At 44.7% G+C, this 121,896-nt stretch overlaps 9 protein-coding genes across 12 annotated transcripts in view; 7 read left to right on the top strand and 2 right to left on the bottom strand.

Annotated features, from left to right (window-relative positions):
* Positions 1 to 6,078: 6,078 nt before the first annotated feature.
* LOC141001791 (nuclear factor 7, brain-like) lies at positions 6,079 to 7,737 on the top strand. The gene is made up of 2 exons (XM_073472963.1): positions 6,079 to 6,196; positions 6,292 to 7,737. The coding sequence occupies exon 2, from the start codon at positions 6,309 to 6,311 to the stop codon at positions 7,701 to 7,703; it is 1,395 nt and encodes a 464-aa protein (XP_073329064.1). The 5' UTR covers positions 6,079 to 6,196; positions 6,292 to 6,308; the 3' UTR covers positions 7,704 to 7,737.
* Positions 7,738 to 10,283: 2,546 nt separating this feature from the next.
* LOC141001107 (E3 ubiquitin-protein ligase TRIM35-like) lies at positions 10,284 to 11,946 on the top strand. The gene is made up of 2 exons (XM_073472075.1): positions 10,284 to 10,408; positions 10,504 to 11,946. The coding sequence occupies exon 2, from the start codon at positions 10,521 to 10,523 to the stop codon at positions 11,910 to 11,912; it is 1,392 nt and encodes a 463-aa protein (XP_073328176.1). The 5' UTR covers positions 10,284 to 10,408; positions 10,504 to 10,520; the 3' UTR covers positions 11,913 to 11,946.
* Positions 11,947 to 14,502: 2,556 nt separating this feature from the next.
* LOC141001674 (E3 ubiquitin-protein ligase TRIM35-like) lies at positions 14,503 to 17,084 on the top strand. The gene is made up of 2 exons (XM_073472821.1): positions 14,503 to 14,614; positions 14,710 to 17,084. The coding sequence occupies exon 2, from the start codon at positions 14,727 to 14,729 to the stop codon at positions 16,119 to 16,121; it is 1,395 nt and encodes a 464-aa protein (XP_073328922.1). The 5' UTR covers positions 14,503 to 14,614; positions 14,710 to 14,726; the 3' UTR covers positions 16,122 to 17,084.
* A 1,158-nt stretch (positions 17,085 to 18,242) lies between these two features.
* On the top strand, positions 18,243 to 20,440 carry LOC141000525 (zinc-binding protein A33-like). The gene has a single exon (XM_073471236.1). It carries the CDS (start codon positions 18,313 to 18,315, stop codon positions 19,702 to 19,704), a length of 1,392 nt encoding a protein of 463 aa, XP_073327337.1. The 5' UTR covers positions 18,243 to 18,312; the 3' UTR covers positions 19,705 to 20,440.
* Positions 20,441 to 21,865: 1,425 nt separating this feature from the next.
* On the bottom strand, positions 21,866 to 60,567 carry LOC141000524 (neuronal acetylcholine receptor subunit alpha-7). Of its 4 annotated transcripts, XM_073471231.1 has the most exons (14): positions 59,669 to 60,567; positions 59,295 to 59,508; positions 59,042 to 59,153; positions 56,016 to 56,147; positions 54,953 to 55,016; positions 50,585 to 50,724; positions 45,303 to 45,347; positions 41,520 to 41,629; positions 38,725 to 38,804; positions 36,889 to 37,056; positions 30,080 to 30,274; positions 26,954 to 27,040; positions 25,154 to 25,263; positions 21,866 to 23,893 (listed from the first exon to the last, which is right to left on the bottom strand). In XM_073471231.1, the coding sequence occupies exons 5-14, from the start codon at positions 55,005 to 55,007 to the stop codon at positions 23,324 to 23,326; spliced, it is 1,560 nt and encodes a 519-aa protein (XP_073327332.1). In that variant the 5' UTR covers positions 55,008 to 55,016; positions 56,016 to 56,147; positions 59,042 to 59,153; positions 59,295 to 59,508; positions 59,669 to 60,567; the 3' UTR covers positions 21,866 to 23,323. The 4 variants fall into 4 exon arrangements, with proteins under 4 accessions (XP_073327332.1, XP_073327335.1, XP_073327334.1 ...); XM_073471234.1 differs by lacking the exon at positions 45,303 to 45,347; XM_073471233.1 differs by lacking the exons at positions 59,042 to 59,153; positions 59,295 to 59,508; positions 59,669 to 60,567 and adding an exon at positions 56,636 to 56,797.
* Positions 60,568 to 60,891: 324 nt separating this feature from the next.
* Positions 60,892 to 82,784, bottom strand: spg11 (SPG11 vesicle trafficking associated, spatacsin). The gene is made up of 40 exons (XM_073471237.1): positions 82,473 to 82,784; positions 81,105 to 81,292; positions 80,716 to 80,943; positions 79,938 to 80,157; positions 78,749 to 78,886; positions 77,856 to 78,235; positions 76,856 to 77,001; positions 76,608 to 76,722; positions 76,256 to 76,411; positions 75,957 to 76,132; positions 75,662 to 75,838; positions 74,941 to 75,012; positions 74,722 to 74,849; positions 73,587 to 73,762; positions 73,304 to 73,502; positions 72,751 to 72,954; positions 72,561 to 72,667; positions 71,916 to 72,061; positions 71,096 to 71,260; positions 70,845 to 70,911; positions 70,482 to 70,644; positions 70,195 to 70,403; positions 69,884 to 69,992; positions 69,578 to 69,737; positions 69,092 to 69,364; positions 67,945 to 68,145; positions 67,439 to 67,546; positions 67,068 to 67,233; positions 66,658 to 66,872; positions 65,782 to 66,523; positions 65,021 to 65,166; positions 64,729 to 64,933; positions 64,310 to 64,447; positions 63,715 to 63,848; positions 63,294 to 63,413; positions 62,716 to 62,884; positions 62,538 to 62,614; positions 61,916 to 62,071; positions 61,532 to 61,683; positions 60,892 to 61,406 (listed from the first exon to the last, which is right to left on the bottom strand). Exons 1-40 carry the CDS (start codon positions 82,685 to 82,687, stop codon positions 61,232 to 61,234), a joined length of 7,221 nt encoding a protein of 2,406 aa, XP_073327338.1. The 5' UTR covers positions 82,688 to 82,784; the 3' UTR covers positions 60,892 to 61,231.
* Positions 82,785 to 84,404: 1,620 nt separating this feature from the next.
* Positions 84,405 to 92,724, top strand: ciao2a (cytosolic iron-sulfur assembly component 2A). Its single transcript, XM_073472753.1, has 5 exons — positions 84,405 to 84,618; positions 85,666 to 85,830; positions 89,936 to 89,985; positions 91,219 to 91,264; positions 92,085 to 92,724. The coding sequence occupies exons 1-5, from the start codon at positions 84,495 to 84,497 to the stop codon at positions 92,183 to 92,185; spliced, it is 486 nt and encodes a 161-aa protein (XP_073328854.1). The 5' UTR covers positions 84,405 to 84,494; the 3' UTR covers positions 92,186 to 92,724.
* A 3,604-nt stretch (positions 92,725 to 96,328) lies between these two features.
* On the top strand, positions 96,329 to 99,443 carry LOC141001092 (E3 ubiquitin-protein ligase TRIM39-like). Its single transcript, XM_073472050.1, has 2 exons — positions 96,329 to 96,430; positions 97,378 to 99,443. Exon 2 carries the CDS (start codon positions 97,387 to 97,389, stop codon positions 99,028 to 99,030), a length of 1,644 nt encoding a protein of 547 aa, XP_073328151.1. The 5' UTR covers positions 96,329 to 96,430; positions 97,378 to 97,386; the 3' UTR covers positions 99,031 to 99,443.
* Positions 99,444 to 121,889: 22,446 nt separating this feature from the next.
* LOC141001742 (tumor necrosis factor ligand superfamily member 14-like) overlaps positions 121,890 to 121,896 on the top strand; it is a 2,017-nt gene continuing 2,010 nt past the window's right edge. Inside the window, exon 1 of the mRNA XM_073472904.1 lies at positions 121,890 to 121,896. This exon is cut by the window's right edge and continues 34 nt beyond it. The gene's annotated coding sequence lies outside the window, so the exon portion shown is untranslated.

Genomic DNA, 121,896 nt, shown 5'->3' with positions numbered 1-121,896 from the left:
GGGATAGGTCTCTCACTGTTGTTTCGGCCTATGGGCCAAACGGCAGTGCAGAGTACCCGGCCTTCTTGGGGTCCCTGGGAGGGGTACTGGAGAGTGCTCCAACTGGGGACTCCATCGTTCTGCTGGGGGACTTCAACGCTCACGTAGGCAGCAACAGTGTTGCCTGGAGGGGAGTGATTGGGAGGAACGGCCTCCCTGATCTGAACCCGAGTGGTGTTCTGTTGTTGGACTTCTGTGCCAGTCACAGTTTGTCCATAACGAACACCATGTTCAAGCATAAGGGTGTTCACCAGTGCACATGGCACCAGGACACCCTAGGCCGGAGGTCGATGATCGACTTTGTGGTCGTGTCATCTGACCTCCGGCCGTATGTCTTGGACACTCGGGTGAAGAGAGGGGCTGGGCTGTCAACTGATCACCACCTGGTGGTGAGTTGGTTTCGCTGGCAGGGGAGGAAGCTGGACAGACTTGGCAGACCCAAACGTACTGTGAGGGTCTGCTGGGAACGTCTGGTGGAACCCTCTGTCGGGGAGGTCTACAACTCCCACCTCCGGGAGAGCTTTGACCAGATCCCGAGGGAGGCTGGGGACATTGAGTCCGAATGGGCCTTGTTCTCCGCCTCCATTGTTGACGCGGCTGTTCGGAGCTGTGGCCGTAAGGTCTCCGGTGCCTGTCGTGGCGGCAATCCCCGAACTCGGTGGTCGACACCGACAGTAAGGGATGCTGTCAAGCTGAAGAAGGAGTCCTATCGAGCCTGGCTGGCTCGGGGGACTCCTGAGGCAGCTGACGGGTACCGGCAGGCCAAGCGTGCTGCAGCACGGGCGGTCGCGGAAGCAAAGACTTGGGTCTGGGAAAAGTTCGGGGAGGCCATGGAGAAGGACTACCGGTCGGCCTCGAGGAAATTCTGGCAAACCATCCGGCTCCTTAGGAAGGGGAAGCAGCACCCCGCCAACACTGTTTACGGTGGAGGCGGGGAGCTGTTGACCTCGACTGGGGATATCGTCGGGCGGTGGAAGGAGTACTTTGAGGATCTCCTCAATCCCACTGACACGTCTTCCATAGAGGAAGCAGAGGCTGGGGACTCGGAGGTTGATCCATTCATCACCCAAGACGAAGTCACCGAGGTAGTCCGGAAGCTGCCCGGTGGCAAAGCACCGGGGGTGGATGAGATCCGCCCTGAGTACCTCAAGTCTTTGGATGTTGTGGGGCTGTCTTGGCTGACACGTCTCTGCAACATCGCGTGGCAGTCGGGGACAGTGCCTCTGGACTGGCAGACCGGGGTGGTGGTCCCTCTATTCAAAAAGGGGGACCGGAGGGTGTGTTCCAACTACCGGGGGATCACACTCCTCAGCCTCCCTGGTAAAGTCTATTCCAGGGTACTGGAGAGGAAAATTCGGCCGATAGTCGAACCTCGGATTCAGGAGGAACAATGCGGTTTTCGTCCTGGCCGTGGAACACTGGACCAGCTCTATACCCTCAGCAGGGTGCTGGAGGGTTCATGGGAGTTTGCCCAACCAGTCCACATGTGTTTTGTGGACTTGGAGAAGGCATTCGACCGTGTCCCTCGTGGCATTCTGTGGGGGGTGCTTCGGGAGTACGGGGTCGAGGGCCCTCTACTAAGGGCTGTACGGTCCCTGTACGACCGGAGCAGGAGCTTGGTTCGCATTGCCGGCAGTAAGTCAGACCTGTTTCCAGTACATGTTGGACTCCGGCAGGGCTGCCCTTTGTCACCGGTTCTGTTCATTATTTTTATGGACAGAATTTCTAGGCGCAGTCATGGGCCGGAGGGGATCTGGTTCGGGAGCCACCGGATTTCATCCCTGCTTTTCGCAGATGATGTTGTCTTGTTGGCTCCTTCGAGCCGGGACCTCCAGCATGTTCTGGGGCGGTTTGCAGCCGAGTGTGAAGCAGCTGGGATGAGAATCAGCACCTCCAAGTCTGAGGCCATGGTTCTTGACTGGAAAAAGGTGGCTTGTTCCCTCCAGGTTGGGGGAGAGTTCCTGCCTCAAGTGGAGGAGTTTAAGTATCTCGGGGTCTTGTTCACGAGTGAGGGAAGGATGGAGCGTGAGATTGACAGGCGGATCGGTGCGGCGGCCGCAGTAATGTGGTCGTTGTATTGGTCTGTCGTGGTGAAGAGAGAGCTGAGCCGAAAGGCGAAGCTCTCGATTTACCGGTCAGTCTACGTTCCTACCCTCACCTATGGTCATGAACTTTGGGTCATGACCGAAAGAATAAGATCCCGGATACAAGCGGCCGAAATGAGTTTCCTCCGCAGGGTGGCAGGGCGCTCCCTTAGAGATAGGGTGAGGAGCTCTGTCACGCGGGAGGAGCTCGGAGTAGAACCGCTGCTCCTCCACATCGAGAGGAGTCAGCTGAGGTGGCTCGGGCATCTGTATCGGATGCCCCCTGGACGCCTCCCTCCCTAATTTGATTAATTACCTCCGGATTATTCAAATAGATAAAACATCGGGGGTGGTGCCCCATTAACGAGTGTTTTATTAATCGCCAATGATTAATGAATTACATGTATTATTAGTGTCTCTCCTACAACTGCATGTTTTGTTGTTCAGATACAAAAACTTTATTTCAAATTCTAGTCCAGATTATGAAATTTACAAACAATGAAATCAAAGTTTTATTACATCTATGAAATGTTTGTAATAAGATAAATATATTAAATGATCTAAATACTGTAAATGCACCTTTTCTTCCTGCTTTTGATGTAATAAAGTCACAATGATTGTGATTCTGTGTGTTTTCAGTCTCCATCAGTTGAACTCTGCTGTCAGTCGTCTGTTCAGTGAGAGGACGAGTCGTTCTGTATTTAAGGTGGACGTCTCAGTTTGGGTTCATGTGATGTTGCTGACTGAAGAACTGAATCTCTCTCTGCTGTTTCTCCCTTCAGAAAATAATCAAACAATGAATAAAGACAATAGATGAAATGAAAACTGGAACAAAATCATGAAATGTTACAACAAGCAGTAAGGATTAATGTTCAGGATTAAAACCTGATTTACTTGCTCGTGTTCAGACTTGAGTGTGAAACACTCCCCTGAGTCACATGTGAACCAATCAGCATTCAGCAGAGGTCTGACAAAGCTCCGCCCTCACCTGACTCACCTGAGACGAACCAGGAAACAGTTTGTCAGTGTGTGTGTGTGTGTGTGTGTGTGTGTGTGTGTGTGTGTGTCTTTAGTACAGACCCACAAACAGACGATCAGATTCACCTTCAGACTGAACTAACAACGTCCTCTGAGTGAGTTCATCTACAGGAGAGAGGAGGAGGAAACTACAACACTGCAGACGCTCCACACACTGAAGGTGAGTCCGACCAGAACCAGAACTCAAAGTAAACTTCAGTGAAGTGAAGGAGGAAGTGGAGCTGTGACTGACTGTACTGTCTGCTGTGTTCCCAGCGTCACTCAGAGACAAAATGTCTTCCAGATTAGAGGAGGATCTCTGCTGTCCGGTGTGTCATGATGTCTTCAGAGAGCCTGTCGTTCTGTCCTGTAGCCTCAGCTTCTGTAATAAAACTGTCTCTCTCTGCAGTAGAAAGACAAATATTTTTGAAATTGATGCTACATGAGCAGAGAAAACAGAGTCAAAGGGCTGTGGTGTTCACTTCTACTCAAAAGGTAGAAAAACGACAACACCCAGAATGCACAGCGCTGCACCGGATTGGATGGGGCTCGGTTTTGGCTCAGAGAAAGTTCTGAAAGAGGAGACAGTGAGGCGGCTGGATGGTGACGAACAATATTGTGTTGCAGCTGAACGGTGAAAAACTCTAATATCCACCATGTTGTTTCTTTAATGGTGTTATTGAGAACATTCAGGCACTAAATGTGGAGCTCCATCTCCTCCTTCCATCACATCCACGTCACAACACCGCTGTTGTTCCCATCATCTGCCCCTCAGGTGGTTGCCAGGTTGTGCACTAGCTAACTTTACTAACACTAACTAGCTAACGTTAACCTTGTTCCCACAAACTGGCAACTACCAAGACTGTTGATCAGTGACGACACACAGACACCACGTGATACAAACTGTGTGATACTATTGGCTGACAAACCTCGTAAGAAGCTGAACCGACTGTCAGAATTCTGACACAGAAATAAACAGAACAATTAATTTGGACCTGACAAACATTTTAAAATCATTTATTCACAATCATAATAATGTTTTTAAGGAAAAGAGAGACTTTTATTCTGCACCGTTCTACGAGCTCTGTAGATGTTTTATTTTAAAAATGATTTGTCAACATAAAAATGTCGTCAACATGTTGTTTGAATCAAAAATCACAGAATTCAACCCGTTAAGCTGCAGCTGCTCCTCCTGCTGTCTCATTATTCACAAAACACATGTTGATTTTTCTGTTGTTGTTTTTTTTAGTTTGACAGTTTGCTTTGTGTTTCTATTGTTGCCCTTTTCATGAGTTAAATGATTTCTTAGTTTCTGATGTCAATGTGAAAGTGTGTGTGTTTGTGTGAGTCCCCTCTTTGATAGGTAGACGTCACTGAAGGATGAATTCCCCTCTTGGCAATTTCTTTAAAAAATTATAACAACACATTTGAAGTAATATTCTGTTAAAAGACCTTAAAAGAAGCTTTTCTATTCTATTTTAGTTTTTTCACAATGACCAGAAACAAAGGTCCCCTCTTAGATAGTGGAGACATTTAGTGCCCTGTTGGCTATATAGACGTGTGTGTGTGTGTGTGTGTATTTTTGTGTGTGTGTGTGTGTGTGTGACCATGAAGAACCAAATAAAGGATGGGCACAAATAAATAAATAAATAAATAAATAAAGTAATAACTGCATGTTTTGTTGTTCAGATCTAAAAACTTTATTTGAAGTTCTAGTCCAGATTGTTAATTAATAAATTAAATTGTTGTCAGAATAAAAATAATTTACGCGTCAAACATTCAGGACGTAACGTTGGTGAGTAAATGAGATAATTAGGTCGTTGTAATAAAGTGTTTTCATGTGAGCAGATAATTAAAACCACTTCAGTTCTCCACCTCCAGACTCTCCTCATGTTTCCCCAAAATATAACTTCAATCAGAAGACAAAGATTTTCATTGGCTGATTTTAAACAAACTAAATAATCAAACTCTTTTTGTTTTCATGACTGAATAAACTGAATAAACAAACTGACCTCAAAGGACAAAAACACACTTTATACTGTGTTACTTTGTTTATATGTGGCGGACCCTGCCACCTCTCTAGCTTCAAACAGTGTTCTTGGACCTTATTTTCCTCTGAGAACAGCTCGTTTATTCACTGATGGAGACAAGTTTGTATTATGACCTCATTAATATTGTAAATATTAAAATTCTGAGTTTGAATTTCTCCAAAACTACGTAGCGCCCCTTTAATGCTGATTATTAAACAGTTGCATTTGTCTTCAGTCAGTGTGACTAAACTCTCAGTCTCTTACTGACGACACTCTTTGTAAATGTTTGTAGATTTACTGACGGAGTCAAATGAATATTAAGTGAACAAAACAGACTCTGTGTTAAAGTAACTGGTCAACAGAAATACCTGTTTCACTGCTTCCTGTCTGTCAACACAACAAATATTGTGATCTAAATATCTCAGTGTGGCTCAATCTGAATCCTTTCATAAAGACTGTAATCATTTAAAATCAGTTATGTTAAATAAACATTTGTAAGATGTTTTTGGATCAAGGCTGAACAAACAATAAACACAACATGAAGATATTGGAGCCCAAATAAATGTGACGATATTATCAAGTTAATATATTTTGAGGTTAATATTTCCTCTTGACAAGTTTCAGAAAATGATGAACCTTTAATATAAGTAATAATATAATAGAGAACACTACAGTTCAGGCAGTGCTGGCGCTGGTTCTGATGGACTTCAGCCCCTCCAACAACAACAAGTGTATCAGACGACATTTCCAGCAGTGAATCAGTACTTTGGACTGAAACACTGAGTCACATGTGAACCAACAGCATTCAGCAGAGGTCTGACAAAGCTCCGCCCACATCTGACTCACCTGACTCACCTGAGACAAACCAGGAAACAGTTTGTCGGTGTGTGTGTGTCTTTCGTACAGATCCACAAACAGACGATCAGATTCACCTTCAGACTGAACTAACAACGTCCTCTGAGTGAGTTCATCTACAGGAGAGAGGAGGAGGAAACTACAACACTGCAGACGCTCCACACACTGAAGGTGAGTCCGACCAGAACCAGAACTCAAAGTAAACTTCAGTGAAGTGAAGGAGGAAGTGGAGCTGTGACTGACTGTACTGTCTGCTGTGTTCACAGCGTCACTCAGAGACAAAATGGCTTCCAGATTAGAGGAGGATCTCTGCTGTCCGGTGTGTCATGATGTCTTCAGAGAGCCTGTCCTTCTGTCCTGTAGCCACAGCTTCTGTAAAGACTGTCTGCAGAGCTGGTGGACGGAGAGACAAACACGTGAGTGTCCAGTTTGTAGGAGAAGATCTTCAATGGATGTACCACCTTTAAACCTGGTGTTAAAGAACCTGTGTGAGACCTTCTTACAGGAGAGAGATCAGAGAGCTTCAGAGGATCTCTGCAGTCTGCACTCTGAGAAACTCAAACTCTTCTGTCTGGACCATCAGCAGCCGGTGTGTCACATCTGCAGAGACTCAGAACAACACACCAACCACAGATTCAGACCCATCGATGAAGCTGCACGACAACACAAGAAGAAACTTCAGGAAACTCTGGAGCCTTTAAAGGAGAAGTTACAGGTTTTTGAAGGAGTTAAAGTGAAGTTTGATCAGACAGCAGAACACATGAAGGTCCAGGCCCGACACACAGAGAGGCAGATTAAGCAGCAGTTTAAGAAGCTGCACCAGTTCCTAGAAGAGGAAGAGGAGGCCAGGATGGCTGCACTGAGGGAGGAAGAGGAGCAGAAGAGTCAGATGATGAAGGAGAAGATGGAGGCTCTGAGCAGAGAGATAGCAGCTCTTTCACACACAGTCAGAGCCACAGAGGAGGAGCTGAGAGCTGAAGACGTCTCATTCCTGCACAACTACAAGGCTGCAGTGGAAAGAGTCCAGCAGCGCCCCCTGCTGGAGGATCCACAGCTGCCCTCAGGAGCTCTGATAGACCAGGCCAAACACCTGGGCAACCTGAGCTTCAACATCTGGAACAAGATGAAGGACATGGTCTCCTACACTCCTGTGGTTCTGGACCCAAACACTGCTCATGCAAACCTCATCCTGTCTGAAGATCTGAGCAGTGTGAGACCAGGAGAGAGACAGCAGCTTCCTGATAATCCAGAGAGGTTTAATTATATCTGGTCTGTCCTGGGCTCTGAGGGCTTTAACTCAGGGACTCACAGCTGGGACGTCGAGGTTGGAGACAATACAGACTGGGAACTGGGTGTGTTAGCAGAGTCTGCTCAGAGGAAGGGATTCATACAGTCTGGATTATGGAGAATAATGTTACTCAAAGGTAAATACTCAGTGTGGTCACCATCAGCTCCACACACTGATCTCGTAGTGCAGAAGAAGCTCCAGAGGATCAGAGTGAATCTGGACTGGAACAGAGGAAAGCTGTCGTTCTCTGATCCTGATACTAACACACGTCTACACACCTTCAGACACACTTTCCCTGAGAGGATGTTTCCATACATTGAGACTGGGTATAAACTCCCACTGAAGATATCCCCCCTGAAGGTGTGTGTGACAGTGGAACAGAGCAGTTAAAGAAGTGTTTCATCTCTGGAAAGACGTCCTTAAATAAAACTCTCTCTCTGCAGGACGAAGACAAATACTTTTTAAATTGATGCTACATGAGCAGAGAAAACAGAGTCAAAGGGCTGTGGTGTTCACTTCTACTCAAAAGGTAGAAGAACTACAACACCCAGAGTGCACAGCACTGCACCGGATTGGACGGGGCTCGGTTTTGGCTCAGAGAAAGTTCTGGAAGAGGAGACAGTGAGGCGGCTGGATGGTGACGAACAATATTGTGTTGCAGCTGAACGGTGAAAAACTCTAATATCCACCATGTTGTTTCTTTAAAGGTGTTATTGAGAACATTCAGGCTCTAAATGTGGAGCTCCATCTCCTCCTTCCATCACATCCACGTCACAACACCGCTGTTGTTCCCATCATCTGCCCCCTCAGGTGGTTGCCAGGTTGTGCACTAGCTAACTTTACTAACACTAACTAGCTAACGTTAACCTTGTTCCCACAAACTGGCAACTACCAAGACTGTTGATCAGTGACGACACACAGACACCACGTGATACAAACTGTGTGATACTATTGGCTGACAAACCTCGTTAGAAGCTGAACCGACTGTCAGAATTCTGACACGGAGATAAACAGAACAATTAATTTGGACCTGACAAACATTTTAAAATCATTTATTCACAATCATAATAATGTTTTTCAGGAAAAGAGAGACTTTTATTCTGCACCGTTCTACGAGCTCTGTAGATGTTTTATTTTAAAAATGATTTGTCAACATAAAAATGTCGTCAACATGTTGTTTGAATCAAAAATCACAGAATTCAACCCGTTAAGCTGCAGCTGCTCCTCCTGCTGTCTCATTATTCACAAAACACATGTTGATTTTTCTGTTGTTGTTTTTTTTAGTTTGACAGTTTGCTTTGTGTTTCTATTGTTGCCCTTTTCATGAGTTAAATGATTTCTTAGTTTCTGATGTCAATGTGAAAGTGTGTGTGTTTGTGTGAGTCCCCTCTTTGATAGGTAGACGTCACTGAAGGATGAATTCCCCTCTTGGCAATTTCTTTAAAAAATTATAACAACACATTTGAAGTAATATTCTGTTAAAAGACCTTAAAAGAAGCTTTTCTATTCTATTTTAGTTTTTTTACAATGACCAGAAACAAAGGTCCCCTCTTAGATAGTGGAGACATTTAGTGCCCTGTTGGCAATATAGACGTGTGTGTGTGTGTGTGTGTATTTTTGTGTGTGTGTGTGTGTGTGACCATGAAGAACCAAATAAAGGATGGGCACAAATAAATAAATTAATTAATAAATAAAGTAATAACTGCATGTTTTGTTGTTCAGATCTAAAAACTTTATTTGAAGTTCTAGTCCAGATTGATAATTAATAAATTAAATTGTTGTCAGAATAAAAATAATTTAAGCGTCAAACATTCAGGACGTAACGTTGGTGAGTAAATGAGATAATTAGGTCGTTGTAATAAAGTGTTTTCATGTGAGCAGATAATTAAAACCACTTCAGTTGTCCGCCTCCAGACTCTCCTCATGTTTCCCCAAAATATAACTTCAATCAGAAGACAAAGATTTTCATTGGCTGATTTTAAACAAACTAAATAATCAAACTCTTTTTGTTTTCATGACTGAATAAACTGAATAAACAAACTGACCTTGAAGGACAAAAACACTATTTATACTGTGTTACTTTGTTTATATGTGGCGGACCCTGCCACCTTTCTAGCTTCAAACAGTGTTCTGGGACCTTATTTTCCTCTGATAACAGCTGGTTTATTCACTGATGGAGAAAAGTTTGTATTATGACCTCATTAATATTGTTAATGTTAAAATTCTGAGTTTGAATTTCTCCAAAACTACGTAGCGCCCCTTTAATGCTGATTATTAAACAGTTGCATTTGTCTTCAGTCAGTGTGACTAAACTCTGAGTCTCTTACTGACGACACTCTTTGTAAATGTTTGTAGATTTACTGACGGAGTCAAATGAATATTAAGTGAACAAAACAGACTCTGTGTTAAAGTAACTGGTCAACAGAAATACCTGTTTCACTGCTTCCTGTCTGTCAACACAACAAATATTGTGATCTAAATATCTCAGTGTGGCTCAATCTGAATCCTTTCATAAACACTGTAGTCATTTAAAATCAGTTATGTTAAATAAACGTTTGTAAGATGTTTTTGGATCAAGGCTGAACAAACAATAAACACAACATGAAGATATTGGAGCCCAAATAAATGTGACGATATTATCAAGTTAATATATTTTGAGGTTAATATTTCCTCTTGACAAGTGTCAGAGAATGATGAACCTTTAATATAAGTAATAATATAATAGAGAACACTACAGTTCAGGCAGTGCTGGCGCTGGTTCTGATGGACTACAGCCCCTCCAACAACAACAACAAGTGTATCAGACGACATTTCCAGCAGTGAATCAGTACTTTGGACTGAAACACTGAGTCACATGTGAACCAACAGCATTCAGCAGAGGTCTGACAAAGCTCCGCCCTCATCTGACTCACCTGAGACGAACCAGGAAACAGTTTGTCAGTGTGTGTGTGTGTGTGTGTGTCTCTTTAGTACAGACCCACAAACAGACGATCAGATTCACCTTCAGACTGAACTAACAACGTCCTCTGAGTGAGTTCATCTACAGGAGAGAGGAGGAGGAAACTACAACACTGCAGACGCTCCACACACTGAAGGTGAGTCCGACTAGAACCAGAACTCAAAGTAAACTTCAGTGAAGTGAAGGAGGAAGTGGAGCTGTGACTGACTGTACTGTCTGCTGTGTTCCCAGCGTCACTCAGAGACAAAATGGCTTCCAGATTAGAGGAGGATCTCTGCTGTCCGGTGTGTCATGATGTCTTCAGAGAGCCTGTCCTCCTGTCCTGTAGCCACAGCTTCTGTAAAGACTGTCTGCAGAGCTGGTGGACAGAGAGACAAACACGTGAGTGTCCAGTTTGTAAGAGAAGATCTTCAATGGATCCACCTTGTAACCTGGTGTTAAAGAACCTGTGTGAGACCTTCTTACAGGAGAGAGGTCAGAGAGCTTCAGAGGATCTCTGCAGTCTGCACTCTGAGAAACTCAAACTCTTCTGTCTGGACCATCAGCAGCCGGTGTGTGTCGTCTGCAGAGACTCAGAACAACACACCAACCACAGATTCAGACCCATCGATGAAGCTGCACGACAACACAAGAAGAAACTTCAGGAAACTCTGGAGCCTTTAAAGAAGAAGTTAAAGGTTTTTGAACGAGTTAAAGTGAAGTTTGATCAGACAGCAGAACACATGAAGGTCCAGGCCCGACACACAGAGAGGCAGATTAAGCAGCAGTTTAAGAAGCTGCACCAGTTTCTAGAAGAGGAAGAGGAGGCCAGGATGGCTGCACTGAGGGAGGAAGAGGAGCAGAAGAGTCAGATGATGAAGGAGAAGATGGAGGCTCTGAGCAGAGAGATAGCAGCTCTTTCACACACAGTCAGAGCCACAGAGGAGGAGCTGAGAGCTGAAGACGTCTCATTCCTGCACAACTACAAGGCTGCAGAGGAAAGAGTCCAGCAGCGCCCCCTGCTGGAGGATCCACAGCTGCCCTCAGGAGCTCTGATAGACCAGGCCAAACACCTGGGCAACCTGAGCTTCAACATCTGGAACAAGATGAAGGACATGGTCTCCTACACTCCTGTGGTTCTGGACCCAAACACTGCTCATCCAGAACTCATCCTGTCTGAAGATCTGAGCAGTGTGAGACGAGGAGAGAGACAGCAGCTTCCTGATAATCCAGAGAGGTTTGATTATTTTTGGTCTGTCCTGGGCTCTGAGGGCTTTAACTCAGGGACTCACAGCTGGGACGTCGAGGTTGGAGACAGTACAGTCTGGTCAATGGGTGTGTTAGCAGAGTCTGTCCAGAGGAAGGAACACACACTGCCTGGATTATGGATAATAAGATATTCCAGTGGTGAATACTCAGTGTGGTCAGTATCATCTCGATCCACTGATCTCGTAGTGCAGAAGAAGCTCCAGAGGATCAGAGTGAATCTGGACTGGAACAGAGGAAAGCTGTCGTTCTCTGATCCTGATACTAACACACGTCTACACACCTTCAGACACACTTTCCCTGAGAGGATGTTTCCATACATTGAGACTGGGTATAAACTCCCACTGAAGATATCCCCCCTGAAGGTGTGTGTGACAGTGGAACAGAGCAGTTAAAGAAGTGTTTCATCTCTGGAAAGACGTCCTTAAATAAAACTCTCTCTCTGCAGGACGAAGACAAATACTTTTTAAATTGATGCTACATGAGCAGAGAAAACAGAGTCAAAGGGCTGTGGTGTTCACTTCTACTCAAAAGGTAGAAGAACTACAACACCCAGAGTGCACAGCACTGCACCGGATTGGACGGGGCTCGGTTTTGGCTCAGAGAAAGTTCTGGAAGAGGAGACAGTGAGGCGGCTGGATGGTGACGAACAATATTGTGTTGCAGCTGAACGGTGAAAAACTCTAATATCCACCATGTTGTTTCTTTAAAGGTGTTATTGAGAACATTCAGGCTCTAAATGTGGAGCTCCATCTCCTCCTTCCATCACATCCACGTCACAACACCGCTGTTGTTCCCATCATCTGCCCCCTCAGGTGGTTGCCAGGTTGTGCACTAGCTAACTTTACTAACACTAACTAGCTAACGTTAACCTTGTTCCCACAAACTGGCAACTACCAAGACTGTTGATCAGTGACGACACACAGACACCACGTGATACAAACTGTGTGATACTATTGGCTGACAAACCTCGTTAGAAGCTGAACCGACTGTCAGAATTCTGACACGGAGATAAACAGAACAATTAATTTGGACCTGACAAACATTTTAAAATCATTTATTCACAATCATAATAATGTTTTTCAGGAAAAGAGAGACTTTTATTCTGCACCGTTCTACGAGCTCTGTAGATGTTTTATTTTAAAAATGATTTGTCAACATAAAAATGTCGTCAACATGTTGTTTGAATCAAAAATCACAGAATTCAACCCGTTAAGCTGCAGCTGCTCCTCCTGCTGTCTCATTATTCACAAAACACATGTTGATTTTTCTGTTGTTGTTTTTTTTAGTTTGACAGTTTGCTTTGTGTTTCTATTGTTGCCCTTTTCATGAGTTAAATGATTTCTTAGTTTCTGATGTCAATGTGAAAGTGTGTGTGTTTGTGTGAGTCCCCTCTTTGATAGGTAGACGTCACTGAAGGATGAATTCCCCTCTTGGCAATTTCTTTAAAAAATTATAACAACACATTTGAAGTAATATTCTGTTAAAAGACCTTAAAAGAAGCTTTTCTATTCTATTTTAGTTTTTTTACAATGACCAGAAACAAAGGTCCCCTCTTAGATAGTGGAGACATTTAGTGCCCTGTTGGCAATATAGACGTGTGTGTGTGTGTGTGTGTATTTTTGTGTGTGTGTGTGTGTGTGACCATGAAGAACCAAATAAAGGATGGGCACAAATAAATAAATTAATTAATAAATAAAGTAATAACTGCATGTTTTGTTGTTCAGATCTAAAAACTTTATTTGAAGTTCTAGTCCAGATTGATAATTAATAAATTAAATTGTTGTCAGAATAAAAATAATTTAAGCGTCAAACATTCAGGACGTAACGTTGGTGAGTAAATGAGATAATTAGGTCGTTGTAATAAAGTGTTTTCATGTGAGCAGATAATTAAAACCACTTCAGTTGTCCGCCTCCAGACTCTCCTCATGTTTCCCCAAAATATAACTTCAATCAGAAGACAAAGATTTTCATTGGCTGATTTTAAACAAACTAAATAATCAAACTCTTTTTGTTTTCATGACTGAATAAACTGAATAAACAAACTGACCTTGAAGGACAAAAACACTATTTATACTGTGTTACTTTGTTTATATGTGGCGGACCCTGCCACCTTTCTAGCTTCAAACAGTGTTCTGGGACCTTATTTTCCTCTGATAACAGCTGGTTTATTCACTGATGGAGAAAAGTTTGTATTATGACCTCATTAATATTGTTAATGTTAAAATTCTGAGTTTGAATTTCTCCAAAACTACGTAGCGCCCCTTTAATGCTGATTATTAAACAGTTGCATTTGTCTTCAGTCAGTGTGACTAAACTCTGAGTCTCTTACTGACGACACTCTTTGTAAATGTTTGTAGATTTACTGACGGAGTCAAATGAATATTAAGTGAACAAAACAGACTCTGTGTTAAAGTAACTGGTCAACAGAAATACCTGTTTCACTGCTTCCTGTCTGTCAACACAACAAATATTGTGATCTAAATATCTCAGTGTGGCTCAATCTGAATCCTTTCATAAACACTGTAGTCATTTAAAATCAGTTATGTTAAATAAACGTTTGTAAGATGTTTTTGGATCAAGGCTGAACAAACAATAAACACAACATGAAGATATTGGAGCCCAAATAAATGTGACGATATTATCAAGTTAATATATTTTGAGGTTAATATTTCCTCTTGACAAGTGTCAGAGAATGATGAACCTTTAATATAAGTAATAATATAATAGAGAACACTACAGTTCAGGCAGTGCTGGCGCTGGTTCTGATGGACTACAGCCCCTCCAACAACAACAACAAGTGTATCAGACGACATTTCCAGCAGTGAATCAGTACTTTGGACTGAAACACTGAGTCACATGTGAACCAATCAGCATTCAGCAGAGGTCTGACAAAGCTCCGCCCTCACCTGACTCACATGAGACAAACCAGGAAACAGTTTGTCAGTGTGTGTGTGTGTGTGTGTCTTTAGTACAGACCCACATACAGACGATCAGATTCACCTTCAGACTGAACTAACAACGTCCTCTGAGTGAGTTCATCTACAGGAGAGAGGAGGAGGAAACTACAACACTGCAGGCGCTCCACACACTGAAGGTGAGTCCGACCAGAACCAGAACTCAAAGTAAACTTCAGTGAAGTGAAGGAGGAAGTGGAGCTGTGACTGACTGTACTGTCTGCTGTGTTCCCAGCGTCACTCAGAGACAAAATGGCTTCCAGGTTAGAGGAGGATCTCTGCTGTCCGGTGTGTCATGATGTCTTCAGAGAGCCTGTCCTTCTGTCCTGTAGCCACAGCTTCTGTAAAGACTGTCTGCAGAGCTGGTGGACGGAGAGACAAACACGTGAGTGTCCAGTTTGTAAGAGAAGATCTTCAAAGGATGTACCACCTGTCAGTCTGGCGTTAAAGAACCTGTGTGAGACCTTCTTACAGGAGAGAGGTCAGAGAGCTTCAGAGGATCTCTGCAGTCTGCACTCTGAGAAACTCAAACTCTTCTGTCTGGACCATCAGCAGCCGGTGTGTCTCGTCTGCAGAGACTCAGAACAACACACCAACCACAGATTCAGACCCATCGATGAAGCTGCACGACAACACAAGAAGAAACTTCAGGAAACTCTGGAGCCTTTAAAGGAGAAGCTAAAGGTTTTTGAAGAAGTTAAAGTGAAGTTTGATCAGACAGCAGAACACATGAAGGTCCAGGCCCGACACACAGAGAGGCAGATTAAGAAGCAGTTTAAGAAGCTTCACCAGTTTCTAGAAGAGGAAGAGGAGGCCAGGATGGCTGCACTGAGGGAGGAAGAGGAGCAGAAGAGTCAGATGATGAAGGAGAAGATGGAGGCTCTGAGCAGAGAGATAGCAGCTCTTTCACACACAGTCAGAGCCACAGAGGAGGAGCTGAGAGCTGAAGACGTCTCATTCCTGCACAACTACAAGGCTGCAGTGGACAGAGTCCAGCAGCGCCCCCTGCTGGAGGATCCACAGCTGCCCTCAGGAGCTCTGATAGACCAGGCCAAACACCTGGGCAACCTGAGCTTCAACATCTGGAACAAGATGAAGGACATGGTCTCCTACACTCCTGTGGTTCTGGACCCAAACACTGCTGGTCTTAAACTCATCCTGTCTGAAGATCTGAGCCGTGTGACAGCAGGAGAAAGACAGCAGCTTCCTGATAATCCAGAGAGGTTTGATCTTCACTGGTCTGTCCTGGGCTCTGAGGGCTTTAACTCAGGGACTCACAGCTGGGACGTCGAGGTTGGAGACAATACAGACTGGGAACTGGGTGTGTTAGCAGAGTCTGCTCAGAGGAAGGGACCCATACTGTCTGGATTATGGAGAATAATGTTATACAATGGTAAATACGCAGTGCAGTCAGTACCAGCTCCACCCACTGATCTCGTAGTGCAGAAGAAGCTCCAGAGGATCAGAGTGAATCTGGACTGGAACAGAGGAAAGCTGTCGTTCTCTGATCCTGATACTAACACACACCTACACACCTTCACACACACTTTCACTGAGAGGATGTTTCCATACTTTTTCACTGGGGATAAACTCCCACTGAAGATATCCCCCCTGAAGGTGTGTGTGACAGTGAAACAGAGAAGTTAAAGAAGTGTTTCATCTCTGGAAAGACGTCCTGAAATAAAACTGTCTCTCTCTGCAGTAGAAAGGCAAATATTTTTTAAATTGATGCTACATGAGCAGAGAAAACAGAGTCAAAGGGCTGTGGTGTTCACTTCTACTGAAAAGGTAGAAGAACTACAACACCCAGAGTGCACAGCGCTGCACCGGATTGGATGGGGCTTGGTTTTGGCTCAGAGAAAGTTCTGGAAGAGGAGACAGTGAGGCGGCTGGATGGTGACGAACAATATTGTGTTGCAGCTGAACGGTGAAAAACTCTAATATCCACGATGTTGTTTCTTTAAAGGTGTTATTGAGAACATTCAGGCTCTAAATGTGGAGCTCCATCTCCTCCTTCCATCACATCCACGTCACAACACCGCTGTTGTTCCCATCATCTGCCCCTCAGGTGGTTGCCAGGTTGTGCACTAGCTAACTTTACTAACACTAACTAGCTAACGTTAACCTTGTTCCTCACAAACTGGCAACTACCAAGACTGTTGATCAGTGACGACACACAGACACCACGTGATACAAACTGTGTGATACTATTGGCTGACAAACCTCGTTAGAAGCTGAACCGACTGTCAGAATTCTGACACAGAGATAAACAGAACAATTAATTTGGACCTGACAAACATTTTAAAATCATTTATTCACAATCATAATAATGTTTTTAAGGAAAAGAGAGACTTTTATTCTGCACCGTTCTACGAGCTCTGTAGATGTTTTATTTTAAAAATGATTTGTCAACATAAAAATGTCGTCAACATGTTGTTTGAATCAAAAATCACAGAATTCAACCCGCTAAGCTGCAGCTGCTCCTCCTGCTGTCTCATTATTCACAAAACACATGTTGATTTTTCTGTTGTTGTTTCTTTAGTTTGACAGTTTGCTTTGTGTTTCTATTGTCGACCTTTTCATGAGTAAAATGATTTCTTAGTTTCTGATCTCAATGTGACGGTGTGTGTGTGTTTGTGTGAGTCCCCTCTTTGTTAGGTAGACGTCACTGAAGGATGAAGTCCCCTCTTGGCAATTTTTAAAAAAACTTATAAGAACACATTTGAAGTAATATTCTGTTAAAAGACCTTAAAAGAAGCTTTTCTATTCTATTTTAGTTTTTTCAAAATGACCAGAAACAGAGGTCCCCTCTTAGATAGTGGAGACATTTAGTGCCCTGTTGGCAATATAGACGTGTATGTGTATTTGGGTGGATTTTTGTGTGTGTGAGAGTGTGTGTGTGTGTGTGTGTGAGAGAGTGTGTTTGTGACCATGAAGAACCAAATGAAGGATGGGCACAAATAAATAAATAAATAAAATAATAACTGCATGTTTTGTTGTTCAGATACAAAAACTTTATTTCAAATTCTAGTCCAGATTATGAAATTTACAAACAATAAAATCAAAGTTTTATTTCATCTATGAAATGTTTGTAATAAGACAAATATATTAAATTATCTAAATACTGTAAATGCACCTTTTCGTTCTGCTTTTGATGTAATAAAGTCACTATGATTGTGATTCTGTGTGTTTTCAGTCTCCATCAGTTGAACTCTGCTGTCAGTCGTCTGTTCAGTGAGAGGACGAGTCGTTCTGTATTTAAGGTGGACGTCTCAGTTTGGGTTCATGTGATGTTGCTGACTGAAGAACTGAATCTCTCTCTGCTGTTTCTCTCTTTAGAAAATAATCAAACAATGAATAAAAACAATAGATGAAATGAAAACTGGAACAAAATCATGAAATATTACAACAAGCAGTAAGGATTAATGTTCAGGATTAAAACCTGATTTACTTGCTCGTGTTCATTCTTGAGTGTGAAACACTCCAGAGTCACATGTGAACCAACAGCATTCAGCAGAGGTCTGACAAAGCTCCGCCCTCACCTGACTCACCTGAGACAAACAGGAAACAGTTTGTCGGTGTGTGTGTGTGTGTCTCTTTAGTAAGAACCACAAACAGACGATCAGATTCACCTTCAGACTGAACTAACAACATCCTCTGAGTGAGTTCATCTACAGGAGAGAGGAGGAGGAAACTACAACACTGCAGACGCTCCACACACTGAAGGGGAGTCCGACCAGAACCAGAACTCAAAGTAAACTTCAGTGAAGTGAAGGAGGAAGTGGAGCTGTGACTGACTGTACTGTCTGCTGTGTTCCCAGCGTCACTCACAGACAAAATGGCTTCCAGGTTAGAGGAGGATCTCTGCTGTCCGGTGTGTCATGATGTCTTCAGAGAGCCTGTCCTTCTGTCATGTAGCCACAGCTTCTGTAAAGACTGTCTGCAGAGCTGGTGGACAGAGAGACAAACACGTGAGTGTCCAGTTTGTAAGAGAAGATCTTCAATGGATCCACCTTTAAACCTGGTGTTAAAGAACCTGTGTGAGACCTTCTTACAGGAGAGAGATCAGAGAGCTTCAGAGGATCTCTGCAGTCTGCACTCTGAGAAACTCAAACTCTTCTGTCTGGACCATCAGCAGCCGGTGTGTCTCGTCTGCAGAGACTCAGAACAACACACCAACCACAGATTCAGACCCATCGATGAAGCTGCACGACAACACAAGAAGAAACTTCAGGAAACTCTGGAGCCTTTAAAGGAGAAGTTAAAGGTTTTTGAAGAAGTTAAAGTGAAGTTTGATCAAACAGCAGAACACATGAAGGTCCAGGCCCGACACACAGAGAGGCAGATTAAGCAGCAGTTTAAGAAGCTGCACCAGTTTCTAGAAGAGGAAGAGGAGGCCAGGATGGCTGCACTGAGGGAGGAAGAGGAGCAGAAGAGTCAGATGATGAAGGAGAAGATGGAGGCTCTGAGCAGAGAGATAGCAGCTCTTTCACACACAGTCAGAGCCACAGAGGAGGAGCTGAGAGCTGAAGACGTCTCATTCCTGCACAACTACAAGGCTGCAGTGGAAAGAGTCCAGCTGCGCCCCCTGCTGGAGGATCCACAGCTGCCCTCAGGAGCTCTGATAGACCAGGCCAAACAACTGGGCAACCTGAGCTTCAACATCTGGACCAAGATGAAGGACATGGTCTCCTACACTCCTGTGGTTCTGGACCCAAACACTGCTTATCCCAAACTCATCCTGTCTGAAGATCTGAGCAGTGTGAGACCAGGAGATGAACAGCAGCTTCCTGATAATCCAGAGAGGTTTGATCTTCACAGGTCTGTCCTGGGCTCTGAGGGCTTTAACTCAGGGACTCACAGCTGGGACGTCGAGGTTGGAGACAATACACACTGGTGTCTTGGTGTGTTACCAGAGTCTGCTCAGAGGAAGGGACACATATTGTCTGGATTATGGAGAATAATGTTATCTTATGGTAAATACTCAGTGCGGTCACTACCAGCTCCATCCACGAGTCTTGTAGTGAAGAAGAAGCTGCAGAGGATCAGAGTGAATCTGGACTGGAACAGAGGAAAGCTGTCGTTCTCTGATCCTGATACTAACACACACCTACACACCTTCACACACACTTTCACTGAGAGGGTGTTTCCATACATTAGCACTGTGGATAAACTCCCACTGAAGATATCACCCCTGAAGGTGTGTGTGACAGTGGAACAGAGCAGTTAAAGAAGTGTTTCATCTCTGGAAAGACGTCCTTAAATAAAACTGTCTCTCTCTGCAGTAGAAAGACAAATATTTTTTAACTTGATACTACATGAGCAGAGAAAACAGAGTAAAGGGGCTGTGGTGTTCACTTCTACTCAAAAGGTAGAAGAACTACAACACCCAGAGTGCACAGCGCTGCACCGGATTGGACGGGGCTCGGTTTTGGCTCAGAGAAAGTTCTGAAAGAGGAGACAGTGAGGTGGCTGGATGGTGACGAACAATATTGTGTTGCAGCTGAACGGTGAAAAACTTTAATATCCACGATGTTGTTTCTTTAAAGGTGTTATTGAGAACATTCAGGCACTAAATGTGGAGCTCCATCTCCTCCTTCCATCACATCCACGTCACAACACCGCTGTTGTTCCCATCATCTGCCCCCTCAGGTGGTTGCCAGGTTGTGCACTAGCTAACTTTACTAACACTAACTAGCTAACGTTAACCTTGTTCCCCACAAACTGGCAACTACCAAGACTGTTGATCAGTGACGACACACAGACACCACGTGATACAAACTGTGTGATACTATTGGCTGACAAACCTCGTTAGAAGCTGAACCGACTGTCAGAATTCTGACACAGAGATAAACAGAACAATTAATTTGGACCTGACAAACATTTGTTGTATCAATGATTTGTCAACATAAAAATGTCGTCAACATGTTGTTTGAATCAAAAATCACAGGATTCAACCCGTTAAGCTGCAGCTGCTCCTCCTGCTGTCTCATTATTCACAAGACACATGTTGATTTTTTCTGTTGTTGTTTCTTTAGTTTGACAGTTTGCTTTGTGTTTCTATTGTCGACCTTTTCATGAGTAAAATGATTTCTTAGTTTCTGATAAAGATGTGTGTTTATGGAAGTCCCCTCTTGGCAATTTCTTTTAAAAAAATTAAAAGAACACATCTGAAGTAATATTCTGGTAAAAGACATTAAAAGTAGCTTTTCTCTTCTATTTTAGTTTTTTCACAATGACCAGAAACAGAGGTCCCCTCTTAGATAGAGGAGACATTTAGTGCCCTGTTGGCAATATAGACGTGTATGTGTGTGTGGGTGTGTCTGTCACTCCTTGATTTATATACCTTTTCATCTCTTCCTGGGTTCGGTTTCCACAATATGGAGATGTGTAGATCTCACACTCTTGCACGATTTCTAATTAGCAACTGTAGCATGCTAACACGCAAATAAAACCCTAAAAGAGGGCAAGCATGGTAAACACTTGACCTGCCAAACTTTAGCATGCTAGCAGAAGATGATGAAAATAATGTGTAGACGCGACTAGAACTGCTAGCAGCATCGGTACGTTCAGAGATCCTGCTGTCAGCCTGTATATTTATTTATTAATTTATTATTTTTCTCTCTTCTTGGGTTTGGTGTGTGGCCTCAAGCCAATAAGAGCACAAGGTCGGGACTTTACAACAACATAGCAACCAGGTGACATCACTATCTCGTCTTTCACCTCTGCTCTCTGTCTGACGTAAAGAGCTGCAGGGCTGTTTGACTGAGGGCGGGGCTGAGCTTCACACAGACACACACACACAACAGAGAGGCAAACAGAGCACAGGGTGAAGCTGAACTGAGCTGCAGGGTTGTGTGTTTATTTGTGCTTTTAATGAAACCGCTGTGAAACAATCAGAAAATAATGTTTTATTTCTCACTCACTGCTTCGTTCGCTGGACGACCGCTGCTCTCTCTCTCTATATGTGTCTCATCTGTCGAGCTTTGAATAGTCTTTACAAACAGCTGACAAATCTTGTATAGCGTTTCCTTGACGACATTAATAAACAATATAAATAAACGATATTAACATTAAGGAATAAGTTCAGTGTTCGTTGGCACCACAAAACTAAAACACAGCTGACGGCCTGACGAAACGCTCCTCCAAAGCTTCCTGCAGCTGACAAACAGCCTGTAACTTCCTTCCCTGTTGAAAGTAACTTCACAGTGATTTAAGTGCACAGATTACTAACTCAGTCCTGACGGCTGCTGGGAAACTATATTCTGTCAGAATCTAATCATCCTGTAGAGACACGGCCAGCTGGACGGAGAAGAGCTGCGTCTGTGTGTGGACCATCGCTGACATTTTTTTAAAATTTTGCACAAAAGGATTCACATCAGAGTCGGATGTATAAGAAAATACATTTATTTACAAAGAGCAGACTGAACACACACATCATGAACTGATCAGACAGGTTTCATCCCTGAAAGAAAGAAAGAATACACACAGAAATGTTTCTTTTGTAACAGAGAATTTGTGATAAATTTAAAATGACATTTGAACAATTCAGCTTTAATCTCATAGTTGTGTAACACATGATCCCGTGTGTCTGATCGATAATGACGAGTAAAGTTTCCTGTTCACTCGTCTCTAAAATGTGTCTTTGCATTATTGTAACACAGCGAGCGTAGTTTGAGGAACCTACACTAAATTTGGTCTTTGGCTACGATATCCACACAGAGCGTCGTGTCTTTAGTTTCACTTCAGGATAAATCTCTGCTCTGTGCTGTGATTATGTCAGTTCCAGATGAGCTCTCGATGCAGCTGCACGACACTCAAAAGTTCATCATGTACAGATATGGACAATTATTCACTGACCTGAAGCCGTTAAAGGACAGAGTGTGTTTTCAGTCATTGTGTTTGTTTTTCATGCTGGAGAACGAACAGCAGCGCTCGTCTTCTTCTGAACGAGGACAGAAGCTGTGAAGAGGAATCCGGACCTGCTGACAGCAGCTTCAACAAACGCTGATATTCACATCGGACACCGAAGACGACCCGTCAACTCTGATGACGTCTCCTCATCAAGGTCACCTGATGACACCTGGGACAGGTCCATTCACTGTATGAGCGTGAAACGAGTCTGTGCACCTTTGACTTTAGATTATTTTGATACATACGCTGCTTTTCTCCTTTAAAGGGATAATCCACCAAAAATATAAGCACAGAAAGACTGACATGTTTGCACAGTACCTAAAACACTCCTGCAGCACAGTGAACGTCTTTTATTTCAGTTTGTTCTCAACACTTTTGCCCAAACAACCGTGTTCGTGGCCTTAATTAACGTAAGAATCGTTTCTGTAGCCTGAAAATGTACGACACACCAACATTGTGTTCATAAGAGCCGTTAATCGGTGCAGGAGAGACTCGTTTCTTGTCTGTATGTAAAAACAATAACTTATTAACGTAGCTTCTTCTAAAATCACAAATCATTTTCACATCTCTGTTTGTGTTCATGCTAATCTCAGCTAACTGTCTCCTGGCTCAGAGTGAACTGAGAGCTGAGAGTGGGATCGATCAGCTCGTGTAGCTGGCTCGGTTGCAGATGTGGGAGCGATTCTGCAGGATTTTAGATACGACAAAGATGAACAGCTACCGAGTGTTCATCAATACTTTGGAAGAAATACAGAGAATATGGGATGTGTTTTTAAAGGTTACATCTTCAGTGGGTTTGGAGCTGAGGGCCACAGACACAGAGATTGAGGGACGGACATTATTGGTTCAGGTCTGTACAGGAGATCTGTTGACATGAAGACGTCAGCTGTCAGCTCTCCTCTTCCTCCTCCTCCTCCTCCTCCTCCTCCTCCTCCTCAGCTGAAGAAATCTTTGGAAATGGCCTCCACAAAGTTGGGAGCCGACATGAGGATGCCGATGGTGCACAGGATGGTGAAGAGCGAGAATGCAACCAGACACAAGCGGTCGATCACCGCTGCAGCGAACTTCCACTCGCTGCAGACCGTCTCCTCCTCGTCCTGGCCGCGGAAACGCCTGGCGATGTACCTCACCTCCTCCAGGATCTGGTTGAGCTCCGCCTCCAGGGCCGAGGCCCCTCCTGCTGCTCCTCCTCCTCTTCCTCCGGCTCCGCCCCCTGCCCTCAGCACGTCCTCCTCCCCTCCCACCAGCCGCGAACAGAGGAGCTCGGGTTCAGCCGGCGAGGCGTAGTGCAGCCCCTCCATGCCCCTGAAGCCCACGTACAGGAGGTTTCCGTTGGTGACCTGCGGGTGATGTCGCAGAGAGCCCTGGCTGACGCTCAGCTCCAGGCTGGACAGGCTGCCGCGCCGACGCTTCGCCGCGTTGTGGCACGCCAGACGCACCTTCGCCTCGCCGGGACGACGCATCCGCAGGAACCAGGCGCACCAGTTCAACAAGATCACACGAGTCTGAAGAAGAAGAAGAAGAAGAAGGAGAAGAAGAAGAAGAAGAAGAAGAAGAAGAAGAAGAAGAAGAAAAAGGAGAAGAAAAAGGAGAAGAAGAAGAAGAAGAAGAAGAAGAAAAAAAGTAGAAGAAGAAGAAGAAAAACTTTTTCTATAAATACAGTTTGATTAAAATGTATTTATGCAGAAATGTGTTATTGCGGAAAAATGTGTTTGTACATAAGGATGTATGATTTCATGTGTGACATGAATGTGTGTGTGTGTGTGTGTATGTGTGTGTGTATGTGTGTGTATGTGTGTGTGTGTGTGTGTGTGTGTGTGTGTGTGTGTGTGTGTGTGTGCAGATGAAAATAGAGCATGAATAAAGTGGATCTGTGGCGGCTCAGAAGAAGCTCTCAGAGGAAATCTTCTCCTACAGTCCAATACTTCACTTCACACTCAGCTCATTAAACTCGTCTCTGCTGTCAGACCAGCGACGACGTCCTGCTGCGCTCCGGTCACCTCCGACAACAACAAGTTGGGTCAAGTGGGTCAACGTTCAGACGTAAGAAGTGAGAAGTGTCAGAGTTTGATGGTGTTCATACAAACAGGTTCCTCCTTCTGACTCGGAGAAGAATCCAGAAGAAATCACAGAAATTGATTCGAAACTAGTTGATCGTGAGAGACACACATTCAGATTTGTTTTCGCTCCAGATCTCTGACGCTCTCAGCTGCTCTCAGCTCCTCTGACAGCTGCTGGAGGCTCTCTGGAGCTGCTGGGAAGCTAAACGAGACAGATTCGTCCTTTCAGCCTCACAGCTTCACCTTCACGGCTCAACAGTCATCCCTCCTCCTCCTCCTCCTCCTCGTCCTCAGCGGGAACATCACATCCATGACACACGTCAGAGCGGGGGAGTCACCCCCAGAGCTAACCCTGACACACGCACACGCACGCACGCACACACACACACTCTCACACACAGCTAAGGTAAGAGCTCTGACCTTTGAAATAAATTCAACCTTAATGGAATTTCTCTAGTTTAGCCTCCCACAGGGGAGAGAGTGAGTGTGTGTGTGTGTGTGTGTGTGTGTGTGTGTGTGTGTGTGTGTGTGTGTGTGTGTACAGTAACATCCAATCAGCTCTCAAAGTGAAGCTCATTCAGAGCAAGAGAGCAGAAACCAGACTGGACTCCTCAGAGACAGATGAACACTGCAGCGACACACAAAGTGGAGAAGAGAACAGGAGGAAGAGGAGGAAGAGGAGGAGGAAGAGGAGGAAGGACTGACCCATCTCGGCATGTGTCCTCCGTCAGGGTCGTGGTGATGATACTGCAGAACCAGAACTGTGGCGATGACCGACAGACCCACGATCACCATGGTGGTCGCAAAGTACTGAGCTGAAACACAAAGGTCAAGTTTATATTTAGTTTTTATTTATGAAGTACTCAGATACAACAGTAATACCACAGTGTAGAAGTACTCAGATACGACAGTAATACCACAGTGTAGAAGTACTCAGATACGACAGTAATACCACAGTGTAGAAGTACTCTGTTACAGTTAAAAGTCCTGCTTTTGAATGAGAAATGTTTTGCTCTTTTTCAGGTTCATAATTTTATTCTGGTTTTACAGTTTTAAACATCACATCAGTCTCTCGTTCTGTCTCTTTAAGGCCCCGCCTCCTGAACACCCAGCCTGCTCTGATTGGTCAACTCACACACAGCACCACTGACAACAACAACAACAACAACAACAACAACAACAGAGCAGCTGAATCTATTCTCAGTGCCAAACTAGCTTCTCGACATACATTATGCAAATGTCTGACATTGTGATGTCACAAAGTCACAGGGTTAGAGGCAGACTACCGACGAGGCGTTTCAGGAGCAGTGTTTTCTGTGGGAGAGAGGAGCGTCTGTTGGTGCAGACATATGAAACACACTGAAGGGAGGAATAAAATGAAAAAGCATAAAAGATCTCTGAAAATATGACTTCAGTAAAAGTATGAAAGTGTTGCCTCAAATTATAGTTGAAGTAGGAAGAGTAACGTACTCATTTAACAGAATGGCCCGTTTCAGAATGATGTGAATTATATTAGTGGATTACAGACAGAGATGACAAAGTGTTCATCCTCAGGAAATAAAGGAGGAGACGGAGTCTTTCACTCCTGATGATCGACACCTCGAAGGGCTCCATCCTGCTGATACCACCTCAACGTGCCAACAAAATGAAAACTGTTCGTTTATATTTTCATGTGTTTTGATTTTGATCAAAATCTCAATAACTCTGTTTCCCTGGCAACAGCTGAGAGTCTGACTAATATCTGAAACAATCAATTCAATCCAGAAAGGTTTTAATGCAACGGAAATGTTCCCCACGAGGAAACACCTGAGATACGACTCAGCAACAGGAGAGAAACTCGTCCGCTCAGCTCATTGAAGACAGAAACAGGTGACAAGTAACAGAGTACAAATACTTTGTTACTGTCCTTCAGCAGATGTTTCAGGTATCTGTCCTGTACCTGAGTCTCTCTGAGACTTTCCCTCTCTACATCTGAACACAAACGTGACCTTTCTCCTCCTCACAGCTTCAAACAGCCTCGTTACTTTAGTTTGATGCATTTGAGGTGAATTATGGATTATTGTTATTTGGCGTCATCGCACGGCGCCTTCCCAACATCACCAGACTGATGTCGACCTATCAGAGCACATCACGCACGGCAGACGCAGCGAGACGAGACAAAGACGTAAAAGACGTGAACAGACAGAGAGGGAGGCTGAATGGGGAGAAAAGGCGTGTTAGTGTCTCGTATCTGCAGAGAGTTTCTTATTTTCTCTCTTTGTTGCTGCTCGGGACGCTTTACCAACCCAACATGTGGCTGTTTGACGTCCTGGGAATGAGACTCAACTATCAACTATCTTTGTGGTGCGTTTAGGAACAGCTGGGACAAATCCTACTGATTCTACCTTTAACTTTAATAGTCTTTGAATTATATTAATATGAATCCATCCACGTAACTTTAATCCTACTTTATTTACATGATGCTGACAGAGAGTGAGGTGATGAAGCTCTGAGTGAAGGTCTCACCTATGAGAGGAACCGAGTCAGACGTCGCCGGCATGATCTCAGCCACCAGCAGCATGAAGACGGTCAGAGAAAGCAGCACTGTGATACCTGCACAGACACAACACCAGGATTTATACCTTTAAAAATCACCTCACTGTTTAATCCTGAGTGAATTTCAGCCGTGAAGACGCCGAGCGCTCTGCTTCTGCATGTACGAGCTGGATGCTCTCAGCCCTGTGAACAGCTGCTGAGCTCAGGACTGGAACGAAACAGGAGCGGTGGAAGATAAAAGGATGTTCACTCTGTGATGGAAGGATGAATCCCTGGATGGTACATGGTGATGTGAATCTGTGTTGTGCTGCCAGCTCCTGTGAAAGTTAGAGAGGAGGAGGATTCACTCATCGCTGCTGCTGAACAGTCTCTGCAAAACAGACAGAGAGGAGCGAGGTGGTCCTGAATATATGATGATGCTTTTGTGATTCCTCTTTTAGTCTTATATTATATTATATTACCTTATATTATATCATATCGTATTATATTGTATTGTATTATATTGTAGTCCTTTTAGCCCTACTAACTTCTGGTGTGGGTCCAGGTAATGGGACGGTTCCAGGAATATTTTTCACTTTCTTTAACATTGTGAGATTGGACATTTTTCGAGATTTTCATTATTTATTTGGGCGGCTTGTATCTATTAGTGAATACAAATGGGGACTGCTGGGCCTTGGTGGAGGTATGCGCTCTACTGAGTGCCATTCTAGTTCTATTAGAACTTAGTTCTATAAGTGTTTGGTAATAACCACTAAGCACATCCACTGAGCAAAACCAGATCCAAAAGACGTCAATTCAACGTATTTGACAACGTTGAAAAGACGTTGCTGATGTCCGAGTGAAATCCTTAAAGTGTAAAAAAGTTTTTACGATGTAATTTTAGACACATCAGCAGCTTCAGTCACAGATGACTTTGTTTGAAAATTAAAGTTTTTATAATGGCCAATATTTACTCCACGCAGCAGAAGCTGCAGGGTGGATTTAACCTCAGCAGCCTGCAGGAGGCGTGCACTTCACCAGGTGAGCTATTTATCAGCTTTATTACAGACCAGGTTCTGGTCACCTAACCTTAGAATATTATCCGACCCGATGAAGGCTGAACATCGAAAAGATCGTAATTTGTTTGACATTGTAAGAACTGAAAATAATCTTTATTTGCAGCCCCACAGCAAACACGGGACTCGACCAGGACCTAAACGTATCAATTATAACAGCTCTGATAAATCACTCTGGGATAAATTGGTCCAAAAGGTTCTGTTTTCCTACAATCTAGAAGCCTGGCTGACAATAAAGATGATTTATTGTTCACTGGACCAGCTGAGGTGGTTTGAGCCAACAGCCAGTTGTTGTTTCTGACATTTAGTACTTTCCAGTTTTACACCTCCAGTCCTGGTCAGTCTGTGAGGGGGTGAAGAGGTCAGAGGTCAGATTTACACACCAGCCTCCTCATAAAAGGAACCGGATCAATAAAAACAACAAAATCCTATTAACACACACACACACACACACACACAAAGGGAAGGTAATTGAGTGTCATCTTCAAGAGTGCGTCATAAAACCTGATTACAGACGTGCTGTTGTTTGCTTCACCCGCGGGATCGTGTCTCATTCAGTCGCGTCACATTTCAAACACACTCTGAATATTTTACGATAAACTCGTCTGCTGTCTGAATGAAGAGTTAAGTCCTGCTGAATCTGCTGCCTCGTTAACAGACACTCAGCTGAGGTGAAGGCTGATGTCGGCGTTCAGCTGCGACTGACTGAGTAAATTACATTTCCAGTGAAAGTGTTTGGATCTGATCTCGGCCTCCCGCAGCTTTAACTTCCTGTTTCAGGATGTTTTATAGCTGATGAGTATCGACTCAGAGCCGTCAGTCATCTGAGGGACTGAATACTCCCTGAAGCCGTCTGACAGGCCCAAACACTTTCTGGATGAGGGTAAGTTTAAAGGGCTAGTTCAACATAATTACATAAACATATTTTTTTTACTTGCCTCTAGTGCAGTTTTAATTGACCAGCAGCACCACAAACTCACTCACCTCCATCGTATCGGTGTGGAGGCAGAAATCTCAGAGGCAGATATTTCAACACTCTGACACAGAGTGCACACCTTCAGATCGACAGGTGCGTAGGAGAAGGTCGACAAAGTCAGGAAAAAGACTCCCGCACAAAACTTGGACACATAAAATCAACACTATCTGAACGGCATATGAAGTATTCAGAATCTTTTTTTCATTGAAAGACACGAGATCGTTGCTAAAAACATTCGAGCACCAACATTTCCAGCCTCCAAAACTGTGTCTGAGGGAATGTTTCACAGCTCCCCGTCTCATCAGCTGGAGTGTACTGTGTATCATCCGAGGCTGTTCGTCTTCTATCGGTCAATTCATGTATAGATTTAACTGGATAGATGGACCCTACAGTGCACTTCATCATGTTTTATCAACCGTTGGGGAAATCAAGAGGGCGCCAGGGAAGGTGATCGCAAAAAATACTTTCTGATTCTGAAAAAAAATTAGCTGTCAAATCAGGAATATTTCTAAGATCAGACGATTCCTTTCCCTGAATATCTACCTCCACGCGGGTACACATGAAGGCTCGCCCACGTATCCTGCGTCCACACGGAGCATCCATTGCAATATTGCGACAATAAGCTAACGTGTGCCATCTAGTGGTATCCTCCAGTAACATGCCAAGTATACAGGCAAGTTATTGAACAACTACATTCACCACGCAGCCGGTGGTCCACATGAACGTGTGGTTTCACAGCCAGTATATACCCGCCGAAAGTCTTAGTTTCAGATGATTATACACAAATGAAAACACGAATATGAATACTGTGTTATATTTCTACACACTGGACCTTTAAGAGTCTACAGACTTATAAATTACGTTTATGGATCAGTTGTTTTTAGTTTCAACCGGAAGTAAAAAAATATTTTTCTATTTCTGAAGGAAAAGTTTTAAAGCTTCACTTCAGTGTGAACGCAGCTGACGGGCTCTGCAGGCCTGGCAGCTGCTGCATGGACGATATAATGCAGTTGTCATGGTGAGCGCAAATCAGTGTCAATAAAGTTTTACACAGTGTGTCCTCACCCAGCGAGATCTTCTCCCCGGAGTCGGCCGGCAGCAGGAAGACGAGGAGTGCGAGGGTGGAGATGAGGACGCAGGGGATGAGGAGGTTGAGTCCGTAGTAGAGCGTCCTCCTCCTCATCACCACGGTGAAGGTCACGTCGGGGTACGGCTCCTTGCAGCAGTCGTAGAAACGCTCGTTCCTCCGTCCGGGAACCTCTGCAAGCAAAACGCCCACAACGCAGTCAGACACGGAGCAGGAACACCTCTGACCCACACTGATGTTCTGGAGGCAGTGAAACTGATCTCTGGACCTGATCTGCTCACACACTGCCCCTTTCAAAGTTTAACATGACTTGAGTTTTCTGTCGGTAACGTATAAATAAGAACACATGAAGTGTCTGAGGACAACAATTTTATCACATGCAAAAGTTATAAATATACACATCACAATAAAAAAAATGCTTTTATTTGTTTAAATACCTTAAATTTTGAATTTAATCTAATTTGCCTGTGCTTAGCAAAGTATGGTGAACCCGAACGTGACGTGGCGGCCGACATGAACTAGTCAGCTAACGGACGCAGTGAGATCCGGACTCTTCAGTCGCTGATTTAAAAGCAGCAAAGAAAAAACAGCCCAGAGGCGAGCGACGCTGGCCCTGACAGGTCCGATGGACTCGATGCTGAAGAGAAGTCGGAGTCAGCAACAAAGCTGAAAAGACGTCTCCGGGCTAGCTTCAGCTGTTCTACACGAGGTGGCTGTTTTTTAGTTTTTGTTGTTAGTACCTGGAAATCTGGTTTTACCTGTTCTGAGAAGTTTGGGAATCTCTGGTCTAAAACATTGACTTGTAAATGTTCCATTTAATTCTACACAATGGATTAAATGTGACACTTTACATTGATCTTAGGTCATAAAGTCAGACAGCCCGGCCTCGTCAGAACAGTGAGCATGAAGTTTATTTAAGTTTTATGACCCATATTAACACACACACACACACAGGACCACTGCTCGAGTCCTGTGTGAAACCGGAAGTGAACATTTTTAAATGTTTTAACAATATAAAATGACATCATGTACGTTACTTCACTAAAGTTATATAAATAACGTAGGTATTTCAACCCAACACACGTTTTTTCTGAAACCTAACCAAACGTACGACAAACGTCCGTCGCCTCTCACTTTTGACTATTGGTAGAAATTAGATGGAAAACTCACCTGTAATTAAAATACGTACAGTCAATACGATTCTCCTTTTACAAGCTATCGTTCACATCTTCTACCGTATCACAAAACTTCAACATATCTTTTTAAAATAAGACATTTCTGGTTATAATAAAATGAAAAAACAAGAGAAAGATCCAGTCAGCGGCTTCAGAGAGACACAATCATATCAGATGACCAATCAATTATATTACAAATGAATTAAAAATAAGTTTCTGACTTTGAAATAACGAAATAATTAACGGACTAAAACTTCAAACTTCTGATGGATTGTTTCTGTAACAGAAGATCAGACACGTATCTGAACTATATAACGATTCATAAACCAGCAGCAGATTAGAGGCAGTGCAGAGATCAGAGGACCTGACTGATCTCCAACTTTCTGTCTTTAATGAGACTTGCAGCTGTTTGAAAGTTTGAAAGAAAACTGTCACAGAAGAAAAATCTACAGCTTTCAAAGCCCCATTACAGATAGACTTAAAATAAATAGAAATAAATAGAAATGATAAATGACACTGAAAATGTAGGTTAGGGGGGATTTTCTCACAGGAGCTGCTCGACCTGCAGGCCATTTCATCCCAAATGGCTCAGAAATGTAATTTATTCCTCCACAGGAGAGGTATTTAAACGCCTCACACAAAGTCAAATCCTCCCTGAGCTGCTGCAGGAGGCATGAAGCCCGCCGAGGACGACTGACAGTAACGAGGCCTGCTCAGGCTTTATGACTGGAATAATCGTCTGTCACTATAATGTTTGTGTCAGTGATGGATTCATAGTAAAAATATCCAAATCCAAAAACGGGATGGATTCAAATAAACACACATGGCGACAGGAAAATAACCACCAGAAGCAACAGAGGTTTTCTTTCTTTCTATCATCCGTCTTTAGTCCTCACAGGGAGATTTGTTCCACCAACTATCTGGATGCTGTGACCTTTGACCCCTCACCACCCTGCTGAGCACAGAGGACGGCTCACTGGTTAAGACGATCATTGAAGTGTTCAAACTAAAACTTGTAAGTAACAAGACAACACTTCACTGACCGTGGTTCTGAGGTGCCGGCCTCACCTCTTCAGAAAAACAACCTCATGCACAGAGCTCATTATGACGCATAGTCTTGTTAGGCGGCGACCTCTAGTGGCTGTGGTAGTTACTATGGCAGCAAAGGAGGAAGTCAGGAGATGAAGTGTAAAGAGCAGCAAAGTTCTGGAGGAGGACCGGGTGGACGCTCGGGTCAAACAAGCAAGACTGTGAAGGAGTTTTCCTCCTCACTCCGCCTCACTTCTCCTGTGTCTCCGCCACATAGCTGCACTTGAACACAACACAAAAACTACATCCGACTAATGGAGAATTGTGTGACCTGAGGATCACACAGCAGGACTCAGGGTTTCTTGATTTCAAGCCAATAAAACCTTTACATATGTACAGATGAGTGAAGAGTGACTGCTTGTGCGTCTGGGAAGGGTTAAATACTCCCCGGTCAGGAAGTGGCCTTCAGGATCAGTCTGGCACTAACATGTTGTTCTCACTTGTGTTGCTTTTGTGCCAAATCTCCTCAATCGAACTTCAATAAATGTTTTTAGTTTAGTACATCCTGTCTCCTGAACCCTCTTAAGTAACGAGTTGATAAGAAGAATTTCTTCACAAATTGGCGTCACGAACGGGATCAAGAGACCAAAAACTGCAAGTGCAAATTACTTTTATTTAACCTTGCCATGTCTTTGTTTGACGGATCATAAAGAAACTGTATTTGTTGCAATTTGGTGTCTGTGAACATGTCAGAAACATACAGAACTAATTACATACGTATGTCCCAACATGAGTTACGTTACGTAAGAAACAATATGGAGCTGAAGAGGTGTGAGTGAAGTGAAGTGGTGACCAAAACCTGAGCGCTGTCGGCTCAGTATACAGCCTACACTGAACATTAGGCAGCCATGTTCATGAGACTGCTGATATTTAAAAGGTTTATTTTGGCCTCAGTGAGTCCTCTATTTAACTTCCACTTCCTCTTTTTCTGGTTATTTTACTGATAAATTGGTGGAAGAAGTGGCAGATAAAACCCCCCTGCTTCTACGTTATCCTTCTGCATAAGAGTGCAGCATGCCTGGCTGCCTTTCATTTGCCTGTACGTCGCTACATTGCTCACTACATTGGTTTTATTCTCTGCTATAGGTGATGGAGGGGAGGGGCGGAGGGGTAAATGGGAAACATGCTGCTGAGATTTTCAATTAAGTTCCCTCTGAACGGCCCATTGGCTGAACAGCGTCTCTGGAGGAAGCTCGTTTTCATTCTCTGCTATCTTCTCTTTCCATTTCATACTCTCTTTCATCAGCCGCCGCAAACAGACGAGCTCCAGCTCCCCTGAGACCGAGGACGATCCTGCACTCATCATTAGCTCCAACAGCAGCTCTGACTCCGTCCTCTGCTGCGTCTCTGTGGTTCTGAACTATGTGTTGACTCTACACATCGACAGCAGCATCCAGAAATGCCATTTTAATGCTGCAGACGCGTTGTTGTTCGAAGGAATCGTAACACTTTGGAAAACACACTTAAAACACTTTCTTTGTGAGGATGAAATGACTGTTGGCTGGTTAGATTAGCTTAGCAAAAAGACTGGAAGCAGTAGGAAGCAGCTAACCTGTCTTTGTCCAAAAGTTAAAATATACTAAGATTTAAATAACAGAAGCTGGAAATGAAACTCAAGTTTACAAATGCCTCCTAAAAGACCATCCAACAGCTGACTCTGTGGCTAATGTCTTCTGATGCTGATAGTGGAAACTGTTTGTGTAATTTTCATACACACGAATAAAAGAGGTCACAACCCGATCACCAGAATAAATGTGAGCCAAGTACGTTTCTGCACAACCACAGAAGGTTCAACCTGTTTCTTTATGTTGAAACTTTTCGTCTGTTTAGGCTGAAGTGTATTTTTCTCTCTCGTCACGACGCTCTGCTTCTTTGTTTAGTTGTAGGCAGAAACCACTTGGTTCGAGTTGGGAAACTGTTTGGCTTTAAATGCCTGTTTTGGTCGCCACGATCACAGATGGAGATGGTCCTACTTCACCTGAAAAACAGCTGGAGGTGTCTCCAGGTGTCCTAAAAATATCCAGTGGTCCAACTCGATCTGCGGTCGGCTGTTTGGCAGCCTCGATGGCTGTAACGCTGCCACCTTCCCTCCACCTCCTGCTGTGACAGGTGGCTAATGGGCCTATAATGTGAACGTGATACGCCACATTTGGTACAAATTTCAACTTTGGACATTGAGCGTTTTGCAGAAACCTCAACTACCAACTTAATGTCCTCGCCAGGATAAAATGTTGGCATTTTATGTTTCTAAAAATTCTGAATACATTCAAGTGTCTATGTGCCGAACTGCCATTTCAGCAACACGTGTCATATTGAGTCCACATTACATGGACAGTGTATGATGAGGAGTTGATGGCGGTGGAGTAAGAGTTGAACGAGACGCCTACCAACCCAGTGAGCACTGTTCAAGTCTGTGTTCCAACATTTGTAAGCGTGAAATCACTGGATATTTTACAAGAGACGTCAGGACATTTTCCAGCTGTGTTTGTGATAAAAAACAAGCCAAAAAATGATCTTTCACAATCCTGTCAGGATAGAAAATTAAACATCAGACCGAACAGTTTTTGTTGAGTGAGATGTTTTACTGCTGATCAACAGGCTGTAACTCAGAGGGGTCACACACCAGTAAAATGATCTCCGGTGTTACTCTGTTGGCTGCTGCAGCACCAAGCTGATAAAAGCCAACCTCTGCAGTGTCACAGCGTCAGCATTAGGCTGTGAGAAAGAAGAAGATCTCGCTAATTTCTCACTCGTTACGGCATTATTTTGATTATAATAAAGTTTAATGAGGATGAAGATGCCCGAGGCCAAAACAATGAGCTGTAAATCTCACATGTAATCCTATGAGAACTAAAGAACTAAATGCAGCTTTATGACTTTGTTAAAACATTAAACTCATCTGTTCAGCAGGTTTCTGCTCGCAGCATCGCAGGATAAAATCAAAGCAGTAGAGGGAAGGAAAGCTGAAGTTTGACCATATAAATGTCACTCGTTGGTCACGCTTTGTTTGCGCGATCTGGCATTTGTGGGCGGCTGATGGTATTTGTCCTGCAGGCGGCGGCGGCGGCGGCGGCGGCGGCGGCGGCGGCAGCTCCCATCAGCCTTCAGCTTCAGTGAGCTGCTCGCAGCTGCAGCAGCAGGAGGATTTAATTACCAACAGATTAATGCTGGATGGGAGCGCTGGTATGAAACCCTGCTCAGCACAGACGGGTTGTTCTGCCTCTGAGCCGCTCCACGCTCACAGGTTTTAACGGCCCAGTCTGCAGGCCGCCGCGCTCGGCTCTAACATTTACAAACCAGCGCTGTCGGGGAGAAAACTCCTAAATGTGAGATTATCAGGAACTAATTAAAACAACTGTTTTTGTTTTGCCAGGAACCTCGGTCACGCTCGGTCGTCTCAGCCGGGATCTGACCGTGAAATGAGCTTCTGAAGTTTCTTCCCTCCAAGATTTTCTCGGGAGAGTCTCGTCCTCCACCCTGATGGATCAGATTAGACAGCCTTTAGTGAAATGTGAATTATTAAGTGGAGTTTTCTTGTTTCTTTGTCCCTCTTTTTATTCTTGTCCCTCTCCCCAAGGACACGAGGCTTATCTGTCCAGCCCTGTCCACAGAAACAGTTTAAAATTAGCATTAAACGTATTAAGTCCTTAGACTTCTGTGTGGCGCCCAGACGTTAGATAACGTGATGTTCAGGATTGAGGGATATTTTTAAGACTGTAATATTAATATTTGTGTGACCGACATAATTTCATTTTGAAAAAGGATTTCGATACGTTTGAACTGACGACCGAGCGGCTTCACTCCTCAGACTGTGAAGCTCCTGAACTCATCCTCAACCCTCCAACATACTCGATAGTTTTCTTTTTAACGATGAATATTAAATGAACCGACCAAAAGTATGTGGACACTGTGTTGAAACGGATACAAGATACTGTCTCGTCATGATAACGGTCCACATACACCATAAAGAAATGTTTGTTCCCAGTTTGGTGAAGAACTCAATGAGTCAGACCTGGTTACCGAACAGATTCATGCAGATGGTGTCTGAAACATATGTGTCCTTACACCTGTACATAGTGTACTATACGTCATACTTCTGTTTTGACCCAAGGTGTCTCATTAACTAGTGTTAGGTCTAGTATAGAGGAAATTAATTCAGGGGTTTAATAATCAGGGACTTCAGTGTTGTGTGCTAAAACATTTTGTTTTGTTCACAAACTAAAGATAATCAGTTTACTCTCATAGACGAAGACAGAAACCAGAAGATATTCACAGTTAGAAGCTGAAATCGGTGAATTTGGACTTTTTCTTCTTAAAAAATGACTCAAAACTATGAATAGATTATCAAAATAGTTGGCAATTAATTTAATTAATCAGTTAGTCGACTGATCGCTCCAGCTCCACTTCAGACGAAACGTGGAATCGACCAAACTTGAAACTGTAAAAGTGTTGCGACAGGCCAGTCTGACAACACAGAAAGAAAATACACGACGTCCCAATAAAAACGCTTCTCCTGCTCTTACCCACGAGGTCCCACTCTCCGTTGGCGATGTATCCGGTCACATCAGCCTCGATCATCTGCAGGTCCAGAGACCAGCCGCCGTACGTCCACGAGCCGAACTTCAGGTCGCAGCGCTGCACGTCGAACGGAAACCAGCGAACGTCGATGTAACAGGTGCTCTTAAATATTCCTGAAGGAAAGAGTGAGAGGAAGAGTCGAAACTGAAGTAGCAGCTGTGTGGAGGAGGTGAAGAAATAAAACTTGTGGGGGGAAAAGGACAAAAACAAGGTCAACAAGTTTAGAAAAAGGAGCAAGAAGATGAAAATACTGTTTGTGTGTCGGCTGAAGATCCACAACAACTCAAACCGCTGAGAGAAGTAAAGACGTAAAATAAAACAGAGAAACAAGCCGGAGGAATTCATGAAAAAGATAAAGATCCAGAAGTAGAGAGGAAATAAATCTGACTTTGACTTTGAACACAGAAGTCGTAACACTAAGTCCTTGAGACAGACGACGAGCTGCGAGGACAAACTGTATTTGGAAAAGCAGATAAACAGTAAAGTTTATTTTGGCTGGTAAACAGGAAGCTGCGTCCGCTCTCCCTCGGGACGACCGTGTTTGAGGTTTCCATTAAGTTTGTGAGGATCAGCTGGTAAATTCAATCTGATCCCAAACCAGCTGCTGCCTCCGAAGACGAGTGAAAGTTTAATGATCCCAGAGAAGAAATCAGGAACATCAACAACAAGAAACGGCAACGAAAAATTAAATATTAAGAACTCAGCTAACTGAATGAATATACACAGAACTGAGGAGGATGTGATGAAGTGGAAAACTAACGGAAAAATATGCATTAAAGTTTGATTACAAGCAGTAAATAAAGAATAACTCACATTTGAACTCATTAAAAATGTAAATAATGTATTCTGGCTGTAATATACACAGAAAATGTTTGATATATGTATTTTTATTCTGTGTCTAAAAAACATGATGTTGTTCAAGGTGACGTTTCATTTGGTTGCCTGTCGCTAAAACAGAGAGAGTCAGAGAGTGAGAGGTGGATTAAACTTCAAACCATTACCTCGTCTGTTTTGTGTCTGAGCAGCGGTGGTTGTGTAACAATGAAGACAACAACTCCCATGATCCCACACTCCTCATGTCTTTTGTTTTCATTTGATTGACGGACCGCCAGCAGCAGAAACTAAAAACGGCTGTTTTTAGAATGGAGTTTGGTTGAGAAGGTGTTTATACGATAATAATTCACATAAGCTGAGCTGTTTTCTTCTCCTCGGCTCGGAGTAAAAGGTCGTGTAATAATCAAAAACAGCGATCAGGATGGAGACTGAAGCACGTGGACGTACAAACAATGTTCGCTTTGTTTATTTTCACATTAATGTCCCATAAATGTTCTTTGTTGCTGCTGAAGCTCGTCTCTGCGATCACCGTCCTCCCAACAACACCCCCACCTCGCACTCATCAATGTCAGCTGTCGGCAGTAATAGAGCTGTTACGACTTTTATTGGTTATTGATTTCTGATCAGCTGATGGAAAAGGCCCCGGTTAAAAGTCTTGATGAGTCTCAGGTCGTCAATCAGGACCATAACTCCTCCTGACCTCCTCCTGTTGACCTCAGGACCTCCTGTTGACCCCCTGCCCCCCCCCCCCCCCCAGACCTCGTAAAGCTGCAGGCTCTCAGGTTCGATGGAGACGTTCACCAAAACCCATCTGAGGAAGTGTGGCCTTTATTAAGAGTTGTAACAACGCCAAGGACTTAATTAATCTGTCGATATATAATGAGATTAAAAAGTCATCATTTAACAGAGCGCTGAAGACGAAGCACTTGATCCTGTGGGTGAGTTACCTGGCGGCAGGTACTGGCAGTAGCCGGTGGAGTTGACGAGGATGTTGGTGTGGAAGGAGGCATCGAACCTTTCATCAGCACTGTGGAGGGAGACAGATTACCAGTCAGCGTCCGTCAGGGTCAGACAGTGTCGAGTATATCATAGTTTCATCAAGGCTACAGCTGATGGCACACACACACACGCACACACACACACACACACACACACACCTGCAGCTCTCACTTCATCTGGACCTCTTCTGAGCAGCAGTGAGGAGCAGAAACATCCTGTTTAACCTGCACGTTTATTAATGTCCTCACTTTCTAATAAATCCTAACTTCTGAAATGTGTCAAGGTCTAAAACTCATCAACGAGTATTCACACACACACACACACACACACACACACACACAGGATTTATCACTCTGACGTCTTCAACATGAATTCTTGTCTCCTCCAGCAGACTCAGGTTTCAGCCTGATCCCTGCAGCTCTGCCTTTAATGAAATGTGTCTGAAAAACAGCTGATCCGTTGTCTTCGTCACATCTAAACCATAAACATAATGTTTTCCTCTTAATCTTGTCCGGATTGCAGCTGAACTCCTTATACTAAATCAACATCATGTTTGTGTTCTGATGTTGAGGAGAAGGCTGAGATCTGTTATCTGATATATGATGACATGTTCAACAACACGTGTAATATCCTCGTCAGCATTACGTGTTCAGACGTGGTAGAAAGTTGTTTCTGTCACTTTGTCACAGTTACACTCATGAAGTTTGGTTCAATAATGAATTTATTTCAGGTCTTCTGAAAATGTCAGGTGCAGACTGAAGTCCGGACTGATGAGCTCTGCAGTGAAGATCAGTGAAACATCTCCGCTCTCTGATTTACCTTCACACCAGTCGCTTGTCTGTCTGGAAGATTTAAATAACGACGCTACTTCTGTAACCTTCTAAAGGATCTGAATCAAAATGTTATCAGATTCTTTAAACTCACAAATATCAATATCAGTAAAACCCTAAAAATAAATGTCGGGCTACAGAAGGAACTCGCTGGGATCCTCAGGACTGTAGCTGGAGATAAAGGCCATCAGGGTTTCCAACATGTTAAAGAAACAACTTAGTCATCACTTTTCTTAAGATCTCTATAAACTGGACTTAGTTTCCAGAGAGGAATATTGGCTGAGAAGGAAACTCAGAAGTGAACTACAGTAAGTTTGCTGTAGAAGTTGACCCGGTGCCCAATAATAACTCAGAGTCAGAGTCCGGGCCTGTTCATCGGCCCCTCTCATTAAAGCCAGCAGGTCAATATTCCCTCTGACAGTAACGCCCCCCCCACGCCAGGATCAAACTTTTGCTCGGTTAATGAGCCGAGAGCTCGTCAGCATCGTGCAGAGAGGCTCCCACAGCCGGCAGCTCTGATGTGTGTGTTAACTGTGAGGTATTAATCCCGACAGGGAGCGAGGACGCGTCCTCGGCGCTGATAACGGGAGGGAATTAGCTGAATTAGCTTGTTTACTGAATCACGACCGAGGGATGAAAATAAACCGTGAACTAAATGAGCTGTGTTTGAACTCGTTCAGAGCGACGCACCGTGAACTCAAACATCCTCAATCCAACAGCGACTAATTGATCCTGTTGTTCCGTCTCCGCTCTGACATTTAAGTTCACAGAAGAAAAAGGCTCCTCTGAGCCGCCGCTCAGGAAGTTCAGGAAGGGAAACTCTCAATGTTGAAGAACAAAATGATCAGTGATATGAAGAGCAAACAGTCAGAATGACTCTGTTGTGTTCTGATGACCAGCTGACAGGTGATTGATGACTGACACGAGCCTGTTAATCAATCAGATTCTGTAGATAAGGACCTGAGAATAATGTTTATGCAGGAGAAACGTTATGTTTGTCTGTTTAAGCAGCTTAAATTTGGACTATACTGGTGAAAGCTCCAGAACGAGCAGGTAAGCAGCCCTTGAGCTTCATTAAAATAACAACATTTTACCATGACTGTGCTACGGAAGCCCGGAGAGACAAGTTAGAAGAAAAAAGTAAATACAAAAAAAACAAACCTTTTACAAGGATAAAGTTCCTTTTTTTCCATTATTGAAAAAGGTTTGAAAAAAAGGTGAAAAGTTACTTTTCTTTTTTATCAAAGAGAATAAGTTAAACGTGCTTCTGTCAGGATCATTTTGCTGTTGTCAAACGTATTTAGTCCACAAGAGTCTGAAGGGCTTCGCTGCCACGTGCTGCAGCTCGAGCTGAAAGCTTTCATGTTTTCTTTCTTTCTGTTCTTTGTTTGCTTTTAATTTCTCCATGAGCCCTGAGCACCAGGCACAAACAGCCAAGTTATACAACATCACTGTCATGTATTTTGAGCCTCGCTAACCTGCTTCTAGCTATGCTAACGTTAGCTGTTTGCAAACTAGACAATGAGCCAAAAACACTGAAGGAACATGACTGTGTATTTACACAAGAGAAGAACACTTTGGATTTGGATTTTGGTGAAGCAACACGAGGACTGGACCGTTGTCAGGCGGTTGCAGTTTGGTTGCATCTGGTTTAAAATAACTGTGTTACTACAACTCAGTGCGTTAAAATAACTCAGCATTGACTTTTTCTTTCACAAACAGCAGCCTGTCAGTCAGCTGGGCGACCTGAGTTCCTCCTTTGCAGGAGTAATAATCACTTCAGGTATGAGACGGTCGCTGACTAGCGAGAAACATAAACATGAGTTTTCAGCTGACGTAGCGTCGACACACACTTCAGGTTCATGAACGAGTGTCTCGGCCGTTATAACGTGCAGCAGCAGGAGGTCGTGCACCTGTTGTACAGCAGGATGTCGGGCCTCCAGATCTGGCTGTCGGGGAACCTGACGTTGGCCACGCCGGGATAGTCGGACGCGTTCCACTGCAGGTAGAAATCTGTCCAGTACTGCAAACACACACAAAACACACACAAAACACACACGTTAATGCTGAACTACACACCAACACTGCCTCTCCACCTAAAAACATACTCTTTACACAAAGACAAGATGTTTTCAGTCACTGAAAAACAGGTTTTTGATCGAGTCAACACTTTGAACTGTGCGTAAAGAGAAAATGAAACATTCAAAAATCTTTTAATTTGGGAATTTTCTGAAAGAAGCCTGACAGTTGTTGCCAGCTGTTCAACAGCACGAGACTCATACGCTGTTTTACAAACTCCAATTCTAATTAGGCTTAAAATCATTAAACCAAGTTAATTAACGTAACTAAAGTTATGTTCACACACACACACACACACACACACAATGTTTTCCTGAAGCTAGCGACGATGGTCCGGTGCTCCTGCTGCTGCAACGCTGTCGTCTTGTTCTGGAAACGGTGACGTACGTTATTCTGGGAGTCGCTGGCAGTCAACCTGTCTGGTGGTTCAGGTACGACAGTGTGTTGACTGTGAATATGAATTCAGCTTATAATTCAGGAAATAAGCTCCGACAATGATAAAAATGTTGTGTATCATCTTTGCTTGACCTCCATAAGTCACACGGTGATTCTAGATTTCACTGACGGATCTTGTGTAACAGCTGTCGTTGGCTCGTGAGCTGCCAGCAGACATCAGGACGGAGCTGATGTCTGATTTGCATACGCAGCTCTTCTGGCCGGGTCGGTCCTCATTACATGTCGGAGCCTCTCTGAGCTCTTTGTTCTTCGTTGATGGTTTGAGGCCGTGAAGACTGAAGGTCGCACGCGTCTTTCGCAGGCTTGTTTACTTCCTGTCACTCAGCTGGAAATGTTTTCGCCAGAGGAATCTGTCGAACGCAGAAGAGTCACGGCTGCAGAGCACAATCACAAGACGAGACTGAAGTTCACATCCGAACACCTGAACTAAACGTCTGGAGACTTCTGGGTTTATGAATGTTTTTAAAATGTATTAAATGTTTAAAGTGAGGGGAAGACAGATCTGAGAGACGCTCTGCACCTCCTCGTGGCTCTGCTAACATCACAGATCATCTTCACGTGCACATCCGTCTCTTCAGATGGTGAAAACCTCATTTAAAGGCTTAAATCCTGCAGAAAAGTTGTCGCCTCATGTTAATACATCGTCGATGTGTTGACACTGAAGACCTCAGCGTCAGTCATCATTGCTCTCCGGTTAAAACAGGAACCGCGGCTACAAAGAGCAGCGAGCCAGATATCAGAGGCAAGACGGGAAACTGTCTCCTCTCAAGTGTTTGCATGTATTTTTAATGAGCAGGTGAGGACACCTGCGCTCTCTGGTCTCACGTCTGTGAAGGTTCAAAGGCTCCGAGAGTCGGAACCGGACGAGACCAAAAGAAACCCGCTCGCTGGAGGAAAGAAGTGGAGCTGATGCAATAAGACGAGGTTCAAAAGGATTCAGAGGGGAAGAAAAAAGTCCAGGCATCATTTAAATGTGGGTTCAGTCTGGTCCTGTGGTACTTTCATTCTCTGGGCCTGGTAGTGTTTCATAAAAGGATTTTCATCGCTGACAGAGTTTCTGCTTATTATTGGATCTCTGCCGGCATTTTAATTCTTCCTTTTCAACAAAGACTGAACATGTAAAGACCGACTGTCGGCCCGGAGAGAGTCACTGCAGGACCGTCAGAGGGACGGTACCGAGGGTTCTGTTCTCTCAGAGACCTCAGAGGAGCTGCGATCACACAGCTCGTCTTCATGTTGGAGTCCCACCAGATCATTAAAATCAGAAGGTGAGTGTTCACCTGCTCTGCTCATCAGTGACCCTCCTGTCGCCTCCACACGGATCAACTCGTTCGGTCTGTTCGTTGTTGAGATGCTGTTTATTTCCTCTGGTTCTGTTGAGACTTGAGCATTTTGTGTGTTTGTCCAGCGGCTGAGCTCAGTGAACAAACAGAACACAGAATGATTAAAGCAGCCTGATGAAGTGGAGCTCTGCAGGAGCCCGGAGCTGAAACCTGCTCAGAAACGCTGATTCTGATTTTAGTCTCCGAGAGTCAAAGTTTCTCGTTCGCCAGAAGAAAAACTTCTCTGACATTCAGAAACCAGACGAGGCTCCGGAAATGTTTCCTCTCGCTTACAGGCAGGAGGAGGAGGAGCAGGAGGAGGAGGAGCAGGAGGAGAGCAGGAGGAGGAGGAGGGGGAGGAGGAGCAGGAGGAGGAGCGGATTCCACATTAAAATAAGACTATTAAAAGCTAAAAGACCAGCTGGTCCTGGGAGGATTCTGTAGTTCTATGGTTCTGTGGTTCTGTGGTTCTCTGGTGCTGTGGTTCTGTGGTTCTGTGGTGCTGTGGTTCTCTGGTGCTGTGGTTCTATGGTGCTGTGGTGCTATGGTGCTGTGGTTCTGTGGGGAGGAGTTGCCGGGCCTCCGGGGAGGATCCAACCTTTCCATCCGAGAGCAGCAGATTAGTCGGATTAGCTCCTCCGCTCTCTACAAACACATCCAGCAGCAGCTGATATGAAACCTAATTAAATTTGGACCGCTGCATGAAACGGGCTTAGAGAGCTGTCTTAATGAATTGCTACGCTCTCCATTAGCTCTGACATTCACACCAGCGTCAGTCCGGCCCGGCGAGAGGCGAAGAGAAGCAGTTCTTCACAGTTAAAGTGAACAGAGACAAAGCGGCAGCTGATATCAGAACCGACGACTCGAGCAGCAGATGAAGAGTGGAAAGAGAAAAAGAAGTTGGCTCGCTGTTTGCTGCCGGCTGGATCGAGTTTTTCTCCATCACAGAAAACTTATCTGGGTCAGTACCAGCGCTGGAGTTCTTCCTCCAGAGTCTCCCTGGGAGCCGAGCTGAAGGAAGGATGTGACGCCGTGCTGCAGGCTTCCATTTATTATCAATGTTTACTCGGTCTCTTCCCCTGGAGTCCGTTTACACACCAGCCCGGCAGCCCGCAGGCACCACTAGGCCCATCAGTCATGGCTGGAAGCGACACGGGTTTAATTTTCTGTAATGGACCTGTGGTCCCGAACCAGCAGAGCAGTGTGACGGCAGCAGGAGGCTGGATAAAGGTCCGGCAGAGGTTTCGACCCACTCACGTTACATTAACTCACCTCTGCTCAACACTGTTCACGGCTCCACCGTGCAGAAACAGACCACCGGGTACCGCTGGTATCACCGTAGAACCGGTCTGCTCAACTTAAACTTGCAGGAGAACTTTTTGTTTGCTTTAACTTCTCGTTCTGCAGTAAATACTGATGTCACAGATACATTACTATCAGTAATAACAAAGTAATATTTTAACACAATATCTTTTTTACGTCTTTTGGGAACTTAACGCTGCCAACGAGATTTAGAAATCAGGATGAGGATTATCAGATATTATCAGATAATTTATGCAGATGACTTCCTGAAAAGTCAACAGAACATAATCTTGGTGACAAATGTTATAAAGAGAGATTCACAAAGATTCTGACAACACTCAGGAAATAATGAATATAAACTTCACGTCAGGACTTTTCTGAGAGGATCAGCTGCAGTGTCCTGAATGTCCTCTGATGGTTCAGAATGTAAATAAAGTCTGTTTCTTGCTGACGATCGATCAGAACAAAAGCAAAGACAAAGAGCTTCGTCCTCCTGAATGCAGAACCTTCATCCACCAGACTCCAGGGGAAACTCACCAGCTGCAGCCAGATGTTGGTGGTCAGCACCTGGTTCTTCTCATCCTGCAAACAGAGAAACAACAACTGAGTCACTGCGGTCATCGTTAAGAGTCAGTCCACTCTCCGCTCTCTCTTTCATCCTTTTTAAATTAATCTTCAGCGTGGCAGCGTTCCGGCGGAGCGAGGGTGAATATGAATAATGTCAGTTTGATGAATGTCCGGCCCGTTAATACATTCTCAGGCGGCCGAGCGCTCGCAGGAGTAAACGACGGTGGAGGAGGGAGATTCTTCCAAGGTAAAGACATTAAAGGTAAACGTTACGACGGCTTCATGGACCGACCTTCAGTTAGCTCAACAGTGAATGAATCTACTGACAATCGTGTGTATCCAAAGAGAAAACACACCGTCCTGCTGACCACAGTTCATGACACCACTGGATGTTTCACAAAACAGGAATTTTAAGCCAAATTAACGTCATGTCCTGACCCTTACCGGAGCATGTAGAGTAAATGTTTGGACATATCTGTGGTTCTGGTGAGGACAGCTCTCAGAAATCAATCATGTTTAGAAATCATGAAAAACGATCCATCGCTGATCGATCGTGGCCGTCTGAATCAACTCGTGAGGTGCCGAGCGATTCCCACCCGAATGCAAACACTTTGTATTAATATGTGTGTGATTACTTTACATCATTCTGTAGATATCACAGATGTTAAATGTTCTTCTTCTGTTGATCAGTGACAAAAAAAGTCTAATTAAATCTACATTGATTCAGTGTCCAGACGGGGATGAAGATTTTTTAAAGTTGTATGAATCTGGAATGATTCTGTGAATATGTGACTATGACAGCATGGAAACTAAACCCAGTGAAAAATGATCTGATGTCACTGTGATGAGGACTCAAAACAGAGCTCGACTGGGCTCAGAGAGGTCCGGTGTGCAGCAGAGCAGTGACACTCAGTACTTCAGTTGTTCCCTGCTGATCCCTCTCATCCTCGCTGTACTTTGGATCGAAGGCGTTTGTGTGTTTCTGTTGAAGCAGCGCTCTCATCGGGCCGTGATGTTGATTGGCCACCTGGCTGATAAAAGATGCCTTCACACTGTACAGGGATGATGCAGTAAGTCGTGTTTCCAGCAGAAGGTATCGACGGTGTGCAGGAACGTTTCAGCAAAGTCACGGAGGCAGCAGCCGCCTGAATGTAAAGCTCATCCTCTCCTCTGCTGCAGGACGACCACAGCAGCAGAGTTCAGCTCTGCTCAAACCTCAGCCTCACCTGGGAGCCACGCAGCGGACCGGCCAGCCAGAAAGGAAAACCTTCTCGTCTGGATATAAAACTCAGAGTCAGCGAGGCAAAACAGCAGCAGCTGTGAAACTGTGCTGAGCAGCTGAGATGATACGAGCTGATGACGGCCTCCTGACACACTTCTGCTTCACGCTGAGACGGTCTGGACTGTAGAGTCACCACGAACACTAACAAACACCAACGCTGCTGCTGCTTACAGGCCAGAAACCCTCCAGATTCTGTTAACAGATGTTACTTCAGGGGAGTCGGGACCAGTTTTATCTCCGGTCACATCACAGATACAGACGCTCTTTTTTTCTATATTATCTCCAACAAGCAGGTCATGTTTTCCTCGTGTCCGTTTGCTTTTTAGTTGGTTTGTCAGCAACAGATCTCCATGACTGGATGGTTCCAGGTGCAAATGGAAGTTAAATCCACTGTAAGTGTTGTGAAACCGAAATATCTGCTGTTTGCAGCGAAGGAGCAAGATAACAGACAGCAGGCGGTGTCGTAAACGTCCGGTCGAGTCTTTTAGGACAGACGCACTCCTCTTTAGCTCTCAGACCCTCAGGTTTGGACTCTTTTCTCTACTCTTAAGAGGAGAATACCTTCTCATCTCATGAAATATCCCTGTTGTTGCCGAGCTGGAACGTCCCTGTTTGGTCTCCGTGCTTTAATATTTGGGAACTAATTTGATTTGAGCATGAAATTGAGTTTGGAGTAAACAGCAGCTGTGAAGACTCGGCTCCTTGAACAAAGCCTGCAGCCACCACACCAGATATATATGAGCTACAATAAACTGTGGGAGGAGGAGATGCTGGAGGAGCTGAGTGAATGTGAAGATTCACCTGAGATCGGAAAATGAAACACTGAGAACAATCTGATCCAAATTCTCAGGTATCTGAGAGACGACCGCCTCTGCACCGAATCTGAATCTGTGTCATCATCTCATTTTAATAAGTAATGAGTCACAGAGCTGGTGATGACGGAGGAGTGTGATGAACGATGGAAACAGAAAATAGATGAAGCTCAGAGATTCAAAACGGAGCCAAATGAATCAGATCATGTCTGCGTGATGAAGAAGACGAGGCAATAAAAAAGATGAGCGCAGATAATGACGACACAAAGACACCATGAGAGTGAGGAATGATAAAATGATGTGTCACATGAAGGGATGAGGGTAAATACTGAAGAAGGAAACAGTGAGTCAGATTGTAAATCAACCGGCTGAACGTAGTGATGATGAGTAGAGAAAGACTGTAGGAATTAAACTAAAAATTTAGGACATTAATTGATGATATTTGATGATGAAATAAGGAAATGAACGAAGCAAAAGGTGACGTGGGGGACGTGTGATGAGTAATAAAGAAGGCTAGACTCAGATTTTAATGTGAAAATAGCTCAAATAAATTCACCTCATGTCAGAATTCGACAGCGTGAACTTGACAAATGGTGGAAGATATTTTCTGAGTCTGCTGCAAAATATCACATCACTGACATTTTCTCACCATTCTCTAATTTATCTGAGACTAATGATTTAAATGAGACCAGGAGGATTAAATATTAGAGGTGTCGGGTGATGTCTGCACATCATATCCATCATTACCTAAACAAAACACAAGCAACTAAAGCAAAAGAAACAAAGATGGAGTACGCTGAGAAGCTGGTGCTAGTGATCGTAGCATTTCAAGCTAACAATACAAACAAAATGCCATATAAAAGGCTGAGACTGGGGCTGGTGCGACGTAATCGATTACGTAAAAACGCCGATTAACGCAACGTGGAGTGGGAGTCACTCTGTGGTCCGTGTGTTTGACGTGCTGGGAACCCCCGCTGATCAGTTTGCAGAAAGACGAAGCTGCTGTGTTGTTCTGCTTCTGGCGCGCTGGTCCTGCCAGCGATCGTTTGTCCTCATCGACGGATTAAAAATAACAGAAACAACCAGGATGAGCAGATTATTACCGTGCTTTAAACTGGAGACGAGACCGAACCAGATGAGAGAAACTTAATGCTACACAGAGAAATGTTGAGTTCCCTCTGTTGTGTTTATCGATGCCTCTGCTACTGCAGATTAAACATGCCGGTTACTAGTTACTACTACTACTGGTTACTTTTTGTCCCCAAGCAAACATGATATATATCAGGATTACACAGATTATCAGTGAAGACTGGGCTGTTTTCTGTTGGGGAATAGTTTGTACATATTTTGTTTGTTGATGATTGAAGATGATTGAATAGAATATTGAAATATAAATGACAACTTTTAAAATGTTATTTGGGGTAAATTCATTCTGACATTAATCGAGTAATAAAAAAATAATAGTTAGATTAATCGATAAAAAAGGTGCAGCCCCGCTGAGACTCTACAGATTAGAGGACAAAAACAGTTTCGTATTAAAATCGAATGAATAACTTCAGTGAAATGTAAGAAAAATAAATAATTAACTGTCTGAAACATGAGAAATCTGAAGTGGCACATTTACTTAAACATCTCTAACTTTCCTCTGCTGCACTTTATTAACATGAGTCCTGACAGAAGGAAGGTTCAGATGCTGTGCTGAGGCTTTCTTCACTCTGAGGAGTTTCTCAGTCTGAAAATGAAATACTTTATTTATGCTGCGCTCCAGCTTCTACCTCATCTTATTGATAGAGCTGTAATAATTTAATCTAACGACTGCGCAGGTTTTGTGGCATTAATCTTAATCTGGACGGCAGCTAATGACTTCATAAAAACTAAGACGTGAATGAGGCGATGAAGGCAGAGAAGTAAAGTTTACAAGATCTTCAGCACAAGTTCAGGCTGAGTCACTGCTATTGATCCAGAAGTCCACTGAGCCCCCGCAGAATATATTGTGTTGATTCTGTGTTCTGGAACAACGACAGAGTTTAATTAGCTCTTTAACTAATGAGTGTGTTGATTGTACTTTATGTATATTGTTGTTTAGATGTCCGCTGTCCAGGTCCAGACCCAGACGCTATCCTGTCCGGACTTGGACCTATAACTGATAAAAAATTGAAAAAGACCATGTTTTGAACAAACATACATCTGAACTGAGGGCGCAGGACACACGTTTCTGAACCTTTGCTTGATGAAGTTTTCGCTAAGTTGACCTCAAATGTTCTTCTCTGTTCTTGTTTGCAGAGAGAAGCTGCAGTCAGTTATTTCAAATGTCATCTCTGGTATCAGGGAGGAGGCAGAGTCAGAACCAGAACCAGACGTCGAGATAAAAAGGTCTTTTTGAAGTTCTCACTGTCACTTTTCAGTGTTTCTGTGTTTTTGTTCAAAGTTGCAGAAAAAAGTCTGTTGAGACTCGTGAAGGTTTTAAAGGTTCAATATCCAGCTGCCTCTACAGCCACCAGCTGTGTGTGTGTGTGTGTGTGTGTGTGTGTGTGTGTGTGTGTGTGTGTGTGTGCGTGCGTGTGTGTGTGTGTGTGTGTGGTCACATGCTGTGGAAGTGGGGATGAGAGGAGTCGAGCTGCCCTGCTCTCCCATAGTGAGTCAGTGCCACACTGTGCACCACTACCACAGCATGTGACCACACACACGCACGCACGCACGCACGCACGCACGCACACACACACACACACACACACACACACAGAGCAGCGTTTTTGAGAAGCAAACAATAAAAACTTACAGCGAGTGAAGCGCTGCAGCGTCCTGCTGAGAGCAACGATCTGCTCTCTGTGAGCACTTTGTTGTTTTCTCCTCACCAAATCTACAAAACATGGCCGAAAGTATGTGGACACATGGGTATCACAGCCGGATGTGATATTAAGGAAACTCTTCTTGTTTTTTTTAGGAAGTCCTGGGTTTGGTTTCATTTGGCTAATTTACTCCGGAATGTGTGATGACACAAACGGCAGCAGGGTGGCGCTTCAGATCATCTGCGTAATCAAATCAAAGGCCGATTAAACACCTGGATGGATGGATTTGGTCTGTATATGTGTGTGTGTGTGTGTGTGTGTGTGTGTGTGTGTGTGTGTGTGTGTGTGTGTGCGTGTGTGTGTTCTCACCACATCCATGATCTGCAGCAGGCTGAAGCTGAAGTGGACGGTGAGACTGTGGGAGTCGTTGCTGACCGGTCGCTCTAACGGGTTGTAGTTCCTCATCAGTTCTTTGTAGAGACGCCGCTGGTGGACGCCCTGCAGGGAGCCTGGAGACAAACATCTGCACATTTAACATTTAACAGCAGCTTTATTACAATAAAGAGCACAAGAGCTACAGATGTGTCCTCTGCAGAGTTACTGGCTGTATATGTGTTGGCAAGTTAGACAGTTCAGTGGGCAGAAAACACTGTTTGTAATGTCACTGATCCAGGAGCTGACAGTCGCTCTGGATGAAAGCCACAAACATAAATTGGTGCAGGTGGAGAAGTTTAATCCCGTTACTGACTTCTGCCTTCAGTTTACAGAAACCACACAGCAACAGTGAAACGAGGAAACCTACAAATAAATGTAAACTTTGTGCAAAACCTTTTGGGATTTTCTCATCAGGTCAAAACACAGAAGTATATGGAAGTATATTAAGAGTGAGGAAAGTTTGAGTCGGGGGGTTGGATCGGTCAGACTTCCTCCCAAAAGTCCGGGGTTTGAGCCCCATATGTGAAAAGCATCAAGACTAATTTGTTTGTAAGTTATAGGTAAGTAAGATATGCAAAGTATGTAATGTGAGTATATAAGTGACATGACTGAACTTTTTTAACTAATGTCGTCATTTTAACCCAAAGTAGGATCTTTTCCGAAACCAATCCAAGTAGTTTCTGTGCCTCAACCAAACCAAACCACGAGCAGATAACATTAATAACCGTCCAGAAGTCATCATATGTTTTAATATGCAGACAGAGGACAGAAGGAGGAAAAGCAAGTGGTTTCACTCTGAGGCTGTGTTGAATAACAGCACTACAACAGCTCCAGTCGTCCACCTGCAGCTCTCATGAAGTGTGTAAATACATAGATAGTGTATTTAAGCCTGGAGGGACATGTGATGTCACATGAACCAACCAAAGACAAAAACAAACACAAGTACTAACACTAAAGTAAAAAGGTCCTTTCACACACAAGTGTGCACGTGATGTAACCCTGCTGTCAGTGAGCAGATCTCACTCAGAGATCCAGGATCACAGTTTTGGATCAACGATCAAAGGTTTTCCCAGGTTTCTCTCACGACTGTCACCTTTCATCCCACACAGCCCGGAGTCGCTGTCTGTTCGGGGGCTCGGGAGGCTTTGTGGACGCGTTGCATCAGTCTGAGCAGAGATGAAAGCTCATCAAGATGACTGACGGGTGCTCGGTGACACCCCGACCAGCTGTGGGGGAGGAGGGTGAGAGGAAAGACGTCTCATTGTCAGTCCTGTCCCTGAGCTCAGGGTCACTGTCAAGACATCTGAAATATTGAGGATGAGTTCCAGGCAGCAGACACATTTTCATTTACAGCGTCCATTTCATGTTTCATGTGCAGTTAATGTTCAGTGTCTGAAATAAAACAGTGACGACTTCAACTGCTGACAAAAGATTAAATTTAAAAAATACAGGAGCTCCAAACAATATTCAAAATAAACTGGATTTATTGTCTGTAAAAGTTATTCGATGCTGCTTAATAAGACCTGTTGGTGAGTGACCGGGCGTCGGTGCAGATCCAGACCGTCTGGAGGAGTAAACACCTGGAGTCTCATCAGATTCTGTTCTGATCCGGAGCTGTTTACCGACGGGAGGAGAGCTCAGATTACTTTTTAACTTTTGGGACTAAAAAGTGGATTTATCTTCACTCCTGTTTATCAACCTGACTGCAGCAGTGATCCGGAGGTGACCTCCATCATCGGGTGTTTATGTCCTGTAACGTTGACTGTTCAGACACGAATGTTCACAGACGAGTTCATGTTTCAAAGTTTTATTCACATCTTGTTTGCTGACGTCCTTCCTCGCTCTCTGACTCTCCTGGAAGTTACAGACGACAGACGAGCAAAATGAAACGCTGTTTAAACTTGTGGATTTCTCTGGTTTGAACATGGTTGGAAACATTGAGGATACTAAAAGTACACAACTCAACTAAATCTATAACAAATGTCATTTACTTTTAAGACATTTTGATGCATTTGCAGATATGACGTCTATATTAGCTTTGAGGAACCCATAAACATGTTTTTTATTTTGTAGTGACGCAGCTGTTTATTGCCTCTGACCGGTCCTCTCAGTGTCTCAGAGCCTGTTTATCCTTCATTGAACTGAACAAAGCTCAGTCGACCTCTTCTGATGATAAAAGTGAAAAAGTTTGAGTTTAATCCTTAAAAACCAGACCTCTCCTGTCTGTTTGCTGGAGTCTTAGCAGCACAGATAAAACCAGCAGACTGTCAGCTTTTATATTCCAACACAGAGATATTAAAATCAGAGGGTTTTCCTTTTGATCTGAGAAATACCAACACACATAAGATAAAACTGTCTTCTGTTCAAAGGTGTGTCGTTCCTAAGAAGACATGTTCAAAAAAGTGCAAACGAGCAGACGCACGATAAATAATCTGAAGCCTGAAACCAGCAGGAAGGAGATCAGACAAGTCTTCCTGCTCAGGTGCTGCAGACCTGAGAGCAGCTTCAGACCAACACCTTATATCTTTTTTGTTGAATCCGTCCAGAACTGTAGAGTAAAGATGACTGTCTGATGTTTTATGGAGGTTATCGGACCAGAAACTTCCCAGAATGTCAGCTGGTTTTCTGGCAACAGCTCAAGAAGTCGTCGACTGCAGCTCCTCCTCTAATGAGAGAATTGTTCATCGTTCTTCAGTTTTTCCTGTTCGATGGATTTTGCTGCCTTTTGATAGAGCCAGGTTTGCCCTTTCCCTGTTTCCAGTCTTTATGCTAAGCTAAGCTAACTGATGTTGGCTGCAGCCTCTGGTGCTCGAAAAAGAAAGCCGACGCGAAAAAACTGCTGAAATCGACATGTTGACAGCCTGGTACGAAAAACTGTTTTGGTCTCTGTAGCTGCTTCATCCCCTTCGTGAGTCTGTTTTTCAAACTTTTGGGATTAAAAAGTAGATTCATCTTCACTCCAGCCCGTCGTAACGAGACATGGAGGTGCTGAAATCCACCGTAATGTTCTGTAATTCTTTGCTTTATGAGCGTACAGAGACGAGATGGGAAAATAAAAGGCAGGATAACAGAAACCTCCGGAGTCTCTGGTGAGTGGTGACTTTGGTCAGAGACAAAACTGAAGTGCCGGCTGTTTCTCACCATCTTACGGCTAATTTACTGTAAAGTATTCTGTCTGTTTCAGCAGATAAACTGGCCGTCAAACTCTGATGAGACACTCAAAGAACAAACAGCAGCACAGTCGTATAAAAAAACTAAAGGTTTAGTTAATAAGTCACCCAAAACTAAAGACTCTGCCGTCCTGTCCTGTCAGTTCAACCAGGTTTCTATCAGTCATGATGCGTCTCACTGGTTTGTTAAGCAGTCTGTTCATAAATCTCCAGTTTAACTCTCTAATTATCTGAACCACTGATTTGGAAAAGAGACGTGACCGCCTGCTGTAAACATCCATCACATTCACTGTAACAGAGCTCTTCTATAACTTTGACCCTCTGGAAGAGCTGCAGTTGTGGATACGATCAGGTTTCTGACATTACAGGACGGGAGAGGACGGCATGAGATTATTAAAGTGGAGAGTCAAAAATCTGTGGTGACAACATACGTACATACGGTCCTTAGAGTTTTTACCTCCTGTGTCTTTTAGATCCAAACGTGTTTTGAATGAAACTCCAGCAGCTGTTTGTCCTTTAACAGATGAACTCATGTTCGGATGATTTTCTGATTATACGATGAGCTCCACCTTCAGTATTACTCTCATTACTATCACGTAATAAATGAAACAGTCATGGAATCACAACAGACACCTGTTATCATCATTATCACTGTTATTATGAAGATAATGAGGAAAGGTTGACCCTCTGCACAGACACCTGGTGTCACGTCCTCTGTCCATCAGAAAGCCTTCACATTTACATCTCCTGACTTTTTCTCTTCTTCTTTAAAGAATATTTCCTGAAGTTTTGACCTTTCCCTCCTTCGTCTGAACACTTATTATTATTCTTCCTCTGTGATTGTCGTGCTGCTCACAGTCAGCGAATGAAACCACAGTGAACCTTCCTCATCATCAGTGTGTGGACAGAGTCAGTGTGAGCTCGTTAAACACGTTGACTGACGAACTGAGAAAACCAGCAGCTCCACACTAACTGAGAGAGAAAGAGTGTGTGTTTCTCATCTTGTGTCATCTGTTCAAAGTGAAGTAAGTGAACAGCTGTGTGTGTGTATGTTTGTGTGTGTGTGTGTGTGTGTGTGTGTGTGTGTGTGTGTGTGTGTGTGTGTGTGTGTGTGTGTGTGTGTTAAGCCTACCGTGAATGAGGCAGCAGAGTGTCAGGACATGCAGCGTGAAGATCCGAGCATCCATCCTCAGCAGCTGTGACGAGAAACTGAGTGGAGGTCCTCCAGAACCGGTGGACAACACCGGAGAGAGGGCGAGAGAGGGAGGGGGAGAGAGGGAGAGGGCGAGAGAGGGAGAGGGAGAGAGGGAGGGGGAGGGGGAGGGAGAGAGGGAGAGGGAGGGGGAGGGGGAGGGAGAGAGGGAGGGAGGGAGAGAGGGAGGGAGGGAGAGGGAGGGAGAGGGAGGGAGAGGGAGGGAGAGCGGGAGAGAGAGAGGATCAATGGAGGATTTGCTCTGAGTGGGAGTGGGGGAGGCTCCTCCCCCCCGAAAACATCCAAAGGAGAAGATTCGGCAGCTGAGGAGGAGGATGCTGTGTGTGTGTGTGTGTGTGTGTGTGTGTGTGTGTGTGTGTGGTCCTCTACAAGGTGGACAATCCGATGATTTATTTGATGTTTTTCCATTTTTAGTTTTTTTGAAGCTCAGCACTTGAAAGCATCACTGTGTGTCTCGTGTGTTTTTCAGACCGTCTCGAGCTCCGTGTTTCTCTGCCGGGCTGCACCGTCCTCTACGTGTTTTATTTCATACGAGATGTTTTTTAGAAAATGCAAACTGCTTCTGGACTCAGTGAGTTTAAAAAAATGTGTTGAAGCCAAAACTGCTGACTGAATAATCTGAGAGTAACTGACATGTGACACAAGTCGACTTTTCATTGGAGAATCTGTAAATGAAACCTGTTATTCATAGTTACAGTTTGTGGATATGAGTTCACAGTCTGAGCTTTTAAATCACTGCAGAAAAAACAAGATGGAAACACGTTGTTTCCAATCGTAATAATGTGAGGAAGGTTTCAGTCTGATGTTTGCAGCTCGTCACTGGAAGCTCCGGCCGATGTTTCAGTCACACGCTTCATCGTTTCACATTTACAGACTCAGAAAGTGGATTTGCATCAACACACACATGTTAGCAATCATGCCACACGATGAATGTGGCAGAACTTCCAGAACCTCACAGAGTAGAGAAATGTCTGGACCTCACCTGTTCTGTGGTCGGTGGCCTCACTTCTCACCAGACTCCATCCACACCGACACCGATCGGCTCTCCGTCCCGCTGACGTCTGCTGAGGACGGGGTCTCTCTGAGTGTCGGCTGCCTCCGTCCATCACCTGAGCTGTGGTTCAATATAAATAAACTCCAGGTTCAGTTGGTTAAATGTTCATTTTCTTTAGACGTGTTAGTGGTGTCAACATTTTAATGTGTTTAATATTTGTTTATGACCGGATACGTGCAGAGTTAAAGACATAAAGAGATTAGATCGTGGCTGAAAGACAACGAGACGACAATCAAAGAACTTTTTCCTGATCATTTACAGGTTCATGACAACAGCTTTTACACATTCAAACATGAGGCTGCTGTTTCCTGCACTTTACTGTGGTGTCATTACAAACACCATCTAAAAATATAAGTTATTTTAGACACGTCAGTAAAGAAATTTGCTTCTTCATTTGTCTTCTGACCTCCAATCACCTGATTAATGGAGGTGGATATCCGTTCTTATCCTCCTTTGTGCTGGGAGAAGTCTGTTCGTTCTCATCTCTCTGAATTATAGATCATAACAGGACGGGCTGACATAAAGACTTCACACTTGAACAAACAAACCTCAGAGGGACAAACAGCCTCGGGTCGGGTCGGGTGGGTCCAGGCTGTGAAAACACCTTCAGACTCTGAGCTGTCATCACAATCTGCTGCAGCTCAAAGAGACACGCCGGCACCACGACGTGTTCATGTTGACGACACAAAACACACAACGTCTCCGACAAACAGCCTCCGTCCGTCAGCGCCACATCTGAAGCTGCTGACGTTTCTGTCAGTAGCGTCTCCTGTGCAGGGAGGCTGTTCGCTTCAGACAAATACAAGAATCTCCCGGAGTAGGGAAGATGTTAAATCACATGACGTTTAACATTTAATCAGGGGGAATCTTTTAAAGCTTGTTTTTAACATTTTCCAACATCTTGGGGACGTGTTGGCTCAGAGAAGTGACGGTGCTGGTCCACTTCTGTCTGTTACCACACTGATGAAGTAAAGGTGGTTTGAACTGACAACTTACAGTCGAGTTTCTGCTCATTTATTAGTTTGTTTAGTGAAGCTTCAGGCCTCGAAGGTGTGACTGAGTCTAATTACAATAGTGTCACAGGATCATTTGTTGCTTATTACAAGAAAATTGGACCCAAAAATAAAGTCAAACATCGTCAGCGTATCTCGTAGCCCGGATGTCGTCTCCTTAGGACCTGACCAAAGATACATATCGGGGATGTGCAACAATCAATGTTAAAGTTTGATTAAATAATGATTACTTATTAAGAGACAGTGTTGTGTCTCTCATGTGAAACTTTCACTGGTTTTCACTGAGCTGAAGTTCAGAGACATGAAGCAGGAGGTTGGATTGGAAAGTCTGATCCTCTCGATCCATCTGATGAACGGCTCGTACGAACAGGAGGAAACTTTAACAGCTGATGTTTTAACTGAGCTGTGAACTTTCCGTCAGCTCTGACCCTCTGTGGTCACTCACTTACATCGCCAATGAAGCCAATCACACTAAAGGTCTGGTCATTAAGATGTATTTAATCTGTGATCATCATATAAAATGATGTGATGAGTGAGTGTTAGCGGTGCACTGAGCCCTGGTGACGTCTCTTTAGTTTCATGCCGTCACCACTCCTCACTGTTTCACTGTTTCACTGTTTCACTTCAGAGTTTATTTCCGTCTCCGTCTACTTTATCTTGGAAAATTCTTTCCCTTGAGTTTTGCCCGTCCCTGCAGCACCAGTCTGTAATTAGACGTGTTGACATTCACTTGTTTCTCATTATTTTTGCAGGAGTGTTTTCCTGGCTGAGACTTCCTGTGAGAGTCTCAGGTGACTGACAGAGAAAACACACAGCAGCTCCGACATGAAAACACTCGACTCTGGAAGAAGGAAATGAGGATAAAACCAAAAAAAAAGAAAACTTCCCGCTTCATGTGACGAATTCAAGTTTCTTTTTCAGTCTTTGAACGGCAGCGAGCGGCTTCTTCAGAAGACGGAGAGCAAACTGATATTTTTAGCTGAAGGTGTGCAGACAAAGAGGAAACCTGCACTGATTTAAAACACTGGGATTATCTTTAAAAGGAGCAGTTCATCCAAAAAATGAAAACTCAGTCATCCCCTCATGCTGATTGAACATTTCTGGAGCTTCACAGCAAAACAGTGCTGCAGCATTCTGCTAAACAACTGAAGCAGCTGGAGACTTTTTTTAAAACGGAAAAACAACCAAAAAAGCATCAGATGTCTCCATTCAGCTCGTCTGCTGTAGTCCAAGTCCCCAGAAGGGACTCGTCTGAGTTCAGTCAGAGAGAAACTTGAATTTCAGACAGTGGATGGTTTTATTTTTCTGTTTAGAAGGAAAATAGGAGTCAAAATATTTCCTTTCTTCACATTTAGTGAGTTTACTTTGTTGACTTGTTAGACTCAGTAGTGAACTGGCTGCTTTTACATCTCCAGCTGTCAGACTATCACCTCTGAGCTGCAGAGTGGTGTAGCTGGTTAGCGTGCTGGAGGATGATGACTGAATTTTCAGTTTTGCGTGAACTGTCCCTTTAAATAAGCAGATGCATGTTGTCTCGTTGCAGATTAAATGTATTTTATTTGTCCTTCATTTAAAGGTCAGAAGGTCAGGATGTAATTTTCCGTCATCACTGTTAAAAACTGAGTAAATGAGTAAATGTGAGTCTCCAGTGTGAAGCCGTTCATCTGCTCTGCTGAGCGCGACATAAACTCCTGATTCATTTGTTAATTAGAGCTGAATAATAAGATCGTTTTCTTAATGACTCTCTACATTAGAGACGTTACTGCTGATAAACAGGCGGCTCGCAGGGAGAGAAGGTGAAGCTGGAGTCACACATTTAAAGCTGCAGCATGTTTGTCTTTCTGCTCAGTTTCTCTGAGAGTTTCATCTTCTGTGAATCCTGGTGAAGTAAACACACACACACACGTCGCTGAGAATATCACTTTGCAGTTGTGTGTTTACCTGATAGCAGCTGTATTGTCGTGTGCACGCTGTCCAGAGACAGATGGGTTTAATTCCAGGATGTTTCCCAGCATCCTCGGCTCTGCAGCTTATTAACCAGCGCTGCCTGCAGCTGTAATGAGCACACACACCAAAAATAAAAGAAGAGCATCTGCAAGCTTCAGCAAGTTATAATGCAGAAAATCTTGTTAACAGCTGAAGGAGGTTTTAACAAAGAGCTGATGAAGTAAAAAAACAAGAATTTCTTTCCTACAGCTGCTGGAATTTCACATCTTCTCACTGAGATCCTGTGTTGAGTCACACTGAGACGTTTCAACACTCCTGCAGCTGCAATCAGCTCGTCAACACTCAGGTTTGTGACTGTTACGTCAGTCTGAAGTCCAAAAAGTCCAATTATCTGACAGCAGGAGTCTGATCACCTCCAGCTCTGATCAGGTGGAGGTCAGACACTGAGCCTGGACCGCCATCTGGTGGAGGAGCAGAGAATTAACATATTAAGAATTAAATGTTACATTTTATAGATTAAAGTAGTGAACAATGAAAGCTATTAAGATGAGCTCCACTTTAACAACATTAAAGATAAAATATGGAACATTTCTGTATTAAAAAGTCTAAAAACAACCGGACCTGTAATATATTTTGTTGAGTTGTGTACTTGATCTCACGACGTTCAAACCAGAGAAATCCACAAGTTTAAAGGTCATCGGTGTTTCATCTGGTCGGAGCCGGAGCGAGTCAGAGAGCAGGAAGGAAGTTGCAGGATCCCACACTACGTATGTCTTCACTTCTGTTTTGATTGAGAGACACCTAGTGGCAGAAATATCATCCTGTGCCTTTAAATTACTGCGACTACATGTCAATATATTAGTTACAGTACTCCAATCATTTATAGACATATGAAACACTGTGAATGGGGCCATTTTCATAAAGAGTACTTTCGATAATTTGAGTACATTCTGCTGCTGCAGGACTTTTACTTGTAATTGAGTACTTCATTGTGTTACTTTTACTTAAAGCAACATTATGTAACTTTTTACTTTAAACTAACAGTGGGATCATGTTGATGGTTCAGTGTTTCTGCTCTATGTAGCTTCAGGATCGCAGCGTTATAGACGCTTGTTTTTCATATCTTTGCTTCATTTGCAAAGCCTGATCATCGACTTTATATGTAACTTAGACGCACAAATAATTTGCCTGGCGTTTGGTCCGAGCACACCTTTACACACCTGGGATTTTTTTATATACGACAGTGGTGTTGCACTCAGAAACTATGGGGGGGCGTGAAAATGTAGATTTCCACATGATGTCGCTTTACTTGTTGTCAAAGGAGGTTTAACGTTCAGTTTCTCTCGACTGTCCTTTAATGCTAAATGTTCCAACATTCCTCCAGTGTGCTTTAATAGACACTAGCAACATTAGCTGCAAAATGTGCTAACGCTTAGTTCAACAGGCTAACCTGCAAAATAAACAACGATCTGAAGTAATAATAAAACTTCAGGTCTTAGTACTGATTCATCTGTAAGCTTGAGTTTTAAAACACATCCTGTTTGTTACGCTGCCGCCCATCGCTGAGGAAACAGTCTGAAGGAAAACGGTTAGCGCAAAAATATAAGAAGATCCAACAAACAACTGTTGTTTGTACGTTCTGCACATTTGTGTTACTGACATCTGCGAGTAAACTGGTAGTTACTTGATGTAACTTCAGTTCTCTGAGTAAGTGTTACGCCCTCTAACTGCATGTTGTCACAGACGCGGTCAAACACATTAAAGTTAATCTGATAAAACAGTGATGAGGACGGCAGCGACAGCGCTCCAGGAACAGCAGGGATAAAAAACATTAAATACAAAACTGTTCATGAAGTGTTTTTAATGTAAATCTTTACAGTGTCATCAGATCCTGTGGTGAAGGTTTTTAAATCTCGACTATGAACAGTAAATTACAGTTTACATTTCATTTGTCTTTGCCGTTTATTAATAGAAACAGATTATACTCAGTTATTGATTATGTTAGAAGATAATTATATTCTATCTGATTTTAATTCATCTCCACAGAAGACAGGTTAGAAGACAGAAGACAATTTGTGTTTGTTATAAATAAGTACTAAACATCGACAGGATTTCTGTTATCAGACGTGCAGCCAGTCAGTCAGTCAGTCAGTCAGTCAGTCAGTCAGTCAGTCAGTCGGTTGATCAGCTGGCCAGCCTGTCGTTCAGGTAGCTGGAGGTCTTGGCGTCCTGCAGCAGCGATTTGGAGACATCATACAGGTTCTGCTGGTAGGCCAGCCTGTAGCGGCTGTACACATCATCACAGTGCGTCAGCAGGCGCTTCACGTTCGGAGCGGTGCTGCTGGGAGCGCCGTCCAGCCTGAAACACATGCACACACACACACACACACACACGCACACACACACACACACACGCACACACAGGTGAGATGAGATCAAACTCTTTCAGGTTGTTCACTGACGGCGCCGCTGCTTCACACTTACTTTTTGAAGATGTCCTCAAACAGGCTGGAGGTCAGCGGGCGGTGGCGTTTGAGCTCCTCCAGGTAAACGAAGTCTCCCTTCAGAATCACCTTCTGGTACAAGATCTCTGCCCAGTCTGGACTGTGGCTGTACGCCTCCGACACCACAAACACCTGACAGACACAGAACACGGGATGTCATCAGTCATGTTCTGCATCATGACTGTCAGAACCTCACAGAACCTGGTGGCTGTTTAATAAACTCAAAGTTTTACTTCTCATGTTTTTGTTGCTGTGTCTCAGAAAACTGCTCATTAATATCAAAAGAGTCTTTAGCCATGTTAGCAACACACTGCTAAACCTAAAGTATGTTAACTACTGTATGTCCGTGAACACGTGAACCGACCTGATAACATCGTGGCAGCGATGTGACGGCGTTCAGCAGCTCTGCAGGTCGCAGGTTGATGACGCGCAGGTCCGATCCCTGGTTCAGGAAGTGCAGCTGAAGAGCAACAAGCTTAGCTGTCCGGACACAACGACTCGCCTGACGCACGCACGAGTCCTGGACACACACACACACACACACACACACACACACACACACACACACACACACACACACACAGTTGAATGCACAATTTTGGATGTAAACATTTTTTCAGCACCGTCATTACAACAACAGACCTTTGGTTCAAATAATATTCAGCCAACAGAAAGCCTTCAGTGATTCAGCAACAAACAACAAAAGGTAGAAATTCAGTTTGTTACACATTTTGGTTTCTTAAATCTGTCACGAGTAAACCCTCTTCCCAAACAGATCAATAAAGGATCTCTGATGGTGGCGCCGTCTCCGGTACCAGTGAGTTGATGCACACAAGAAGAGCAGCTGCAGGCTAACAACAAGCTAGCTGCTAACAAGTAGGCGGAGGTGGAGAGAAAACTACAATCACAGGTCCTGATTTTGAAGACAGAAACTGAAAGCTCATCTCTAATAGTTTTATTTTTTTTAGACTCGATGGTTCACGAACCTTGGAGAAGCTCTCTGCAGCGTCCTTCAGCAGACCCAACACTTTGACCAGGGAACTCTTGAGCTCAGGAGTCACCACTGTTCAGAGAGAAGTCACAAACTCAGGGTCAGAAACATCATCTGCAGCGTGGCTGAATGAGAGGAAGTGCTCTGACTCTCAGGTTGGTCCTCGTGCTCACCCCAGGCCTGAGACTCGATGATCTTCAGCTGTGTTCTGGCAGCCATCTCGTGGTTCTCTCCGATCTCCCGCCTCATGCTGAAACACAGCGCCACCATGTTGTGTTTCTCGCTGTCTGCAGGGAGGCAGCGCTTCAAGTAATCCAGCAGAGCCGTCTTCAGACTGGAGCTCTGCGACAGGAAGCAGATCAGGTTTAATGTGGAGGCAGCGTGGACGGTGACGAGCGAGGACACGTTGTCCTACTGTAACGTTCAGATGAGTTTGAATGGTGAGAAAACTGGATCCATCTAAATCTTAACAAACATTTCCAATTCAACAATTTCTGTTTTTTCACAACAACTTGTTAAAAACTGACACTTCAGTCGAAGCTTCTTTGACATTTTTTTTCGACTGCTGTTCAGATTCTGATAAAAAAACAAAAAATAAAATAAAAACTCTTTCTGCAGAAGTTTCACACTAAAAGTTTCCCAGAATTTGGAGGGAGTGTGTCCTGTGAGGCTTTTAATGTGAAACAACTGTGCAGGACTGTGTGTGTGTGTGTGTGTGTGTGCGTGTCTGTGTGTGTGTGTGCGTGTCCACCTGTCCTCTGTCTGTGTCCACTTTCTTCCTCAGCAGCATCTCGAAGCGATGGTTCTGATGCAGCAGGTCGAAGACGTACGTCATCTCATTATACCTGCCGATACCTGTCAGCAGACGCACCTGCACGCACGCACGCACGCACGCACGCACGCACCCACACACACACACACACACACACACACACACACACACACACACACAGATGCAGAAAAGAAGAAAACCTTTTAGCATCATTGAGCCGATATCAAATATCTGATTGATTACAGGGCTGTGCGATATGAAGAAATGTATCATATCACACAGCTCTGTCACGTGGATGTTCGTCCTGAGCAGAGGATTCAGAGTCTGAGGCGAACGACTGCGGCCTTTCAGTGGGCGGGTCAGTGGGCGGGTCAGTGGGCGGTCAGTGGGCGGGGCTTACCAGCAGGCTGTAGTGCTCTCCTGGAGCGAGGTAGGTGTGGCTGAGGTGACGGGCGGCCTGGAGCACTCTGACAATCCCCTCCATGTTACAGGTGAGACTGAAGCAGTCGTGAGCCACGACCAGCAGCTCTACGACTGCAGGAGAGAGAGAAGGACGGACGCTTCGGTCATGACAGGAAATGACTTCACGTGTTGGTCGTTTGTTGGTTTGTCAGCAGGATCACACGAACACTACTGAATGGACTTCCACCAAACTTGGATGGAGGAAGGGACTTCATTAAGTTTTGGTGCTGATCCAGGCTTTTTTTTTTACTTTCTTTAACATTGTGAGTGGGGCGGAGGTATGCACTCTACTGAGTGCCATTATAGTTCCTGAGAATTCAAGAAAATGTCAAAAAATGCCTGAACTGAAAATGTCATGTGGTTTCATCACACCTGCCAACATCTTTCACATGACATGTAGTCATATAATCCATTATTAATAAATCCTGGTGTGTGTGCGTGTGTGTGCGTGCGTGCGTGCGTGCGTGCGTGCGTGCGTGCGTGTGTGTGTGTGTGTGCGCGCGTGCGTGTGTGTGTGTGTGTGTGTGTCGTACTGCAGCTCAGGTCTCGCAGTGGGACAGTGTTGAGGTTCTCCAGCAGTTTGACTCCCACCAGGTTCGGATCGTCACACAGTTTGATGAGCTGGACCAGCGCGTCGCGGCCCTCCGACGGCCTGAAGACCTGCCTCTCTGCTGAAACACACACGCGCACACACACACACACACACACACACACACACACACACACACACACACACACACACACACACTAATTATCTAAACTGAATAACTGATGGCAGCTGCTGATCTGAACTTTTCAGGGAACTGTAAGAAGTTCTGGTTCTGTGTCATTATAAAAGTATTTTTTATTTACTAGTTTGTTGTCATAGTAACAAGTAAACCACATGGACCAGTGCCACAGCATTTATAGCCTACTCATCAACCCGTGCAGACTGCAGCGGTCCTGATCTCACCAGGCTGCAGCTCCTGGGTGGAGGCCAGCAGCGCCTGGACCACAGCGGAGGAGACCAGCTCAGCCACAGCGTCTGCAGAGAGACCCTGAGCTTTGATGAAGGCCTGAGCCTTCCTGAAGCGCTCCGGCTGGTCCGACAGCAGCAGCTTCTCCAGAACCGAGCGAGGTTCCTCCCCGCAGATCTGACTGAAGGAACACTGCAGCTCCTGGACGGGACAGACGCACAGAAAACATTCAGACCTGTAGTACTGACGGCGCCGAGTATGTGCAGTATGTGGTGGACCGGCTGGTACCTTGGAGAGCTGGTAGAGGCTGAGGACTTGTTTGCAGTAGTTGTTGCCATGGCGACACTGATCCACCAGCCTCTGGAGCTGGACGGCGACCTCGTCGTCAGGGAGGGGGAGCATCACGAAGGACAACAGGCTGCTGATGGAGGGAGCTGGAGGAGACGCAGAGGAGAGAAAAATGTGTTTTATTTCTGGTCTCTCCTCTAAACTTGTGACTGTGTTTTAACTTTTCATAATAATTCTGAAGTGTTTAATAAACTACTGAGATGCTGCCGTCAACATCAGTCATAACACATATAAGAGCGCAGCAGTGGTGACTCTGCTTTATTAAGATATATTCTGATTTCACTACTTTCATGTTGAAACCAAACATTTTGGACAGAATCAGTGTTTTCTGCTCCCTGAAGCTCGGCCGTTGTTCTGTTAGCTCGCTGGCTCGAGGCTGTCTGGCAGAGATTAAAGGCTCAGTGTCCTTATCCTTATCATCTAAAATAATCATCTAAACCTTTAAAATAAGAATTTCATTCAGTTTTCTTCACAGAAATGAATATAATACACAACACAAGTGTTCACGTGAGGATTCAAAGAAGATATGAAAAGATTTTGTTGAGCAGCTTCAAGTCAAAAGCTCAGATGAGGTTTAAACCGTCGTGCAGCTTAAATGTTAAAATGGAGTAAAATGATTCCTCCTGATGATGAAGAGAGTTTAAACTGAACTCTTTGCAGGATGTTGTGATATGAGCAGACGTATATAAACTGCAGCTTACAGCTGGTGATGCCCGTCCTCGGCGGAGCCTCTGCTTCCTCTTCCTGCGGTTCAGGGCTCAGCTCTCCGGACGCCAGACCTCGGCAGCGCAGCACCACCCACATGTCCGGGTGATGCAGGGAGAAATAGCGGCAGACGCGGCTGGCTTCATGAATACTTCCTTCATCCAGTAACTGACCGATCAGCGCCGTCAGAGTGCTCCTCTCCTCTGGACTCAGCTCTGAGTGGATATTCAGCTCCTCCTGCTCCCCAGGGGGCCCCGGGAGTCCCTCCACACTGAGACAGCCCTCTGTGTTCAGGCCTGATATGTTGGACAAGGAGAACTCCTTCATCAGCACTTCGTAGGGGTTCATTTCAGGTGTGATGGCGGGCGGCAGGTTGAAAACACTCTCCTTCTCCATGGCGACGGTGAGGACACGTCGTCGGACGCGGCTGATCCACAGCTTTTTCTCCAGGCTCTCCAGTTTGTCCACGGGAGCCGGGCTGAGCAGGGCGAGCCAGTGAGCGGCGAGGCAGAGCAGCAGGCAGCGCTCCTGGACGTCCAGCAGCTCGGCCTGAGCCTCCGCAGCCCCGGGGGAGCCCGCGCTGCCAGCTTCAGCCTGCGACAGGAAGAACTGGGAGGCTGATTCTGGATCAGTGCCGTCGGCCTTCAGCTGCTCGTGACATCTCCTCCAGAAACTGACTCGCGTCTCCAACCTTCTCCACTGACGCTTGGACTTTTGGGAGTTTACTTCCTGGAGAAGCTGCATGGACGACAGAAACACCTGCCTCGTAAAAACATCATCAAACTAACGCAAGACGATTTAATGAAACACGGCCTGAAGGTAACAACAGTGTGAATGTGAACTGTTGATGTGCGCTGCGTGGAGGATCAGACCTGGCTGAGCAGCAGGCGGTGGACAGACAGGCCGGCCAGCTGGGCCACCTGCCGGGCCTGGCTGTAGCGCCCCCTGGCCTGCAGAGCGTCCACTGCAGCCTGGAACTCCTCCTGCTGGACGGAGGGAGAACTGCACTGCAGCAGCCTGGGAGACAGGCTGACCTCTGACCCCTGCAGCAACTGACTGAGCTGACTGAGCTTCCTGAAGTCTGGACCTACACACACACACGCACACACACACACACACACACACACACACACACACACACACACAAGAATTTAAACAATGTGTGTCCAGCTCAAACCTGTAACGATGTTAATTAATAATCCCTGTCGTCTCCTGAGCTGCATCTGACGGACTGCGACACGGTCTGAGTTCAGTACACGATGTGACGCCTCTCCGGTCTCACCGTTGGATTTGAGGAGCTTGTCGACGTCGGCCAGGAGCTGCAGCAGCCGGTGGAGGTCGTACTGGGAGGAGCAGCGCTGCAGCATAGTGAGGAGCAGCACCGACGCCTGGCTCTCCACCCACTGCAGCGGGAGTCCACTGGAGGGCGCTGGGCCGCCGTTTCTCAGCTGCATCAGCGAGGAGTAAATAAGTTATAAGTGAGAACTTTTTTCTTACAAAGGATCCAGTTTCACTTCTAAGGAAAGATTCAATGAAGATTTTCATCACTTGGCAGCTTTGAATGCGGCTCCAGCTCTCTGTCCATCCAGTCAAACACAAACTTAAAAATTAATTTTGAGAGAATCTGTAAAAAGGAAAAGCAAGTTTCCTCACAGCTATGAGCGTCCTCTGGAAGTCCAGCAGCTTTTCTTTGGCCTCAGAGAAGTTCCTGTAGTCACAACACAACTCAAACATCCTCAACACCAACACCAGAGGACAGTCCTGAGAGACAAAGACAGAAAGAAGGATATCTGGATCAGTTAATCAGGTAGAGTCGTCTCGCTCTGATGAAGAGATGTTTTTATCTGTTGATTGTTGCACTAAATCGACCAAAACAACCAAGATTTTACGTTTGACCTTAAAACATCCCGACCTGACAAACCCCCGAAGAACCAGTCAGGAAAGAATTATGAAAAACTCCAGTTCAAGATGCTGCACATTAAAAGACTTTTCCCCAATACAAAGATTTAATATATTCTGGGAGAAAAGCAGGTTTTTCCTGGCAAAGAGGGAGCGTCACACTGAATTCAATATGGTGTTAAAAAGGGAGCTCTGATCCAGTCTAATCCTAATCCAAACATCGACCGCTGTCTGATCACGTAACATCTCAGTGTTTTTACCTGCTGGAAGAGCTCGAAGCCTCGTAGGAGGGGCCTGACGTGGCCCCGCCCCAGCAGCGTCCTCCAGATGATTGACAGGTCGTGCAGGGTCCACTCGTGGTGCTGGGCGGCCTCCACCAGGTGGGAGGTGGCTTCACCATAAGTGACATCATCCACGGAGGTCAGCACCCACACACACAGGCACGGCAGCAGCTCTGCCCCCTGTCAATCAAACAGGTTTCAACTGTGTTTAAGTCTCCAGAAAGAAATTTAATATTTACTGCGTCAGAACTCATTTTACTTAATTATTGTTGAATAATGTTCATCCAACAGGCCTCTGCAGCCCCGAGATGTGTGTCCACGTAGACTTTATGCATCTCCACAAACACAATATATCCTGATCATTAACATTCCCTACATGCATCTCTCCAAAGTACATCCAGAGAATATAAAGTAAATAATCTCCATATATCCTCGGTGGGCAGCTCGTCTCGCCTCTGGTGATAAAAAGTGTTTTGAGGTCTCAGGGTCGTTTCTCTCGTTGAGCTCGGCCTTCTTCACACTTTCGCTTCGACTCATTCTGTCTGTTTATGAGCAGATATTTGGCCCGGAGGTATTTTACCTGCAGCTGTAAATGTTTGGCACTGAAGTTTCCCTTCACTGATTTTTTTAATCAGGTCTCATCTGAATTATTTGATTCAGTCTCTCTCAAAACTCTGCTCGTCCACATGTGTTCTGTTTCACTCAGTAACACTCGAAGACATTTTAAAATAAAGGTGTTTCAAATAGCTGAACACTAAATGAGACACTGAGATCAGTCAGTACATAATGATGCAACTGTGTAATAATCTGAAGTCATTTAAATGTATGAATCACTTTTTTCCTGGCCACATGTGAGCAGACTGTAACGTGCCTCTCGGTCGTCTAGACGAGCCTGTGAATGATTCCTTGAGGTAGTTTAAAGCTGCTGGACTGTGGATTTCCACAGGACGTGACTTTACGCTTGTTCTTGAGCGTCTCGTCTCTCCGCTCCGCTAACAGAGAGCAACAGGAGCAAACGTTGTGTCTGCTCACAAACAATCGTCTTCCAGCTAAACACAGAGGACCTTTGATCTCTTCGTGGTGTTCAACAGTAGCAGTGATCACAAGGTGGATTTTGTGTGGTTACCTGTTGACAGGCAGCCATTACAGCCAGCGTCGGGCAGCGTTGCACCAGCGCCTCCTGCAGCAGGTACCTGCAGGGCGTCGCCTCCTCCTGGCTCTGCAGGAGGACCTGGAACAGCTCCGTGTGGTGCTCCGGGCTCCCAGGGACCTCCTCTGTGCTCAGAGACGCTGACTGCTCCTCACAGCTCCTCCTCTGACTGTACACCTGCAGGTCCTGGAAGGCCAGACTCAGGTGGGCCTGCAGGGCGGGGCCAAACTGAGCTGCCAATGACCTCACCTGGAGGAAAAAACAAATATGGTCATAGGAAGGAGTTGGACATGACAGAAATGACATTACAGTAGAAATAACATCCAAAACTACTGTAAAGACACAAAACAACTACAAAGAGACACAAAACAACTATGAGGAGACTGTTTCTCTTTGTCTGGTTCTGCGTCCAGGGGCCCGTTGACCCGTAACACACCCATGGTTGCAGAGGTGTGTGCTCACCTGCTGGGCCGGGAAGTTGTGTAGTTGGACAAACAACAGGAAGTGGATGAACTGTCCGTCTGCAGCGCAGTGGGCGGGGTAAACTGAGCTGAGCCTCAGACTGTGCAGCTGACAGAACTGGACCGGCAACGCCCACTCCTGAGCCGCCTCGTACGACGACCTGACACACACACACACACACACACACACACACACACACGTTCAAATGTTAGCGTGGCCCCGAAGACGTACGACGACGTCACGAGATTTTCTCTGGTCAGACAAAACGTTTGTCCAGTTCTTCTGACAGCACATCAGCACAGTTACCTGCTGATGCCCTTCTGCTCCAGGTTGTCTGTCACTGCAGTTTCCAGGTAGCCAATCTGCTCCTCCGCTGCTCCAGGCTCCGCCTCCGCCAGCTTCACAGCTTTAGACACTGAAGAGACAAATCAGTGTGTTAACCCAGTGTGTGTGTGTGGTGTGTACCCAGTGTGTGTGGATGCTGTGTCAGAGCGGTGTGTGTGTGTGTGGTGTGTACCCAGTGTGTGTGGATGCTGTGTCAGAGCGGTGTGTGTGTGGTGTGTACCCAGTGTGTGTAGATGCTGTGTCAGAGCTGTGTGTGTGTGTGTGGTGTGTACCCAGTGTGTGTAGATGCTGTGTCAGAGCGGTGTGTGTGTGGTGCTGGTTCTGGTGCTGCAGGATGATGTTCATGGCTCTGATGTCGACCCTCAGCTTCAGGCTGCAGGTTCCCAGCAGCTCACAGAAACAAACGGCCGCCGACGCCACAGACGGCACGTTGAAACACTGCAGGGCCAACCTGTACACCTGCTGCCAGGCCTGCTGCAGCCTGCACACACACACACACACGTTAGTTTTCTCTTCTCTCTGTGGGCTGAGCAGCTGTATTAAAGTGTGTCATACTCACATTAGTGTGACGTCACTGCAGCCGCTCAGCTGCTGGACGAGGAAGGTGGCGTATGCAAAGGATGGTCGGCCATGACGGAGGTAAAACAGGAAGTCCAGGTTCTCCACCAGAGCGAACCTGCTGACCAGGTGAGGGCTGGAGAAGTGAGGCAGCTCTGACGTTTCTGTGGAGGACAATCCCGATCACATTAAACTAATGTTAGCATGTTAAGATGCTCACAATGGCTAAGCTAACATGATGTTTGATTTTCTGATGTTCAGTTTGTGATCTCGGGGCTCCTGAAGACTTGGATCACACCAGACGAGCTCTCTGCAGATACTTCCGCTGTGAACTTTTCCTTTAAAGCTGGTGCTCAGAGCTCACCGGTGGAGTTGAGGGTGTTTGCCGCCTGCCAGCTGAACAGCCTCGATGGGTCCAGAGGATGGAGCGACTGCAAAAAAACACCAAGTTATTAATATGTTCAACTTTCCTACAACGTGCACACGATCTGCTGCAACAAGCTGAGAAGTGACTGTCAGAGGTCTCATTAAGGAGAGCAGAGCAGCGTGATCACAGGATGAACTCTGTTCCTTTAACTTTTTAATGAGGAGCACGGCTGACAGGTGCCAACGTACCTGCAGGAGGTGGTAGACGGAGACGTCGGAGGACGGGCTGTTTCCTCGGGGCCCAGCAGGGAACAGGGCGGCCCTCAGTTTGGGGTGGGGGGCCAGAGCCATCTTCAGGAGCTGGGGGTCGACCGTCCTATCCGACCTGCCCGACCTTTCACCCTGAACCACCACCTGTTCACAGGAAGCACAGGGGAGGGATTCGGTCTTATGCTCCTCAACGACCAGAAGCTGACATGACAACACGTCCAGCTGATAAATATCTGACTTGATGTCGACTGTATCGGGTTGAACATGCATCCTCTTATCCTCAGACTCTGACCACCTAACATCTGGAAACATTAGCTCAGTGCTCGTCTCTGCCGATCTGACTGGATGCATTAAGAACTCACATCTTTACAGTTGGATATTAAAAGCTCCACGTCCAAGTTTCCAATGATGAATTCATTTTTTCTTTAATCCTTGAGATTGGCCTTTAATAACCCAGTTAAAGTTTGCACTAACACAGCATGTGCAGCCCTCAGAGAACAGGATGTACACTGATGTTGAGCCGACGCGTCCTCTTAGATAAACTCGCATTAGACGCTGATGCATGTTTGTGGTGTAAACTTCATCACACTGAGTTCATGTGGTTGTTTGAGCGACGCATAAATTATTCTCTTTTGTTTTTATCGTCCAAACACAACAAGTCGCAGCAAAGCGTCTGTGTTTGTGATTCCCAGCACAGCCTGCAGGCTTCATTTAAAATCAATTCATCATTAAACTAAAAAAACATTTTGAATGAATCATATCATCCTAAAAGCAACGTATTGAAGTCGGTCGTGTTCACCTGGTCGATGCCTCCGGGGGCGAACATGATGGCCGCCAGAGCCAACAGGCTGTGTCCCTCTAACAGGAGGCTGCTGAGAGACGCCTGGCTGCCCGGCAACAGAACCTGGGCACTGGTTAAACTGGCCTGGAAGACCAGTCCTGGATCTGGAGGAGCAGACAGACGACAGAGAGACGGTGAAAATCTGTGTGATTTCAGCTGGAGACTCTGCAGCTCCTCAGCGGCTCAGCGTCGACCGGCTCTGGAGGAGAAAACACTCGCAGCACTTTCTCTTTTAAATACTCAGTTAATCACTTAAACTATTAAATGTTAAAAAATAATACGTGACTGCCATCATGACCCTCGAGTCCCAGGAGGCGTCTTCAAATATCTGCTGTGTGTTTGTTCTACCTGCAGCTGAAAATCCAAACGTATTCAACTTACAATGAGAAACAAACACACGAAGAGAGAAAGACCTCGAGGATTCATCAGGTATCAGAAACTCTGTTCTGTCTCATCTAAACTCCATCCAGAAGTCCAGTGAGTCGGACTCTGATACGACCTCAACTACTTTCATGGTACAGTGGAGGGAAAAGAGAGAAATGTGATTCAGCTTGTGGACTTGGTCAGGGTCCTGAGAGAACCGGTCCTGTAGCAGTCTGGTACCTGACAGATCTCTGGTGATCTCCTGGATCTTCACCAGCATCTCAAACCAGGGCTGGCTCTCAGACAGGCTCTGATTGGTCAGGAGGGGACAGTTTCTGGGTGTCAACCTGTGAAGGACGGACACAGATTCATTAAAGAATAAACTGATGTTTCAGGTATTAATAGTCCACGTCATGGTGTCAACACACACCTGTAGTGCTCCAGGTAGGTGTAGAGCAGGTACTGCAGGCTGTGGTCCAGGCAGAAGGTGATGAAGAGGCTGTGGAGGTCCAGGCCGAGGGGGGAGCGGTACTGAGGGACGGGTGGAGATGAAGCCATCGCCCCTCCACCCTGCGCCAGCCTCCACAGCAGCTGCTCCAGGTCTGCCAGCTCCTCCGGGATGAACAGACCTCTCCTGAGGAAACAACACAAACACCGACCGAACAGGAAGTCAGAGCACCGGAAGTGGAACTGTGATGTGATGTGTGCACATTTAGTGCACGTCCTTATCGTACAGTATTCATTTAAAGTTTTTTCATAATAAATATTGGATTATTAAATATCGGGGCTTCTGTAAGAGAGCAGAACCACAGCGTTGGCGGCTCTCAGCAGCAGAACCTCCACAGCTCCGTGTGTTTACCGAGCGGCGCTGTGCTCGTAGTTAACTACGTTTCAGGATTCTGCACAAAATAAACAAATATCACAGGACAAAGCTCAAGGAGATTATTATTGTGTTAATGTGGTGGTGAACAGTGCTGCTGTACCGGGCCAGCAGGTCCAGGATGTTCTCCCTCATGTAGGTGCTGCAGGCCGTGTTGTTGTTGACCAGCTCTGGTGTCAACTCAGGCCACCGGGAGGCGCTGCCGCTCTCCTTCTGCCAGTTGATCCAGTCGACCACCCGGCGCCGATCGTGCAGGGCGGTCAGGTAACGCCACAACACCGCTGAGTCACAGGAGCTCAACTCTGATGAACCAGAAACACATTTGTTTGATTTGATCTGGACTCTGAGGAGCCGCTGCCGGCGCCGAGAGGACCGCTGGACTTTACCTGTGTGTCCGAGTCTGGACAGGAGGACGGCGGTCTGGCAGCTCTGGTCCCAGTTCCTCACCCAGTCCAGTCGGAGGTTCCTCCAGAGCCCCCCCTCCTCCTCAGACCTCGTCTGTCCCGCCAGCTGCTCCAGAACCTCCTCACAGCCACCCTCCCTCCGGGCCATCTGGACCACACTGTGCAGAGGGAGCAGGGACAGATGAGACAGACTCCACCTCAATTACACAAGGTGTGAACAGAGTTCACCGGAGAGGAGAAGCTCCGATGAGAGAAAGGAAGGTTCAGAGGAGATGAAGACGAGAAGAGCAGCAGGAAACTAAGAAGACTGAGGTGGAACGCAAAAGATCAGAGAAGTTAAACAACTGAGAGGTTCAGACGGGAAGAGGCCGGTTTAAGTGTCACACGTCATCTCAAACTGATTTTTTGAACAGGATAAAAAAGGCTTCAGTGTTGCCATGGTAACTGAGTTATGAGTATATAAAGCAGAGTTTCTGTTCATGCGTCTTGACGCTGTGTTCGTGCTGCTGCTGTCAGGGTCCGGTGCGTTTGTTGTTGAGAAAAAACAGATCTGAATTTCATTTTAACACAAACAGCCAGAACGCTGCTGCAGCAGGAAGCGTTCAGCAGACTGACGGCTCGACGCCAGCAGCTCTTCACCACATCAGACCACGTTTCAGGTGATGGGTGGCTTTTATTGTGAAAAAAAAGGGAAACATTTTTTTTATAACCACAGCGACACAACAGTCAGCAGAGGAGCCGGCTGTGTGAGCAGGATGGAGCCAGATGTTGTATTGATTACTGACTGATTGACAACCTCTCTGTTGTGTTTCTGATGGAGAAGCCGTTCAAAGACTGTTTGCTGCCTTCAGCGTATTTGGGGCCTGTAGCATTAAACCACACCTGCTGTTGCCATGGTAACTACAGGCTGAAGTCTTAACGACCGTAACCACAACGATGCTAACTGATGCCAGCAAACAAACGCAAAGCTACAACTTAGTTTAACTGGTGGCTACGCTAACAGGGCGATGTTAGGATGGTTTAAGATGATTACTTAATTATTACAAATATTAATTCACTAATACAGAATTTATTAAACTAAGATGTGACGAGTTAAACAGCTGCGCAGCCTCTTTACCTGCGTGCTGCGCTGTCTGCAGGGCAGCGGGCGGCAGGAAGTGATCCCAACTTCTCCATCTGCTTTATGAACGCCACGCTCTGCATCTGCTCCTCTGGGAAACAACTCCGCCCCGACAGCTCCTCCACCTGATCAGTCAACCAATCAGAGGCCGCATATAAATTGTAAAGGTGTACTAATTAATAATAATTAATATTTAAAAATTCACTGTAAACTCACCACAAACTGGCGGAGGTCCTTGTCGTCGGTGTAGAGGCAGATACTGTGCAGCTGCTTCGTCACACTGAAACCCTGAAAACACAAAATGACTTCAGATTAATATTCAAAGTTTCAGTGACTTGATTTGATTTTACAGGAAAGATTCTCAGCAGTGTTTTCAGTGAATGCTAACAAATAACAGACTGCTAATGTTAGCTTGCTGTACGTTGAAGGAATATCTGTTTAGTTTATGAGCCTTTATTCTAAGAGTGAGATGAGAGGATGAATTTAATGTGAATTAAAGGAACAGTTCACACAAGAATGAAAATTCATAAAATGGCTCCATACAGCTCGACCGCTGTTATCCACGTCTCTAAAATACCAAATTGATTTGAAAAGTTGTTATTTACAGCTCCTGACGCACGGTCGAGCTGGTGCTTCAGACGGGGTGCGAGCCAACACTTTTAGCTCAGCAGCTACAGTCACGATTTCTGCGTAAATAACAGCTTTAATCAGGGATCCTGAGCTGCTTCAGGTGTTTAGCAGAACGCTGCAACTCTGTTTGCTGTGAAGCTCCAGAAATGTTTGTGGACTACGAGACTTCACCTGACTTTACATCAGCAGGGAGGGAGGAGATGATGACTGAACATTTATTTTTGGGTGGACTGTTCCTTTAAGCACATGGGTGGAATTGAGACACAGTGAGACATGTGCAGCCGCTGACTGTCTGACTGAGCCTGACCATGTTGGTGAGGAGTGTGTTGGCGGTCTGCAGGTCTCGGCGCTGCAGGCAGGAGAAGACCTGCCGCAGACCCTCCATCCTCAGAGCCGGCAGGCGCTGCTCCGGACAGCTCCGCCTCCGCAGGACGGCTTGAGCTCTGGGGATCTGATTGGTCAGGATGGACTGACGGACCACTTCCTGCAGCGCACATACACAAACACACACTCACAGACTTATGACACATGAAGGGACATTTTTCTATATAATAGAAAATAATAATAATAATAATAATAAAAGTTCTGTCAGGAGACGTCACCTCCGCCTGCAGCTGCTCCCACTCGTCTCTCTGAGCCTCCTCCTGAGCAGGATCAGCAGAACTGGTGCTGGAGGTGTCGCCCCCTGCAGGCCAGGGGAATCTCTTCATGTAGCTCCTCAGATCAGTGACGTAACGGTCGAGAACGTCCACGCAGCTCCGCACGTCTGCGTCCTCGTCTGTGGACGCAACAGAGAGTGAGGGAGTTTAAACCTGAGCCAATCATCTCCAGCTGTGGACAGACGTGTGTGTGTGTGTGTGTGTGTGTGTGCGTGTCTGTCTGCGTGTGTGTGCTGTCTTACGGTGTGTGTTGGACAGGACCGAGCGGATCTGAGTGCTGACGAAGTTCATGGTGATGTTGAGCAGCTGTTCAGAGAACTGTCGGCTCTGAGCTTCACTGTTCGAGTCTCTGACAGCCGAACACAGCAGGTCCAACGCAGGACACAGCTCCTGCACACCTGCGCACACACACACACACACACACACACACACACACACACACACACAGCTTTATATACAACAATGTGCATGAAACTGGAAGGATTAGTGAACAACATTTCAAAAGAAGGAAAACAAGTCGAGCAGTAACGTCTCTGACTGTTTCAAAGCTTAAATAACTGATCCAATAAACATGAATGAAGTCTGTGTGCGTACTGTCTGTCAGACTCATTCCGGACGCTGCTGGCTGGTCGGCCGCAGGGTTCAGGAGGTCTTCTTTACTCTTCAGGTAGAAATCCACCGTGTCCAGCTGACGGTTCTTTAGTCCAGCCTGCAGAACAGACAGCAGAGAGACGGTGTTGATCCAAACATCGTCTACAGCTCATCCAGACACATTCCTAACAGTCTCCCCTGAACTAGAAGGGATCTGAGACGAGCCAGTGAAGGTGAGCGTTGCCTCGTACCTGTAGGGCGTGGATGGGGATGGAGCAGCGCCCCCAGCTGTTCAGGTGACACACTGCGTCGACCGTTGCTGCGCTGCCGAACAACATCAACCTGCTGAGCAAGTCCTGCTGGGACACCGAGAACAGGACCTGGAACAGGCCGGCCTCTGCAGACAGACAGACAGATGGACAGACAGACAGACAGACAGACAGGCAGACAGGCAGACAGAGAGACGGACAGACAGACAGACAGACAGACAGACAGACAGACAGGCAGACAGACAGACAGACAGACAGACAGACGGACAGACGGACAGACAGACAGACAGACAGAGAGACAGACAGACAGACAGACAGACAGACAGACAGACAGACGGACAGACAGACAGGCAGACAGAGAGACGGACAGACAGACAGACAGACAGACAGGCAGACAGAGAGACGGACAGACAGACAGACAGACAGGCAGACAGACAGACAGACGGACAGAGAGATGTGTGAATATAGTGGCAGTTTTTCTTTTTGTTTTGGTGAACTGATTGAAACTGTGTTGGCTGCATTAGAAAGCAGAATAAAAGCCTGCAGGGATCAGAATGATTTTTCAGAGACTGCAGATCATCGTAACGTCTGACTACAGTTTATATTTCTACACAGTGTGACGACCGAGCCAAGCTCTGCTTTGCTTTGCTTTGCTTTGTTTTGTTTTGTTGGATCTAATTTTTGTATTTCAGTCCAAACTTCACTGCAGAGATCTGAAGAATCAAATCACCAGTTTTGCCAAATAATTCTGGAGCTAAAAAGAAAAGGACAAATTAAAATGAACACAACGTGTCTTCTGTAAACTGAAGGTTTGTTTGGAGCTGTTATGTCACGACGTCGCCAGATCTCCATGAACTTGGTTGATATTAATTTGCGACAGGAATCCAAAACACAGAACTAAGAAAATGTTTTCTTCTTCTTCTCTTTCACAGTAACAAAACTCTGCGGTCTCATGAGAAGCTGCTGCTGCTGGTCGACTTACTCTTCAGCAGCAGTCGGTGCTGTCTCTCTCCACAGCGCTGGACCGGAGCGGCCTCGCCCTCCGCCTGGTGGTAACTCACACTCCCAGACTCTAAATCCCACAAGGCCACTGTGGTCTGTCGGTTGCCGGGGGAAACGAAGGTCATCTGGGCGGAGAACTCAGACACGGTGAGCAGAGACGGAGAGGACGACTCGGGGACGGAGAAAGAAACAGTCGCCCCGCCGTGAGGCGCTCTGCTGTGGGCCGAGGAAGGAGCCTGGTGGGACTCCGGGTGGGGGAGTGAGGAGGACCAGGAGGAGGAGGAGGAGGAGGAGGAGGAGGAGGGAGCTGCAGCCTGCTGGGCTCTGCTGTACATGGAGGCCAGACGAGCCTCCCAGGAGCTGGATCAGAGGTCAAGAAGAAGAAGAAGGTGAACAAAAATTCTGGACCGATGAACGTTCTGAAGTCATGTTGAATTTCTACCATCAATCTGTTCATCTGAAATAATTTAAATAATGTATATAAGAAGCTTATTTTTATTACTCAATAATCAATAAGGAGACTATAAAATGTAAAAAACCAGAGAGGCATCTTTAAAATTCAGTTTAAAACCCTGAGAGACAGAGAAACACATCAGATCCTCACTGGATCCTGTCAATATTTGACATTTTTTGCTTGAAAAATGATTCAAACTTTTATTAAATCATTAAAAATAGTTGTCAACAACAACAAATTGTTGTATCAACTCAAATTAAGTTTGATGGAGGAGACATGTCTCTTTATAAACAATGAAAAAGCCTTTATGTATTTATTGACGTTTGTTTTAAAGGTCCAGCTCGACCCGCGTCTGTTATAGTAAGATTTAGAAATAATAACCACTTTGTATTGTCTTTAACCCAAACACTTGTCTGTACCGGTCAGTACTGAAGGTCGATCCGAGGGCGACCAGGCTGCAGTTGGAGCTCGACAGGCTGTCCTGGTCTCTCGGGTGCTCGGGCCGGAGAGCGGGCCGTGAGGGGGGAACGGCACACAGCAGGTGGTCCGGGTACATCCTGCAGGACAGAAACTCACTCTGAAGTGTGTTTGGTTTTATCTCTGAGTCAGAGTCTGTCTGATTAACTTGCAGATGAGTCACAGTGGGCTGCTGTTTGTCGAGTGGGCTGATCTGATGAGATTCTGCAGCTGGTTTGATATTCCTCCGGTCCAGACGGGAACATTCACATCAGACAGACTGACAGAAAAGGCAAACAGACAGCGGAGACGTCTCTGCAGCGCTCGCCTCAATCAGAACTGCTCAGCGGGCGGATAAACCCTCATTAATCTTTTGTGAGGTGTCTTCGTTTTAATGTGCTTTCTGCTCGTATCCCGGCGCTGAGAGGCAGCGGTGAGAGGCAGCGGTGAGAGACAGCGGTGAGAGGCAGCGGTGAGAGGCAGCGGTGAGAGACAGCGGTGAGAGGCAGCGGTGAGAGGCAGAGGCAGCGGTGAGAGACAGCGGTGAGAGGCAGAGGCAGCAGTGAGAGGCAGAGGTGAGAGGCAGTGGTGAGAGGCAGTGGTGAGAGGCAGCGGTGAGAGGCAGCGGTGAGAGGCAGCGGTGAGAGGCAGCGGTGAGAGGCAGAGGCAGCAGTGAGAGGCAGCAGTGAGAGGCAGCGGTGAGAGGCAGCGGTGAGAGGCAGCGGTGAGAGGCAGCGGTGAGAGGCAGCGGTGAGAGGCAGCAGTGAGAGGCAGCGGTGAGAGGCAGCGGTGAGAGGCAGCAGTGAGAGGCAGCGGTGAGAGGCAGCGGTGAGAGGCAGAGGCAGCGGTGAGAGGCAGCAGTGAGAGGCAGCGGTGAGAGGCAGCGGTGAGAGGCAGAGGCAGCAGTGAGAGGCAGCAGTGAGAGGCAGCGGTGAGAGGCAGCGGTGAGAGGCAGCGGTGAGAGGCAGCGGTGAGAGGCAGCGGTGAGAGGCAGCAGTGAGAGGCAGCGGTGAGAGGCAGCAGTGAGAGGCAGCGGTGAGAGGCAGCGGTGAGAGGCAGCGGTTTGTTTGTGCTGCTGAGATAGATTTTAACAGGCGACGACATCTTTTGAGACAAAAACAGAAAAAATGAGCAGAAAAGAGAAACGCTGACCTGAAGTAGTGGTTGAGGTCGACGGCGATGGCGGTGTGAGACTGAGTGAGCGCCACAGCTGTACTGAGATCAGCTGACACCTGGAGGAGGCAGAAGGAGGAAGAGGAGGAGAAGGAGGAGGAGGGGGAGAAGTTGAGGTCGTCGTCCGCCAGGCCGGAGCTCAGGTACGCAGGGAGGTCGATGCTGGCCAGCAGACTGCCATCAGAGACGTTATACACAGCTGGAGGTCAGTTAAAGACGGGTACTTTAAATCTTTACTCACTCGTTCACAGCCTCCTCTGAACACTGAGGAGTCCAGGACCTGAGGACAGAAGCTCAGCAGGACACTGAACTGACTCTGAGTTCAGACTATGTGTCAGGCTACAGTAAGGTCTGTTTATTAGTTTCATCACACGTAGATGAGTTTGATTAAAGAATGCTAACGTTTAGTTTATGTCTCATTAAAGGAGCAGTCTGTAGTTTGGGAGAAGAAATGTTAATGAGCAGAGAAAGATCCTCATTGGCTGGTTAACAAACTAAATAAACAAACTCTCTTTGTCTTCATGACTGAATAAACTGAATAAACAAACTGACCTTAAAGGACAACACAGTTTATACTGTGTTACTTTGTTTATATGTGGCGGACCCTGCCACCTTTCTAGCTTCAGACAGTGTTTGAATTTCTTCTACAAAGTTACATAACGCCCCTTTAAGATAAAAATAAAGCAGCAGCTGTATTTGTATCATGTATCAGTGACAGATGGTGTTCAGCCGAGACGCTGCAGTCAGTGGAGGATACACGTGAGTCCAGAGGAGCTGAGGACGAACAGGCTGTCTCTGCAGACGCAGTGGTGGACAGCAGAGCGTCGGTCTCCGTCGGTCGGCTGGATGTTGCAGCAGGACGACGTCTGCGGCTCCTCCTCCGTCTGCTGCCACTGCAGCTGCAGCAGCCAATCACGGTTGAGCAGCACGCAGCAGCGGCCAGCAGAGAATGACAACACACGCACCGACTGCAGCTCACACACACCTGAAAACACACACACAAGCTGCGGGATTATAATATTTATTCATTAATAACGACATGATGCTGAAGCTCTTCGGTCAGTTAGCGGCCGCAACGACAGACTGTGGCTGCACATGATGACGATGGCGGCTGCTGGTGCTGGTGCTGGTGCTGGTGGTACTCACCCGGGTCCTGCTCTCTGACGGCCTGCAGCAGGCGGCCTGCAGGACACTCACAGACACGGCGCAGAGAGATGGAGGCTGATCGCTCTGCCTCCACCTCCAGCAGCTTCAGGTCACCCTGAGCTCCAACAGCCAGCAGTCTGAAGCTGCTGAGGCTGCGGCTGTGGACGACCGCCTCCTCCCAGGAGAAGCTGGAGACAGAGGAAAAGATGGAGGCACTCTGTCATCTACAGTGTCAGTGACTGCTGAGTTAAAGGAAACACGCTTTATTATGGTGAAAAGAGTCAAAGTTACAGAAGCTCTGAGGGGCAAGTGCTGATCCATTTACTGAGTCTGATCCAAATTATGTTCTCTCCTGTGTTTCTGACTTGCGCCCTGGTGGAAACAGGATGATCTGAGTTACTAAGAAATAAGTTCCTTATTTTTTTTCCATCTGTGAAGACAGAAAACAAAAAAAATGCTCCTGAAAAAATTTAAATAATTCTTGCAAAGATTTTTTCTTTGTTGTTTTCACAGAAATAAATTTAAAAAGTTACTAAAGAAAGATTTTCCTGACAAAACAAAAAAATCACTCAGTTCCAAACAGAATTTTTTTTTTTCCTCATGAAACTTTTTTTTTTAACTTTAAGTTTCACAGTTTTTTCTTATTGTTTTTGGGGGTTGTTTTGTTTTCAAAGATGTTTTTTTTTTTTAAATTAAGAAATATTATCCTGCAAACAAATTATTTAGAAATTTCCACCAGATCAAGTCATAAACACAGAAAGCAACATAATTTAGATCAGACTCTGATATCTGATCACCAGACAACAGACATAAACACAGTGTCACTGTCCCCTCAGGGCTTCCGTACAATCCCCCGAACATCAGGTCCACTGAGCATCAGGTCCACTGAACATCAGGTCCACTGAACATCAGGTCCACTGAGCATCAGGTCCACTGAGCATCAGGTCCACTGAACATCAGGTCCACTGAACATCAGGTCCACTGAACATCAGGTCCACTGAGCATCAGGTCCACTGAGCATCAGGTCCACTGAACATCAGGTCCACTGAGCATCAGTACCACTGAGCATCAGGTCCACTGAACATCAGGTCCACTGAGCATCAGGTCCACTGAACATCAGGTCCACTGAGCATCAGTACCGTGTCTTTAGTTTCAGCTCGGCATTGATCAGGACTTTGACTTTGACTTCTGACTGAATCAATATATTAATTTCCCTCATTCAAACAGAATGTTCGTGTCATTTTCACGGGTTCAGGTTAATGGATGTTAAAACATGACGTGTGTTTATGACCAGGAAGTCTTGATCCAGACTACAGACTAAGTTCTGCAACCAGGAAGGCTGAAGCGGGCTCCTCCTGTCGGACTCACTCTGTGTGGCTCCCGTCCTCTGCAGCCGGAGGAGCCTCTCTGTCCGCCGGGTCCCACACCACCAGCCGGCCCCGGGGCCCCAGACAGCCGAGCAGGGAGCCTCCGGGCGCCAGCTGGGCTCTCTGCACGTCCGCCACCGGTCCACAGTGCTGGTTCTCCGGGATGACGCACACCTCAGTGGAGCTGCTCTCCAGCCGCTGAGCCGCCTCCAACATGTTCACGGGTCCAGAGGAGAGGTTCCGATCAGCCTGAGAGTCCAGCAGACATCCCACCACAACACAACCAGAACCAGGAGCTGTCAGGTCAACACGGGCTCGGTCCGCTGTCACATGACGCGTCTGCCCCGTCAGCTGACCGAATCTGACCAATAGAAGAAGAGAACAGAACCAGGAGACTTAATCGAAAGTCGATGTCGGTGAGAATCGTGTTTCTGAGGAACATTTCTGGCAGCTGGAGAAGAAATGAGATGAGATCTGAGAAAAACCATGTTCACGGTGTTGGTCAGGATTTAAAATCAGATCAAATTATGAGATGAAAAGTGAAAGAAAAGTCGTAATCAGGAGATTTTAAACTGTAAACATGAGATTAGTCATAATTAAGAGACAAAAAAGTAAAAGTTTTAAGACACATAAATCATAATTCTGAGATTTGAGACTTTTAATATCATAATTTCAACTGTTAACTCTCAATTTAATTTAATTTACAATATTAATGAGGTAATAACACAAATGTTTCTCTATAAGTGAATAAACAAGTTGTTCTCAGAGGAAAATAAGGTCTCAGAACACTGTCTGAAGCTAGAAATGGTACATTGTGTTTGTTTATTCAGGTCAGTTTGTTTATTCAGTTTATTTTCCTATAATAAGGATAATAATACATTTTCCTCTAACTGGCAGAGATGTTTATGATGTACTTTCTGTCTAAAAACATTTTATAGATTTAAATTATTATTTATAATTTGTATTATTGTATTTATTTTATTTGTTATGTTACTTATTTCATCTTGTACTTCTGCTTCCTTTAATTATTCCTGTATCTTATCCTCAGTCTTTCCTGCATTTGTTCTCAGAATTGTTCATCGTTCATAGTTTAACCTAATCAATTAATGTCTGAAACGTTGCGCTCCACAACTCAGTAAAATGCTTGTATGGCACTTTTAGTGAACAACCAACAATAATAGTTAATAATATACCAAACTTTAGTACATGATATTATAAATTCATGTAAAACACCAAAGATCTATTTAAAAAGAGTAAAAATGAAATAAGGAAATACATGTTTGTTTGTTTTTATACAAAATAATATTTTAGATGAAAGAAATGTAAGAAAGTTGTTATGTATTCAAAATAAAATACTTTATATATTTATAAATTATATAACACATTATATCACAACTTGAAAAAGTAGATAAGCTGCCATCAATTTTTATCAGAAACAAAGCAGATTAAATTATGTCTAACCAGGATTTTAGAAATACTGAGGTCATTCTACAGCCGACATGGGTGACACGTTATAATAACTTCATTAATTCATTGCATCAAATAATGTTTATAATGAACTACACTGTATTTAACCATTTACATACTGAGTATTATGGACATCAACTGCTAATAAACACTTTATAAAGCATTTTATTGCTTGTTAACAGTGAAATAAAGTCAACTAAAGTTTAATTAACTGTACATTTTTAATCACACATAATTGTTTATTGTAATGATATGACAGCTATTATAAAGTGTTGTATATATATTAGATATCATGGACCCATAACAGACACAGAGGACATGTCCTCGCTGTCACTCACTGGAGCTGATCAGTGATCGATTGCTTTTCTCTGGCTCCAAAACACAGGAAGCGGAAGTGAGCGCTGATTGGCTGCAGCAGGCGCCGCTGATCTCTACACAATCACACGATCTCAGTTTCCGGTCCAAGTGTCCTGACAGCCGCGTCCCTGTCCCCTGTCCTCTGTCTCTGTCCGTCTCACAGCCGAACTGTCCGCTTTATTATGGCGCTGACCAGAACATGGACGTCGCGTTGAGCCTCGTGTCGTTGACTGTCACCAAGGTTTTGCAGTTTTCTGGACTCGTGGACAAAAGAAATGTCCTGAGGAGCGAGAAGATGGAGGAGAAAGCGCTGGAAGTGTACGGTGAGCGACCAGGCCCGACTGTCAGAACCGGCGGTACCGTCCGTCCCGTCCGTCCCGAACACCTCAAAGCTCCTGATAGTCAGACAGAAAGTGCTGCAGAGCTGCTGCAGGTCCTGTTGTCATAGCAGAGCTCGGGCTTCCTGTGTGTTGACCGCACCAGACTCTGTTCAAAAAGGACACAACTTTGCGCATTTGAGTTTAAACTCGCTCACGACGTCCACAAACACTCCCAGTGTAACACAACTTGTGTTACAGCAGCCAGCTCAACAAACGGCTCCGGGAATATAATCAAAGTGTCTTATTAGACTAGTCAGTTAGTGACAGGTGAATAAATCATGCACCGAGCTTTTATTATGTAAAGATCGTGGTAGAAGTTGCTGCTGTGTTTCTGACAGGTTAAATAGATAAGTTTATGAATGGGGTTTGGTGTAGTTGCAATGAAAGGCACGTCTGATCGTTGGTGGTGTAAAACTTAAATAGGTGAATTTGGTGTGTTTGTAGTAAACGTCATATACTGGGATTATTAATGGAACAGAACTTAAATGAATGTTTTTTTGAATGGGGTTTGGTGTGGTTGGAGTGAGATTAGAGAGTGTTTCCTCTGTTACTCTCCTCACCTGCCATGAAACCACTCATTATGTTTCTGAAGACTCCTGAGCAGTTATTTAGAACAATGATTGTTTTAATATAGAAAATGAAAGAGTACTTTTAGCCGTCTCTGTGGGCTTTTCCGTGTTAAACGTTAAAAGTTTGGAGCGATCATCCATTAAACAAACAGTCCTCGAAACTTTTACTTTGATTTAATTAATATTAGTTAATTGTTATTGTGTTAATTTTATGTTGCAACTATTTCAAAACAAAAAAGGACTGAAGTTTCGTTCACAATGCATATATACTGCTGTGGATGATAATAGCAGAAAAGTTTCAGCTCAGTTTTTTTTCCTAAATTTTTTTAACTCTGGTTCAGGTGGTTTGTGTTTCAGGAGACACTCGCTGGAGACTCTGACTTTAGTTCTTGTAAACATCTCGTTTCCTGCTCTGTGTCAGATGTGATCCGATCGATCCGGGACCCGGAGAAGCCCAACACCCTGGAGGAGCTGGACGTGGTGACGGAGAAATGCGTGGAGGTCCAGGAGCTCGGAGAGGACGAGTACCTCATCATTATCAAGTTCTCTCCGACCGTCCCTCACTGCTCTCTGGCCACTCTGATTGGTGAGTCACCCTGCTGATAACAGTCGTGAACCAGAAAACAGCTTTCTGACACATCAACCAGGTCCGAATGATCTCAGCTTCACTCTCACTGAAGCCTCTGGATTTATTCTCCTGTTTTTCACAGAGATTTCAACCTATATCTATTTTTAATGCATTCAGGTGGATTCAGGAGTTACTCTGATCGCTGCTAATGATGTGAAAAGCAGAAGATGGTGTAGAGGAAGAACAGAGACTCACAACTGATGAAATACTTTGGCTCAAAACAAGTTGAAAGAAAGAAAGAAAGAAAGAGCTCTTTGATTTGGTTTTGAATGACTGGCTGTGCCGTGTTTAATCTGAACTTAAGCCTAAGCTTATTATCGCTGCAGATGAGAAGTGGAGGGTTTGAATCTGAGGCTAAATGTTTTCTGTAGCAGAATTAAATATGTTGAAATCTGACAGTTTCTTCCTATTAAAAAAAAAAAAAAGACCTAAAATGATTCTTTGCGTTGTGGGAAGCCTTTTAACATCACAGTCACTTTATTCAACGTTATTCATTAGAAATTGTTTCATTCGCTTCATTTCACTGTGTTTTTTAGTTTGTTTTGGATTAAAAGAAAATGTAACTTTAGTGTTAAAAATATTCTGAATGAGAAGAAACGTTGTTATGCAAACACTTAAATCCGTCACTCAGTGCGCTGGTTTGTGGTCCACACACACACACACACACACACACACACACGCACACACACACACACACACGTCTTTGCTGTTGGTTGTGGCTGCGACTGTCAGAGTTCACTGAAGTTGAACTCGAGCAGCCAGGATGGGAATTGGCTTCACGACTGGATGCAGATGTTTTTATTTGCCTCTTTGCTCGCGTAGAAAGGAAGTGAACAGGATGCGACCGCTCGCCGTCGTGGATTTTGCGTGTGTGACTGCAGCATAACTGCTATTTTTAGGTGAACTCAAGCTGCCATTTTCTTTTCAGGTCAGTATGGTCTCCAACGTAACGTCAGTGCAGGTGTTAGTGAGGAGGTGTGACGCAGTAAACAGTCCTTCAGTTTGATTGTATGTTGGCTCGTGTGTGGTGAAGAGCTTTCCTACCTGGAGGTCGTCGTAAACAAACATTGCGATTGGCTAATCACATGTTGAGCTGCAGCTACCAATTAATAATGATTTTCATTATTGATTAATCTGCCAGTTACTCTCTTCATTATATTATGTAGTAAAGTCCTGGAACAGGATGATCCTGCAGGGTCTCACAAAGCTCAGGGTTGGTCTCTGTTTGTCCAGACACAGTTTGTATGACGGTCACGATGAAACAGATAAATATGTAAATACACAGATGTGGGGATCCATCATAGTTTCTTATGCGATGTGTTTCTGTGTTATTATTTATTAGTTATTAAATGAAAACATCCTCTGGCCTTTGATGTTCTCTGACAGTAACTGAGGCCGAGGAGCTTCAACCCTTCACCTCATTACTGTTGGTCTGCGGTGGCGACCGGTCTAATCTCTGAGCAGCAGTGGCAGCCAGTAACAAGAGCGTCAGTCTGCATGAGGAGAATCAGCGTATTCGCTTCTCAGATTACAGAGTCGCTCTCCGGCTGTAATTCCCTCAGAGCAGCAGCCTGAGTGATCGTGAAGGAAATCATACGAACGACGTCTTTAACATTCATGTATTCAAATCTGTTTTCTGAGTTTTATCATCTGTGTGTTTCCACACTCACACGCACGCACGCACGCACACACACACACACACACACACACACACACACACACACACACACGCACACACCAAGGAATAAAAGGACAAATGAAAATGGACTTCTGACTGAAGCGCTGTTCTCCTCCAGCAGCTCTCCTGCTGAACGGGTCGCAGGACAAATGTAAAACTCCACTTTCGTGCATAAACAACACACACACACACACACACACACACACACACTCACACTCACACTCACACTCACACTCACACTCACACACACTCACACACACACACACACACACACACACACACACAGTAAATTGGTTTCAGGAGTCCATCAGTTACAGGATATCAGTGGGCAGCAGTCGGTGATTAATACACATTATTCTGTTGTCACATTAAGAGACTTTAGTGACTGATCAGAGCTGCAGCTAACGACCGTTTCCACAGAACATTAATCTGTCAAGTGTTTCCTCGATTGATCGATTATTTGTTTGGTCGACAAAAAGGTGAAAAATCTCGATCAGTGTTTCATCATCAGAGCTCTTTGTCCACAACTCAGAGATGTTCAGTTTACTGTCACAGACGAGGACAGAGACCAGAACATATTCACATTCAACAAGCCGACATCAGAGAATTTAGACTTTTTTATGTGAAAATTACTCAAACTGATTAAAAAGTAGTTGTTTGTCGCGGCTCCATCACCGACACTTCAGTCTCAATGTTTTACTCACAGTCGACATGAAACTGACACATGTAAACATTTTCTGAGCGAGAAGGTTTATTTTATATTTTCTCTTCTTGGTTCCATAAACTTTTTTTATGGCTTCTGTATAAATGAAACAGAAAATTGAAGATATGTTCATGAGCTGCAGCACAGCTGATTAGTTGTCAACGATTAAATGAGTCACCAACTATTCTGATAATGGATTAATCAGTCTGAGTGTTTTCAGAAGGAAAAGTCATAATTCTCTGATGTCGGCTCGATATGTGAATATGTTCTGGTCTCTGTCCTCGTCTGTGACCGTAAACTGAACATCTCTGAGTTTTGGACAAAACACTGATCGACATTTTCACCATTTTATAGAGAAAATACCACTTGAGAGTGAAAATAACAATAAGTTGCAGCTGATGTTAAGAATGATTTTATACGTCCTCGCCTGATATTTGGCCTCCTCTGAAACTAAAAATAGCTCTCTGCGTTTCTTCTCCTAATGACCCAAAAAGCTCAATACTGAGAGAACGTGACGTCTTCAAGTTGCTTGTTTTGTCCAAAATCCCAAATTATGATTCAGTGACGTGAGAAACTGTTAAAAGACAAAACTGGATCAGCTGCAGCAGGAACACACACATCGATCAGGACGTGTTCAGTGTGAGTGTGAACGGCCGACAGGTTCCCTCAGGAGGTTGTTTTTAGCAGGATGAACAGAACAGATGTAACTGGCTCATAATTGATCTCGGCCTCGATCGGGAAGCTTTCCGTGCAGCAGATGATTTTCTGACCAGCGGGGGCTGCTGGCGCTCCGCCGCACGTCTCATCACTCAGACGACCTGCAGCTCCACCGAGGAGGGCAGCTGCTGCCGGATCGACCCGGGCCTCGGGGCCCGTTTTGGACCGTTTTCTTGCTCGTTTCCATCGGGCCGACAGTCTGACAGCAGAACCATCAGGGATTTGAAACATCAAAGGTGATTGACAGGATTTGGTGTCAGTCCAGCGAGAGAGAGGCTTCTTCTCCGTCCAGAATCACACAGGCAGAAGTCCAGCGGGTAAAAAGGACCAAATACTGGTACCACAGGAGCAGGAAACGGACCAGAATGCTTTGCAGCTGCAGCGCTGTTTGTCAAACAAATCAGCATCTTTAACTTTTAATCTCCATAAATAATGTTGTGATCCAACGTGTCCGTGTGTCAGGATGTGATGCATGTTTCTATACTTTGTTTCTCCTGAGTGAAGTGATCGTCGTCTGAGTCTGTGGGGATGTTTGTGTGTCTGTGGGGATGTTTGTGTGTCTGATGGGGATGTTTGTGTGTCTGTGGGGGTGTTTGTGTGTCTGTGGGGATGTTTTGTGTGTCTGTGGGGATGTTTGTGAGTCTGTGGGGATGTTTGTGTGTCTGATGGGGATGTTTGTGTTTCTGATGGGGATGTTTGTGTGTCTGATGGGGATGTTTTGTGTGTCTGTGGGGATGTTTGTGTGTCTGATGGGGATGTTTTGTGTGTCTGTGGGGATGTTTTGTGAGTCTGTGGGGATGTTTTGTGAGTCTGATGGGGATGTTTTGGGGGGCCGTGGGGATGTTTGTGTGTCTGATGGGGATGTTTTGTGTGTCTGATGGGGATGTTTTGTGTGTCTGTGGGGATGTTTGTGTGTCTGTGGGGATGTTTTGTGAGTCTGATGGGGATGTTTTGTGTGTCTGCAGGTCTCTGCCTACAAGTGAAGCTGCAGAGATGTTTGCCATTCAAACACAAGGTGAGTCAAGTGAATGTTTTCATGTTTCTTCACTTTATTTTAAAGGACTCTGAGCTTCACCTCCTGTATGAAAAGAGCTACATGAGTAAAGTTAATTATAATTATTGTGTTATTATTATCTGCTGCTTGTTTGATACTGAATAAAACTTGAGCAGCAGCTTTTCTTCGAAGGATCCAAAGTGGATTTATGGACTTGTGTTTGAGATATTATTGGTATCCCAGAGAGTGTAAATCCCTCTGAATCTATAAATATGTTTCTGAGATGAAGTGTGATGTGGAGTCTCGTTAACGGGTCCGTGTCTCCTCACACACAATCTCACATCTTCCTCCTGGTTCACGGTTAAACATGGACGTTTAAAGTTGACTTTCGAAATCCTCCGTTCAGCGAGGAAACAGCTGTTGTTTCATTAACAATTCAAAGAGTACGACTCTGAGAGGCGGCGCTGTGTGAACACACAAACACACACAGCACTGCAGCTAATGAGCTGTTTATTCACAGCCACGTATTAGAGGTCAAGGGTCACGCAGAGAGGAGCGCTTGGCCGACCATCAAACAAACAGCAGTGTGCAGTGGCAGGTGGAGAGCTGCATGCTTCATCTCCTTACAGACGAGATGAGCAGCCTCTTAATTAGGAGCTTTTCCTGCTCGTTCCACAAGTATGACATTGAAATAAAATAGACTCAAATCCATCAGGAGGACAAAAACAAAGCTTCAGTGGGACCATCATGTATATCCACGAGGAACAAGTCAACCCGAACAAACATGTTTTCATCTTGGTGTGAAAATCCCCCCCCCCCCCCCTTCAGGTCACATCAGGTGGGATCATATCATCAAAGACATTTTGATTTTTGAGTGAAAAGGAAGGCACGCCATTTTGAGATATATATATATATATACATACATACATACATACACACAAAAGAGATTAATAGAATAATATTTGTGGATATTCTGTTTGATTTTCCGCTTCATCTGTGTTATAAGCAGCATCCGTACAGTCACCAGTTTACATTATTAAGGCGTTTGTTGTTCTGAGCTGCTTGTGTCCCGTTTTCTTCTCTGTCTGTCCTGCAGTTTCCAGTCCAAACCCAGTTCTCTTTCAAACCGAGCCAGCGTTTAAAATGCTCCTGACTTTGTTCTTAATTTCATTTCTTGTATCAGAGCTGCATGAAATTTAACAAAGAACAAATTGCCTGTTAACGGCGGTTGTTTTTCTTTCTTTCTCTTCTCAGCTGGAAATTTACATTTCAGAAGGAACCCACTCTACGGAGGAAGACAGTGAGTGTTTTATTTTTTCATTTAAAGACTGAACTGTTTCATTAAGATTAAAACAACCTCCCGCTGAGCCAGTTTTTCTCAGTCGTGTAATGTTCTGTGTTCTGCACACTGGCAGCACAGACGCATTAGTGTTCAAGGTTTTGATGTTTAAAGCTTAAACCTGATGCCAAATTAAAAAACCAGGAGATCATCAAAGTGCGTAAGATTTTCCTCTGGGAACTATGAATCAGGGCCGTATCATATCATATCGTTCTCAATAACCACAGTCTAAATCTTTACATGATTACAAAGTGCCTCATCACGCTGTAGCTGTGTGATGACGCACAGTGTGTCGTCTCATTAACAACACGAGCACAAGCGTGGCTGAGAGCAGAGCAGCGCGTCAGCCCCCGACGAGGATCTTGTACCTAAACAGGAAACTAGTTAAATCCTGTGGACGTGGATTAGCTACAAGAGTTCAGACCTCCAATAAAACACTATAATGTGCAAACTATGCAAGAAAACGGCGACAAACACGACTTGTCTGAAGAACGCCGAGACAAGCTAGCAGCTACTGTCGTCACCTCAACAACCTTCATTTAGTTTGAACTAATAAAATGCTGCTGCTTTGTTTTTATATCGTCATAAATAGAGTTCACGCAGTTTCACAAAAACAGAACAACACAATCTTTCAGCAGTCGGTGTCACAACAAACTTAAAATGTCAAAACAACTCTCAGTTCCACGGTGACGCTGCCGTGCTGTCGAGGTCACAGCGTTGTGTGTTTGTGTTTGTGTTGTGTCGTTGCTGTTCAGTGTCTCAGTGACGTTTGTGTCTCCAGTTAACAAGCAGATCAACGATAAGGAGCGAGTGGCGGCTGCCATGGAAAACCCCAACCTGAGGGAGATCGTGGAGCAGTGTGTCACTGAACCTGACGACTGACGGAGGACGCTCCACCCACCTGAAGCAAACACCTTGGAGCCGCTGTGTGAGTGTGTGTCTGTGTCTGTGTGTGTGTCCCTGTGTGTGTGAGTGTGTGTTTCCACAGTGCCTGAGGATGTCGTTCTCAGGCCTCCTGAGAGTCTGTGTGAAGGCGGAGGCTTGTGTCGGCTCTGGGGAGTTTGCAGGGAGGATTTTTTGGAGTCTGCAGTGAGAAGCTTGAATGCTGAGGGAGGCGAACAGAAGCCGAGCCGGAGAAAAGCCACAGACGTGTTGACTTTCCGATCATTCCCTGCCGGACGGTGAACAGCGGCAGCTCTGTGCCGTCGTCGGCTCAGTTCTGCTTCAGACGCTGTGAAGGAAGCAGCCAGTGTTTGCATCTTTTCCGGCGCTGACTGTTTATAGAAGTCTGTCCTTTTGTAAATGCACTCATCCGGTGAATCACGCAGTCAGTGGAAATATGAATATTTTAATATAGGTGACTATTTTTAAAACCGATGTGCTACAAAAGAATCAGGTATTAAAAGTGACGTGAATAAGAAGCTGCTTTTGAGTCGTGATGATTGACAGGACAATGTGAACAAGTGTGTCTTTAAGACCCACCACACAAACACACACCAGATATTACACACAGTTATGTTTCACATGCAGTGACCTTATGTACTGTGTTTGTAGGTAGTTGTCACCCTCATTTCTTCATATTTGTGTCAGACCTCATTGTGGATGTCGGATGCTGTTGGGGGCACTGTTGTTCCTGGTGACAGAGGTTTAACAGTGAGAGATGAAGCTGCCGTCAGGACCTGAGAGCTGAATAAACAGCCCACTGTCTTCATTAAAACTCTGAACCCAACAGAGGCAACCTGCATTAATGAACACTTCAATTAACCTGAAGTTTCAGCCAGAAGTCCTGCCGGGATTTTAAATCAGCAGCGTGTGTTTGTGTGTCCTTGATTCAACATGTGAGTCCAACAGCATCACTCAGACTCACAGACGGGTGTTTTCCTGCTGAGCAGAGAAGACGACCTGCAGTGTGTTTCACTCAAAATCACACCGAGCGTCACACTTTTAACGTGACTGTGACTGTGTGTGTTGTGTTTTGAAAGTACAAATGAAAAGATACAACTTCGGCATCAAACTGGGATAATTCACATGAACAACTCCACATACGCTGTCAATAACTTCCTGTAGATGCGGCGGCTGGTAGCTGCTCCTAATGATGCTACACTTTTGTTTCTTGAGCTGTTGCTGTCATCATTAGAGAAGAAAGTGCGTGTTTTGGAGTCAGAATAAGAGCCATGCTCCTCCAGCTGGGTTTAACGCTGCTCCTGGCTGATGTCTGGTCACAGGAAAAGGAAATGGACTCAACGACGTGAATCAGCCTGTCGTGCCCACAGTGACCCGTCTCCACCACGACATCTCGGATCAAGCTGATGCACGACTGAAAGGACCGTCCCAATTGAATTCCTCGCTCTGTATTGAGAAGCCGGGGAAGCAAAATAAAATGACCTCGTCCTGTTCACAGTCCTCGTCTGTGATCAAAGCAACAATAAAGCTTCACAGCGGTGTCACATCCGGAGGTTCGGGGCGGTGCAGAGCGAGTATCTCTGACTGTGCTGGGCTGAAGTTTGGGCTCGTCTGACAGGGGAGGCTGAGAGCTCTGCAGGAGAAGCTCTGATTACAGACGGAGGAGAAGAGGTGATTTACATTCACTGTCACAACATTATTCTCAGGACTGGAGTAAAGAAATGAGCTATGAGCAGAGGAGGGAGAGTCAAAAGGCTGCTGCTGGTTTGGATGTGAGGTGAATTGATATTTTCCATCAGCTCAGTGTGTGTGTGTGTGTTTTAATAGGGTCTGTGTCACGTTTGTTTTCACACTTCACACTTGGATCCACGTTTCAAAATGTGATAATTCTGCTTTAATGCTTTTATTTGCATTCAGCACAGCTCCTCTGCCCGTAAAACCACACGGACGTCTACTGTCGAAGCGCTCAACTCTTCCAGTTGCAACTTAGCCCTGAACAGTAGTTTTTCCATCGTTTCTCCTCTGGTGTTAAAAAGAGATCTTAAAATTCATTGTTAATGCAGCAGCATCCCACACACTCCCCAAACACCTGTCAGTCAGCAACATTACATCTCAAACAGACAAAGGAGACACGAGGTTTGTTGTTGTGACACAGACGGGTTTGACTTCAGCCTCTTTTTTTACACTTCAGTGGTTGAATCAAGTGTGTGTGTGTATGTGTGTGTGCTTTGAGCTACATGCTAACATCAACAGGCCAACGTGCAACCAAAATGTCAGAGCACACCTGTATTTCTTTTATCCGTGTAAAACAGCCTCTAACAGTGTTAACACATTTTGTATCAGGAAGTGAATGTGTACAACAAAGGTACGGTAAATTAAAAACTCATTCATTACTTGTTGTATATTTCAATAAAAATCTCCCTGCACCAGTTAGGAACCACTGATTTACCATATTAGCAGACTAACATTTGTTTATTAGTCTTAAAAGCTAAGTAGAGCAAAGGTTGATGATGTCAGTAGTTCTGCAGGTATTTGTTACTGAACATTTCTGACATTCAGTGTTTTTTTACTTCAGGATCTGAGAGAAATCTCATTTTCCATCTCTGGTTTCATGGATTAAAGCAAAAAAAAAAAATCTTTTGACTGAAATGTTTTTTTGAGCTGCAGCCAAGTCGTGTTCCCAATTTGTAATTTGTGAAACATGTTACAGGGCATTTTACTTGACACGTGCTAAAAAAATAAGATTAGATTTACAGCCTCACCCCACAACATGTTCTCTAACGCAGACATCAAGTTTAAATATTTGACCAACAGTGTTTTACAGGAGGACGATCTGAACAGCTGTTCTGTTCACACTTAAAATGTTTTTTGTCTTTTCAATGTAATTTTCAATCTGTGAAATCAATCTGTCTTTATTTTTGCCAAGCTTCTCTCAAGTTTCACTCTTGTTTTCTACTTCTTCTTCTCATCATCATTATCATTAATTATTATTATTAATAATATTGTTTAAAGTGAGCCTCTTATTGTTTAACAGAAAAATACATCATACAAACAGCAACTTCTGCAGCCTTGTCGGTGCATGAAGTATAATGAATCTGCATTGTTTACGTTGTATAATGAAACATCCCATTTTGGGGGGATTTCCTATTTCATTGTCGTAAGACGCGTAACGCAGCTTGTTCCTTCATCCAACTTGTACAATGAACATTGAAAAAGGAAGTCGAGTGTCGGAAACAGCCTTCAAAGTAAAAGTTGGGCGTTTTGAAGCGTGTTGGCCGCAGCTGTCAGTTTAAGGAGAGCGAAATGAAATAAATACAACCTAACAACAAATAGCCTAAATAATTTAGATAATTCATAACTGTTATACAGTGATATTCCTGCCACTTTCCCACAACTTATTTATTATGTTGTTATTATCAGCTGTTTTGCACGTCATTTTAATATTTGTCCATCTAAGTCTGTGTGAAATGCCACAGTTATGCCAGAAGTGAGTTAACTGGACCCTGCCAGTCATAATTAAGGCTGAGGGGTGTTTTGATATTAATTTTGATGTATTAAAGTGTAGTGTGGTCTGTGTTCACAAATGTATGTTACCAGCAGAAATATTCTAAATAACATAATAAATGTCATGTATCCCTACAATTAGTGAGTAAAAACTAAAGTAGAATTAATACACTGCTCATCTGTGGATACAGCTGACACCATCAAAATAAAGAGGAACGATGAACCTTATTTGGAGGAAGTGAATTTCTTTTTCAAACTTTATTTCTAAACTTGGACAAGAATCATTTCCACTCTGCAACTATCGCTAAAACACAAAATCCTCACACATCACTAACACACTGTTAGTGATCAAAGAAGCTCTGAGGCTTTGTTCTGTATGTTATAATACAAGATTTCAGCACTGAGCTACAATCAGGCAACATTCATGAGTCTGTACAGTCAAACTAACCAGAAACTTCTTATTGATCATTATAAAGTTTCAGGGCGTTCCTGTAACCATGGTAACTCAGGTGAGCCAATGAGCCAATAAAGCGTCGCCTGCAGAGCTGCACTGAGAGGAGGAGCTACAGGAGGAAACGCTGCGTCACATCTGTGAAATGAAAGTGAACGTTTGAGTGACAGCAGAGCTGCAGTTCAGACGAGTCTCTCCGTTTCTCTCAGAAAGATTCAACTGAATCCATCAGGTTTTCTCTAAAAACAGCAGAGTCTCTGCAAACACTGGTGAGTACACTGACCTACACAGTACACTGTCATTTTAGATTAAAACAAGGTGTAAACTCTGTCAGACCTTCAAAACAGGTCAAACTGAACCACAGTCACTGAACTGCAGCTCGTGAAGTTCAGACAGAATGAAGTCAGTCAGCTTTAGCTGAAGCTAATTTACTCATATTTTCTGACCTGTTTCTTTCCTGTAACTTTGATGCTCTAACGTCGCAGTAAAGTCAGATTGTTGTACCACATCCTGCAGGTCCACATATATGAGGAAGTAGCTGAATCCAGCCACAACAGGAAAAACAAAAGAAGAAAAAAAACAAGTAACACCAGATAAACTGGTTCTGCTCAAAGCTAACTTAGTGAGCATGGACACACTTTAGATTTTGAACTCTACAGTATCTGGTTTCATGCAACAATTTATTTTATTGACCATAAAAGTATAAAATCAATGTTTTACAACTCATAAAAATGTTACACACTTTGCTAAGCAGCCGTGTAATGAGCTGTCTGAGGAGAACAGCTGCTGACACATGCACATTGTGAACACAAAATGTGTTGTTTGTGATGTTGTGTGATCGTTTTCTTAGTGAATTCGGCTCTCAGCTGGGTTCAATGTCATAATTTTGAACATGTATGAATGGGGGACAGCCTTCCACTCCGAAACACCGCTGTTCCGACTTTCAACTTCTAATTACTTCCCAATAGGGTTAGGGGTTCCCCAGTAGCCTTTTCGGAATAGCGGGGTCTTTAAAAAAAATGGGAAACCCCGCCATTACAAAGAATGGAAGTCTATTTTCGGAACAGCAGGGTTTCAGAAAGGCGGGGTGCAACTGTATGAATGCATGCAACAAGAAAAGAATACAGGATGACTCTCCTTATACTCCACTAATCATAGTTTGATAATTAATAGATATATAATTACAGTGTTGTTTTTTCTCTCTTGTCATCCTCAGACTGTCAACATGTCTGCTGCCAGCTGTCTGCTGACTGAAGATCAGTTTCTGTGCTCCATCTGTCTGGATGTGTTCACTGATCCAGTCACCATACCATGTGGACACAACTTCTGTAAAACCTGCATCACTCAACACTGGAGTGTTAACGTCCTGTGTCAATGTCCCAACTGTAAAAAGGTTTTCAACACCAGACCTGAACTGGAGGTCAACACGTTCATCTCTGAGATGGCTGCTCAGTTCAGACAGTCAGCTCAACAGAAAGCCAGCAGCAGCAGCTCAGAGCAACAAGTTTCCAAACCAGGAGAAGTTCCCTGTGACGACTGCACTGGAACCAAACTGAAGGCCCTGAAGTCCTGCCTGGTGTGTCTGGCCTCCTACTGTGAGACTCACCTGGAGCCTCATCTGACAAAGTCAAGCCTGAAAAGACATCAGCTGATCGACCCTGTGGAGAACCTGGAAGACAGGATGTGTACGAAGCACGATAAACTGCTGGAGCTGTTCTGTAAGACCGACCAGATGTGTGTCTGCATGCTCTGCACTGTTTTAGACCACAAGACACATGATGTTGTTCCTCTGAAAGAAGGATATGAAGGAAAGAAGGCCGAGCTGGGGAAGAGAGACGCTGAAATTCAGCAGATGATCCAGAAGAGACGACTGAAGATTCAGGAGATGAAGCGCTCAGTGGAGCTCAGTAAGAAAGATGCAGACAGAGAGATAGCAGCTGGTGTTCAGGTCTTCACCGCTCTGAAGGAGTCTGTTGAGAGAAGCCAGGCCGAGCTCATCGACACCATCAAAGAGAAGCAGAGAGAGACAGAGAAACAGGCTGAAGGCTTCATCAAAGAGCTGGAACAGGAAATCTCTGAGCTGGAGAAGAGAAGCTCTGAGGTGGAGCAGCTCTCACAGTCTGAAGACCACCTCCACCTCCTCCAAAGCTTCCCATCACTGAACGCTGCTCCACCCACTAAGGACTGGACAGGAGTCAGTGTCTGTCCACCTTCATATGAGGGGACTGTGGTGAGAGCTGTGAATCAGCTGGAGGAGACGCTCAGTAAACAGATGAAGAAGCTGCTTGAGGCCGAGCTGAAGAGGGTCCAGCAGTATGCAGTGGATGTGACACTCCATCCTGATACAGCACAGCCCAACCTCATCCTGTCTGATGATGGAAAACATGTTAACTGTGGTGATGTAAAGAAGAATCTCCCAGACAACCCAGAGAGATTTGATACTTGTCCCTGTGTCTTAGCAAAGCAGAGTTTCTCTTCAGGAAGATTTTATTATGAGGTTCAAGTTAAAGAGAAGACTGAGTGGTTTTTAGGAGTGGCCAGAGAGTCGATCAACAGGAAGGGAGACATCAATCCGTCGCCTCAGAATGGTTCCTGGACGATATGTTTGTGGAATAAAAATGAGTACAACGCTCGTGCTGACACTTCAGTCCGTCTCTCTCTGAAGTGTCAGCCTGAGAAGGTGGGGGTGTTTGTGGATTATGAGGAGGGTCTGGTCTCCTTTTATGACGTTGATGCTGCAGCTCTTATCTACTCCTTTACTGGCTGCTGCTTCACTCAGAAACTCTACCCATTCTTCAGTCCAAGTATTAATTATGGTGGTAAAAACTCTGCCCCTCTGATCATCTCTCCTGTCAATCACACTGAGTAGAACAAACATTTGATTTTCTACTGAAAGATTCACATCATTTAATGTAATAAATGTACATTTAAAGGGGATGTACAGTGTATATGTTGTTTCTTCTGATCAATGTTTTTTGTGTCACAGTTCTTCTTATTACTTCACCAGCACTGACTGATATTATCTGATGGAGACTAACTTGTTCTGATATCATCACCTGCCTTAAAGACTGAAATCATCAGAAGAAAATACTCATAATTCAGAAGCGTCTGCACACTTTTTAAATGTCTGGCTGCCAAATGTAAACCTTTGTATTGTCTAATCAGTGCTTCTATAACAAGTGTTTCACACTGTCACAGATTACTGGAGAACCTTTGAATAAATAAGACAGAAGTTATTTCACTCTTTTACTTTTTCAATAAACAAAAGCAAAGTTAAGTTTTTGTGTCTGATTAATTCATTTTGCTTCATAAACTCCTTCATGCATGAATTATTAAACCACAAAGTAATAAAGTTTGATTTTACTTTTAAACAAGAAGTAACTTAAATACTTATATTCTCAGAGACGCAGACAAAATAAACAATATTTTAAAACTAAATAAAATGTAAGAAATACTACTATCGTAAGCAAATGAACGATACAGCATTTATTATTATCATGACCTGATGACTGAGAACCTTCATCAATATGTTTCATTCAGATTATAATATCATTTTTTTCTTTTAAATCTTTTTTTCTCTGATTGAAAATACATGTTTATACATGTTGTTTATTCTGCTTATTGGGCCAAATCTGAAGACTATTTAATATTTATTGCTGTTAAATGAAACTATTCAAGTGTCAGTTCAAGTGACAGACATATTTTCAGTCAGTCAGCCAAAAAGTGCTCAAGTATTTTAACATCTTATTTTATTTATTTATTTATTATTATTATTATTATTATTATTATTATTATTATTATTATTATTATTATTACTATTATTATTATTATTATTATTATTATTATTATTATTGTTGTCTGATTTTCTAAGAGGATTTAAGAGTCAATCCAGAGGTTGTTGGTGCGTCTTGTCTTCTCTACACTATTTTTAATTTATGACATCATATCTCAACATGACAAAGAGATACAAAGATAATCATCACCTGAAACTGTGGACGAGGCTTTGGGGATCATCACTTGGTGGTTGGGACGTTGTACTCACTGTACTGGACACTATGCATGAAAGGGTTAAAGCTTAAAAATCAGCTGATGGTTTTGTTTTGACGACCAACTGGCATCGTATGTCTGCATCTGCCAGATGACACTTCACTCGAGAGTAGGCACAATAATAATAATAATAATATGTGAATTCCACTTTGTCGAGAGACTTAACGTTTTTTGCAATGAGCTGGAAAATATCATCAAAACTCAAAAACTCCTCGTTCTCATTGTAAGATAATGTGTTGTTATTGAAGGTCTGAGCAGCTGATATGAACTAAACCAGTTGCTTGTAGTTTGCAGAGATTAAATGACATGTGAGGACGCCCTCTAGTGGAGCTCATAACAAACTGCAGCCTGTGGCCACATGAGGACGTGCTCGTATTAAATAATGACGTGATGCTGAAGCAGATGAGATGCAGGAATCTGTGACACTCCTGCTCGTTGTCAAAAGCTCATTTTATAATATTTTGGGTCTTTGATGAATCTGGGCCCCTCCCCCTCTCACATCCTCTGCACGCCCCTGCGTGGACTCATCGTGATCTCAGCACTGAGGCTCAAACACACTTAAACATAAATCACATGGTGGCTTACAGGCATCACAGCATCCAGAGCATGCTGAGCTCTGCCAGCTGTTCATGGTGCTGTGTGTTAGCTTTATACAAGCATCCACATATAAATTCATATACCTGAGCAATAATGTGTAACCTGATGCAGTCGGTCAGAAAGTAACCTGAGGTCTGTGACGTGTTTCCACAAACGCTACACTCCTGTCAGCGCGTGAAGCAGAACGTCCTCCAAGAAAAAACATCATGTTGACAAGAGGAATCAAGTGTTTCACAGCTGGACGGTGTGAGGGACTCAATATAAACCACAGTGCAGCTCTCTGCTAACAGAGGAAGACGATATCAGGCTGTGATACAGAAACTAAACTTGTTCAGAGATGCACATACGATGCACATACGATGCACATACAGCAGAGGGGTGAAGAACAAAGAACGACGCTGCAGCATGTTGAGCTCTGCTCAGTTCACTTCACTGAGTCTCTCCAGTCGTTAATAACAGCTGTTCATCTGAAGTGAGCGACGAGCGTCTGAAGGCAGCGACGTGTGACGTTCATTTCTTTAATCCTGTCGAGACCAACAAATGTCAAATGAAATGTCATCACACACACACACAACCACACACACACACACACACGCACACACACACACACACACACCAAGTCCTGTGAATATGAATACATCTCATCAACAATCAGCCGTCTGTGGTTCAGCAGCCAGTGATCTTTACAGGCATCCTGGAAGCAGGTCAGTAGGTTCGATTACACGCAGACCAACAAACCGTGATGAAAAGCCAGACGACAACAATCAAATGTCCTTTGTGATTCTTGATGTGCATGACAAGGCGATTGCGTAGTGTCAAGTTGAGGGTCAGACATCTTGCATACGAATGCGTGACAGCCTGCTCTTTCAACAAACACGTCATCACAACCTCTTGACATGATGCAGGTAACGAATAGATGTGATGGACGCGCGTCTGCCTGCAGCTCTGCAGCACCCCGAGCCCCGCTGGAGGAAACAAAGTTGTGATGCAAGTTTGTGAAGTTTTCAGCCTGACTCCTTTTGACAAAACATTATGTTCTTCTGTGGTTCATTTATGCAGCTTCCTGGTATCAAACAGTCTCAGGCCGACAGCTGAGAGCTGTGACAAAGACACATGCAGTGTGAGCGCTGGTCCGGAGAGAATCAGGGAATTATTCTTAAAACTTACAGCGTGAGCTACACAGAGCCATTCATCACGAGGAGCCCGACAAACACACAGTGTGTTTGCTTCACCGCGTTTAAGAAGTTTGCAGTACCGAGGTTTTCAGTCAGTTTTTGTTTAGTACACAACATCAGAATCAGAATCAGAATCAGAATCCTTTATAAATCCCCGGGGCAGATTGTTTTTGTTCCAGATGCTCCGTGCAAAGTAGAAATAGAAATATAGCATGAATGAATCAGAAGATGGGAGACAGATGTGTTTTCTGATCGCTGTCAAGCAGAAAACATGGAGAAAACAGTGTCAGACGGGAGATTCAGTTCATGATCTGCTGCCATCCTCTGCAGTTTGTCAAGTGTCCTCCAGGTTAAAGTCTAGAAACTTGTTTACGAACGATCTTTAATTTTCCCTGTAGATTGAGAGCAGCTTGTTCAGATCTTCTTAACGTCAGCCGTCTTGCATGGTGCTGAAGACGTTGCTGAATACTGTGACGGCCACAGGACCTCTGTTGTGTCTCTCAGCGTTGCAGGTTCCTGCTTGGCTGGAGCTGGAGGCTGGATGAGCTGCAGGCCACAGACGCATGATCCATGACAGTGGAGGAAAGTGAAAAACTGAGTCTCTCTGTCTTGTTTATGTGACACTTTAATCTCAGAGAGTAAATGAAGAAAAATGGCCCCAAAAGTTTCAGGATGCACAGACAGAAAAAAGTGTCCTGAAACCCCACTCTGTCTGTAGCCTAGCATTAGCTTTTCACTGCTACACATTTAATATACACTTCAAACATCACAAAATGGAGTTCATCTGTGGAGATTATCTGGATGAACAACACCTGTCAGTGTCATAAACTTGTGTTTGAGATTATTTTCTATAATAATCCAAAATCCAGTTCAATAATCCCACAGAGGAACCAGAGCGATGCTAACTTCACTTACATCCTCTCTGCAGCTCTATAAACGTGAGGACGTCTGGATCTCTGACTGAACTTCTGACTTGTCGAACAGCTGTGACACCAAACCAGATAATTAAAGGGCCAGTTTGCAAATTATAATTCTAAAATGACACTGAGGGGTGGAAAAAAAAGTGAGACATGATGTTTAAAAAGCGACTTTATTCTTCTCTTTCTTTACATCAAAATGTCTTCATGAAATCATCGGATCATCGCCTCTCATTCACGCAAACAGCAAAATCAACTGAGAGGAAAACAAACTGATTTTTATTCACCTGCTTGATTCTCCTCACAGTCAGTAATCAGCCTCGCTCCACCGGACATGCTGCCAACAGCCAATACAATTAAAACACTGTTCAGTTCTTCCCTACATCACGAGACACTGATTAAAATGTTCCCTAATTAAAATCATTATGTTCAGTCATTGCAGACCTCGCTAACGAAGCCTTAACGAGATGCTTTGAAGCTTTTGTGGGAGCGTTGTGACAGATGCTCCTGCTGCTGGTCTCTCAGGAGGAGCTCTGCAGACTTTAAAGAGGAATATCTCCGTCTGTCAGGACGTTTCATTTCCATCAGAACCGACCACCACACGAGGGAGGTCATTCTGTCGAGAGGGGAAAATATAAAAAGGTATCAGAACGGGGCTGCAGATAAAATGAGTTTAAAATGAAAACATCTCCTTCTGTCAGGGAGGCGACACAACAGCGGAGAACCAGAGGTGTTAAAGTGCTAATGACATTTTTATAGTCTGTTAACCAGCTGACAGGACGAGCTGCAGTCTGCTGCGCTGACGTGTGTGTGTGTGTGTGTGTGTGTGTGTGTGTGTGTGTGTGTGTGTGTGTGTTATAACAATATACTGAGACTTTTGTTAGACTTCTTTTGAATGATGTCACCGTGTCTCAGCTGTGTGCAATCAACAAGCTGAGGAGAATCATGCAGAATCATCTGCAGGCGTGCGAGCAGCGCCGTGACGCGGTGCGCTGGCACGCTAACATGCTCTCAGTGAAGACAGTGATAACGCTCAGGCAATCTCTTGACTTTACCTTTCACATGAAACTTCAGTGTGTCCACAGCTAACTCCTGAACTAAACTAAACACAGACGGTGATCATGGTTAACGTTCTGCTGCTAAACTTTAGCACGTTAGCTTCGTGACTGTGAGCGGCGTGTAGAGCTTGACTTGTTAGACTCAGTAGTGAACTGGCTGCTTTTCCATCTCCAGCTGAAGCTACAGGCTGTCAGACTGTCACCTCTGAGCTACAGAGTGCTGTTAGGAGACTAGGTTAGGTTTCTTCACACTCTGTTCATAATGTCAGTTCAGTTTTTAATGCTTTAAATCAAAGTTCTGGTCACATTTTACAAGTTGCTCCTTTAAAATGTCTGAAAACGATGAACTGCTGCCGGTCCTGACCCACAACCTCTGTCAGTTCCTGGAAAAAAACATTCCCATCAAACATAATTCAGACGGCAATTACACTGTCTTCTAAAAGCTCCTGACACAATGAATCAGTATCATGTGAATGTATTTCTAGAGGACAGGATGGACAGACTCTGAATCCTGTCCTCACTCGGATCTTCATGTGTAACTAATGCTTTTTGTCATCCGAGTCTTTTTTTTTTGTTGCTAATCTAATTGTAAATTCAGTTCGTCTCCTCTGTTGCAGTGACAACACAGGCTGGTAATGAGCCTCGTGTTGGTCCCTCTTGGCCCACCAGTCTTAACAAAGAGCCAACCAACTCAGAGAAATATTATTAGTCACTAAATAATTAAGTCTACACAGTAAGATGAACACAAGCGCTCATCCTCTGAGCACATCAGAGACTCAGAGTCTTCAGAAGCTCCTAAAAATACAGCCCACCTCCCTCCGGACTGGACTCATGACTCTTATTTAATGTGGAGTATTTCACTTGTTAGCTCCGAGACGCCAACTGACTCACTTCTGAAGTCATCATCATTGGTGGAGTGAGAACAGCTGCTATACACTGAAATGTTGAACTGGATGTCTTCTCTTTACTCCGGCACACGATGCTGCTCACTTAAAACCCCTTGACCTTTATTCTGAAAGCGGCAGACTTCCTCTTCACTCGAATACCGATCGTCCCGTCGGTCTGAGATCTGCGTCTGGTTTCATGTCACTTCCTGTAAAGTTGTCCTCCTCGCTCAAGCCGTCACGTACAGAACCAACCAAACAAGGGCCGAGCTGTGTGTTGGATCGCTGGCAGAAACAACCGAACCTGCAGCAGAACCTCTGACAACATGACATTATATATTAAATGTTCCATCCGGCTACACCTTTTCTGTTTGTGTGACGGACAGCATGTTTTGCACACCTGTCGGGTGTTTGATGCTTGATCATACATCATGAGGTCGCCATGGTAACCAACCCTGCTTAGTCTCGCCTCAGAGGATGTGGAGGACGGCGAGCGCCACATTCCCCCCCCGCAGTCACCAAGTCTACAGAGTCTGCACATCAGCTGACTCGGCACTTGTTCAGTTTAATTTCACATAACGAAGATAAAAATAATCAGAGCGCAGTCGGAGCTTTAAAACCAGAGAGACGTGAAGTGCTGCAGGAAACAGAGGGTTTAACAGAGGGAACATTAGAGGCAGTGCAGCAGCAGTGAGAGCTGCTCAGGAGCGACCTCACAGCCTTAACGACGACGACGACAGGGCAATAAAACAGCTGATTAGCTGGAAAGAAAAGAGGAAAAGCAGTTTTGTAGTTAGAATGGGCTGTTTTAAAGGGACAGTTCACCTCAAAATCTAAACTTCATATCTTCCCTCTGACCTGTCACGCTGTGGATCCATCTAGATTGTGTTGCTGTGTTGCAGAGTTTTAGAGATATCGGTCGTGTTGTTAGGAGCTGGAAACCTCGCTGAGAAACCTGAGAGCGATGCCTGTGATCGTCACACGTATATTTCAGCCTGCAGGAACTGATAAGATGTTCAGATTTCACGAGACATTAGAGAGTCATCTGAACGTGACGCGGTCAGGCTACGCTCACACTGAAAACAGCTGATTCTCCCTGAGGTGGATCAGTAGCAGATGTTATTAAATGATAAAAATGGAGGTGATAAATTATTAAGTGATTTGATTCATTTAAAGCCAATTTGATTAAAAAAGTTGTGTTTTATCATTAATCAACATCCAGACACAGGGACATCTACCCTGAGCCCGGTGTGTCAGCAGTTAGTTTATTTGGGCTTCATGTGTTTTCCAGGTCTGTGGTGTTTCCTCCTGTTCGCTCCTCACCTGCCTCATTAGCCCCGCCCTGTTCCTTGTGTTTATCCACTCAGTATCATAAATAACCATATTGTGGACTGAAAAGGTTCCTCCACAGCCGCAATGGTAAAGAACCCTCAAAGGTTCCTGGAGGCTCCTCCTGTTCCTCGAGTGCACCCTCACCTGTGGTCCTCCACCTCCCTCCAGCTGCACCTCCCCCCTCGTTGGTGTGCGTTGTGTTCAGGTCCGGTCAGTAGTTCAGTCTTTGTCGAGTCTTGTTGTGTTTCTCTGTTCCTTGTGTTGCTGCTGATCTTGAATGAAACTTCATCCGTTGCTCGTCCTGCTTCTCCGTCTTGTCTTCTGCATTCTGGTCCATTTTATCTGCTGCAGCACTGAAACAATAAAAATGCATTAAGAAATAAAAGATCCAATGAAAACATGTGAAAGTTAAATTGAAGACCTCACATGAAGATGTTGAGCAGTAATCACCTGCGTGCAGAGAGATTAGAGCCAGCGGACACCGTTTCTAAGAATATACAGTTTATCTGTGATTGAACTGGATTCAGTTTGGATGAAACGCAGTGAGACGATCAGAGCGTGGAGGTAAAAGGCCTGAGGAGCAAACTGACACTTTGATGTCAGTAATCAGAGTGGGAGGGAAAGTTGGAAGGAAACTGTTAAATTAGGATTAAAAATACTCATCAGCGCTGTCGATCAGTGATCTCATCCCTTCTTCTCCTCCTCCTCCTCTTCACACATCTGATGTCCTCTCTCCTGTCCTCATTTCCTTTTTTATCCTCTTGTCCTCCTTGTTTCTCCTCCTCTGTTTTCTTCTAAACACAGTTTTCACTCTTTCAGCTCTTTCCTTCCTCCTCATCTCTCCTCCTCCATTTCCCTTTCCATCCATTTCTTGTCTCATCTTCTTCTTCTCTCCCCCCATCTATCATTTCTTCTCCTCTGTTTCTCTTTCTGTCATTTTCTCCTCTCCGCTCTATCTTCTTCCTTTCGCCTCCCGCCTGTAATGATTGTGTTCTGGCTCTCCACGCCGTCTGTCCTCGCTGCCTCTCTGATGTCCTCCCTCCCTCTCTTCTTTCTCCTCTCTTGACATTTTCCACATCTGTGTAAATTTAAGGGTTTATTTCATCCAGACTGGAGCAGCTGGTTGTTGATGAGTCAGGATTATTTCAGTGAGCTTTGTTTTGTATGTAATCGTGTTTACGATGTTAAAATAACTGTTTTTGTGACTGGAGTCTGGTGGATTTGGTAAGAGCGACATCGTGGTTGTTTTCTGGTCAAACACAAAGTATTTTACTTTTTAACACGTTGGTGTGAAGTGAGCGTCCGTAACACCGCTGCAGGACTTTACACACTTAAATCTGCAACAGGAAGGATCATGCAGACTTAAAATGCCTTTTTTAGTGTGTTAGCATGCTAATGTTTGCTAATGAGCAAATACGAGTGGAGCTGTGGGCTGAAACGGTTCTGCAGGGTGTAGCCTACCGACAGCATCTTGTTTCACTCTTATTGAACACAAGAAGTTAACGTGCATTAACGTTCATATACATTTGAAGAATAAAGCATCATTTACACACCATCCTGCTCACACAGCCTGATTTAACAGCGACGCCGTCAGTAAAGTGTTTCATTTCTGTTCTTACTGTCTGTTCTAGTGAAGCAGCACCGTGAGCAGCGCTGAGAGGCTTCAGAGTCAGCGGAGAGAAAAACGTGACAAAAGCATGTGAAGGGAGGCGTCTGTCTGTGAGAGTAACAGCACGTGTACCTCCGGTCATCACGGGTCCAACTTACTGAAGTCAACATGCTGAACCCTGATCTGAGGCGGTCTGTCCCGGTCCACAACGACCAGGAATACAAACACATCAGCAGCGACACGCAGCTGTTAGTGTTCCTTTCCTCCTCAGTTCACGCTGTCTGCCTGTTGAAAGGGTTCGATAGCCCGACATGTGAAACCTCCAGCCTGCTGCAGCAGGAAGCTGAGAGTTGCTCCGTATCCAGGTCCTGTGTCCGGCTTGACTTCGGCACCAGTTTGGGTTCTTTGTTTGGTCTCTCTTTGTGGTTGTTGTGTGTCTCTTTGCTGTTTTGTGTCTCATTCAGGTCCTTTTGTGTCTCTTTGTGGTCGTTTTGTGTCTCATTGTAGCTGTTTTGTGTCTCTTTGCTGTTATTTTGTGTCTCTCTGCTGTTGTTTTGCGTCTCTCTGCTGTTGTTTTGCGTCTCTCTGCTGTTGTTTTGCGTCTCTCTGCTGTTGTTTTGCGTCTCTCTGCTGTTGTTTTGTGTCTCTCTGCCCGCACATGTCCAGATAAATCATGTTTCACACAGCATTAACGACAGAAGAAGTCTGATGCAGTGACCAGAGCTTCACGTTCACATGTCATATTACCCACAGTAAGTTCTCAGACCAGTTCCTGCAGCCGAACCTGTGCAGGTATTATTCTGAAGTGCTTCCTCGAACACTTCTCCTCCTGTAAATGATGATACCTTTCCATGTGACAATGAAGTGTTCAGGAGGGGAAAATTGCTGTGGAGAAAATGTAGTTCTCCAGCTTGTTTGGGAGCGATTTTCTTCCAGCTGCTGATGAGACCCCCTTGAGGTTTCTGCTGAATGAATGTGGCTGATTTCACAGTTCACGTAATCATCGAGCACCAAACCTCCCCGACGCCCCGGGTGGGTCGCTGCAGCGCTTCACGGGAGCACCACGACTCCTGCTGAGCTTAATGTGCGAGTGTGGCCCAAAATAACAAAGAAAAAGATAAAGGAGGAGCTGGTGGGAGGTTGTGATGGGTGTGTGTGCACGAGGAGGGTGGGGACACAGCGGGGGGTTGTTGCCACAGCGCTCCGCTGTCGCTCAGTAATTAAATTGTGTTTCTGTGTTAAACTGTGTCAAAGATAACGCTGCGTCCATGTGTTACAATAATTATGATGCGAGCGCAGCGAGTTCAGCCTTTGATGTGTGTGTTCATGTGAGCTGCATGTGAGCTGCGTTCAAGGCTCCTCACAGCTGAACTCAAACATGTTCACTCATAGAGTCGTCTCTGCAGGAGGGAACAGGGTTTTACATTCTGATCGCCATCAGCCATTTTAACAAGGTCACAAAAACGTATATAATTTATATCATCTGAGGAGCACTGCAACAAAACTGCACCGCTTTGAATCCACAATGCTGCTGGAGTGCGAACACATGCTGTGACTGCACGGTGTTTAGATTACTGTAGCTCTCTCTTTACCGCGCTTCCTACAGTCCACAGGGAGATTACTGATAACTGCCAGGACTCAGAGAAAAGAGATGACGTTACCACGCTTACATTTAAAGTCTGTTGATGCTTCTTTCTGCCATCTTGGCTCTGAACTGTGGAGCAGCCCCACAGTGGATCCTAGAGCTGCAAACCCCATCAGTTTAAAGAGCAACTGCATCACCTCTGTTATTTTACTGGATTATGTTTTATATATTATGTTTGTATTATGAAGTACTATATTATTATCTGTATTTGTCCTGTCTGCCTGTCTTTTCTGATTTACTGCAGTTGTTGCCTGTTAAAGTCTGTCAGTGCAACGTGTTTTATCCTGGACTCTTTTAATCCTTTTGGCTGCAGCTTCGCATGAAAGGTGATGTATTAATAAAGTTGTTGTTGTCGTTATTGTTGTGGTTATTGTTGTTGACGTTAATGTTGTCTTTGTCTTCATTACTGTCATTGTAATTGTTGTTACTATGTTTGTTTTTGTTGTAATTCTTGTCATTTGTGATATAATTATCATTTTTGAAAGTGTTGTCATTGTCATTATTGTTGCCGTAGTTATTATGTGCACACAGCGGCTTGTTGCAGTGTCAGTGAAGAACACAGACGAGGTCTACACACAGCTTCCTCCCTGCAGACGCCACGTCTCCTTTGAATCGCTGATCAGCTGTGTGGACATCAAGTTAATTGGCTGCAGAGACGGACCTGCCTCACCACAGTTACCTCGGTGCAGTCTGATCTGTAACAACATCCTCGTCCACGGCAGCGCTCGCGCTCAGAACTAAAATAGCTGCTCAGTGACAGCTGCAGACGATGCTTTCTGTGTGTTAATGCTGGAGGAGTAAACTTTGTGTCCGTCAGGAAATGCATTTATTCGTCTGCCCACACATTTATCGACCTTCACTGTCAGCGTCTCCTCTCTCTCTGTACCGACCACACACTTGCACTGACTTTAAAGTCAGACACACTTCATCACTCTGTGCTGTTCTGAGTACCTTCCTAAATCAAACTGGGACCACCACCCCGGATTTTCAACTAAAGCTCCCTGAGAGTTTTCTGACCGGGCCTCGGGTGGAAATTAAGCTCGTTTTAGAAAAGGTCATCTCGGGTTTCGCAGCAGATGTCTGAAGACACACAGGGAACCTCAGAACTGCTCTTTTTCTATTTTCTGCTTAACCTTCAGAATAAAATCATAATTAGGGCCAAAGCGCTTCTTACTTGTCGACTCTGTGGTCGAAGGCTTTCAGATCTTTAACAGGAGATTTTCTGCTCGGGGTGTGAGGTTTGATCTTTCTGCTGCAGGGAGGAGTCCATCATCGTCTGCAGCCTGGACGGCAGCGGTGGTCGATATCTTTACATATACGAGGCTCTGTCTCAAACGCAATCACTTCAAACGCTGCTTTGAAATATTTACCTCACATATGAGGAGATAATAATCCTGCCTGTAAGCCTGTCCACTTCATAATCATCCCGTCTGCACTCCTGTTCCAACTGAACACAGTGGTCAATGTAACAGGGTTAATTCTTAACATGTAATACATTTATCATTATGCAGCCAGGATGTACGATGAAATGATAGTTATGATTGTTTATAATTGTCAGATTGTGTGTTTGAAGAAAAGTCCTTCCAGAACCAGAACCCCTCCTCCCACTGCAGCTCTATACAGCAAAGCTCAACACTGGACTGATTAATTTCATATTTTGTGATTAAAAAAAGAGCCAAAATCATCTTCCAGTGACGACTTTCCTCCAGGTAGCAGATCATAAAAGATAAAATGTAAAAACAGAAAAAGTCCAGTCTGAATAGAAATATGAGAAATGATGGTAGCTCCCGCGGTGCGGTCTGATCTCATGCTCACATCTGTGCCCCGGTGTTTTGAAGTCCTCTGACAAACTCAAAGCTGGAGGCTCAATTTGTCTGTCTGCTTTTGATAACCTGTCACAGCAAGAACATTTTCTCCTCCTCGGTCCAAATCCAGAGCACTGCCCGTCCTCCACTCACACCACAACAACCACACACCTTTCCCCAAGATCAAAGTTTCAGTCCATTTTAGCTCAGAGTCGCCGGGAGAAGTTACGTAAATTACTCCAGTCGCCAGGAATTTTTAAAGTTAAGGCCCCTTGGAGAATATTCTCAGAAAGTCTGAGCTCAGCCTCTGGTGAAGCTTTTTAGCAAAGGTGAACTGAGGTGACGCACCACTGAGGGCGGGTGGACTGCTCTGCTTTTCCTCTCCGCCTGTGTGGTCTCTTCTCTGCTCACACTGACATTTTCCACTTCTTCTATTTGCATTTTTTAACAATCATGCCTCGCAGGAATAAAACATGATTCATGGCGCTAATAGGGATGAAAGCTCCTGCTTGTCAGGCTCTTGCTGCGGTGCTGCTGGTTGAGGGCCTGAGGTGAAGTGTAAGGTTTGATCTTTGAGTCCAAAACCCTGCAGACCAGCAGCAGCGCCTGCACTCCAGGGGCCAAACGCATGAACCAAACGCATGAACCAAGTGTATGAAAGTCTATCTTTAGAGAGTGATGCGTGAGTTGTTAACCTTGTTTTACTGTTCTCTGTAAATACATTTGTCAGTATGACAATTAGAATGATCTTTATGTTAATAAACAAAAAAATACATTCTTTATATACGTAAATAAAGATTGTTTTAATGCCATGTTCAGACCAAACAAGACGTGAATTTTTCAGATTTCAAACAAAGTCAATGATAAAAAACCTGATTAGATTCAAATTTGCGTCCGTTCGCTCCGGCTGAATGACGCGATGCGATTTAAGGGATTACACGAGAAGTCGTGAGTTGAAAATATTGAACTCAAGCTAAATATTTGCGTGGCACTGTGTTGCGAAAGCCTATCGGCGTTGGCGTTCACACTGACGTCATGACGTTAACGATAACAAATCTACTCGTACCGAGACAGGACACAGAACGAGCTACCGTGGAGGAAAGTGAGCGAGAAGGTCAGGCTACCTTGTAAGTCATGGAAATATGTCTCAGCACAGCATAGCTCTGATTGTTCTGAACTCCATTCAGGGAACAAGAAGTTGTTTGCTTGTCGTCTGGCCGACAGACCTGATGACGCATGAATTCAGGCAGCATGATGAGGTTGTTATTTCGGCGTCCTTCTGATACATCTATTACGGTCGGCTCACAGAGAGATCTCTTTGTTTTGGGTTCATACCGATGTGGTTGGCGGTTATTTTTATTCGCGTTTGGTCTGAACACGTCATAACAATTCCTTCAGCTGTGACCTGTCGTCAGGTGTTCAAACAGCACCATATAAGGGCTGTAGATGTGCACAATGGCTGTGCCACATGATACAGCAGCTGCTTTGGCGTTGCTAGTGGACATCATTAGCTCATTAGCAGTCCTCTCACCTAACTGACGTCTCTGGCATTTTTCTCCCGGAGACTGGGACTGACGATGCTTCATCATTAATTCCTCTCTGTACTGAGACACCGAGAAAATACCAACAAAGAAATACTGACAGGAACGCATCGACTGACTGGAAGCTGCCTGTCAGTGAATCACAACACTAACAGTGGATCAAGCTGTGCAGACGCAGCAGCGATCACACAGAACGCTCTGCAGGAGGGCCAGACTCTCGCAGAGTTTTCCCTCCTCATAAATCTTTATTTCAAGATGTCCGCCTCAGTGTGTGTGTGTGTGTGTGTGTGTGTGTGTGTGTGTGTGTGTGTGTGAGATATGAATATTTCATAGCAGCTTCTGAAGATGTCAGTATCTATTTAAACAAATATGGAAACTCCTGCGTGGCTCTAATCCCAAACTCACACTCCTGTCAAGGTGAAATCTGCGCTTCACTATGAAACTTCAGGCTCCTAAAAAGCAACACATAGTTTAAAAGTTTCACCGTGTTGAGACGAGATTATGATCATCTGGAGGAGGAAACGAGCCTCGCTGTCACATCTCCTCAGTGTGAGCTTCAGGAAGTTCAGGGACGTCACTGTTTTACCCCAGTGACTGTATTAAACAGTGGACAGAACCAGCTTGATGTCACCCACAGGCTGAAGCCCGTTGTTGGTTGGACTGGCCGTCGCCATCTTGGCAGCGGCTGACTCCGCCTGACTCCTGGCTAATCATGGCAAAGAGGTGGAGCGTGGGTGGAGCTGGTTATTCAAACAAGCCCACCTAGCTGGAAGCTACCAAGCTAGCTATGGCTAACAAGCTATCAGTATTCACACATAAAGATTAGCCCAATCACTTTGTGAGTTTGCCCCTAACAGCCAGAATACCTCGTACATCAGCCTCACGATAACGAGCAACGGCCGGCGTCAAGGGGGAGTGTGTCCATGTTCAATCTAATCAAAGTCAGAACTCAGCTGATACTCCTGTCTTTCTGTTTTCACGTACATGAACAGTAGATTTCAGCACCTGAGAGTGAAGATAAATCCAGTTTTTAATCTCAAAAGTTTGAAAACACACTCTGTTCTCCTCGACTCCAGGTGGTTATTTCTCCAGAAGCTCCAGCTGTCTCCTCCAGTGTCTCCTCCAGCATCTCCTCCAGCTGTCTCCTCCAGCTGTCTCCTCCAGCATCTCCTCCAGTATCTCCTCCAGCGTCTCCTCCAGCGTCTCCTCCAGCTGTCTCCTCCAGTGTCTCCTCTAGTGTCTCCTCCAGCTGTCTCCTCCAGCTGTCTCCTCCAGCGTCTCCTCCAGTGTCTCCTCCAGTGTCTCCTCTAGTGTCTCCTCCAGCTGTCTCCTCCAGTGTCTCCTCCAGTGTCTCAGTGACTCTTTTGGGGAGTGACTTGCTTCTGGAGCCTCAAGAGGCCATTAGAGGAACTGTAGTTTTTGGTACATCCACATCGGCTTCATGGTCTCGTATCATGACTTCAAGCTGATATAAGACCCATGTTTGAGGCCTTTGTGCACAGAGTCTGGTATCTTTGTCCAAAAACGTCAGGATTTAAAAGGTGAGGCGAGTATTTTAGTGACTGACAGTCAGAAAGTCTTAAATGGATGTGAAACTCTCTTGTTTGAATCATCACTTCACAATATCTGGTTCATTGATACAAAATCAAAAGGTACAAACACAAACTGAAGGAGAGAAGTGTGCAAACTGCTTAACGACTACGATACATCCGAACACTGAGACGTCCGCAGCCGTCGGGCTGAAGCAAACACATCTTGTAGAAACCCAATAAAACAGCTGTGTTTCATTCTGAATTTGCCACAAAGCTGATTTGGACCCACTGCAGCTGAGGCTGTTTGGGTTTTACAGTATTTAAAGACCAAACTAATAGAACAGATGGTCATAACTGTAACTTCAGTATCATTAAATGATCTGAGCCTGCTGTGTTTCTCTGCTGGAGGCATTTAGAAAACTCCCTCCTACTTTACAACACTTAACAACAGGGTGTGGACTCAAGTCACCCAACAACTCCAGCTCAGATTTGACTTTAACACCATCGACACTTAAACTTACTCTCTGAATCCTCAGACTCTCTGAGAATCTCTCACAACGTCACGTAAACATTCAGACTTCTGGACCCTACTGTTTATTACTTGTGTCCAAACCTTGTTAATTGTGGATTTGTTAGATTACAACATTGTGGGTGATTCAGTGCATCTGAGCACCAGCGATGCTTTCACCATCGATCTGCTGTGAAGGACAAGTTAACAAACCTAAACCCACTGTAACGAGGATTTTCTTCTAAAAACATATGACTGCTGCCAGAAGCTCCTCTCCATCACACTGCTACAGCACACACACACACACACACACACACACACACACACACACACACACACACACACACACACACACACACACACCTCCCTGAGGGCACACGCCGGGAGTGAAGAAACATCAACCCCTTTTCCTCTTCCTCTAACCTGAAAGCTGACATCACACGCTGCTTCCTGCTCTCCTGCTGCTTCTACAAACTTCACAACAACAAAACTGTGTTCGTCAAACACATTTCATACAAACAGATCAGGATAACACAAGATATACCCGAAAGGTCAGATGGAAGACAATCACAGTGAACACTGATGTGTTGCATGGTAACAGTGTGTGTGTGTGTGTGTGTGTGTGTGTGTGTGTGTGTGTGTGTGTGTGTGTGTGTGTGTGATAAGACACACATTATAAAGAGTTATAAATGCAGCCGTAAACACAAAGAAACACAAGAATGTCTTCAGTTCTGCAGGTGTTTGGTCATAAACTAAAGTAGAGGACACATTAACATGTTGACCTGATGATGGCGCTAGATGACACGTCAGAGGATCAACACAGTTACAACTGGGAGTAACCAGTATAGGCTCCTTCTTTGTCCCCAGACTCCCTTAACAAATGTGTCAGTTTAGTGAGTTGTTGAGTTGGAGACACTTTATAAACTGTGTGAAACTCTGTCTCTGACTGATTCTGACTTATTTGTTCCTTCTTGTAAATTCAGCAAATGTTCTACATGAACTTCTTTCTGTCTTTGAGTAGAAACATGGAGTCTGTTGTTGGGTTTATTTCATATCGAGCAGGAAGTGACATCAGATCACAGGTGGTCACTCAGACGCAGGTTAATCTGATGGATTTAAAGTTGTCCACTTGTGATTGGATGATCTGGGACGGATGTTAATATCAGGTTGTAACACAAATAAAGACTAAAATGAAATGTTAACAGTTTTCATGTGATGAAAGGCAGATGATTGGATACATATATTATCCTCTTCAAGTTGATTCGGCTGCTAAAGCAAAACTTTACATTTTAGTAACATTATGCATGTTTCAGTACCTTTGACTGTTTTAAAAATCAAATCAAATAATATCATTTATCTTTATCAGTTATTAACTTGTATACTTCAGTCAAAGAGAGAAAGTGGCTAAAAGTGGAAGCATTAGATTTTTCCTCAGTTTGCATCATCGGTTTGGAGAGACGTGTCGCCCCTGAAGCGGCACCGCCTCCGTCACAGTCGCGGGGTCACAGAAGTTTTCTTGGACTGAACATCAGGCCTCCGTCAGAGCCGAGGTTGCAGCTGACAGGGTGACAAATTTGGGCCAACTGAGGAGCCAAAAACACAGAGACAGAGGAGGAGAGGTGTCATTTAAATCTGACGTGTGGGAACAAAGTAGGGCACGTCTATCAACGTTAAAGCTGCGACTTCAGTTCATGCTGCACTCTGAGATTTAAGGCTCCGTTTATATTCTGAAATACTGCTGACATGATGAAATACATCACTTTTGATTATTTATTCTGCTCAGCACTGAAATCCATATGAAATCTACTGCTGTGTTTTATTCCGTACTGTCCTCGAACACCAAACGACCTCCAGCACAGAAAGTGCGACAGAACGATCGTCCACGTCGGAAACTCGAGCAAGATCCACCAACTTTTCATCACTTTTCACTTCTCGGGTGTTTGTGCTGTGAAACGAGCTGCAACAACTTTCATTTGCATTCAGCTGATCCGTGCGTGATAGAAGTCTTCATGAGGAGGAAGCCGACTCACCCGTTAAATCAGCCGCTGTCGTCGCTTGTGAAGTTCACAGACTCGTCATAAACACAAACGTTTGCTGTGGGCGTCCAGGTTTCCCCCGAGCAAACGCACTGGGGACACTTTTCAGATTGGAAGGAGGGAAATACAGACTCGGAAAACGTCGTCTTCTGACTTGCAATGGATTGCAGCATCAGTCCGTTTATTTGAAATGGAAATCCATCTGTGATGTACGATGGAGCAAAGAGATCTCAGATACACAGCAGTCACAGGTCTCCCTCCAGGTTTCTGGATCCATGTAATTGTGATGTAAACCTTTATTTCACTCTTCACCTCTCATGCTTCCTTCAGGTAACAAGCTAGTCTTTATGTTTCACATATTAAAAGCCAACTTATTATTTGTCCATCATCCATATTTTTCACACTCAAAACCTGTTTTCATATCACAAAGTTAAGGATAACATCTACATCAGCCAAACAGCACTGAGTAAATCCACACTTCTTCTTCTGTGATGGAGCTGAGACTCTGGACAGATTTAATGAAATGATCCAAGTGTAAGAAGTAAACAGACAGAGAGGGAGGCTGGAATGGGGAGAAAAGGCGTGTTAGTGTCTCGTATCTGCAGAGAGTTTCTTATTTTCTCTCTTTGTTGCTGCTCGGGACGCTTTACCAACCCAACATGTGGCTGTTTGACGTCCTGGGAATGAGACTCAACTATCAACTGTCTTTGTGGTGCGTTCAGGAACAGCTGGGACAAATCCTACTGACTCTACCTTTAACTTTAATAGTCTTTGAATTATATTAATATGACGTGAGCTTCAGTTAGCTTTGACCACAAATGTCCTTCAGAGGGAGACTTTTTACTCTGATACTCTGAGTACATGTCAGAGCCTGTACTCTATTACTTTTACTGGAGTAAACAAGTTAAATCAGATCAAACCTGGTCACAGTCCAGTGGTACCTCTGGGTGCTGCTCCATGATGTCTAGAGACAAACTACCAAACAACCTCAAAAGTTGTTCAGAGTTTCTGCAGTTTGTCTGCTGAGACTTTCCTCTCCGGTCAGACGGACGCTGAGCTGACGCTGATCTGCTGCTGCTGGAAGGTTTAGTACATGCAGCCACTGATCCTCCACCCACAGCTACAGCCTGACATCGTCTTCAGCTGTCAGCGTCAAACTGTCCACCACACACACACACACACACACACACACACACACACACAGCGACATACTGTAGAGTGTAATGAGGTCCACGGTGCAGTATTCAGCTGCTGTCTCCTCTGTTTCACACAGTGTGACACTCCTCTTTGTTTACTCACTAACGAGGAGACGGACAGGAAGCTGACACGTAAAGGTCAAAGTGTCAGTTAAAAAGGTCGACACCAGCAAAGTGACCTGCATGAAGAGCCGGGCTCTGTGTGTGTGTGTGTGTGTGTGTGTGTGTGTGTGTGTGTGTGTGTGTGTGTGTGTGGCGTAGCACCCACATTATAAAAAGCCTGCAGTCAGCTGGTTCTGTGGCGTCTTTAAAGCTTCGTGTCAGCTTCATTTGTCAGGAACTGCAAACATATCGGCGGGTCAGTGTGACCCAGCGTGTGTTTCATCATCCAGAGGTTGTCAGAAACCCGAAGATCTCATTACTAACAACTACAGAGAGAGATTTGGGTGAAATGTGTGAAATATGGTGAGAGGGAGTACGTTATGTCTCACATTTGCAGAGAAAGAAACACCAGCTCATCTCTACTTACTATTCACCTTCACGATGACTCACTGATCTTTGCATCCATGGTTTTCTCTTTAGTTTTGTAGGTTTTCATGTTTGACTTAGTGTTTTCTTTTGGTTTCTGTTCTGATAAAACATACAAACATATAATGTGTTAATCAGTCAGCTGTGCAGGTGCTGCTAGGTGGATTTAGTTAGAGCCAGGCTCGCTTCCCCCACCCTCGTGTTCAGTTTTTATGCTAAGCTAAGCTAACTAGCTGCTGACTATGAATAATAACAGATCTACAGAGTTTTGTCCAAAACTATTCCTTTAATTTTTGATGACTTGTTAATAACTTACACCTAATTATTAACTGATCCTTTTATGATTAATTAACCATTAGTTACAACTCATTAACCATCGAGCCTGACTTTGGAAATCATCGAGTATATCATAGACTATTTTGTCCCATTTCATGAGAAACGTGTTAAAAACATAAAACTAAAACCAGAAACACACAAACATTCACTTCTAAATGAAAGCGAGCCTCACAAACTGCTGACGAGGCCTCACAGTCCCAAGTGTTCTGGAGCCTGACAATTGCATTATGGGTCGACAAGTCCAATATTAACCCAGTGAAACGCTCCAGGACCGACTCAGTGTTTCGACAGCCTGCACGATAAAGTTATTAGAAAGAATCCGTCTTTCCAAACACGTTTCCCAAGTGTGTGAGTCCCTGCAGCCGTCCATCCATCACACTGTCTGTTCTTTACAGCGTTCAAACCCTCCGTCACCACAGGACCACAGCCAGAACCGACACAGCTGATCAGATAGCGAGAGCTCTCACTTCTCTTATCTGTTCACTGGAATTTAGCTTCTCACCACCCTGCTGCTTCGATAGCATCAGCACATTGAAGACAGAGCTGAAACCACTTACAGAGACGAGTAAAGAGACTTTAATGTGTCCTCTGATTTAATCTCAGCCTCCAGGCAGATGTCCTCTATTTGTCACACCGCGAAGCATCTGCACTTTGGTAAGAAGGCAGAGCCTTGAACCTCGTCTGACTTTGCTGACTGTCACTACCAGTAAACCTGACTGATGCTGCAGCTTCCTCACTGGCAGAAACCACCTGGATATGACTGGATTTAAGGGGGAGTGTCCCCTCAGAGTTGCCTCCACTGTGTCACCATCACCAGCACGGAGAGCCAGATCCACTCTGACCTCTCTGCCTGGCGAGCGGCCACATACATCCTCCTGACAGGTCTAAAACCTCTGTATCTTAGCTTTGCTCAGCCTCAGAAGCTTGAAACAAAGTTAGCCGGCTCGTTATACCCAGGAAGCTAAGCCAAGAAAGACAGCTTCCACCAATGTAATCGACTGAACTGGTTTAATTAGAAAAACATAGCATAACGTTTGTGCATAATCCAAGTCTCCAGAAGCCCCGAGATCCCAAATTGATTTGAAAAGACGTTACTTATACCCTTTTTTAAGCTGAAATATTCAATGTAGCTGCTATGCTAAAAACTTTGGTGCGTGCATGAGCTAAACCGCACGTCAAGGGTGTAAATAATGTCTTTATAAATTAATTTAGGTTCTCCAGACTTCAGCCCAGTCGCCAGCATGTAATGTTAGCAGTTAACATTTCTGCAAACCACAGGGACGTCCGAGGTTGACATTCATACCAAACATGACATATAACATTCACAGTATCGGATTATTAGCTGACTTTCACGTCAGGAGGTGACGTTTCTAGCCAATTTTTTATTTCTCACAGGAAGTCCGACTATCTTCATCTGTGATCGTGGTGACCAGTGAATTTGTGCCTAAACCTAAACAGAAAATTCAACCTACACGGACGTGAAGTTGCAACATAAAGAATCTGTGGTTTTGCAGAAACATCCTTAGCTAACATTAATTCTGGCGATTGGGTTGAAGACTTGGATCACACCAGCCGAGCTGTAGGAACCAGTTGTTTTTTACGATTCAAATCAAGTCTCCAGCTGCTTCAGCTGTTCAGCAGAACGCTGCAACTCTGTTTTGCTGTGAAGCTCCAGAAATGTTTTGTGGACTACGAGACTTCACCTGACTTTCATCAGCATGGAGGGAGGAGATCAAACTTTCATTTTTGTCTGAACTGTTCCTTTTCATAACTGGCTAAACGCACGTCTCAACTATACAGAGTGGCTGTGCAAGTTGCTCAGATACTGCAGATACTTGAAGAGAACTGTATTCAACCGTCGTAGGGAGTGTCTCAGACAAAAACACCCACCAACACGCTCACTACTCACTAAAACTCTGCCTCTTTCTGCCTCTTGCCCCGTCTTCTTCATTTCCTCCTTTCACGATCTTTCTCTATAAGCAGTATTAAAAGTAGCTGACAGCAGACGGGCAGAGACCAGAGGTGAGGGAGGACACATCTATAATCCACAGACATCTAAAGAAGTCATAATACACAGTGGTGTTTTCAAGAATGTTATTAACGTTACATTCAGTATTTTTAATGACTGTTTTTGTTGTTCTTTTTGCTGTTCAATGTCCCAAAGGCGCTTCCTTCGACGGTTGACTGAGCTGTGGCAGGAACATCTGGTGCACATTTAAATTCAAGGTAATCTCCATCTGAACTACCTTAAATAAAATGTAAAGAAAGGACTTTTATTCAGTTGAGCTGCTGATGCGGTGACTCCTGACGTGCTTGCATTAGTCAGAGTATGCTGAAATAAGGAATGCATGATGTGGATTATTCTTCAACCATTAACAATAAAAGATAATTACCTGCTTCTCGTGGTCATAACCGATTAGATAACAGATAATTTGACATTTTTGTACTTTAAAAACGAGTTCCTATCCTGTAGTTTATGCACATCTGAGGGTAAGAAAGGTTAAGATATAGTGAGCAAAGATGATTTAATATCCCACAGCTTTAACAAGACTTGTTGTTAAAACCCATAGACTTTTACTTCCTCTCTGAACCTTTGTGAAATAAATGACGATCGTGTTGTCGTCCTCTGAAACGGTCAAAGACGCCAGCGACGATAAGTTTGTCTCTCTAGTCTGCCCTGTGTGGCTCTGCTCACTGGCCTCTACATCCTGTCTCACGTCTGTTTCTGCCTTCCTCTTTTTCTCTTGTCTCTCCACTACCTGCCTGTCTTTTTGCTTTACCGAACCCTGACCTCGTCTCTGTCAGGATCCCTTCCTCGCCACCTTTAGCCCTCACGTCCAGGTGGAGTGTGATCCGGTAGAATGGCAGAGGACAGCCAGGCCGACTACGTCAACGTGCCCAGCAGGAAGAAACGGAGTTGGGCGACACCGGCCCAAAAAGTACTTTTCCTGCTGATGGGACTCAACATGTTAGGATTTGTTGCCGAGAG

This window comes from Pagrus major, chromosome 8, assembly GCF_040436345.1.
Source record: "Pagrus major chromosome 8, Pma_NU_1.0".
Taxonomy (NCBI): Eukaryota; Metazoa; Chordata; class Actinopteri; order Spariformes; family Sparidae; genus Pagrus; species Pagrus major.
Note: the sequence above shows the minus strand (reverse complement) of the source record. Positions and strands in the feature narration are given on the sequence as shown.

What these genes read in the sequence shown, in the direction of transcription:
- LOC141000524 (XM_073471231.1), bottom strand. Translation starts at nt 55,007, where the DNA reads ATGGATGCTCGGATCTTCACGCTGCATGTCCTGACACTCTGCTGCCTC. An exon ending in TGCTGCAGATCATGGATGTG is followed by an intron (nt 45,348 to 50,584) that starts GTGAGAACACAC and finishes CTCTGTTTGCAG; the next exon opens with GATGAGAAGAACCAGGTGCT. An exon ending in GAGGACACATGCCGAGATGG is followed by an intron (nt 23,894 to 25,153) that starts GTCAGTCCTTCC and finishes CTTCTTCTTCAG; the next exon opens with ACTCGTGTGATCTTGTTGAA.
- LOC141000525 (XM_073471236.1), top strand. Translation starts at nt 18,313, where the DNA reads ATGGCTTCCAGGTTAGAGGAGGATCTCTGCTGTCCGGTGTGTCATGAT.
- LOC141001674 (XM_073472821.1), top strand. Translation starts at nt 14,727, where the DNA reads ATGGCTTCCAGGTTAGAGGAGGATCTCTGCTGTCCGGTGTGTCATGAT.
- LOC141001092 (XM_073472050.1), top strand. Translation starts at nt 97,387, where the DNA reads ATGTCTGCTGCCAGCTGTCTGCTGACTGAAGATCAGTTTCTGTGCTCC.
- ciao2a (XM_073472753.1), top strand. Translation starts at nt 84,495, where the DNA reads ATGGACGTCGCGTTGAGCCTCGTGTCGTTGACTGTCACCAAGGTTTTG. An exon ending in GAAAGCGCTGGAAGTGTACG is followed by an intron (nt 84,619 to 85,665) that starts GTGAGCGACCAG and finishes GCTCTGTGTCAG; the next exon opens with ATGTGATCCGATCGATCCGG. An exon ending in CTCTCTGGCCACTCTGATTG is followed by an intron (nt 85,831 to 89,935) that starts GTGAGTCACCCT and finishes GTGTGTCTGCAG; the next exon opens with GTCTCTGCCTACAAGTGAAG.
- LOC141001107 (XM_073472075.1), top strand. Translation starts at nt 10,521, where the DNA reads ATGGCTTCCAGATTAGAGGAGGATCTCTGCTGTCCGGTGTGTCATGAT.
- spg11 (XM_073471237.1), bottom strand. Translation starts at nt 82,687, where the DNA reads ATGTTGGAGGCGGCTCAGCGGCTGGAGAGCAGCTCCACTGAGGTGTGC. An exon ending in GCAGACAGCGCAGCACGCAG is followed by an intron (nt 73,763 to 74,721) that starts GTAAAGAGGCTG and finishes CCCTCTGCACAG; the next exon opens with TGTGGTCCAGATGGCCCGGA. An exon ending in CACCCAGGAGCTGCAGCCTG is followed by an intron (nt 64,448 to 64,728) that starts GTGAGATCAGGA and finishes TGTGTGTTTCAG; the next exon opens with CAGAGAGGCAGGTCTTCAGG.
- LOC141001791 (XM_073472963.1), top strand. Translation starts at nt 6,309, where the DNA reads ATGGCTTCCAGATTAGAGGAGGATCTCTGCTGTCCGGTGTGTCATGAT.